Genomic DNA, 144,179 nt, shown 5'->3' on the forward strand with positions numbered 1-144,179 from the left:
CATTTCCCTTTTTTTCTTGTAAAGCCCCAGCATATGAGGATTTGGCAGCCAGAACAAGGTTGAGTGTGACCGACACAGGAAATGGCCTGTTCTGGACTGATGCCTGCCTGCAGCTGAATGGGGGACACATGGCTCTGCTTTAGAAAGGAAGCAGCTGTCACTCAAAGTGCTCAGTTCAATGTCACCAACTTGTCTCCTTATTCTTAGTGTCATAACTGCCTTAGGAAGGTAACGCTAATGATGGGACAGAGTATCACCAAGACTTAACCTTGTAGTTTGGGCACCGCTTTACGAAGGGATAGAAGTGGGAAGTGAATGAAAATTTATTTAATGTGCCCCACAAGGTACTGGATACCTTTTTTTTTTTTACATATAGATTGCAAAAGAGAGTAATTAAGATCACTGCCTGGATTCGAGCTACACCAGCTGGGTGGCCTTGGGCAAGTCACTTATCTTCACCAGGTCTCATGCTCTTTCTGAAACAATACTACTATCTCCCAACTAGAGTTATTATGAGGATTGAATTAATTATCGCGTGGAAAGCATTTAGAACAGTGCTGGGAACATAGCGAGTGCTATACATATGTTTGCTGTTATTATCTTTACTAATTAACTTTAACACGGCCCTGTTTATCCTTTTACAGTTGAGGAAACTTGAGGCTCACGGAGATCAAGTCAATTATAGGAGATGGCAGAGCCGGAAAGCAAACTCAGATTTATCTGACTGCTATGTTTTCTTCCCTTAACTGGACCTGGCCTGCTCAATGCTATTGAATTTCCTCTCCTGCTTGCCAGTTTTGGGTTTAGTTTATCAGCCCTTCTTTGTACTGACGAGAGTGACATCCTATATGACTGAGGCTCTGTCTTTAATCCTCCCTTCCGCTCATCCCTGGAGAAGGGCCAATGGTGAACTTGTGGGGGTTGGTGAAAGGAGAAACTTCCCTCCTGCATCCCCCACCAACCCATAGGCTTACCTGGTCTTTCTGATGTCTATGCTTCCCCTGAGTATCTGAATTAAGTGTTACATCCATTATGCATTTTACACGTACAGCCGTAGAACCATACAGGGGGCAACTACAACTGCTCCCAGCTAGACCTTTGGATACCTGTCCATCAAGGGCCTTCTTTATTCAGTTAGTGGCTGAATATGTTTAAAACCGTCCCTGCTTCCCTTTTCTTCCTCCACCAGCAGATATTCTGATGGCAAAAACATCCAAAACCAAAACAAATCAAACAAAAAATGACGGAAGGAGTAAAGAAGTGGCCTTTTCTCTGAATTTCCCTTGATTATTGGAGGTTTCTTGAGCGGTCACAGAGCGTTTGGGACCATCTGAATGCTCTGTAAGTCTCACCCTGTGCGGTCGGATGTGATGAAGGGGGCATTTCAGGTTCTAGAAGGACTCGGGGCTCCTCTTGGACCCTGACAAGGTCCCTTCCTGTGTCTTGTGCCCATGGGGACGGTGTGGCCTCCACTGACGACAGCACCCCGGAGGGGAGAGCAGCCGGATCGTCCAAGCAGACACTTGGCAGGGCTCAGATTTCCTGGACCGGATGGCCGGCCGGAGCCCGGAGCCCGGAGTCCAGCGTGGCGCTGGCGGGGCACAGGATGCGCGGCCCGGAGTGCGCATCCCCGGCCTCCGCCCGCGCCCAGCTCCGCGCCGCAGCTGCTGCAGATTCGCCGGGGCCGCCGCCTCCTGCCGGGTCTGGAAAACTGCAGGAATCTCCCTACCCGGGTCGGGCATCCGCCTCCCTGCAGGGGCTGCGGGGCGGAGTCGCCCACCTGTCATCCGAGACGCCCACGTGGGTCGGCGGGGTGGGGGCGAAGGGAGGCAGAAAAGGCTGAGGCCTCGAGGGAGGCAGGAGAGAGAGAGAGAGGTGCGGAGAGGAGCGGAGGAGCGAAACGGAGAAGAGAGAGCAGCTCTCTGGAGCCGCGCAGAGAGGGAACTAAGAGCAGAAGAAATACGGAGCACCTGAGACACCAAGAGAGAGACAGGTAAGGGGTGGCAGGTGAACAGGTAGGAGGAAAGAATCAGGCTAGGGAGAGTGGGGAAAGGAGGAGGCAGGATTGAGGAAAGGAGAGTGGATGAGGGACAAGGTAAAATGAAAATAATGCCAGACGGCGAACGTTTGTACAGTGAAGGGGGGTGACGGAAGATCCTTCAAAGACCCGCGTGGGAGGAACTAGGCCCGCTGCGCCTTTAAGGTTGCCAAGGCGACGGCTCTGGCCAGAGCGAGGCGCATTGACGTCAGCAGCCGAGTGCTGATTGGCTGCGGCCAGGTCGTTTCCGGTGGAGCCGTCGCCGAGCCGCTATCGCAGAGTGGTGCCGGGCTGGAAGCGAAGCGCTGAGGAAGCTCGGCACGACGCAGCCTCGCACCTGTACCCCCGCGTCCGCCGCCTCCCGTCCCCAGGTGAGTGGGGTCCTCCGGTGATCCCGCGCAGTGAGCTGCTTCGCCTCGCCGCCCGTTTGGGGACGTTGGACCTATCCAAGATGGCGTCACGGGGCGCGACCTGCAGGGGGACGGCCGCACCCCCTGCCCCTCCCCGGCCGGCCTGGAGACTCTTGTAGGCCTCGCGCCCCTGGCCGCGCCCCCGACTCGTAGTTTGCACCCCTGAAGCCCGGTGGTCTTGGGCGTCAGTTCCCGCACGGGGCTCCGGCCGCCCCTCGCCCCCCGCCTGCGTGCGTTCCCCCCATTCCGCGGCGCTCGGGGCCCCGGCCCTTGGCGGCCAGTCCCGGCCGTCTTCGCCCCCGCGCTCCACGGCCTCCTCGCTTACCCTCCCCCATTTCCTGAAGGACAACTGTTCGGTTTTGCTGGAATCCGCCATCGCATCCCCTGCCGATTCTGGCTCATCTTGAGATCTAACAGTTTTTTTTTTGTTTCTTTGTCATTACCAGCAGCCTCTTAACGGAAAAATCCTCCTTCCGCATTGATCTTAATCTAGGTCCTAAATTTCCTTTTGTGGCCTTTCACCTTTTCTTTCCCGGGTTTAACCCCGGCCTAACACCTAGAGTAGGATGAGGGTTCGGCCTCCCTTTTTCATTTTGTGGTCATGACCGCGGCCTCCGTGAAGTGAAGGGCACTTTTCTGCCCTGCTCTCGAAAATACGCGATACTTAATAACCCTTCCAGCCCGATGCCTGTGTGGTGTCGGCTGACCTACTACTTGCAAGATTCCGAGAGAAAGGAAAGTGAACGCTTTAAGATGACCCCGAGGAAATGTTACTTGGCAGGTCGAAGGGGGTGCGGTCTGAATCAGGAACTTTCTCTCAAAGTGTTTTAAATAGTTCCTAAGATACAATTCTTTTGAAACAAAATTTTATCACAAAGATTCCAAAAGAAATAATTTTAAGTGTTTTGTTGTGAGTAGAGACAATGCAGTGGAAGTTTAAAAGTTGTTAAATGTTTAGTTTTTTTTTTTTTTTTTTTTTTTGAGGGGAGGAAGCTAAATTGCTGGGCTCTTAATAAGGACAAATGCAGAATTAATTCAGGTTTATTTGATTAAAAATATCAAGACTATGAAATTTGGTTCTTGAGGGGGTTCACATGATGCCTGCATTAATGTTGGAATATTTCTGTTTGTATGCTCTCTTATTACCAGTGCCATGTTTTTGGTCTTCGTAATATATTAGTTTCAAACAATAAGAGAAAACTGAGTTTCACACCTTAAGTCCAAATTCTCTTATCTATACCAGCCAAACATGATTCTTTGATTGGTTGAATACCTGAGTGGATATTCCTGAAATATGACTGAAGGCTTTGAAGCATAAAAGGTCTGACTTAAGCATTGTTCTTCAGTATTACTTGAAACGCAAAAAATTCTACTGAAGTGGATTTTTCAGTTCATATGATTTGGGTGGCCTGGAAAAGTGGCTGCTATAAGTAATCTATTCTAGAATAAATTAACTTTTTTTCTATTTAACGTTTATTTCTGAGGCAGCAGCATGATTCTTTTTCCTTAGCTTCTAATTTGTGTTCTTGTGATGGAGCCACAAACTTTCTCATGGTCTGTTAATTAGTCTGCTTGTTATTGACCTTTATCATGAAAGTTGTCAAAACAGAATGAGTAACAGTGTAGCGCTTCAGAAAAAATCTTTACTCTGGTAGTTCTCTCTTCTTTCACATTTACAGTTTCATGTCTGGGGTTTCAAGTGCATGGTAATTAGAAAAGTCTGATTAGTATTGAACTAAGTTGCTCAGTAGAGGGGAAACAATCTTCTAATCATAATTGCTTAGTAATTAGGAGTTGGAGGGAAAATTGGTATATGACCCTGTTAAACTACTAAACTTTTATTAGCTGCTCATTATTCTCTTTGTTTTATTTCATATCAAGGTACTGTAGTTTGAGCCCTATAAAACCCATTAAATGCAATTTGCTGAATGTTCATGTAAATTTGAAACTTAAGTGTGTTTTAACGCTTTCCTGTCCAGATGAAGGAAATGTTTTGACAGTCTTCTGTCCAAATCTTTTTACAGTTTCCCCTGGTTCCCCAGGATTTTCCCTCTTACCACTGAGTGTATTATCATTTAGGGCTGGCATCTGATAAAAGATTGCGGCCTAAAAGGTTGCTTTTAAAATTCATCTGAGTTTTCCTTTATGTTCTCTAAAAATTTTGATGATGTTATAATCAGATCCTTTCTCCATTGGTTTGCTGGTCAGAATTAGTATAGCAGTTTTAAGAAATGAGAAATTCTACAGTATTTGAGAGCAGTTAATGCTTTTGTTGTCTTTGACAAAGAAAGTAAGTTTATTAAACCTTATCCCATCTTCAAAACTAGTGTAATGAAACATTTTAATCTAGCTTGTGACTGGTATATCAGAAATTCTGAATGAGGGAAGTCCATTTTACTGTTGAGTATATCACAAATGAATTAACTGTGTGTGACATTAGGACACTCCATGGGATAGAAGTTCCGTACAGGGAATGTCAGACTTTGTTCTTTGTACTTACTTGCTTTCACTTAGAGCTGACTTGTATGTGCTTATAATTCTCTGTCCTGTTTACCATTTACACACTTCTCACGTCATTGTGATTTCTTTTGCAAGGGAGAACTGAATGGAATTCCCTTAAGGGCCTGACTTCTCAGCAGCCAGCCTCTGCAGGGGATAGTGGCTCATACTTCCTCTCAGGAGCTGAGGTTATTAACTTTCACTGTTTCCTACAGAGCCCAGATCCTGCAGCAGGAACCAAATGAAACGCTAATTTAGAAGAATACTAGTTTTGTATATTTTTTATTCTTTACTCCCCACCTCCCTTTTTAAAAACTAAGTCTACTTAGAAAAAAATCCCTATGAACAAGTTGCCCAATGAATTTAGCAAGTCAAAGGCCATATTGGCATCTGTGCTTTATAAATAGTTTATATATGCATGTCTGTGTTTTTTCTCGCAGAGAACCATGGCATCTGGCAGCACTGCGGCCAGCGAGGAGGAGCGCAGCCTCCGGGAATGTGAGCTCTACGTCCAGAAGCACAACATCCAGGCACTCCTCAAGGACTCTATTGTGCAGCTGTGCACCGTCCGACCTGAGAGACCCATGGCATTCCTCAGGGAATACTTTGAGAGGTTGGAGAAGGTAAAAATAAATGGGGAGATGATGAGACAACCTTGACAATTGTTGAAGTCAAAGCTGTAGAATGTTACTAATTTGTATCTTTCAGAAGAAAAGGAGTTCTGACAAATAAGATGTCAGCTAAGGCATTTGTAGTAATTTTTTAAATTCTTCATCAGTAGAATTTATCAGAAAATGAATATATTAAGTTTACTTGCCTAACAATTTCTAAACATACTTCTAACTTTTTTAATTAGTGCATAAAACTGACTATAACAGATAAAACTGGTCAGAATTAGTATAGCAGTTTTAAGAAATGAGAAATTCTACAGTATTTGAGAGCAGTTAATGCTTTTGTTGTCTTTGACAAAGAAAGTAAGCTTATTAAACCTTATCCCATCTTCAAAACTAGTGTAATGAAACATTTTAATCTAGCTTGTGACTGGTATATCAGAAATTCCGAATTAGGGAAGTCCATTTTACTGTTGAGTATATCACAGATGAATTAACTGTGGAGTGGAGGAAATGCTAAGATTGATGATTGTGAAAATTTTACTGTATAGTTTTGGTCTGGACTTGTTTCCTTTGCAAAAAATTTATCAAGTTTTCTTTTTTTGTTGCTCATCCTTATATATATGTCATATAAATGCTTATTTAGGAAAAATAATTTTGCATCAAAGACAATACTTCTGTTCATTTCTCTCAAGAAATGATGAATAAAAAAGAAATGATGAATGAGAAGTCTAGATCACCATATATTTTGATAGTTGGTGTGATTTGCCTCTGTAAATCAGAGGGATAAATTTATAGATTTTTTTTGTGCATATTAACTTTTTGAGGTGGTTTATAGTTTTTATGAACCAGTTGGACGTTTCTTTGACATATGATTATTGTGTAATAAAATGCTTGCATCTATCATTGGATAATTTCTTAATTGGCATAATTTATTAGTAAAGGAATCTGTACACTATGGTTTAAAAAATATTTAGGTAGCTCAAGGATCAGGTATTTTCTACTGTTTTCTTGCAAAACTGTTAAAAAATTTTAATTTAATTAGAATAATTAAAAAAAATGACTAACCAGTCCCTGTGAATGTAACTTTGCTGTGTTGTAATTATAGTAGAAATCTGGCTTTGTCTTATTTATACAATTTCCAGATAATGGCAGGACTGTAGAGCCAGGCCATGGGTATTTTTGTTTTGAAATCAAGTGTGTTCCTGGAGATCTGGTTCTGAAGTGGGTCACTGTAAGGCGATCTCTCATCTTTGGACATCAATAGAAGCCATCAGATGAGAGGATTAAGTTGGTGAAACATTGAGTGTGTATCTTTTTATAGGGAGTGTTGAGTGTGTGGTGCTAGTTTCAGAGCCTGTCGTTACCATGCTACTGTTTAAGGATTAATTAAGGTGGGAAGCAAGAAATAATTAAAATAGTTTATTTGCAGATGGGATATCTAGATTTTATGGGTGTAGGCTTCTTTACTTCTTAAAAGTCTCAGCTGAATATACTTTTTTATTATAATTCAAGGATCTTTGTTTATTTGCATGCATTGCTTTAGCCAGGGTTGAGTATAGGTACCTGGACCTTCAAATAACTAGATTTTCAACTTTTTAACAGGACATTTTTCTGTGTATTAAGTATTAATTTGTATGTTGAAAATATGCAGTCAACGTTTTTGTCACGTTTTTCTCCATGTTTCTGAGGTTGTGTTTCTGGTGCTTTCAACTACTCCGTAAGAAATGTACCAAACAGCTTTCACAATTGATCCATTGATAGCTTCTGCATTTTAATCCAGATAGTCATCTGGAATTCAAGTCCTTTTTTTACTCATCTATTTATTATAACCTTGCCTATCTGATAGATTAGAGGCATTATAATAGCTGTGACCTTTGAGTTGTCGCCTATGTGCCAGATATTGTGTGAAGCACTTTATATACATAGATGCCTGACTCTTCATTTCAGATGTGTGAGGTAGGTGATTATTACCATTTTATAGAGGTAGCAGGTAAAACTAAAAGAAATTTAAGTACCTTGGGGATGCAGTGTAGTTTCAGCTTTTGCTGTGCCTCTCCCAAATCTCAGTAGCTTACCACAACAGACCATATTTCCGGTCATTCTTAGCTCTTCTGGACTTGGCCTATTTTGCCTTGACTCTAGGTCTTTTGTTCTGAGGCTAAGCAGAAGGAGCAGCCACTTTATAGAGCATGCTGTTCTCAAAGCAGAAAGAGGACAAGTTCAGGATAGGCAGAGCCAAATCACACATGCAGGCATGGTATAGCATGTCCACTTACATTCCATGGCCAAAGCCAGGCTATAGCCAAGCCTTAAGTCAGTGGGGTGGGAAGTACACTTCATCTACAGGGAAGGATAGCAAGGCTAGGGAGGGAACAGACAATTGTGAAAACTTACTAAGTTGGGGGGACAGAATCAGAAACTAAGAGCTGAGAACATAATGTAGTATTTAATGCAGAATATAATGTAGAATTTGAATCTAAAAGTAGAGACCATAATAAACCAATGAATAGACTGAGAAGTTTTATAAACATTTTATTTTCTTGATACATAATATTTGCATTTTAATGGCATACATTTGATTATTTGTTATATGCGTGGAATGTGTAATGATCAAGTTAGGGAATTCGTTGCCTCAGCTGAAGAGCCGAAGAAGGAGACTGACAACAGGATGACAGGAGCAGGAGAAAGGGTATAAAAGAACACATGTTAGAAACTAGAGGTTTCGGTGATGGCTCTGAGGCATCAGCATTAGGTGATTTTCAAATTGCTATCTTGAAAAGACTCGCTAGAATCCATGAGAGTGGTAAAATCAAAATACTTTTGTTATTTCAAAAGTATCTTAAAAATTCAGTGAAGTAGAATACAGTCTCAAATGAGAGATTATTTGTAAAATTTGTAATGAAATTTTTGTGAAATGCCAATCAGTGACAAATTTTGGGAGGAGAATATGTGTTTTCATTTATACTTTTAAACTTCAAACTTGGGGGAGACTTGAGTTTTACAGTTCTGTGTTAATATGAAGTGGTTGATGTGAAATGGGAAAACCTTAACTGATTATTAGGACTACTAAAATGAAAATGAAGTCAGTTTTCTAAACAATATATTTTTCAGAAATAAGTTACTTATTCACGTTTCAAAATTCTGCAGGTACAAAAGGGTATAACAGTAAAAGATGTCCTTCCTACCACCCCATTGCCTTCCTTGTATGCCGTGAGTGTGCTGGAGATAATATGTGGGCATTTAAAGACAAATCCATATATAAAAGAGTGTCCTATTTTTTTTTCCTCTAGGACATGCATGGCTTTCTATTGTGTGGATGTGCTGTCATTTATTTATTCATCCCTACTGATGACCATTTTGGTTGTTTTCAATGTTTCATTCATAAAAACAAGGATACAATGAATACTTACTGTAAGATATGCACATTCCTAGACTAAGTAGCATTATTAGGTTACTGGGTGAAAAAGTAAATAAATGTGCTTATAATTAATAATACACAAAAATATTTTTGTTGTATGTTTTTTCTCGTTCTTTTACTTGAGAATTAGAAAACCCAGAGAAATGAGAAAAATAAAGATAACCCCTCTCTCTAAAAAAAAAGAAAATAAAAATCAGACATGTTCTTACTAATAGAAATCAGCACTATCAACACCTCGATGGTTATTGTTCTAGACTTTTCTTGCTGCATATAAATGGTTCTTAAATGTATCTTGATGCCAAAAGCAGGGAGGACCATGCAGGAAAAAAAGCAGATTATCTCTCTAGTAATTTTTCTTTTACTTACTTTTGCCTAACAATCATTAAATGCTAAGTTCATTTATAATTCGAAAGATGGTTCAGAAAAATAATGGCGGATGGGTCAATTGAATGAGAAGGAAGAAGATAGAATACATTTTATTTTTTCCCTTTTTACTACAGGCTCAATAGCTCATTCTTTACTGTGGGCTTGAGGGGAATTTCTTTTTAAGGCTCAAATGTTTATAGTTTATCTCAGGTTTTATCTGAATTGGTTCAGTAAGAGGTAGTTTTCAGAGGTGGATAAACTCTTATTCTAACTTCAAATATAGACCCTGATAATAACAAATGCTTCTAGCTCTTCTGGGAGAAGTAAGTATTAGATCTGATTCGGGGTTACCTTTATGGTTATTTGTGGATTATCTGGGATCCAGGCTAGAATGTGAATTCCACAGGCTCAGAATTCTCGCCTGTTTGTTTTTTTATTCTCGTTGCCTGTGGTAGGCCTTGGTATGGCAGATGCAGAAAGTGCTTATTGAGTTAATGAAGTAACTCAGTAACGTAGACATTTTTGAATCATTTTGCTGTGCCTGAATTATTATTCCTGGAGAACAATCTTTTGGGGAAGGTCTCTTATTCTCTGCAATAGTATTAAAAAACCTAATATCCGGGATTTTGTTTTATAGTTGTGTGCATCACAAATCATTGTTAATACAGTATTATTATGGATATTTTTTACTCACATGTTATGTGTCTGTGTACCAATCATTTTTCATTAATAATGTGTAGCATCTGTTATCATTGGAGAAACAATCTTTTCAGAGTATTTCTTTTCAAACTTTACTCTCCATTTTTTGACCATTTGTCATTGGCCTTTTCCACTTAATTTACATTGTAGTAGAAGAAGAGATTTCAGGTAACTGAGACCATCCTTGGGTATGAAATACCAACTTTACATACAGAAAGCTCTGCTTTTACAAACCCGTACTTTCTTTCAGGAGGAAGCAAAGCAGATTCAAAATCTACAGAAAGCAGGCACTCGTACAGACTCAAGGGAAGATGAAATCTCTCCTCCTCCACCCAACCCAGTGGTTAAGGGTCGGAGGCGACGAGGTGCTATCAGTGCTGAAGTCTACACAGAGGAAGATGCTGCTTCATATGTTAGAAAGGTAGTTTTGATAGCTAAACATGGGGGGAAATGTTTTTGGGTTTCACTTGGTAGTTGTCTAGCTTCCTTTGATAAAAGCATGCACTACTTTGGATAGGAAAGTACAAAAAAAGGATAGGTCTTAATCCATCCCATACAGTTCTTGGGTACTAGAGAATAGGTTTCTGTAATAGCATACCACCATAGGAAATAACTAAGTAATTATTAGTGAATAACTGCAATTGGGGTTTTTTTCATTTCTGTGCTGTTGTTTTACAGTAGAAGAAGCAGGCAGCACTTTTTTTTTTTTCTTAAAATATCCCGTAGTTCATGTTGCAGCTTTTAACCTTTTATCATACAATCATTTGTCCTAATCTGTTCCTCAGAGCCAGCTTCACATGTTGACTTAAGCTATTAGCCTTAAGAAGAAACAGAATTGTGCTGGCACTGGAGGCTTGTGAAACTTACAGTACATAATTATAGCTTAAAAAATGATGTTTATAAAATAAGTAGTTTTGCCTCAGAATAATGACCTTGGTCAAGGTGTTTTTGGTGTGTTTCTATAGTAGGTAATTGGGAACCAAGTAAAACAGGCCTGGCTATACACAGAGGGATTCTTTAGTCAATATTTGTTGAGTACTCTGTGGATCAAAGGTAGTACAAGCATAATGAAAGTATTTAACTCAAAGCAATCTTATTTAAGTACCTTTGTTGGCTTGACATGTAACTGAAATACACGTTGCAAGCATTTCATGTTTTTGGCTCATGGAATTGTCATTTGACCTTCAATTCTTTTTCTAGGTTATACCAAAAGATTATAAGACAATGGCCGCGTTAGCCAAAGCCATTGAAAAGAATGTGCTGTTTTCACATCTTGATGATAATGAGAGAAGGTAGGGATAGATTCTTTCTTCACTACTTTTCCAGGAAGGCTGTGATCCCAAGTTATTATCATCATTCTTGAAAGTTTTGAAACTATAATGCCCATGACAAACTGGGCTGAAAATCTGGGAGTTTTAATGTTAAGGTTATTGTTTCTAATCCTCGGAAGAGAGGAGAAATATAACAGGAGGCCTTCTTTCTCTTACAGTGATATTTTTGATGCCATGTTTCCAGTCTCCTTCATTGCAGGAGAAACTGTTATTCAGCAAGGTGAGGGCGGCTATTCCTGTAGCTTCTAGTACTGTCGTGGGAGAGAAGGGAGACTAGAGGATTATTTTGGTTTTGTTTTATTGAAGTTTATTTTTCTCTTTGATCCTCTCATTTTTCTTCTGTCTTACTATTGGATTTTCCTGTTTCTTTTTTAATTAAAATTTTCTGAGTTAAAAAGTACACTTTCCCTAAGGGACTAGCATTTCTGATACAAAATTTGTTTATAATTACTGTTAAAATGCTTGCATTTTTGTTTTGAATGCTATATGGAATTTCAGAATCATATACAGTAGAACCTCCATAGTTGACCACCTCCTTACATTGACCGTCTGCTGAAGTTGAACTAATTTTCATAGACTAGACATGCACCACATGTCCGTATCACCCAGTAGGCCTCGTTCCTTATGTTGACCACCTTTGTATGTTGCCCAGTGTGTTACAGTCCCGGGGGTAGTCAACTTACAGATGTTCTACTGTATATCTCCTATGTCCTTTATATCATTAACCACTATAAATAAAGAAAAACACCTACATTCTTTGTTATCTAGGCCATCAATAAGGTTCTGTGCGGTCTGTAGAGTTCTACTGTTTTGCCTACATAGAATGACATGGATCTAATCTTTTAGGTGTCTTCCTCTTTTTTTTCTTATTTATTCTTGATATTGGCATGGGTATTTATAAACCATATATTCCCCCATTTTGTGGCAACCTGGTGTTTTGGTGTTAACTCTTGAGTTGTTTACAGACGCCATAGCACCTAATAACTTGGACACATTGGCTTTTTTTTGTTGTCGTCATTTATTTCAGAGGTATTCTTTACCATGAGATGACTAAAAAAACCAATCAATTCTATGACTTTCATAATTACTTTGCTGGGTTTTTTTTTTTTTCCTGAAAGTTTGTGTTAATTTGTAACTCACCCTTCTCTCATAGCACTGTTATACATGTAAAATGAGTTTATTATTTTATACTCATTTGATAGTTTCTGTGTGTTTCTTTCATTTGGAATATGCTTCTAACTTTTTCACTTTCATCTCTTTTAGGTGATGAAGGGGATAACTTCTATGTGATTGATCAAGGGGAGATGGATGTAAGATTTAATAGCAAAAATATGTTGATAATTTTAAAAGTCAGTGTGGTGATTTTTATTGCTTCTAAGTAACAAGAATAGTGTTTCTGAAGGGCTGTTAGAGCCCTTGAATGTCAAATTCCACCAGTAGTAACCTTTTGCCAAGTATTTTTATGACACAGAGATGCCTCTTAAAGGTGATTGTCTACCGAGGCATGCTGTTCAGAACTTCTCCTGGAGTGGAGGTTAAGAAGTGCATGCATGCACAAATGTAAAGGAGTGTCTAGCCATTAGCTATGACACTTAATATAGCTTTCTTAATCCTGGTCAGTCTCATTTCCAAATACAATGTGGATAAGTAATAGCATCAATCTTTTAGCATTATTAGAAAATTCAGTAACTCAGGATAGTATTCCAAATGTATATCACTGGTAATAATGTTTAGTTAATCTTTTTCCCTGATTATCCCTACAGAGTACCTTTTTCTTATAATTAAACCAGGTAAATCATAGACGCCTTTAACTCTCTTAAATCATTGTCAGAAGTCAACTATTTTGTTCTGCTATGTATTGAAAATGTAATATATTCTTTTTTTTTAAAAAACAAAGTTCAGGATTCTGACTCTTTAAAAATGGTTTGAGGATTTTTTTTTTATTAAATCATAGCTGTGTACATTTATGCAATCATGTGGTTTGAGGATTTTTAACGCTATGTGTACGTACACATGAAAAAATACTTCTTTGATGTCATTTGCTCTTCAGGTGTATGTCAACAATGAGTGGGCGACCAGTGTTGGGGAAGGAGGGAGCTTTGGAGAACTTGCTTTGATTTATGGAACCCCTAGAGCAGCCACTGTCAAAGCAAAGACCAATGTGAAATTGTGGGGTATTGACCGAGACAGCTATCGAAGAATCCTCATGGTAAGAGACCACGGTTTTTTGAAGTGTGATTTAGAACTCTAGTCCATGTAACTAATGTTTGAATAATATCACCAAATTAAAAAGAGAATACTCCTTACTTTTAATTTAGCATTAGTCATTATGCCATTTGAGACAGTGATATTTTAAAACAAAAGTTTGGACAGGACTTATATGGGAAACAAAATTTGTATATGTAACAGCTCATGTTTGGAAATCTATCCATCTGTCAATAGGTACATCTTAACTTATTACCCATCACAGCCTAATCGGGGCTTCTTTTAAGTGCCCCTATTTCAGAAGTAATAAACTTCCCTAAACTGAAAGTGGATTATTAGTAATGCAGATGTCATGTCCCCTCTCATTAAGAAATAAAATAATAAAATTATTGGAACACTCTCATGATATAGTCAGACTTTTGAGAACTTTGTGACAAGTTTATAGAGTGGAGGTTTAAGTCTTGGCTAATGGTATCAGCCATTTTCAAAGGTTTTCTTAAATTTGTGCAGTGCCCATCTGGCCCTTTGGAAAATATATAATCTGGGGTGGCACCTGTGGCTCAGAGGAGTAGGGCGCTGGCCCCATATGCCGGAGGTGGTGGGTTCAAGCCCAGCCTTGGCCAGAAACTGCAAAAAAAAAAAATTTTTATATATATATATATATATATATAAAATCTGATATACTTTGAAACTTTTCTGTATTGGGATATATATACACACATAATATATACAGTCATGACTGATATTTCTGTCAGTGACAGACTTCATAAACAATGGATGATCTCATAAGGTTATAATACAGGCAGTCCTGAGTTACAAACATCTGACTTATATACAACCTGCACTTGCATATGGAGGCTATTATAGGTAATAGGTAAATGTACGTGTTCCGACTTACTTACAAATTCAACTTAAGAAAAATGTACAGAACCTATCTTGTTCATAATGTTGTACCGTATTTTATTATACCTTTTCTATTTTAAAGATGTTTAGATACTCAGATACAGTGCAGTATGTGTTGTACACTTCTGTAGCCTACGGGCAGTAGGCTCCACTGCATAGCTTATGTGTGTACTATCTAGGTTTGGTAAATACACTCTGTGATGTTTGCACAATGATGAGATCACCCAAAGAGGTGTTTCTCAGATGGTAATCCCCTTGTTATGCAGTGCATGACTGTATATATATGAAGATGTGTGTGTTCTGGGGGAGGGAGTGGCTAAGGCAATTACCATGGAAGGAAGTTCTGTTATAGAAGACTGTCTCTCCTCTTTTTTTCCCCAGCTGTGTTTAACAAACTTCGCTGATAAGACATCTTGGTTAAGTTTGAGACAGCGGGGTAATTTTTTCGTAGGGTGGGGGAAATGCCTATAAGTGGCAGCAGTTTATTTCCTTAACTTCTGTGGGAGATTGGTGTTGTGGGGAAGAATCTTGAGCTGGGAATAATAGCTACAGTCACATCTGACTTGGTTGTTTAAGGAACTGATCATTTGCTTATTTGACATTTCACTAATTGGTGGTGCTGTGAACCTTTGACCATATAACAGGTGCTTCTCTTAGGAACAAGTTACTGAGAGCTTTTTATAGAACTGAACAGGGGCTCATTATCTTCAATATAAAGAAAAATGATCACAAGTCAAATTAACTTGTTTTTAAAATTTATTTGAAACTTAATATTATTCTGCATTTTGTGATACACATTTTGGGGCTATGACATCTGTTATTTTTATAATTTATAGGGAAGCACACTGAGGAAGCGGAAGATGTATGAGGAGTTCCTTAGTAAAGTGTCTATTTTAGGTGAGTTTTAAATAACTGTGTTGAATTTGCTAGTTGTATGACAAATTCATTTATTAGAAATGGCTAGACTTGGAAAAAGCTTTCTGAAAGTATATGTGCTACTGCTCATTCATTCCTCCTGAAGAGGGCTGAAAGCCGCCTCCTTTCTCCTGTGGACATTCACAGTTATTTCCTTTGTGAATTCTGTCTTTGTTCCATTGAGTTTATTGGTTCAGGAAACCAAGTATTTCCAAGGGTGTATTTCCTCTGTGGAAAGATTGTGTTATTTGCTGGCATCCTCTAAAAAAATGCCAGATGTTTGTTGAAATGCAGAGTAAAGTGGGTTAATCGAAGACACTTAAGTGCATTTTGTTACGTGGACTTTGACGTGGGGTAGTGATTTTTAAAAGTAAGTATCTTCACCATTGTTTTGTTACAGTGAATTGACTCTTGCCTCTTACTTGATTACATTTGTTTATGTTTGGGATAGTAGTTTGTCCTTTAGAAATAAAAGTTACTTTCTAGCTTCTCTTAGGTTCATAAATAAATTCAACTGAGAGTTTAAATAGCTTAAATTATATCTATGAACCTTTGAAAAAATCTAGATAATAAAACAGTTTTGGGTACTATAATTTAGGTTTGATTTATCGATGGCAGTCTTGAGGAATACTTAATAATTTCACTTTCTTATTCCATTGCCACTGGCTATAGTTGGTATAAATTAACCTGGCTACTCTGGTAAGGAGGGCCATCTGCAGGTAACAGGAGAATCTTGCTGAGACTAGTGGTAATTGAAGACAGGACCGTGTTTAATCTGCGACACTGCTAGATTGTTGAGTGGGCAGAGCTATTTGGTTAGATCTCTTTGTGATTTTCAAAAAATTTTTAGTATTACCAAATTACGTAGAGAAATTCTTTTGATTTTTGTTTTTTAGAATCCTTGGATAAGTGGGAACGTCTTACAGTAGCTGATGCATTGGAACCAGTCCAGTTTGAAGATGGGCAGAAGATTGTGGTGCAGGGAGAACCAGGGGATGAGTTCTTCATTATTTTAGAGGTAAAGAACTCAGCATTTTATACTTATATAAAGTTGTCCACTGTACGAGGGGAAAAATGGGCTGATTCTGATTCCTAGCTTTACTTTGTAAGAATATCTGACAATTTTAATTACTTTGAAATGTTCTTGTTTACTTTTCTGCCAAGCCACTACATTTTAAATGAGTTTGGGTCAGAATTTTAGAAGGGCTATAGGCGTGAATAGCCTAATCCTAAACAAAACCTAACATCTGGCATAACAAACTATCATGATTCTGTGCCATCTTTGTTAAAATGCAAGTATTTGGATTATTTGGCAAACTAGGATCAATGGTAATTATTTAAATTTTAGAAGTTATCGTGTTTTATGTTTTCAGTCTGTGGAAATGTACAGCAGATACTCTAGCCTGCCAAACAGATCCAAATATCAGATTTCTGTGACTGCCTTCATAGTTGCTAATTGGTTTTACTTAAACCAAGAATTGGTGGATTCTTTTCTGTAAAAGACCAGGTGGTAAATAAGTTAAGGTCTGTAGACATAGGGTTTCTGTTGGCATCGTGCAGAAGCAGTCGTTGATAATACATGAACGAATGAATGGGTGTGATAGTCCAGTAACATTTATAGAGCAGGCTGCAAGCGTGGATTTGGCCCATGGTCTACAGCAGGCATCCTCAAAACTTTTTGAACAGGGAGTCAATTCACTGTCCCTCAGACTGTTGGAGAGCCGGACTATAGTTTAAAAAAAAACAAAACTATGAACAAATTCCTATGCACACTGCACATATCTTATTTTGAAGTAAAAAATACAAAACGGGAACAAATACAATTACACTGCCTCATGTGGCTTGCGGGCCGCAGTTTGAGGACCCCTGGTCTATAGTTTGCTAATTCAAGTCTGCACCCTTTCAGTACCTTAGCTTGGTAAGAGGAACATTGCTAGCAGGGGATGCTAGTTAATCAGCAGGCTTATTTAGTGACTAACTTTTTAGTCATCTTTTATCTTATGAACTCAGATGAGCTGAAATAACCACCTAATTCTCCACCTATCTTCTCCCTCTTTTTTTGCAGAGTTGCTAAAATTGCATAGGATATTTTATATGCCACCTTGGGTTTGAAATTATTTGTTTAGCTTTTTGGTGATTTTATTGCAGGGGTCAGCTGCTGTGCTACAACGTCGTTCAGAAAATGAAGAGTTTGTTGAAGTGGGAAGATTGGGGCCTTCTGATTATTTTGGTATGTGTAAATACATGGCTTCTTTAAGTCACCTCTCAGTGACATAGTCTTTTATAATTTTGTCTTTTGTTCTCTTGAGTTTAAGTTTAAATTGCAGTCTTTTGGGGCTTTCAGAGAAATAGTATAAAATTTTGATCTTTTCTCAGCTAATAGTGCAGTTCTTATTTCATAACTATTAGTTGAGTTTTTCTTTTTCAGTGCCGATGTGGTTTGGTCTGCACTAAGTTATTAGAGATAATAACTATTTTCTTTCTCAGAAGTGCTCCTCTTTGAGGAAATGTTTTTTTGTAGAAAGTTAGCCTGTTTTTACTCTTTGCCTTTTCCCTTCACCAGGTGAAATCGCACTACTGATGAATCGTCCTCGAGCTGCCACAGTGGTTGCGCGTGGCCCCTTGAAGTGTGTTAAGCTGGACCGACCTAGATTTGAACGTGTTCTTGGCCCATGCTCAGATATCCTCAAACGAAACATCCAGCAGTACAACAGTTTCGTGTCACTGTCTGTTTGAAATCTGCCTTCCGTGCCTCCCTTTTCTCCTCTCCCTGATCCATGCTTCACTCATGCAGACTGCTTTATTTTCCCTATTTGCAGCGCCAAGTGGCCACTGGCATCGCAGCTTCTTGTCTGTTTATATTAAAAGTTGCTTTTATTGCACCATTTTTAATTTGGAGCATTAACTGAATGCTCATACACAGTTAAATAAATAGAAAGAGTTCTATGGAGACTTTGCTGTTACTGCTTCTGTTTGTGCAGTGTTAGTATTCCACCTGGGCAGTGAGTGCCGTGCTTTTTGGTGAGGGCAGATCCAGCACCAAGTGAATTACCATAAGTAATGATGTAACCGTGCAAGATTTTTTTTTTTTTAAGTGACATAATTTTCCAGTTACGAGCTTTTTTAGACTGTGGCCATATATACTGTATTTCTTTATAAAATAAATGATTTCTCATGAAGCTCTAAGGATTAGGAGAAATGGACATAGAAAAAAATCCTAGTTTAGTAGAAAAGTATGCGATTTAACCAGTTTTAGGGTTGAAAAACGCCCATTTTGCTGATTATCAGATGGATAGATCAGTTTTTTCTTTTTACCAGAATTTTTGTTTGCCAAACTAATTTGGCTGGTTTTGTTAATATCTTAGTAATGTTTCCTCTCCAATTCTGGAATATTTTAGGTGTGGCTATCTATACCTGCCTTTTGAATTTGAAACCAAATCATAGGACATAAATATTGGGTTATGGTTTAATTACATCTGCCCCAGCTCATAAATTCTGATTAGACCTTTATCCAGCTAGTGCCAAATACTGATCATAAGATGCTGAATTGAGAATAAGAATTTGAGGTCTATACCTTTGGTTGTTAACTTAGAACTTTTGGTTAATGTGCAACCTTCAGTTGACTCCAGTGTAATTTCCTATGCTTATTAAACTCTGATTCTAGGAAACTGGATTTGCTGAGACTAGGTACAATGGGGGAAATGTCATAACAGAGAAATGAAGGTGATTTTGCTAAAGGGAGAAATGCTAGGTAGACAAAGTTCAGTGTTAGGAATTTTCCTGACTAACTTCACTGGAACACGAGATTTGGGAAGACATTTTTTACTTTGGTTTAGCCTTTTTTTCCCCTCCTTATGTCAACAAGAATTTCTGGTGGGTTAGGGATAGGGTAGGATGTATATGTGTTGTTTCAGATTGGTCTGAGAGGCCATCCTGCTGAAAGTCCTGCTTTCCTAGCTAGCATTTATTTCTCTGGAAAACTTTTTTAAAAGTAAACTTGTGTTTTGAGTCTTAACTGTTATTTCACTATTTTCCAGCCTTATGTGTTACATTATTCCAATGAAACCCAATGGTTTATTTTTATTATTGTTATTTTTTTAAACAAAATTTCACAGTTCTGTAATGTAGGCACTTTTATTTTTATTGTGATTTATATATAAGGTAGGGCTATATTTGGGAGTGACTTGCAAGCATTTTCCATCTGTGTGCAACTGGCTCTGATTATTGATCTCCTCTCTTACCCTTTCCCAAGTAATTTAAATTGGTCATGGTAGATTTTTTTCCATAGATTTGAAAAGCTTTTAGGGTGTTATTAAGTTTGGAGTATAAATCTGGGGGAAAGAGGTTTTATTTAGTATGGGATAGAAAGCCACTTTGTTACAATATTTTAATTTCCAAAACATTCTATATTAAATGAGGGTTTTCTGATCTATACTTTGTGTTTAGCTACCTTTTTATATTTAAAAAATTAAAATAAAAATTATGTTCTGATAAGCTTAAAGCTTGATTTGATCTTTGTTTAAATGCCAAAAATGTACTTAAATCAATTATTTAGAATGCCATAAAATTGCAGTTTCATATATGTATATAATCATGTTCTTGTACATTCAGATACATAATCATGCTTTCTAAATGAGTTTACTCAAATGATTTGGCTTGCTATTTACTCCCTTTTGTAGTTTTTAATCTAAGACATTTTAAGATAAGTCTAAATTTAAAATACCACCTTTAAAGCTTTATCTTTGTGCTATCTAAGTATATGTGAGAAATTACAGTCGGCATAATTTGTCTTAGTTGATATTCAGGGCTTTAGAGTTCATTGTTTCTGGGCTTGGTAAGTGAATTCATGAGATGTGCTCTAGAAAGTATAGATGGCCAAAGGACCATTTTGTATTCTCTCCAGGTTCCCAGTCTGATTATATTGTGTGTGCTAATATACTCTATTCTTTTTGTTATAGTTTGTCTTAACGGTAGGTCAAGTAATAAAAAGAGATGAAATAATTTAAATTTTTAAATGAATCAGTTTTTCTTTCCTTTGTCCTTTTTTCCCCCTCTGTTCTTCTTCAAGTCTCCTGTTCTGGTGGGCAAGAATGAAAAGGGAAAGTAAATTACAGGATCACTGTTGTGAAAGAGTAATATGCTTATTTTTATGCTTTCCATTTCATTTTGTCAAAGAATGGATCTCAAACCTTGCTTAAAGAGTAATTGAGATGTAGCAGGTTTATTTACTGAGATATGGAAGGAAAAGATTCCGTCAAAAGCTAAATATTTCCTTTTCATTGAAGACAGATTGGCTTCTGGGACTTTCTTAGACTTAATGGGGAGACATTATTTTTGCAGTAGCATATTCTTTGTTTTAAATTTAATATGTATTTAACTTCTTATTATATATATAAAGCTTTATTTCTGATGTTTTTTTCTCAGGTTTCTGAGGAGTGAGATGAATAAGTTGTATTCATTGGCACACTGGTATTTCTTCACATCCGGTGACATTGGAGATACATTATATGCTACAAGAACATTCTTTAACGTGTAGCTTGTCCAGGTTCAGTAGTCCCTGAAACCTTTAGAGTCACAACAGAATATAACTAAAGAAGATGTTTGTGAGTTGACTGTCCTGGCTTATAGTTTAATTCTTTCTCTAAATACTAGCCTATCTTTATAGACTCATTGTTTGTTTTTTAATGACTTAAATGTTGACATTTAAAAACTGAAGTAGCATGTCAGTTTTCTTAATACTGCTGTATCTCCAACACACGTTAATAGCTGAACTCCTTATGTTAGGTCATGGCAATAAAATAAATACTTGCATAAAAAACTTGTATTTTTAGATGGGTTAAAACAGTGTGGAGGAGCAATGGCTAGATTGCTCCACTTAATTTGCCTCAAAAGGTTTCTCTTATAGCCACCAGTAAAGGCTGGAACCATGTGAGTTTAAAAGGGGGAAGGTTATACCTCTCCCTTCTTGTGCTATGAGAATTTTACATAGAAACCAGCAATATTGTGTACATCTACAGCTAAATTTGTTTCTTGACATAAATTCAGAGCTGTGACTTCATCTTGATCCCACCTAAAATTAAAATCACTGAGTATGATTTCTTCATTTTCTGAAAGAAAGTTCTGCCAGTTCTGTTGTGTGATTTTTAAAGGCTTCCACTAGATGGAGAGCCATTTTATCTTAGATGATCTCAAATGAGTTAACAGTTGGTCCTTATTATTTATGGATTCTGTATTTGCAAATTTTCCCGCTTGCCAACATTTATTTATAGCCCCCAAATTAATAGTTACACCACTTTTGTAGACACGAACAGACCAGGGAAAAATTGGAGCCTCCCCAGGTGCATGTTTCCAGTGATGTCAAACAAGGGAATGCTTAGCCATCTTGTTTCAGCTTCTGAATAAGTGTCCTTTTCTTAGTCTTTAGTGCCACACTTTTTTGACTTTTGTGCTTTTTGTTGGTGATTTCACATATGTAATGCTGAAGTGCTGACTAGTGTTCCTAAGTGTGAGAAGGCTGTGATGTGCTTTATGAAGAAAGTACGTACATTAGGTAAGCTTTATTCAGGCATGGGTTACAGTGTTGTTGGCCATAAGTGCAATGTTAATGAATGAATCTAAAATAAGGTATCTTTAACACAAATAACACGCATAAAAGTAAGACTGTGTATTTATCAGTTGATAAAAATGTGACCAGAGACTCCCGGGAACCTAGCCATACATTTCCCCTAGGAGCAGTGGCTTAGCATTTGCCAATTCTGTGCTTGTGGTATCTAAAGAACATAAAACTACCACTTACAAGAGAATTGACTATATTTTTCAGTCTTCAACTCAAGTTGTCCTGATCTTGGGGAAGGCTAAAATAAATTCCTTCAAGCCCATCTCTCCACCAATTTACATACTGTACAGTTCCCTTTCCTTTTTTCGTTTTCTGTCAGTAGTAACAAAAGTTATTACACAGAACTTGTATTTCATGGGATACTGAACCGTGGTTCAGAATGAACAAGTTGGTAGAACTTGATAGTTTTAAGAATGAAATGTTTTGTTTTCTGATACATTTGAAAAGTCTTAATTTTGTTTTTAGGTAAAACATACTGAATTGTTAAAAGACAAGAATAAAGTACAGAGGTAGTCTTCATACCATGGTCAAATTCAAATCCTTACTACCAGTTTGTAAAGTATAGCAGATTTATAGGCCTTTCAAAAACCAATTGGTTGTTACAGAGGTGGCTGGTTTGGGATGGAACTGAGCTTACCTCCCTGAGGCTCTGCAATTTGGAGTCCCAAACCATTTTGTGCTATTTTTTGAACAATTTTGCCTGGATATTTTCTCCCACTCCTTTGTGTGTGATATCCCAGTTCCTTGTAGGAGAGAGTTGACGAAATAGGAAGCCCTGTGCTGCAGTAGGGACGCCTTAGTTAAAGACGCCTCTGTAAAGTTCTGTGTTAAGTTGTTTTTTTCTTTTTTTTTTTTTTTAAGCAAACAGATAGAACTTCTTAAATTGAGATGCTTTGGGGTTTTTGTGTTAGAGTCGAAAGAACACCTTGGAATAGGTCCAAACCATTAAATTGTGTGATTTTTAGTTAATACCTCTCAGTCTTAGTTTTCTTATGAGCATATTGGAGGGATTTGAGGGTGGGGTTATGTTTGTACTTGGTAGCACTAGAAACCTGTGTGTCGATTCTGAGATGCAGGTAAAGTGCCTCCTATAGGTAAGACCTCAGTCGGTGGTAGTGATGGTATCGTGGAGACATACTGGAGGGCAGGATGCCGTGATGTGAGGGTACCAGGGGCATCAGAAGTGTCTGCTGTTACTGGTCTGTTGGGGCTGTCTTAGGACACATTGTAGAAGTCTTGGATGACATTTGTAATTCTTGACTTTGTACTTTCTTTAGTGACAATTCCTTTGTATTCCTCTGACGCTTATAGTATTTGAACCTTTGGCCTTTATCAGAAAGGTTGATCTAAGGAAATCTGGCATTTTTACTTGTTAACTGACTACTCCATAGGATGAATACGTTCCTATCATTTGTATTTTCAGTTACTAACTATGGAGGAAGATCCTATTAAAGGAGTTTGATGTGTCAACATGTCAGTAGGGAGAGGGTAGAGACAAGGAATCCCCGCCATGCTTTCTGTCAAGCCAGCAGCCATCTGAAGGGCCTTACCTCTCCAGAAAGCCCCCAGCTCATCCTGGGGGAGGTGGGAACAACCATAGGATTCTACGGAAGAGGATGTGGTTGGTGGGCTGTGGTAGGCTCCGGCGCTTTTCCCTCCTTGCTCCAGGCTTATGTAACCTGCCAGACCTGTCCCTGTGCTGTCCCTTCTTTTCCCTTCATCAAAACATCTGCTGTTGTTACTGGCTGCTAGGTTGACACGTGGTGATGTAATTTCAGTAGATGTGTGATCTCTTCAGATTGAAGCACCCTTTTTCTGATATTTTGAGCAAATCCCTATTTTATTTTTACCTCTTATAATTGATATTTCTGAGAAGTTATTCTAGGGTGGGGCAGGAAGGATTATTATATTCAGATTGGACCAGTGACTGCAATCTAAGTAGAAGGTGGGAGGTCTAATTTGAACGAGTTTGAGTGTTACATTTGTAGATTTTTAGTCTGATGATAATATGCCAGATGTTTTATCTGGAATAGGAATTCTCCTTTACCTGTAGATAAAATAATAAGGATCTGGAGGACAGTTGGGCATCCACTTGATGTCCTTTTATTCGACTTGTTACAGTTAATACTGTCCTGTGAACAAGGTTTCTAAACCTTCCAAGCCTGACCCATATCCAGATTTCCCGGTGTGTTCAGCAGACAGTCTGTAGCCTTGGTGAAGCCAGTGCTGTCTGGGAAAAACAGTCCAGGCAATCACTATAGAAGCAGAGCACCCAAGAGTGAAGATCACATTCAGTGGATCCCACGTGCTGTTTCAAATTTCCTGACTCGACCTCCAGCTTTAATTGGTGGAAGCAAGGAAGCAGTGGTCTGCGCTCTGGAGCCTACTGCCTTTGGCTCCAGGTGAATTTTCTGGAAATTGACTCTTGTAGCCCTTAGTTTGTCAAGTTAGCCTGGCCAGAGTCAGGGGCAGATTGTTCTGCGGGGCCATTGGCTATGACGCTCTGCTCTCCGTGGGCTTCTATGCACCTAGCCACTGTCCTTAGGATGATTTGGAGTCTTCGATCCAGTGCAAGGAGGTGGGGTTCTGTGAGGACAGGGGTGAGCTGGTCTTCTAGTAGTGACTCCCGCATCACGTCACTGAGTTTATAGTCGGCTTGGGCCAGCAGCTGCAGGTGCAGAAGTGTTTTCCTTTTTATCCTGAGAAGACAAAATCATCGGAACCAAATAAGCACACGTAAAGAAAAGAACTTGCTTGAACTGACTTCTTTCCCCTCAGACAGCTGCTGTGGCTGATACTCTTAGAACATTCTCGCCCAGTGTCTTCTCAAGCACATTTTAATGAAAACGAGGTAAAAAGGGAATGAATAAAAGGTAATGTCCAGTACTTGGCAGTCCTTCGCCCTGTTGCCTTTTGATCAGGAACCTGCAGAGCCACTTGTACTCTAATAATTGTAGTGCTACATGTGGCCCTGCTGGGACATATGCACTTGCTCTGATGTTGCTAAGAGAATCAAAACCAAAGTGACACTTAGCATTCTTCAAGGAGATGTAAAGCTAATGGGAGAACCTTCCAGTAGGTGAAATGATGTAGCACTCTGCCGTCTCAGTACTGCCAGCCTCCAAGTTGTTTCTTGCTAATTGTTAGGTTTCCCTGGGTCAGATTCTAAAATCGGGGGATGAAAGTGGGATGGGACCAGTCTTGACTTTCAGATTTCGATTTCTTTTCATGCAGGCACCTGACATGTACTCAGATGTGTAAGCAGCTTCATTGTCTGAGTTTTGCTTATCTCCTGCTGCTTAGGTGGTGTGGATGGGAGGCAAGGGCAGCATTTTAAAATTAACTTAAGAACATGAAGAATACTCATGCTCTGCTCTGGGTTTTCCAGCTTGAAACAAATAAGATGATTTTACTAGATGTGAATCACATATTTGTAATTAGCTCTGGAGACTGCCCTTGAGCAGGTGAGCAATTTTAGAAGCCTCAGCGGTATGGAAGTAGGCTGTCCATTCTCTGGAGGAATAGTGGCCGGGAAAGCCCTGAGCGCCTTCCAGTCTGACACAGGCTATGGAACTTTAATCAGGATTTTTGTGAAGATGGTGATCAAATAGTAACATTTGTGAATTTATGTGAGTGCTGGGCAAGGTAGAGATCTGATTAGTCATACCAAAGACTGTCAGGCACCTCAAAGTAAGTGATTATCTGAGTGGGCTAATCAAGTAGGTAATTGAAAGATGTGGAAGATTGGATCCTAATTCATCCTATGCTGAAGGATAGAGAAGACGGCAGTGTTGTGGGGGAAAATGTGATACTCATAGTACAGTCATGCATTACTAAATGCCAGGGGTATGTTCAGGGAAATGTGTTATGAGGGGTTTTCATCATTGTTTGAGCATTACCGTGTATTCGCACAAACCTAGATGGCATAGTCTATACACACCTGGGCTGCAAACCCAGACGGCAGGTGACTGTACTGAACACAGAAGGCAGTTGCAGCACAGTGGTGAGCATTTGTATACGTAAACATCGCTAAACACAGGAAAGGCTCAGTAGAAAGATGGTATTGTAATCTTACAGACCATTGTTGTTTATGTAGTCTGTTGACCAAAATGCCATGAGGCAGTGCATGGCTGTTTAGAACGGAGGTCATTCATGGCATTCTACCCTCCAGTGCCCTAGACCAGTGATTTTCAACTGGTGTGCTGGGAGAAAATGTTAGGTGTGCCATGAAAAATTTTAAAGATCATTATTTTGAAAAGATGTTCAAAGGAAGTATATTCTTTTTTTTTAATCTTCTTTTTGATAAACATAATTTAAGTGTGCCCCAGAAGTTTAACTACAGATTCCAGTGTGCGGTGAGATAAAAAAGGTTGAAAAACACTGCTCTAGACCAATGAACATTAAGACCCTCAGAACTTGGTTGCAAGCAAGGCGAAGGGTCACTTGCCCTTGTCACCTGCTGCATGAAAACTTACATGCAACACTGGGAGAGAGGCGAGAGGATGGAGATTTCATCGTGGGAGTGCCGTCCGAACCTAGGAGAAGAAACAGGCTTTCATGGGTAGCAAGCAGCATCTTTTTAATTCCCTCAATGCCTTCTTCTGTGCCTCAGCCTTTTGTAAATGCGTGGTTGGGGTAAAACGCCAGGGATTGTGGTAGCTGCCTCTCCAGCCCCTAAACCAGGTTACAAAAACCCCTGTCCTAGAATCCTGGACTTATTCCTTTACCACAGAGGGCCAGCTGCTGAGGATAAGGCCTATCTGTGCCTCCAGGAGCATCTAGTAAGGGAACTACGGAGCGCTCAGGCTGGAGGGGAGCCCTGTGGTACTTAGCAAAGATGAGGAGCAAGATAAATGGAAAGCATAGGGCAGGCAGGAGATATCACGTGACAGTGGAGACAATGGAGGCCCTCGTCCTCAAGGCCCCTGTACCCTTGAGCAGCTGCACAGAAGAATGTGCCCAGGAGCAGGGGTGTTGGGGCACCGGCAGGAACACTCACCCTCTGGCGTTGTCCAGGTGAATAAGGAACCCATCATCCCCAAACTTGGTGAACATCTCATAATGGTGACGGTCCATGTTTCCTGTGAAGGACAGGAGAGGTCAGGGCCAGGGGGACAGAGGCTGCTGACCCCTGACTTCTCTCCAGGGAATGGAGGCCTATGAGTAGTTCAGGGCGGAACCCGGGCCACAGGCTGTCATTCCCACCGTGGCTCAGGGAGGGAGAAGGAAGCTGAACAAGCAAAGTCTAGGGGACTGTTCAGATCCAAGGCTTTCACCCTGCCCCTGTCCTCGCCCGCAGGCCAGGCCTTCGCACGTCTTATTCACATTGGCCTTGGCTTTCCTCAGCTCAGAGCCCCTCAGCTGAGGCCCAGTCTGTAGTGAAAAGACACAGGGTAACCTCCCAAAGGGCATGGTGACGAGCTGCTGTCTGCTTTGCTTGGGACCTGAGCACTGTGAGATGGCCGCCTTCACAGCCATCTGTTCCTCTCCCAGCCTTTCCTGGGTCGGGTGGGCCTGAGGGGTAGCATAGCTAGTGTCATGGGCCGGTGATCCTCCCTGCCACACCTTGTCCTGCATTTCCTCTCCTCCATCCCCGGCTGCCCCTTCCTTGGTGAAAGGGACATGTGGCTTCCACTCTGATGCCCACGTGGGAGGCAGGTGTTTTGCCTGCCCCACAGGTGATGATCCCTCTATTCCCAGGTCTTCGAAGGGGTCCACATCTGTTAATGTGTGTCCATTAATGTGTGTCCTCTCTGACCTCCACCCCTCTGAGACTGAGAGATGCAGGGCTGTAATTTCTGCCCAAAGTCATGGGGAATCCCAGCCACACAGCAGAGGCCCTGAGCACAGGCACCTACCTATCAAGAAGTCGAAGATGGCCATGTCGATGACATTGAGGAGACGGTTGCTGCTGTTGTATGGGTAGATCTGTCTCACTGTGTCACAGTAGAGGGGGTTGACCTCCCACCTGAGGGGGAGAAGAAGTCCTGGGGCTGGAAAAGCCAAGATGGCAAGGTTTTGGGGGCCCTTTCCACTGCCCTCCCCCAGGTCCCTGCCTCGGGCTGGTAGCGGCTTCTCTGCACTCATGAGGGCCCTGAGCAAGGACATGTGAAGCTGAGCATTCCATGTTCTGGGTCTTTTCACCCCACTGGGTCTATAAAGTGATGGCTGGGACGCTGTGTACCAGAGGGGAGGTGATGGGACAGGTAGGGGAAAGGCTAGTGCAGCAACCTCACTGCTTCCTCCACACCCCCTCTCACCAAGCCCCTCAGACCCTGCCCCCCTGCACCCCTTCCTAGTCTGTCCTCTGTCACTTCTCTTTTACATGCACCTCTGCCTACAATGCCCTGGTGCTCCTTTCCGTCTCATCTGGTGGGGCCTTCCCCAGCTTTCACAAAGTCCCTTACCATCTTGTGCCCTCCAGAAATTCTGGCCAGTTACTTTTGCCACCATGATCACAGTGGCTTGACTGATGGACCTCTTCACTCAGTCGACCTGCCACATGCCAGGGTGTGTGCCAGGTGTGTGGGGACACAGCCATGGGGTCCTTGGCCTCATGGATCTTGGTCAGGGGGCCAGAAGTCCCTCCCATGGGCTCCTGTGTGCTCCTTGCTGTAGCAATAGTGCACTGTGTGTTCACGGTCTGGCTGCCAGTCTGCCCATCCACCAGAGCTAGGGGCTTTGAGAGGGGAGAGCCCGTGTCTTATTTCCGCATCCCTAGCACCTAGTGATGGGTACCCAGAAGGCTCTCGATAGCTGAAAAAATGAACTAGAGGACAGGACAAATCCAGGCCTGTTGGGATCAATATGAAATGGGGCAAAGGAGGATTGAGGCAGCTTTGGGGGTTCTAAAGCCAATCTGGCTGCAAGTCCCTGCATCAGTGGCTGTGGCTGCTTTCAAGGACTGGACTGAGGACTGGCGCATGGTGGTGTGGCGGGGGGGTCAACTCACTCCTCTTTTCCTGCCAGTGAGTAGGAGCGGATCCAGGGGTTGGGCACCAACAGCCTGGGGGCCAGGTTGAGAGATGGCAGGAAGGCGGAGAGGGAGCCCTCCAGCAGGTGCGGGCTGCCACAGACGGCATACTCGGTCTTGCACATGTAGGGACACTTGGCGAAGAAGCACACGTTGCTGGCTGGAGGACAGGGGAGGAGAGAGGGGGTGGGGTGGGTGGTAAGAGGAGGACCTGGAGGCGCGCCATTTCCCTCCCCAGGAAATCCACTAGGAGGGAAGGGAAACCTGAGCTCGTAACTTGGGAAAAGGCAGAAGGAAAGGGGAGCACTGCCTTTTCAGAAGTACAAGCTGCTGAACGCTACTAAGCTGAACATCCTGAGCACCCATTTCCAAATGTCTCCGAGCAGAGAGTGTGGGATCCAGCCTCACTGTATCTTATCCATACGATAGACTAGTCTCTGTTACCCTGGGTGGATAATTTCGGGATCCAGAGAGGCTGATGTTGCAGGTTCAGTGCCACACAGACAAGTTAGCCTCTCACACGCAGCCTTTTCCTGTCCAAGTTGATCTTGTGTTGTGCTCAGGAAGGCCAGGGTGGGGGTGTCTGACAACATGAAGTGCCCACCCCCAGTAGTGGATAGCAGGAGAGCCAGCCCCCTGCTGAACACACGTGGGAAGGCTGGCTCGTCATGGACTCAGACCCTGAGGAGTATCCCTCTGGCCAGTGTCCTACCCGGAGAGACAAAGAAGACGCTCTGCAGGATCTCATTCTTGGTGACCTCTAGGATTTCTTTGGTGACATTCACTAGCCTCCCCGCTGTTGGTGGCACCCGTCTGAAGTCCAGAATCCTGAAAGAGAGGAAGCTCTGAATCTGTGGGACTGCCAGGGTGTGTGTGTGTGTGTGTGGGGGGGCAGGGTCTCGTCCCAGGCCAGGGCACATTAGATGTTGGCTGGGGTTCCAGGAGGGTGGCCCCTGAGGGGACTTCAGCAGTGTTGAGCTGATAAGCACAGGAAAACTACGGTGGTGGAGGAGGGGTGGAAAAGGAACCCTCATTCCATCAAGCCTCCTGAGCAAGTCCTGCCACCATCCCGGCTGTATTTATGGTCATTGCTTCTCAGACCTGGGGATCCTGTTCAAATGTTCCAATTCGGAGGGTCTATGGTGAAGCCAAGATTCCGTGTTTCTCAAAAGCTTCCGGGTGGTGCCCATGACATTCATCCACAGACCACGCTGAGTAGCAATGACTCAACAATTAGGAGGAACCTGGACATTTAGGAATGTGCTTTCACCACCTAATATCATAACCTTGAGACTCTTTGGATGAAAGAGGGCACATTCTTCTCATTTTCAGATGAGGAGCTAGAGCAATCGCCCTGAGAGGCATGGTGGGGTTCGTGTTCTTAGTTAAGTTGTAATTTTCATTGCGTTAAAACCTCGTGTTTTCCCATCCATGGGGTTGCACAGGACGGGTTGGGTTCAAAGGCACCACACTGAGGTATGACTAAGATAAAAAGCCAGAAGGAAGAAATGCCAGGGAATTTCCACCCAAGGGTCTGCCCAGCACTCCCTCCCAGGCGTTGGCCCCTGGAGTCAATGCCTCTCCATGGGGCCAGACTCTACCTGTCCAGATGGAAAGCCGCAATCTCGGCGTTGTGTCTCTGAAAGTCAATGAAGTAGAAGAAGTCCTCGGGCGTCTCTTCATCTCTCTGCTGTCTGGAAAAAAGGAAGGAATCACGCCCTGGACTCAGACTCAGCTGGGAGCCCGAGAAGAGAGCTGGGAGGCACGACCAGCGAGAAAGGAAAGAGAAAGAAAAGCGTGAATGGAATGACCAATCAGGACTGGCCTGTGGCTCCCCTGGTTTAGGGAGAGACATGCAAAATGGGAGCAGCTGGGCTTTGTGCAAGACACCGTCTGTGACACCATTGGTACCAAGTTGCCTGCTTAAGACGCTTTGGTGGCAGTGTCTGATTCTTTTTTTTTATTTTTATTTATTAAATCATAGCTGTGTACATTGATATGATCATGGGGCATCATACACTAGCTTCATAGACCATTTGACACATTTTCATCACACTGGTTAACATAGCCTTCCTGGCATTTTCTTAGTTATTGTGCTAAGAAATTTACATTTCACATTTACTAAGTTTCACATATACCCTTGTAAGATGCACCGCAGGTGTGCAGTGTCTGATTCTTTTTAAAACCTAGCAGTTGGAAGAAATACAGATACTCTTCTGCAGGTGTAAACAGAAGAGAGAGGGAGGGCTGGTCAGTGGAGGCAGAGGTAGCACAGGCCCAGATGCCCAAGGACAAAGAGGGGTGGGGTGTGAGCCAGGACTTGCTAAAAGAAAAGCAATTTAGGGTGACCGAGGTTTGAAGAACAGGCAAGTTCTGAGTGTTGTATTGATTTGGGAGAAGTACTGGGGCCCATCCCCTCAGAGAAAAACAGTTGAGTCAGGAGAGGGGGCACAGAGCTGAGGGAGGCTGGTGTTGAGGATATTGATCTGTACACATTGAAACACTAATGGATTCCTGAAAAGCGCCCACCTGCCGGAGCGTGATGGGCCCTGCTGGGTGTGTGTTCAGGAAAGCACCTCTGCGTCATTAAGGGCAATGGTGGTGAGGCTTCTGGCCTCTAGGCTGACTTGGCCTTGACACTAATGAGCATGGAAGAATGATGGTCTTCAAATACTTTCATAATTTACCGTGTGGGACTTTTAAGATGGCTGCAAAAGGATTTAAATGTAAACAAAATGATGTTGTGGAAAGCTGTATAAATAAACAGCTCCAGCAATTGAAATGGTGATGTGCGCTTTGCCAGAAAACACAAGCGGGTTCTGGAAGCCACAGTGAGGTAGGTGCTGCCAAAAGTAAAAGAGTCTATTTTAAAAGGCACAGCCATATTTACAGGGCAGCCCTCTGCTCTGGGACCTGACTGACTTCCCCTCGTTGCCACCAAACGTCCAGGACAGTCTGAGTCCCTGACCTCACTTTAACTTTTGAATTCCACCCCTAGGAATATAGAGTCTCTCAGACACCATTTCAGATTTTCTAAAATATCATTTTTTCTTTTTTACACGACGTACAATAGAAGTGATTTAAAATTTGAAAATGATTTTATTTTACATCCTTGTTCCTCATACTTCGAGAAGCATAGTGCATATTACATTTAAAAATATAATCTCAATGTTCACAATGTATATTTTCCAAAGGTAAAAAAAAAATAGGAAAAAATACTGTTTGCTTTAAGTTACTTATTAAAAAAAAACCATGATTTTTCAAGAAATATGTTTGAAAATGATATGTTTGATTTTGGGCTGAATGTTATAAAAATGTAAATTAAACTTCGTATTAATGGCTTAAGAATGGGTAAAACTGCCCTTATCACCAAACGTTAGAAGCTTTTGTGTTATATTTGGAGAATAGAAGCTAGTTAATGGGCAGCACCTGTGGCTCAAAGGAGTAGGGCACCAGCCCCATATGCCAGAGGTGGCGGGTTCAAGCCCAGCCCTGGCCAAAAACTGCAAAAAAAAAGTGGCTGGCTAATTTGAACAGTTTTTGTACAGGCTTAACTTGGGGAGATAGTGTGGGTTTGGTTCCAGACCCTGCAATAAAGTGAGTCATGCAAATTTTTTGGTTTTCCAGTGCATATAAAAGCGATGCTTATACTATACTGCAGTCTATTAAGTGTGCAATAGCATTATGTGTAAAAAGTATATTTTAATTAAAAATACTTTCTTCTTGAAAAGTATTAACGATCTTCTGAGTCAATCTCTTTGCTAGAGGAGGATCTTGCCTCAGTGTTGGTGGTTGATTAAGTAGGGTGGTGGGTGCTGGAGGTTAGGCTGTAACAATTTCTTATTGTGACAATAATAAAATTTGCCACATTGATTGAGTCTTGCTTTCATCAAAAATTTCTCTATAACATGTGATGCTGTCTTTTACATTTTACAAAGAGTAGAACTCCTTTTGAAGTTGGAGTCAATCCTCTCAAACCCCGCTGCTGCTTTATCAACTAAGTTTAGGTAACACTTTAAATCCCTTGTTCTCATGTCAGCAGGGTCCACAGCATCTTCCCCAGGAGTAGATTCCATCTCCACAAACCACTCTTTTTGCTCCTCCATAGGAAGCAACACTTCATCCATTCAAGTCTGATCAGGAAATTGAAGCAATTCAGTTCCATCTTCAGGCTCCACTTCGAGTTCTGTTCTTTTGCTCTTCCCACCACATCTGCAGTTAATTTGTTCACTTGAATCCCTCGAAGTCATCCTTGAGGGTTAAACTCCTTTTAAACTCCTGTTAATGTTGTTTTTTACTCCTATGAATCATGAATGTTCTTAATGGCTTTAGAATGGTGAATCCTTTCCAGAAGGTTTGCAATTGACTTTGCCCAGATCCATCTGAGGAATCACTACTCATGGCAGCTATAGCTTTATGAAATGTATTTATTTTTCTCTTAACAATGTTTTTTATTAAATCATAACTGTGTACATTGATGTATTTATGGGGTACAATGTGCTAATTTTATATACAATTTGGAATGCTTACCTCAAACTGGTTAATAATAGCCTTCACCTCGCTTAATTATTGTGTTAAGACATTTATAATCTACTCTTAATAGATTTGACATGTACCCTTGCAATACGCACCTTAGGTGAGGTGCCACCGGTTACCCTCACTCCACCCGGCTTCCCCTCTCCTTTCCTTTCATCCTCCCATTCCCTCCGTCATCCTGGGCTATAGTTGTGTTTTATCTTTCATATGAAAGAGTGGGTGATTATATATTGGTTTCATAATAGTACTGAGTACATTGGATACTTTTTTCTTCCATTCTTGAGATACTTAAGAACAATATATTCCACCTCCATCCATGTAAACATAAAAGTGGTGAAGTCTCCATCTTTTTTTAAGGCTGCATAATATTCCATGGTATACATATACCACAGTTTATTAATCGATTCATGGGTCAATAGGCACTTGGGCTCCTTCCATGACTTGGCAATTATGAATTGGGCTACAATAAACATTCTGGTGCAAACATTCTTGTAAAATGATTTTTGGTCTTCTGGATATATACCTAGGAGAGGAATTGCAGGATCGAATAGCAGTCCGCTTTCAGTTCCCTAAGTGTTTTCTAAACTTAGGAAGGAATGTATTGGCTTGCATTCCCACCAGCAGTGCAGAAATGTTCCCTTTTCCCACATCCACGCCTGTAGTTTTGGGATGTTGTTATGAAATGTATTTCTTAAATATAAGATTTGAAAGTCAAAATGACTCCTTGCTCTACGGGCTGCAAAATGGATGCCGTGTTAACAGTTATGAAAACGACGTTCATCTCCTGTACTGGTTCACCACTAGAGCTCTTGGTGACCAGCTGCATCGTCCAGGAGCAGTAATACATGGAAAGGAATCTTTTTATCTGAGCAGCAGCTCTCAACAGTGGGTTTAAAATATTTAGTAAACTATCCTTAAACAGATATACTGTCATCTACACTCAGGCTTTCTAGAGCACAGGCAGAATAGATTTAACATAATTCTTAAGAATAGATTTAACATAATTCATAATGCCTAAGATTTTTAGAATGGCATTGAGCACTGACTCCACCCGGTCACCAGCTGCATTTAGCCCCTAACAAGAGGATCAGTCTGTCCTTGGAATTTTTTTTTTTTAATTTGAGACAAAGTCTCACTCTGTTGCCTAGGCTAGAGTATCAGGGTGGCAGCCTCGCTCAAAGCAACCTCAAATCCTGGGCTCAAGTGATCCTCCTGCCTCAGCCTCCTGAGTAGCTGGAACTACAGGCGCCTGCTACATTGCACAGCTAATTTTTTTTATTTTTAGTTGAGATGGGCTCTGGCTTTGCTCAGACTGGTCTTGAATGCCTAAGCTCAAGTGATCCTGGAGTCTTGACCTCCCAGAGTGCTAGGGTTACAGGAGTAAGCCACCATGCTCTGCCAGTCCTTTGAAGTTTTGAAACCAAACATTGATTTTTTTTCACGTTAGCTATGAAAGTCCTAGACGCCATCTTCTTCCAATAGAAACCTGTTGTGTCTATGCAGAAGATCCTTTGTTTAGCATAGCCACCTTCATCAATAAGCTTAGCTAGATCTTCTGGATAACCTCGGTAGTTTCTATATCCGCATTTGCTGCTTCACCTTGCACTTCTATGTTACGGAGATGGCTCCTTTCCGTGAATGTCATAAACTAGGCTTGGCTAGTTTTCTTCCACAGCTTCCTCCTCTCCCTCAGCTTTCACAGAACTGAAAAGAGTTGGAACCTCTGGATTAGGCTTTGGCTTAAGGGAATGTCGTGGCTGGTTTGATCTTCTATCCAGACCACTCAAACTTCCTCCATATCAGCAGAAAGGTTGTTTTGCTTTCTTATCACTCGCATGTTCAGTGGAACAGTGCTTTTGACATCTTTCAAGAGTGTTTCCTTTGCATTAACAACGTGGCTAACTAGTCTAAGAGCCTTGGCTTTCAGCCCGTCTTGCCTTTCCACATGTCTTCCTCACTAAACTTAATCATTTCCACCTTTTGATTTAAAGCGAGAAATGTGAGATTCTTCTTTTCCTTTGAGTAGTTAAAGGCCATTGTAGGGTTATTAATTGGCCTAATGTCACTATTTTGTCTCAGAGAATAGGGGGACTCAAGGAGGGGGAGAGAGATGGTGGAGCAGTTGGGACACGCAAGGTTTATCACATTTGTTGTCTTTTATGGGAGTGGTTCATGGTGCTGCAAGACAATTACTATAGCAACACAAAAGACTGCTGATCACAGATCACCATAACAGAGGTGATCAAAAAGTTTAAAATAGTGTCAGAATTACCAAAATGTGGGCACATGCTATTGGAAAAATGGCACTGGTAGGTTTGCCACTGGAGGTGGGTGCCAGGCTATGGGGTTGCCACAAACCTTCAATTGTGGAAAAAACAAAACCAAACCCACGTTATCTACAAAGTGCAATAAAGTGAGATACGCCTGTATCTGTTTCCAGCTGACCAGATAGAGGCTTTTAGAGGCTGTGACTATGGTACTTAATTTTCACCAGAGGAAATACTGCAGGTTCTAGTGACTTCTCTCAGATACATGAAGAGTGAAAGCAGAACTCATCCACTCCGTATTAGCTTTCGGTCTTTCAAATTACAGACATCGAATTGTACCATGTAAGCATTTTGCTCAGCAAACAAATTTGGTGATTTGGGATGAATTTGCAGATTATCATTACTTTTATGTTTCTCATTAACGTCTCATGACGTTCTACATCAGTGTGCCTTAGGTTGCCCCCCTCTCACGGATGCTCTCTTATGACGCTGCATTAAGCATGTGGGACTAGCTGTAGCAATCATTTGGAACTCTACAGCAGCCATAACCTCACCGATGGCTCTGTGTTCAGCTGAGCGTTGCCCCAAAGAGTCACATGTCTACTCGTGGAACCTCCACTAACCATTGTCTCATGTGTTCACTGCTGTAACTCTCATTTAAAAGGAACACAATTTACTCATTTATTTATTATTATGCCTGAAGATAAGAAGAGAGCCCTCCTGAAATTGTCCCTTGGAAAAGAAGTCTCTGTATATTCAAGTTCAAGTATAGTTTCTCAAATGGCAGGCCTTCACCCTCAATTTGGTTTATTTTGTTTGGAACAGGTTCATTAACCTGAAATGACTTCACTTCATGCTGGTCTTATTATCTGATAGAACTTGTTAAAACAGGTTGTTGATGGTGGTGGGGAAGTGGAGTTAATATTGATTTAACATTGACCCCAAACTTTGGGGATGATGACGACCAATGCCAAAAATTTTTCACAAGTAAAATGTATTTGGGGACAGAAGTGTTTCTAAATGTATATATATTGTTTTATAGGATGGAACTTTTTATCAATAAGTTAAATATAAGCAAACATTCAATTGCTTTATGTACATTTCTTAGAAATTTTATATTTAAATTAACCATACAACTAGGGTTTTGGATTTTCATGTAACAAAACATGGGGGATTTCTTTGCATATCAGCAGTTTTCGAGGTTGCCTGGGCCTAGGGAAGATGGGAGGATCCCCCAGAGCAAGTCAGCTGGACTCCCTAAGGGTGAGTCTGAGGCCTCAGGAGTGTTAAAGTCCCCAAGAGGATCCAACACGCGGCTGTTCTACACAAAGCTCCTCTTTAGGAGAGTGATTTTGCCAAAGCAGTTCAGGGATGAAGACTGTTCAGTATTCAATCCACTGGGCCCCACCAGTAGAACCAGCTCCTGGGCCTTCAATGGGCTGCTCCTCGACTGGCTGAAGGTTTGAAATCTAAATCGGTCTCCCCAGATTCCATTGGAAGCAGCGTGTGCTGGAGAAGAGCACAGGAAAGTGGGAGCCCCGTCTTGGGGCTGTTTTCTCTTACGTGTATCAGAGGAACATTCCACAGGGTTAAGGCTTTGGGGCTCTACTCCAGCAGACCCCAATCTGTGGAATGCAGACCCTTTGAGGGCCAGAAACGCATGCATATACCAGGTTATAGACTAAAGTACATATTATTTCACCCATATACAAGGGGGTACCCATAAAGTATCTGGTCATCGTAAATACAATTTTTCATGGCTGGATACTTTCTGGAAAGTCCTCATATATATGTATTACAAATTCTAAAGGCATGTCGTTGCTCTTATTATGAATAAAATGGAAATTAAAGTAAACATGTAATTGGCTTCATAGTAGCCCTTTCTTTATTGTCCTGTTTTTCAATCAAAACAAGTATTGTCATGTAGAGGTCTATATTATTATTATTATTTTTTTTTGAGGCAGAGTCTCATTCCAGCCACCCCAGCTAGAGTGTAGTGGTATCATCATAGCTCATGGCAACCTAACTTCTGGGCTGAAGTGATCCTCCTGTCTCAGTCGCCCGAGTAGCTGGGATTAGGGGCATGAGCCACCACAGCTGGCTAATTTTACTATTTTTTTGTTAGTGATGGGCGTCTCACTCTTGTTTGGGCTGGTCTTAAACTCCTGACCTCAAGCAATCTGCCTGCATCAGACTCCCAGAGGGCTAGGATTATAGGCTTGAGCCACTGTGCCAGGCCTTGTAAACTTTTTGATGTCAAAAGAGAAGAGTGGTAGCCCTGGGGAAAAGTGGGGGTCAACTGTAGTGGGAGAACGAACTTAGCAATCCAGCTGCCTGGGTTTGAGTCCTGGGTCTGCTTTTTGCAGAGATGGGGGAGATTGGGGTGAGCTCAGTATCTTTCTTCACCTGATGAGGGAACATTATAATAAATACCTGGCTTATAATGTTGTCCATGATTCAAACACACAATTTATGTAAAGTGCTTAGCATAGTTGCTAGAAAGGGCCTCATAAAGATCTGCTCTTACTATTTTTTAAGTATTATTATCACCAGAACCAGTTATATGCTTGGGGAGACAGTCCAAAAGAGAGTCTCCAGATGACTGGCATAAAGATGTTAGGCGACTTTCATTACTTTTTGGTCAAAATCCTCCCAGGGTTGCTACCCTGGACATGAGTTGAGGAAGGCAGTCACTTACCTCATGGGTTTGAACATGGCCTTCCCGAAATCTGAGAACCTCAGCACCAGCTTGAGGTGGACCCCGCTGGGTTTCACGACTATGAAAGGACAGAAGGGAGGGTTAAGGATGCTTCTGGGTCTCAGCTCAGGTGCGTGACTGTGTCCATGCAATAAGCCCTGCTGCTTTCTTCGCTTGTCTTTTATTCAGTAAGATCCTAAGACTAGGATTTGCTTTTCAAGGCCTGTAGGGTAAACTCGATGGTGTTAGGCTACGGAGGGTGTGTCTGGAGGTAGTTGGGGGGGGGCACAGGGGTCAAACAGTACGATTTCCCCCAGATAGATGCTCACCGAAAACCCCAAAGAACATTCTCCTTAGAAAAACTAACCTCTTTTCTTGTTCTGTTTCAACCACACCCTTATAGATTCTGGACTCAGCCATCTGTTGCAGTATGTTAGATTAACTTGTTAAGCTATGTCTTTTCTATGTAAGGCTGTCCATCTAGGCTGGGACTAGGTGCAGTGAGAGTTGATCCCTCAAATTTTGTGTCCCTGCACTGCCGTAAGCCCCCAGGAGGGTCAGGACAACGTCCCTCTCACCTTGTGTTCTATGATATGGCAAATGGCAGGTGCTGAACTAAAGAGAGGCCCCGGGTCCCATAAACCTTGGTCTTTCAGACTTTGCCACGTCACCTCACAGGCAGAAGTTTCTGACATGTGCTCAGCACAATGAGGGGAAGACACGAGGCTCCTCATAGCCAAGGGAGACTGACACCCAGTCCCCCACACTCCCTGAGGGGACCTCTGCTGCCCTCACTCCCAGCCTTTGATTCTGTGAAGCCTTCACCCCAGCAGGTCCCAGGCTTGGCTGCAGTGGAATCATCTGGAGCAGTTTAAACATATGAGTGCCTGGGTGTCCCCTCTGCATGTTGTGAATCACAGACCCTGGAGGTGGAGGCCCAGGGGAGAGCACTTTTTAAAGCTTCCAGGAGATTCTAATAAGTTGCCAGCTTTGTGAATCATTGTCCTGGACAATTGCTTCTTAAATTTAAAAACCTGCTCCAATCACTTGAGGATTTTGTTAAGATCCAGATTCTGATTCAGAAAACTCAGAGCAGAGACAGACATGCTGGTTTTCTACCAGGCTCTCCAGGCACACTGATGATGCTGGGCCGTGGCCCACGTGCTGACCAGTGGGACCCTATATGAGGGCTCCTCTTAAATGCTTTTCTTTCTGAAGGTGGCTGAGGAGAAATGGTGAGTTCTTAGGGCAGAGAGAGCCATGCTCCTTCAGCTCCTGGCCAGGGATGCCTGGGTCCCCACTGGATGCCAGGATCCCCACTGGATGTCAGGGTGCCCACTAAATGCCAGGGTCCCCACTGGATGCCGGGGTTCACTTGGCTATGCTGGGGAGGAGGCTAGGTGGAGGTGGGGCTGGGCCACTTACTCTGGCTGCAGTCGCATGCCCCAAGCAAGGCTTTCTCATCCTGGCTGTAATCTGTGAAGGAGGAAAAGGGCAGTGAGAACTTCTGGCCACGCTCCTGGGAGAGTCCAGCACGCAGGGGCCCTTGATTTTCGTTCTGACCACCAGAGGGGAGACTGAGGCAGCCTGGGGGCCTTGACCACTCTGTGGGTGATCTCTGGGAGCCCTGAGATCTGCAGCCCCACGCCTTGCTCCATCCCAGGCCCCACACTCTCTAGCCCTTCAGGGGCTGCTCAAGTAACACCCAACTGGGAGACTGAGTCTAGTTTTGTCTGTGTTGATAATGTGCTGTGTCGCTTTTAGACTCATAGTGCTTGAGAACACAGACTTGGAGTCAGCAGACCTGTGTTTGAATTCCAGCTCCACCCCTGGGTCCTTGCCCGAGTTATTTAACCTCCCTGAGTCTCAGTATTCCCATCTGTAAAATGGTAGTGATATTGTTGATGCCATAAGGTCATTTGTGTAAGAGAGAATGCATTGCGTGGTTCAAAAGAAATGGGAGGATCACCTTTCTTTAGTGTACAGAACACCTCCTATGCCTCTCTTATGGGATTATGGTTCCAAGATCTTTTTCAAAGGGTAAAGATCAATGTGTACGTTCTTCTGTCTCTCAGGTATCAGGGCCAAGACTTTCATGTTCCACCCTGGAGCCTGGCCCGACATGGTTACTCAGCCTCAGTCAATCCATCCTGTCTGATCCCATGAACCTCACCTGCACTGATGGTGGGAAAGTGCCTCATGTCATGGAGAAGTTTGCTGACGATGGGACTGGACCGCGAGTAGAGCCCGTGGCGGTTAATATCCAGGTGGAACTGGACCCAGCTGGCCTCAGGACGGAGCTGCAGCGGGGGGTCCCAGGAGGTGAGGTTCATCTGCTCTTTGTACATCTTTTGTCGTCTGGAAGAGCCAGAAGAGTTTGTTGTTGGTGACGGTGATTTTAACTGGAGACACAAAATGTAAAGACCTGCCTAAGTCTCCTGTCCGGACTCCTTATTCAATCTGCCGTGTATTCAACACGTGTATTAAGCACTTAATCAGGGCTGGGGCTTTATGTGAAGCTGAGGTACTATGGGGAGCAAACACAGCCACAGGGTCCTTCCTTGCCTCAGAAAGTTTACAACCTAGTGAGCCAAACAGGCAAAGAGTTATACAGTAACATACACAAATACACAAAGACTTAATTACAACCCACAACAAGTTCTGTGGAAGAAAAAGGCAGGTTGCTAGAAGCAAAGGGAGAGGCGCGGGCCGCTTTGTGCACTTTCCCCTTAAGAGTCTGCATCTGACAGTTCCAGCATTTTATTCCTAAGGGGTCAGGGGGCGGGGCGGAGAAGGTATTTGGTGGAGACGAGAAGAGTGCTGGGTGAGGATCCTTACATGGGGCTGGAAGCTGATTTAGAGTAATCGATATCTCACAAAGGAAAAAAAGAATTTAATGAGCCATTTGCTGTTTTTCCTTGGTGGTCTTCTCTGCCAGGATAAAAAGAAAAAAGTAAAAACAAACAAAGAAACAAAAACGATGGCACTACCATTTAGAGGCTTAGTCTGGGAGCCAAGATGGATGTATGTGAAATAACCAGGATGAAATAACAAGACGAGGCTGCTAGACTTGAGGTCAGGATTGAAATGCCTTAACATTCTGAAGAAGGGAAAAGATAATTCTGCCATGGCTCCGCGCCTGTAGCACAGTGGTTATGGTGCCAGCCATACACGCCATGGGTGGCGGGTTGGAACCCAGCCTAGGCCAGCTAATCAACTGCAACAACAACAGAATAGCCGGGTGTTGTGGTGGGTGCCTGTAGTCCCAGCTATTTGGGAGGCTGAGGCAAGAGAATTGCTTAAGCCCAAGAGTTTGAGGTTGCTGTGAGCTGTGACGCTACAGTACTCTACCGAGAGTGACATAGTGAGACTGTCTCAAAAAAAAAAAAAAAGATAATTCTGTGATGAAGTAGTCCAAAGATGACTGCAGTGGAAGAAGATGGGCCTCAGCTGGATCCAAAGAATGGGAGGTGTTTGGGTCTAAGGGGATAGAGAGGGCACTTCTGGGATGGGTGGAAAACAAGCATTATGGCAGGCAGGCAAGTCACGGGTGTATCTGGAGATCAGAGAGGAAGGTTGACGGAATGGATGGTCAAGCAAAGAGAGGGTGGCCTCCTGCGTGGAAGGCCAGGTAAGTTGGTAGGTAAAGCTGGTTGCAGGGGTAAGTGGGATGATGCAGTGGCCTTGAGTTTTCCTTATATCCCTACATCTCAAGCTGTGGTACCAACTTCTGGGGTCTAGGATCCGGGGAATAACAAAAACCTGGCTGACCTTAGAGTGTCAAATTTTCTCACTGGTAAAAAGTTTTAAAATTTTCCTTCCTTCCTTCCTCCCTCCCTCCCTTCCTTCCTTCCTTTCTCCCTTCTTCCCTCCCTTCCCCTCTCCCTCCCTCCTTTTTTTTCTTTTTTTTGAGACAGACTCTGTGGCCCAGGCTAGAGGGCTATGGCATCATCATAGCACACATCAACCTCAAACTCCTGGGTTCAAGCAATCCTCCTACCTCAGTTTTTCTATTTTTAGTACAGACAGGATCTCTTGCTCAGAGCTGGCCTCTAACTTGTGAGCTCAAGCAATCCACTTACTTCAGTCTTCCGAGCAGCTGGGATTACAAGGCGCCCGCCTTGATTTACTTCTGACTAGTTTTTCTATTTTTAGTAGATATGGGTCTCGCTGTTGCTCAGGCTGGTCTCCTGAGCTCAAGTGATCCACCTGCCTCAGCCTCCCAGGGTGCCAAGATTGTAAGCGTGAGCCACTGCTTCAAGCCAGTACTTTTCTATTAAAATAAATATGATAGGCTTGTAGCTCGTAGCTCAGTGGTTAGGGCGCTGGCCACATGCACCAGGGCTGGTGAGTTTGAACCCAGCCTGGGCCTGCTAAAAAAAAAATGACAATAACAAAACAAACAAACAAAAAGACAATAGCTGGGTGTGGTGGCAGACACCTGTAGTTCCAGCTACTTGGGAGGCTGAGGCAAGAGAATTGCTTAAGCCCAAGAATTTGAGGTTGCTGTGAGTTGTGACACCATGGCACTCTACCGAGGGTGACATAGTGAGATTCTGTCTCAAAACAAATAAATATGATATGTAATTGGGAATAAAACAAAATACATCATCATTTTAAATATAAATCCCCAGTTTTCAAAGAAAATTTCACGTAGGAAACTTAAGACCCTACTTTCATCTCAGGTGGGATTTTACTCTGCACCGCCTCTAGTGGAGGAGTTCGGGAAGTGCTGAATACAGGCTTGGCTCACTGAGATCACCCGAGGCAGGAAGCAGGCAACTGCCATCCCTTTCCTAACCCTCTCCTAACTCAGTGTGAATAAAATAAAACAACACAGCTGTCCTGTTGGCTTGAGGAAGAGGCTCAGGTCATGATCTGATGTAAAGGAATGGATGCCTGGGAGCTTCTAGAAGTTCCTAGTTATCCCTGACCCTGCTCCAGGGCCCCTGTGGCATCTGGGCACTCCCACTTTTGGAAACCTTTAACTTATACCATATTAAATATATTAGAACTCACCCCAAATTAAATGCTTTTGTTTTGTTATATTTTTTGAAAATTTTCTCTTGCCATGTTGAAGCCTGTTAAGAATAAAATACCTAGTAATAGGACTCCATGCCTTATCACTGACTCACTGTTTTGCAAACATTTAATTACATATTAATTTCTTTTCATTTTGGAGTTTTCTTTCCATTTTTGTGCTAATACTTTTTTATTTTTATTTTTTAGTCCAGGTCTTGGAACATTTTAACAACTTTGGTGTGTCTTAGGCAATGTGTCCAGGGTGCTAACCGGTAAAGGACCCCAACCTGTTGTTTTTGTCCGTTAGGGGGGGCCATAGCAAAGTACCACGTACTTGAGGGCTTAAACAACAGACATGTGTTTCTCATAGTTCTGGAAGCTAGAAGTTCAAGATCAAGGCGTTGGCAGGTTTTCTCTGAGGCCTCTCTTGTTGGCTCTTGTTGGCTGTCTTCCTGCGGGGTCCTCACACGGCCTGTTCTCCGTGGGTGTACAGACCTGGGGTATCTTCCTTGTTGCATAAGGAGACCAGGTGTGTAGCATTAGGGCACTGCCCTTAGGATCTCAGTTAACCTCAATTACCTTTACAGGGCCCAAAACAGTTACATCCCCGGTGTTATGAATTTAGGAGGGGTAGAATTCAGTCCACAATACCCTTCAGTCTCCATCTTTGCCTCTAAGCACTGGTGAGGTCCATGCCAGAAGACATTCCTCTACACAGGCTAGTGAGCCAGGGCAGGGGTTATGAGATGACTACACTTAGCCAGACTTCCTCCCTGGGCACATTTCCACACACCCACGGAATTTAATTAGAGTCCTCACTGCTCATTCTTTCTTTGCTCAGCTTTTCTGGGGGCTAAGATAGGTGTTTGCCAGCAGTATGCATGTACATCCATGCATGTGTATGTATTAGCTTGGGCTACTATAGAAAAATATCATAGACTGGGTGGCTTGGAAAACAGACATGTATGTCTCACCATTCTGGAGGCTGGAAGTCCAAGATGAAGGTGATGACATATTTAGTTTCTAGGGAGGGCCCTCTTGGTGGCTTTCAGATGGTTGCCTTCCTTGCTTGGCAGAGAGAGAGAGAGATCTCTTTTCCTCTCTTTAGAAGGACACTAATGTCTTTGCAGGAGCCCCACCTTCATGATCTCATCTAAACCTAATCACCCCCCAAAGTGCCCATCTCTAAATACTAGGGTCAGGGCTTCAACTTACAAATTTTGTTAAGTTGTAATTGTTTAAGAAGTGGAGAGGAGGCAGTGACAAATTCTGGTTCCATCAGGGCTTGGAGCTGTCAGGAACAGGTCACAATGACACTAACCTGGTTACCTGCCACCTCTTGCCCCAACCCTTCATGGCTGGTGTGTCACACACCATTTAAAGATCATCCTAAGTTACAAATTTTACACACAATTCATGATAATATTCATTTCATTTCTCCATCTCTAGCTCATCTATAGAGAACAATTACTTAACATGCAAAAGATGCTTGAACAGCCACTGAATTTCGTTTTCTCAGAAACAGATGAAGATATTTCTCCCTAAAGAGGCAGCTTGGTTTTCAGACAGTAAGCTACTCTTGACCAGGTAAGAGTTTCCAGTTACTTTTCTTGAACAATGTCCACAGAGCTCCATGAACCAGACACACAGACCTTCTTTAGCCAAGGAGAATAAAATACAAGGCAGAAAGATGTTGGCAAAGAAGCCAAGAATTGTGTCTGAGACACTTATCTATCTGTTCTCCATCTGTACAGATAACTCCCAAATTGGAAAGAGAAGGCCTAGAAAGAAACAAATCTGTCACTATCTTTTACATTTATGACAATAATTTGCTTAATTGTTTTAGACAGCAGTTCTCAACCTGTGGGTCACAATCCCTTTGTAACAATGAAAATACATCACGGCATTAGGAAGGCTGAGAACCACTGGTTTAAGAAGCTGAGAGGAGGGCGGCGCCTGTGGCTCAAGGAGTAGGGCCCAGCCACCCTATGCTGAGGGTGCTGGGTTCAAACCCAGCCCTAGCCAAAAAACTCCAAAAAAACAAACAAAAACAAAAAAAGAAGCTGAGAGGAGGCAGTGACAAATTCTGGTCTATTAGGATTTGGAGCTGTCAGGAACAGTCACGCTGATGTTCAGCTGGTCACCTGCCACCTCCTGCCCCAACTCTTCATGGCTGGTCCATCCTAATTTCACTTTCACTCTCAGAAATGCTACACAAAGGGATGTGGCCTCAGCTTTTCAGCATCACCTCAAGACTTCTGATCGGGCATACTCCAAGCCATGAATCAGCCTTTCAGTAGCTGGGCTTGGGGTCTTTGGGAGCCTGTGTACAGGGGATATATTTCCAACTTGTCTGATGCAGGGCTCTGAAGTCTTTGACAATCGGGTTCTTGTACCCGATGTTTGTGTTAATGTTCACACTGGGGCCCTTCAGATCTTCACCACCACCTGCCTTCTCGATATTTGAACTCAATTGTCTATTTGGTCCTTTTTCAGTTGTCTTCCTACATGCGCTTGAAGCTTTGACATCTTATCAAGACCAGATCCTTGGTTTCCCCAGCATTTCTAACCGTGTACCTATTTCATCTCGTCTTGTTCCTTGTGTTCTGTTTGCATTGGTGTCTAAAACCCTGAGCTGTCCTTGGATCGAATTTGATGGGACCTATATCCTGTGCTTTCTCCCTCTATCTATTCTTGGTCTTAGTCCCCCCCTTCCCACATCCTTACCCCCATGATCACTCCTAGAGCAATAGCTCCACTGGCTCTGGACCTAAGCATTTGTTTAATCTGATGAGTCTTCCTTGGACCACCATATCTTCCTCTCTTTAATCCTCTTATTTCATATGTGCTGTGACTCAAACCTTCATTCTAACAATAAAGAACCTGGTGAAGCACAATTCCCAATGCTGACACTTAAACTCATGGTTGAGGGCAGAGACAAGCACACCAGTAGAGGAGACACAAACAGAAGTTTTGGACAGAAGGAGCAATTGAAAAGGAAGCCAAGCCTGCGGGGGCTGGAAGGAACCTGAAAGACCCTCTAGCCCAGTGGTTCTCAACCTGTGGGTCGCGACCCCTTTGGGGGTCTCCTACATATCACATATTTACATTACGATTCATAACAGTAGCAAAATTACAGTTATGAAGTAGCAATGAAAATCATTTTATGGTTGGGGGTCACCACAACATGAGGAACTGATTTAAAGGGTCACGGCATTAGGAAGGTTGAGAACCACTGCTCTAGCCCAGTGTCCTTTCTCCTCATAACATTCTTACCCTGGAGTGGTCCATTTTATACTTGGCCATCTCCAGTGAAGGTGGTGTACCTAAGCCATAGTAGCTCAATCGATCTGTCTGACTGCATAGAAAGCACTTTCTAATACCAAGCCAAAGTCTTTGTGTAGCTTCCATCAATGAATTGATTTGAACCTCTGGAGTCAGAGGGAACAAATTCTTTTATTAAGTATTTGAAGATGGTTGTCAAGTGATCTTGGCATCTTCCCATTTTCAGGCTAAGTTTCTGCATTTCCTATTTACCACCCTTCCTAAGCCAGAGGTTTGAATTTGAATCCATTTGTGATGTTAGTTATTGCAACAGACTGAATGTTTATGTCCTCTTCAAACTCATACGATGACATTTTAACCCTCAAGGTAATGGTATCAGGAGATGAAACTTTGAGAGGTAATTAAGCCCTGAGGGTGGTGTCTTCACAAATGGAATTAGTACCCTTATCAAAGGGACCCCAGAAAGATCCCTTGTCCCTTCAGCAGCATGAGGGTATAGTAAGAAGATGACATCTATGAACCAGCAAGAGGGACCTCGCCTGATACAGCAATCACTTGTGTCCTGATCTGAGACTTTCCAGCCTCTAGGACTATGAGAAATAAATTAATGTTGTATACAAGTGACCTATTTTATAGTATTCTGTTGTGTCAGCCCAAACAGACCAATACAGTTATTGTTACCCATTTCTCTCCTATTCTGGACACTCAGAATGAAGTGTAATACCCTAAACTTGACTTCCCCATACAAGGGAGACTGGGATAATTACCATCTCAATTCTAGATATTTTCCTTCCATTGATGTAACCAAATCCTGAATAATTTTTGGGAAATCACATCATATCTCTGAGAAAATATGGGATATTTTATGATGGGCAGAATTCTAAAGTGGGCCTCCAAGATTCTATGTCCTCATCCCCAGAACCTACAAAGATGATGAGCTCTCAATCCTGTGATTACACCCTGTTGCATGGCACAGCTGAACTTAGAGACGTTATCCGGCTGGGCCTGATCTAATCACATGAGCCCATGGAGCAGGGAGTTTTCTTTGGCTAGTGGCAGAAGAAGTCAGAAAGATCCAAGGCATCAGAAGGATTTGACAACTCATTTTTGGCTCCGAAGATGGACAGAGCCAAGTTCAAGAACCAGAGAGTCACCACAAGTAGCTGAGAATGCTTCTCAGCTGACAGCCAGCTAGGAATTGGGACCATCAGTCCTAAAACTGCAAGGAACTGAATTCTACCAACAGCAAAATGATCTTGAAAGAGGATCCCTGATCTCCAGATGAGAATGCAGCTGATGAACACCTTGATTTTAGTCTTGTGAGACCCTAGCAGAAAATGAGTCATGCTATTCTGGACTTCTGACCTACAAAACCAGTGGGGTGCTGCTTTAAGTCTGTAAGTTTGTGGTGATTTGCACATGCTAGTAAAAACCCAATACATATTTTATTCACTGAGAGGCTCAAAAGCTAAATGCTCTTATTTTAGGTATATACTTTTATAAATTTCAAAGAATACACCCTAGTAATATTTTTTCTTAAATATAGAAAACTATTCCTATAAGTTTTAGAGTTTTACTTTGTCATTGAAGTAGTCAGTTAGCTTTCAGATGGAACTTCTATTTCTGAGTTCTCCAGGGTCACTTAAAAAAGATATAGGCTGTGGAACTATAAGCAAGAAGATTTTAAACCTCAATACCTAAAGAAAGCAAGCAGGCAGCATAAATGAGTAACGACTATAGGTTGAAGGCAATAAGGAGGGGTGGGGAGTGTGTCAAACTAGACAGCACACTCTTTCCAAAGGAGAGCAGCTGCGACTAGATTTCATCTGACAGTGGTCTTGCCTGGCATTGTTTATTCACTCAATCCCTCATTCATGAAATATTATTGACTGCTAGATACTGATGTATATATTTTGGAGGTGTGTACAAAAAGAGGAAGTCTCAGTTCTCAAGGAACTTGTATTTTCCTGGAAAATTACTTATTCTGAGTTTTTAAGAGAAGCCAAAAATCCAGATTTTGATCAGAATTTGAAGTCTTCTTCTAAAAAAAGTGTTGATTCCAATAAAAAATATGACATGTGGGCCAAACAACATCAAGAACCACAGCCACAATTCAGCTGGTTTGTGATCTCTGCTCTCTGCTGTCAGAGGACGTACAGAAGTGAGCTGTGTCCATGGCAGGTAAGAGTAAGTCCCACTCCCCCATGCACAGACAATTGTGGGGGAAGACTATGAGCAGAGCAGACAAAGCAAGGCAAAGGAACATTCTATTACTTTAAGACTGTGGTCTCCAAAAGCAGCAGAGAGATGGCTGGGACTTCTCTCTCAAGAGAGCAAGGCGTTGGCCAGCCTTCTGGCTTGTGGCTGTCTGTGGGAGAAAGAGACTGGAGTTTACTCCTCTGTAAAGGTCAACAGCAGGCTCAAGAGTACACCAGCCCCCTCCCCACCCAAGCAAAGGAGCAAATTTTGCTTTTGGTACAATTATCTAAAGTGACAAATGTTATTGCTTCATACCCAGGGTTTTCTGAAAATCAAGGGAAAAGGCAAATTGTTGACAGGGTCTGTAGATCTCCAGCCAGATTTTCCATACTTTATTAACATTTATTTTTATTTAAAAACAAAACAAAACAAAACAAAACAATTGTCTTGCCAGGCTCTAGTTCCCAAGACTACTTGAAGCTAAAGCTATGTGACTGCTTAACTCTCCTGGGAGTCTGCTGGCAAGAGTGCAAAGTCCTCAACTGAGTTATTCACTGGGAATCAGAGCAGCACAGAATAGGAGTGAGGAGGAAGAAGTAATTACGCTGGCTGAGCTGGGCTGGGGGAGAGGGATGGGGAGGGAGAAGGTGGGGTTTCCTTAAGAGGAGCTGACAGCTAATGAGTTCCAGCTAAAGAAGTCAGGAATCCAGCATCCATATCAAAAAACAAATGTGGTGAGTTGAGTGTAACTTCTGGACTGGGACAAATGGCTCCTTAAAATGTTCACTTTTACTGTTACTGTTTATATATCCAAGATGATGTTTACTATTACCACCTTGAGCTACTATTTTACAATGCTACTGTTTTTTTTTTCTTAAGCATAGGAAAAAGGTGCTTAGGTGGGGCTGCATGGTTTCTGGTTTGCTCCTCCATGTATGTCAGAGCTGGTGTGAGGGTGTGGAGCAAGGAGAAAGGGCATCACTGTGTTCTGCTCACTGTTTTCTTTTTCTTGACATGGTTAAGGTCGAGCTATCAAGAATAATTTATTTCTTGCCAGGAACTTGGCTTGAATGTCTTTTGTTTCTGGGTGGGCAACCAGTATGGGAGCTGGAGCTGGCTTGGACCGAGAGCTTAAAATCAGCTGTGGTGGGAGTATTTACACCATGGAAATTGGCAAATGCTATAAATCAGGATTTCTTTGCCTCTCAGAGAAGCTGATTTTCCAGCACACCACTGGCCTGTGATCTGATTGTGTGCTTGAAGGTATAAAAGTGGTGAATAAAGAGTTTACCTGCTTTCCCCTCTGTTCGTTATGCTTAAGAAAAAAAAAACAGTAGCATTGTAAAATAGTAGCTCAAGGTGGTAATAGTAAACATCATCTTGGATATATAAAAATTCAGGTTATGGTATTTTGTTATAACAGTCTAATGGACTTAGATATAATCTAATCTCTATTGGTAAACTTCAAGGCTGTTTGTAATCGTCTGTTATGAGAACCTGTACATATGAGGTCAGACAATTAAGTCTGTGAACTCATTCTAGAGAAAGTGCTTTGAAAAGTGGACTAGGCACTGGCATAGGTGCATAGTTTCCCACTTTGAATTTTTATTTCAGATTAATATAAGGGTACAGACTTCTTACATGTTTTGATCTTTGTCAACCTAGCAGGTGAAACAATGTACCTTGGTTTATTTTGAATTTGCATCTCTATCTTGTCATGAGGGATACAGGGCATCTTTTCATATGTTCAAGAGTCATTTGTGATTTGTTTTTTGAAACAGAGTCTCACTCTGTGCCCTCTGTAGAGTGCTGTGGCGTCATAGTTCACACCAACCTCAAACTCTTGGGCTGAAACGATCCTCTTGCCTCAGCCTCCTGACTAGCGGGGACTATAGGCACCCACCACAACACCCGGCTGTTTTTTAGAGATGGACCCTCACTCTTGCGCAGGCTGGTCTTGAACTCCTGAGCTCAAGCAGTCCACCCACCTTGGCCTCCCAAAGTGCCAGGATTACAGGAGGGAGCCAGCCAGGTCTTATTTGTGTTTCTTTTGCTCATGTTTGTTCTGGGCTATTAGTCTTTTTCCTACTGATTTTACATACTCATAAAATTACTCTTTTTTTTCTCTGATAGGATTTGCAAATAATTTTTCCCTGGTTTGTTGTTAATCTTTTGACTTTACATATGGTGATTTTTTTTTTCTTGTTTTTTTTTTTGTCGAGACAGAGTTCTACCCTATGCCCTGAGCAGAGGGCAATGGCATCGTAGCTCACTGCAACCTCAGACTCCGGCTGTGGACATCCTGCTGCCTCAGCCTCCGAAGCCGCTGGGATTACAGGCACTCGCCGCGGCGCCCGGCTGGGTTTTTCCATTTTTTTCCATGAGTCGGGGTCTCACTCTTGCTCAGACAAGCCTCGAACTCCTGAGCTCAAGCAATCCTCCCTCCTCAGCCTCCCACAGTGCTGGGATTACAGGCGTGAGCCACCGTGCCTGGCTACATATGGTGATTTTTTTTTTGTGCAAAAATGCTGATTTGGACAGGGAGCTTAAAATCACCTATGTTGAAATACAGTTAAGTGTTATAAGTTGAGGGCGGCGCCTGTGGCTCAAGGAGTAGGGCGCCGGTCCCATATGCCGGAGGTGGCGGGTTCAAACCCAGCCCCGGCCAAAAAACCAAAAAAAAAAAAGTATTATAAGTTGAAATGACCCATCTTTTTATTCACATCTATGCGACTCTTAGAAAGTCCAGTCTCACTTTGAAATTACAAGAACACAAACCAAAGCAAATCGTGGTTTCCTCCAGCGTTTTGTGGTTTCATTTTGCCCATTTATTAGAAATACCCGACAGGTCTAGAATTTATTTTGGTAAAGGATGTTAGGTATGGGTTTGCCTTTCTAGGTGGCTAGTCAGTTCTCTAAAAACCATTTATTACACAAATTCATTTTTTAATCTTACCAATTTGGAATGTCCTCTTTATTGTTCAATACGTTTATAATACATTTCCATTTGTATTTGGATCTATTTTTAGAATCTCTATTCTGTTTCATGCTGTATCTAGCCATATTCTGGTGGGATACTGTTTGAACTTTTAATCTTTTTTCAACACTTTAACAGCTGGGAGGGCTTAGTCTTTCTGACTCCTCATTTTCTTTTTTAAAAAGAGTTTTCCTGTATAGCCCAGTGTGTGTACTTTTCCACATGAATTTTATAGTTGTAAAGATCCTTTTAAAAGGGAAGCCTTAAAACGTTTTGAACAGGCTTATTAAGTACAACTATGAAAATGCTTTCTTGAATCATTGATGGGAGTGTAGCTGGCACACCTTTCCAGATAGTAATTTCCCCCAGTACATTTCCAAACGTGTCACGGGGTTACCCTTTGGCTTCACAATTTCATTTCTGCAACTTATCTGATAGAATTATTCGCATGACTGAGCAAGAAAATATGTTCAAAGATGTTCACTCAAGTATTTTTAATAACTAAAAGAATCAGGGATAATACAAATATCTAGGATAAGGGTATTTAAGGGATGGCTCTTTGCGTTGTGCTATAGAAGGGTGTCTAAGGTCAGAACAGTTTGTAGTGAAGGCATCAATTTTTTGCTAAAGTATCATATACACATACTTATGTAAACACAAACCCACAAGCACCTATATTTGGTGTGCATGAAAAGAACACATGCCACAGTCAGTGACGGTGGGTGCCTTGGGGGTGAGGATGAACAGCTTTTCTTTTTTACTTTACATATTTCTCTAGTTTTGCAATTAAATAGCACTGAAAGTTGCTTCTGCGTAACTCTTCCTCTCTCCTCCGGTGTCTCTCCATCTAGCATCCTTCCCCATCCCCCCCACCATTTTTTTTCCAGCATCGCATCTTTTCATTAGAATTACCCTTCCTGGTTCAGCACCTGTAGCTCCAGTGGTTAAGGAGCCAGCCACATACACCAGAACTGGTGGGTTCGAATCCAGCCCAGGCCTGCCAAACAACAATGACAACTACAACTAAAAAATAGCTGGGCATTGTGGTGGGCACCTGTAGTCCCAGGTACCTGGGAGGCTGAGGCAGAAGAATCGCTTGAGCCCAGGAGTTGGAGGTTACTGTGAGCTGTGATGCCACAGGACTCTACCCAGGGTGACAGCTTGAGGCTCTGTCACCAAAAAAAAAAAAGATTACCCTTTCCTGATCTTGTAAATTTGTACCTGGGTGGCCTGTGACCTGCCACTTCTGATCTGAGACACTTAATTTCCCATCACAGTGGCCCTTCTTCTTGACCCCAGTGGTCACATCAGGCACTTGACAATGACCCAAGCTGTGCCAATCTGAAGCTTCTTAAAGAATTTTCAGGGGCTGCCAGAGAAGGCATTCTCTCTTTTCTGGGATTCTCAGCTGTAAGGAGACTGTACATGAATTGCTGCTGGTGGCCAGAAAGCCCCCTGGTATAGCCAGCAACAAGGAAGACAGAACTGTAAGGTGAGAAACAGAGAAAGAGGTTGCCGAATGTGTGAGTGCCTGCTGCACCGTCAGGCTTGGACTTCTGGGTTATCTGAAGAGCGCCTAATCCATTCCTCTGGCAGGTCAGGACTGGGTTTCTGCCAGAGGCTCTTTGGAAGATGTGAGCCCTCCCTGGCGTGTCACACACTTGCACTGGTTTTAGGAGATGGTTTCAGTTCCCCCTGTGCACAGTCCACATCATAGAGGGACACAGCCCGGCCATCTCATTTGCCCCAGGGTGTCCAAGCAAGACTCTGAAATTTGTTCCCCATGTCCACAATTATTAGAGACATTTTTCTCCAACAACAGCAAGAAAAACCACTTTCCTATAATCATCTTCCCTGTGAGTCAACACGACAGACACCTTTCTCCATAATCTTCATTATCACTCAGTGACCTTGTTTCCTCTCCAGGCTAAATTAGAGTCACTGTTGCTTTCTCTCTCTCCCTCTTTCTAAATCTCCCTAAATCTTTTTCTTGGAATGCTTCCCAGACTTCAGTCCATTTCAATGTCAGCCTTCACTGACAAAACTCCTTCAAGGACCGTCTCGAATGCCCTGTCAGTAGCATTAGCCTTTATTTAACTCTCTCAAATAAAGAATAAATAGTGCAAAAGCCAAATACACAGCCTATATCCGGTGACAGTGATGACAAGGACATGGTTTGACCCCTGCTGGAATGAGGTGAACATGTTACAGAACTCACATCGAGTTGAACAAGATCCACTCAAGAGTAGAAAGGGCCAGTCTGTGTCACAGAGACCTGGTTCTGCCTCTTGCCAGAGGAGTGACTTTGAGGGCTGGGTTAGTGCTGTTACTACACATATCCTAGTGGTCCTTTAGTCAAGGTCTAACAATGAAGTTCATGAACTCGTCCGAGAAAAAGTACTACACACCTCATTGCTAGCGGTCACCAATATATAACTAGTGGTCACCAGATACCAGGGGATTACTTTGAATTTGACCATAGTGTTACTCAGCAGTGAGGTTGGCAGCACTTCTTCTAGGGTGAGTGCATGAACTTCATTGTCTGCATATTCTTATCCACAATTTGCAAACGAGAAGACTGAAGACAAGGCCTAGCCTTAGAAAGTAGTGTTTTTGTTTGTTTAATCTCTCTGAGCCTCACTTTACCTATTATGAAAAATGGGAATACCGATACCTACCTTGCTGTGCCTTGAAAATTAAGTGCAGTAATATCCAATTGCCGAGTAAACATTCAAGAGCCATTGCTGTTTTTACTTATTCTTCTCACCATTAATAAAAGCTAGAGACCAGGTGAATGACAAATTTTCAAAAACAGAATTAGAAACAGCCAGCTAGGCAAGCCACAGCAAAATGTCTTGCATCTCATAAGCAAGGGAATGACATCTCTGTTGCATTAGACGCTGCCATTTACACGCCTTGGCATGTCTTTGAGTTTGCAGACCTTGGAATCCTGCTGTGGCTTTACTGTGGCCTCTCAGTGTGCAGAAGTTAAGTCCTCAGAGCATTAGAGGGCAAGCCAAGGCAGGGCTGGGCTCAGGCCATAGCAGGATTTTGGTGTGGGGAGGGATGGGAAGCCTGGAGATGGGACTTAGGTGGCCTTAGTGGGAGCCTGGAGTCTCATTTGCTTCCTGGGATATGGGCAGCTGAGGGTGTGTGAAGGGTGCTAGCCCTGCCCTCCTTCCTCCTGTGACCCTGAGTCACTGGGTGCTGTATTAACTAGCCAGGTGCTGTGAGTGCTCCAGGCAGGGAGGGGAGATGGCATGACTCAGAGGGTTCAGGGAAGGTTTGGAAGGTTCTCAAGATCTTGGGATCTCCACACCCCTAGAGGCTGACCAAGTGAGGGCTCCCCACACCTCTAGAGGCTGACCAAGTGAGGCTGAAAATCATCCTTGGTGCCTAAATTTCCTCATCTTAAGGATAATAGAAAAAATAAGATTGCACCCTCAACCCCAGTGCTCCCAGCTTGGGTTTAGGGCATAGGTTCATGCCCATTATACTCAGGAGTTCTTTGTGTGTTGGGGTTGGGCCATTTTGGAATAATTATGGTACCAGATCAGGCAAATATAAGACACAACAGTCCTCTCTGATGGGTGTCACAGTGGAGAAGCTGGGACAGCTTCAGAAATGGAAGTCAAGACCTCTGTTTATTCCCCCCCAAACTACAGAACGTGTACTTCATTCATTCCTAGGATCCCTGAGCTACAAAGCAGACATCTTTGATTCCTTTTCCTCTCAAATCATTTCTAAATCCTAGAGTATCACCTCCAACACCTATTAAATCTTCCTTTTCTCCTTGTTACCTGTGCCTTAACTCAACCCTCTTACCTGGTTATTGGAATAGCCTTTTAACTGAACTTCATGACCTCAGTCTTGGCCCCTCTTCACTCCAGGCCACCATCACCACAAAATTAACTATCCAGAGCACAACACCAGGTGCATAGTGTGTCTCCCTCCTATGAAACCTTCCATAGGCCCCTGTGGTCCATGAACTGCTGTCTAAATCCCCTTCTCTAGCATCATTACACAGTATTTTTCCCTCCCTTCCCCTCCCTACCCCTTCCCTTCCCTTCCCTTTTTGAGACAGAGTCTCACCCTGTCCCCCTGGGTAGAGTGCTGGGGCATTATAGCTCACAGCAACCTCAAACTCTTGGGCTCAAGCCATCCTCTTGCCTTAGCCTCTTGCCTCAGTCCCAGCCTCTTATAGCTGGGACTACAGGTGCATGCCACAGTGCCCAGCTAGTTTTTTCTATTTTTAGTAGAGACAGGGTCTCCCTCTTTCTCAGGCTGGTCTCAAACTCCTGAGCTCAAGCAATTCATTCACCTTGGCCTCCCAGAGTGCTAGGATTATAGGTGGGAGCCACCTTACCTGGCTTCTTTTACTACTTTTCATCTTCCTCCCCCTACCTAAGTCCCATTCCCCTCCCACCTAAGTCCTACACTTACCATTCCTGTACTTCCCCAGTGCTCATGCTGTTCCTTCATCTTGGAATGCCTTCTTCCACATCTTCATTTCCAGAAATCCCTTGCAGTCCTTGGAGGCCAAACTACCATGAGAGTTCCTCTTTTCTAATCCTGTACCCAGATACAATCTTCCTCTCTTTCTCGCCCCCTCATGTTTTCATGCAACTCCTGTTTCTTCTATGGCTCTTGTCATATTCTGAGTAATAGCGAGTGAGGTGCACTTCTCATTTCTCCTAACAGATGGTGGGCAGAGGCAATGTCTTGTTCATCCCTGCACCCCTTACAAAACTTAGCACAATACCCTGCACGCAGAAGGTACTTACATGTATTACGGAGAGGAGATGGAAGCTCTCAACTAGTACCAACAGATGCAGCTACTATGGTTTCAGTATATTTTTGGTATTAGTGGGCTACAGAATATTTCAGGGATTTGATGGTTTATAATTCAAGAGGAATCTGGTCTTTCTCAGATTATTTCACTCCCAGTCGTCTACAAAGAAAATTTTCTAAATACAGGAAATTCATGGGAGTTGGGCAATGATACAGAAGTGTCAGAGAGGGTAAACAGGAAAAGGGTTAGTGAGAACTAGACTTCTCTCTATGAATTTGAACATCACTCGATCATTCAGAATCAAGGCTTGGCATACCTTGTACATATAAGGTACACATCTCCCTATGTTTTAATTGCACTGGGACAAACTACCTTCCAAATAATTTAAGGCAAAATCATCTTGAATGCTGGAAAAAACATATTTCTTTTGATAAGTGGTTTTAAATGCTGATTCTTCAAAGGAAATAAAAACTTTCAAGGTCTTCAGACCTACAAATGAATAGGTAGCATGAAAGATATTTTTCTGATCTTTCAAATTTTAAAGAACGCTCCTACACTTCTGGACACTTAGTCTCTGTTCGCTTTCAGCTTTCCTCAATGCACATGAAATGCTAAATTCCTGAAAGTTCTGTCTGGCTCTCTCCCTTTCCCCTTGCCTCTGATGCGATTGCATCCACACCCACAGCTTCAATGACCCCTGTGTGCAGAGCGCTCACATATTTATCCTTCCATCCCTCTGAGCTGCTTATTTCTGTGAAGGGAAATACAGCAAATATTTCAGCCTTTGCAGGCCATGTGATCTCCGTCTCAACCATTCAACTCTCACAACATAGCACGAAAGGGGCCTTAGGCAATCTGTAAATGAATGAGTGAAGCTGTGTTGCAATGCGACTTTCTTCAAAAACCCACATGGTCAAGGGCCAGATTTGGTCTTCAGGTCATATTTGCTAACCTCTGCTGTGAGTGAACCTACCTGCAACATGTTTAAAACCAAACCTGGGCCTTGGCTGTAGCTTCTGCTCAGTGAAGGCTGCCTGTCTTAGGTCAGACTCTCCCTGCAGCTGACCCTGGGCTTTGACTTTAGGTGATTTATTGTGTGGGTGTTCTCTGGAGAAACTGGTAAGAAAGTCAGGTGAAGTCCTAGTCTCAACCTAATCTTTTGGGGGTGCTCTTGAGCTTATTATATTTAAAAATGTGTGCTACATCAAAGCAAAGGAGCTGGGCTTTTGTACACTAGCTTTAGTCGGTCACTGGCTGTGATTGTTCCCAGAGAAAGAGATAGAGAGGATTGTATTGGTCTCCTAGGGTAGCCATAACAAATCACTGCAAACTGGTGGGTGGTTTAAAACAATAGAAATAGGGCTGGGTGCGGTGGCTCACTCCTGTAATCCTAGCACTCTGGGTGGCTGAGGTGGGTGGATAGCTTGAGCCCATGAGTATGAGACAAGCCTGAGCAAAAGTGAGACCCTGTCTCTACTAAAAATAGAAAAACTGAGACAGGAGGATTGCTTGAACCCAAGAGTTGGAGATTGCTGTGGGCTATGATGCCACAGCACTCTACCTGGGGTGATAGTTGAGACTCTGTTTCAAAAAAATAAACAATAAGCAAACAAACAAAAAAACCAACAGAAGCAGAAATCGAGGATTGCACGGCCTCAGAAGACTCTAGGGGAGAATGCATTCCTTGGCTTGTGGCCACATCACTCCTCTGATCTCTGCTTCTGTGGTTGTCTGGCTTCTTCCTCTTCTCTTTGTTCTCTCCTCTTTTATAAGGATAATTGTGACAGCATTTAGGGTCTTCCCAGACAGTCAAGGATTATATCTTTATCCTGAGATGCTTACACACATGCATGAAGACCCTTTTTACATAGAAGGCAATATTGGAAGGTTCCAGAAATCTGATGTGGATATCTTTTTGGGTGGGTGGGGGGGACATTTCTCTGCCTAACATAAGTAAAACTCATGGAAATTTATTTCTGGATCTTCCTAGGTTGAAGTCATTGTCTCAGTCACTCACAGCAAAGCATATAGAAGAAGCAGGATAGGAAGGGAACCAACAGTGCAGTGTCTACCCCCATCTGCCCGGGTGGGTGAGCCAGAACCTCAGGAATTATCCTTGAGATTTCTCTGTCCCTTCATCACCAAATCATATAGTTGTTTCCTCCTTGATAGCTCTTGATTCTGCCCATTCCTCTCATTTCTACTGCCATCACCCTTGTCTAAGTCACATGGACTTTGCCAACAGCCTCCCAGCTGGACACTTCCTTGGACTCTCTTTGATCCATTCTCCTGGCTATAAGCAGAATGATTGCTGCTTCAAAGTGAACATCTAAACTTGCCAGCATCCTGCTTGGCTGGTGTCTTGAAGACATATATCCCTTTCTTCTGAGACCTCATGCTTAATGCAGAAATATTTCTTGATTGCTTAACCCTGGATCCTTGGGATTTGGCACCTAGCAGATGCTCAATAAGCATTTGTTGGATCAATGAATGTGCTCCTTATCTCACTCATAGTGGAGGCACAGCTTTATGAGAACTACTCTCTGCATTTTTCTGGAAAGATGGCTAATAGGAATCACAGGCTTACTTGAGGCCAGGGTGAGAGGAGTGGAGTTGCATGCCTTTGGGATACGATATGTTTGCTATCACATTAAAATGTCCAGAACTCCTACCTCCCACCCTTTTTTCTTTCCAGCTGTGTTATCTATTCAATGTACTCTTGAAGTACATTGTACTCAAGGTTCTCTTGAGTCAGAATGGACTGAACTGATAATGGGAAATAACTTCTGTCCTTTCTGATGAAACAACTAGTCTCCCTTTGGCGTCTGGCCACAGACTCTCTTCTAAAAACAATGATGCCAAGCCTGCTTAAGCACAACTATTTAAATTACATGGCTCAGAATTTATATTTTGCTAAATTCACTGGTTACCAAGCTGTTATGAGAAATGACACTCTTTCTGCTTTGAGAGCTCATACCAAGGTTCCATGGCGGGGGCTGGGAGGGGGAATTTGGTAATAATCCATTGATTATTTTGTAATTGTTTGAACCCCTGCTCATTTCCCGGAGCTATTCATTCCTGGGCAATTCTAGGAGGTGCTGCGTCAGGTGGAGAGGTCACCTGGGTTAGGGTAGATGACTTGCAGAGGTTTATGGAGCTTCTTTATTGGAAACTCTGTTGACTGGTAATTGAGCTAAATCATCAGAACAACATCATGAAAGATTCAGAGCACATGTCTTCTTCCCAACTAAGCTCTAAGTTTCTTGAGGGGATGGACCTGCCGTGGATTTCTTCAACACGGTCCTCAGTATTTGGGCAGTGCTGTGCACACATAAGTGCTCTATAAATAACTGATTCTTAGACTCTTGGAAAGTTTCCTGCTGCCAAAATCCCACCACATGCCAAACACTAGGATCAAAACTTAGGGCAAAAAAGAAATCTCTTGAACAGAGGAATTACACCTAGAATTTTATCTGTGGAGCTCATAAGGTTGGTCTTATACACTTTATGAATTTCCAAAAGCACTCTGCTACACAGACTATTATAAAAGCATTAGAGTGAACTTTCTATGGCACTTGGCTTTCAAATTAAATCTTGCATCTGTTTGAGCCATATGTCTGTTTCAATGTTCTTATCCTTGACATTGGTCTTAGAAAGAACATTTTCTCAGAGTTTTTTTTTTTTTTCATGGCTGTGATGAATTTGAAAGCATCCTCCTTCGCACTGTCTTATTTCTCCTGTGAACGAGAAGGATTAGGTTTTGTGGGACCTAAAGCTAATAGGCTTTGAAGGGGTCATTTTTAATAAAAGGAGTACAAAATTATGAATACGAAATTAGGTATGAGAGTGACCATTTATTTAGAATGAGAAAAGAAATCAGCAAATTGCTGGTGCCTTAAAGACGTAGGTCTCTTTCTTCTGAGACTTCACTTAACACAGAAATATTTCTTGATTGCAAGCTGGCTCTCTTCCTGATGCCACAGCTCTCAGCACACAGAGGGATGTGAGGGACCCTGGGCTAAAGCTTCATCAGCTTCATGGTAAATCTGCTTCTAACAGGAAATTGTGCCATTCACAGTCCAGAGATATTTTCTGAGCTCTTTTGGGTGCATTATTTTAGGGATGTCAGGGATCTTACCTAAAGGCTTCTTGGTTCTTCTAGCCAGTTGGTAAATATAAGAGCATCAGAGGAGTGACTCTTGTAGAAGAGATTGGGCTGAGAGGGGTACAGGACTTTTGAAAATGACATTTTGGTGTTCACCATTTGAATGAACTTTATTTCTGAGCCCCCAGCATTGAGTTCAGCTGGCTGCATATGTTCACTACAGAATTCCATAGAATGGCCAATTCTTCCCAAAATGTATCTTCACAGAACTAGCTCATTCACCATCAGAATCCTGTTAGTCATCATAGGCTGAAGAATGCTGGCTGGTGTCTCCCCATGGCTCCATCCTATGGACTCAAAGAACATATTTCCCATTTCTTCCCTTTTGGTTTATCTGCATCAATTTATCTCTGTGCCCTTGAGACTGATGGAAGTTTAACCAAATTTCTGAAGTCATACTAGTGAGGCGGAGTTGCAGGTCCACACCCCCAAATGAGATCTCAATGGCTCTGCATTTTATTTCACTTCCCAGACATTAGTATATCCACCCTTTGGAGGCTTGATTCTTAGCTCTATGGCCAGGATTGAAATCTGGGGAACTTGGCCAGGTTGGAAGGCATCTGCAAGTTCCCTGATTTGTCTTTGGAGACCCCTTAGATGAGGGATCATTCTTTCCTTCTTCTGCAGGGTGTCCAATCTACCTACATCTTTAAGCCCAGCTCCTGAAATGCCCACCACACCCCACCCCCACCTGTCGTAGGCACCAAGCTCAGTCTCAGGCCATTTAGACTGAGATCTGTTAGGCTTACAGTCCCCAACCCCTGAGCTGCAGACCAGTACTGGTCCTCTGCCTGTTAGGAACGGGGCTGCACAGAAGGAGGGATGCAGCAGGTGGCAAGCAAAGCTTCATCAATATTTACATAGATGAAGAGACCTCATCATTAGCAGAGAGGTTTGACTGAACAGAGACTGTAATAAATCAATTGCCTGAAGACTCCTATCAAAACTAACCGTTCTACCTGGTCCATGGAAAAATCATCTCCCATGAAACTAGTTGGGACTACTTTGTTAGACCATCCAGAATCAGCAAGTTTTGAGCAAAATGGGCAAGTTTAGACACTTTGATAAGACATTTACAAAAAATCACATTTGGGGGTCATGGGGACCTAGGATCATCAGCTCCACACAAATAAATTTGAGAAGGGCTGCAAGTCGGAGACCCTCTGGGAGAGTGACAGTGTACATACATGACCAAGGCTCAGAGAAGTCCTGCCGTGAGGTCACCTGATCAGGGAGAATTTCTGGAACTATTTCCTTACATAGCACATGTCAATGCCCCTCTATTCTACGCGGCACACAGCACAAGTTGGAAAACATGCGATGTGAACCTTGGACCTGGGTGCCCCTCTATCTAATTGTGATGTTATGAATCACAGCACAGGCCCGCAGCTGCAGAATTTCTTTCTGTAGGACTGTGGCCTCCCTGGTGTAGACCAAAGTGGTTCTCAAGTAGAGGTGATTTCATCCCTCAGGGAACATATTCAGATGTTCAGAGATATTCGTGGTTGTCGCAGTTGGTGGGGGCAGTGCTAAAGGATGTTATGAACATCCTACAATGCAAACGACAGCCCCACACAACAGCCCCAAATGTCAGTAATGCTGAGGTTAGAAACTCTGGGCTAGAGCCATGGAATAACAAGCAAATAAAGCACTTAATCATCTGATGATGACCTGAAAATTGCTATGATGGATTTTGGACTCTGAGCAATTTAATATTTTCCATGGACAGCATGAAAGCCTTCCTCGGGGCCTCCTACACTCCTTCTATGTCTTCTGCATAGCAAAATTTTAAAATGTTACTTAATTGTTTAAAAAAAATATTTGAGTCAGCAGGCATTTAGTCCTCAGACTTCTACCAACCTAACAAGCATACCGATAAACACTAAAGCATGTGTTACTTGCAAAAGATGCAAGATTGGTCCATTTAAACAGCATGATTTTGGTTCTTTTTCTCTTCCAACTGGGCAATCCTAAAATAAATATATGTGTCACACACACATACACACACATACGTGATTAGGAAATGACATTAGATAGATATGTGTCCTCTCTCGTCTACTGTTGTCTGAGTACAGACAGCAGAAATGTAGCCTAAAGGCAATACTCAGAGTGGACGAGGAAAAAACGGGAGCCTTAAAAATCCATGCCCATGGTCCTCTAATAATCAAGGTTTACCAGAAAGTATTTAAGAGTGTCTGAACCCTGCTTCACCAATTATTATATAGGTGGGGGCATCTGAAGGAGACAAGGAGTCTAAGGCAGGGGAATGAATCAGAACAGAAGGGGTTAGGCTGGGGCCACATATTCTCATGGTTCATAGGCAAATCTCCTTGTGGCACACTCAGATTAAATTCTTTCAAGTCCTTGGCCTGTGAGCTAGTGCTAATTTGCATGGTATTATTTTTCCGCTTGATTTACAAACTGAGAGAATAATTGTGACTTTAGGCCTATTTTCCTCCTCAGCCTGGGCAGTCACCCATGTGATATGATAACTTACTGAGAGATTAATTTGGTTTTTGTTCTTCTGGAATTTAATGCACCCTTATTTTAGAAGACAGCTGAGCCTTTATGTTTCCTTGTCTTAGAGAGTATCTCTGACCCAGGCCAACCCAGGAGTGTAGACAGGAAGATGACCTTCATCTATTGCTTTCCTGGATTTTTTTTTTAAGTCTGCACAGTGAAGGAATATTCTAGGCAGGCAGATTTGATAGAAAATAGGAAGTACATAAAGAAGCACAAATTTGGGGGAAGTGTGAAGATTCTCCAAGATTAAGAAAGGAAAGCTGGCTGGGTGCTGTGTCTGGAGGTGACCCAAGGTAGTGGGGAATGGCTGGGTGGTGTGTTTAGGAAGACTTATTTTAGGTACCAGAAACTCAGCCTCAGCAAGCAAGTCTGTGCTTAAACTTGACACAACAATCCGCCTGCCTGAGACCAAGTGATGGAACATGGAACGTGGGTCTTCCTCAAATGTTGTTCTACCCGAGACCCCAAGAACATTCACCCAACACTAGAGGGTTTTGAGTAAGGAGCTTCAGTGATGATGGAGTTGAACTTCTAGCCAAATAAACAGAAAAGTCCCATGCGATTTGAAATATAAATCAATTCTTCAGTTTGTGGAGTGAAATCCATCTGCTACTCACATATGCTAGGTTAGGCTCCGTTCTGCTAGAGTAAAAATTTGTTCTTGAAATCTGAGTGGCTTAATACAATAAACGAATATTTTCCATTCATGCTGCTAGTCTAATGAAGGTCAGTGGGGATTCTGCTCCACAGAATAACTCAGCTTGATAGAAACACACCAAGATCCCAACATGTGGTTTCACAGTCATCAGGGCAAGAAAAGAGAGGAAGTGCAGGATTAAGTACGGGCTCTTTAATGCTTTGGCAGGAAGTGATGTGGAAACTTGGACTGACATCTCATTGGCTACAGCAAGTCACATGGCCCCACCTAACTTCCACCAGGGTTGAGACACAAGGGAGAACACATGGAATTTTATGGGCACTAAATGCCTCTTCCATGGCCTCTTGGTACTTACCAAACATAGAAATGTTTTTATTAAATACTGTTAATAATTAAATTTGTGTAGAGCTCATTACTAATGTATTTCCTTGGGTTCTGCCCATATATTACTTATTCTAGTCTCAAGTCATGTGTGCTAAGGCTTATAAGGTCCACATAGTGGAAGTAAGAACATAGGAAGGGGAAAAAGAGTTTCCGAGTCTTTTTCTTTTCTGCTCTTCCATGGGGGCTGCAGAGAAACTCATGCTTTGCCAAGGATTTAATCTGAATTTTGATGGACTCATGGTGGTGGCAGTGGCAGGGAGATATTGGACTTGCTTATTTGTTTGCTGTTTGGAAAGCAATGACTATACCAAGATTTTAGAGAGATTTTTCCAAATGAGTTGCTTTCTCAACATAAACTCATTTCCTTCTGGTTAAAATACATCTGCTTCCTCATCTCAGAGCTGATTTCATGCTGTGTTGCAATGAACCACTTGTTTTAACCCAGGGCTAACTAGGGCCCCATTCCATCCCTGACCTCACCAAACTGCAGCCCTGGCTCAGCAGTTGAGCAAGACTTATTCGGAGTGACATGACATGGTATTTCTGAACTGCAGTGGACCTGAATGAGAAGCGACAACTTGGGAATCATCTCAGGGGTAAAAACCATGTGGGCTTCTGTCCCAGCAAGCAACAATCAGAATCAAGAGGAACAGTGACCCCAAATGGCTCTATAGGTCTGATTAAGGAAATTAGCTACTTACCCCTTACATGGCATTTATGCTATACCAAGTCACTATTTAAAGCACTTTGCAATTTTAATCCATTTACTCCTCACAGAAACTTTTTATTAGGTCAGCATTATTATTACTTCCATTTTAAAGATAAGAGAACCAGATGTAGGCAATGCAAAGGACTTGCCCACGGTGGCACCCTAGCAAGTGGCACTATTGCAATTAAACCCAAGTGAACTCTGAATGAAATGTCCGCAGGGGTGTGAGGGTCTACCAACAATGATTTTCTTCCTTGATGATAAAACCCAAGGATTTTTAGTATAAAAATAAAAAATATGACTACGATGTACAAGGATTGATGAGTCGCACTATTTGTAAGGCATTTGATGTGAATTGCCACCTTGCCAGACAGGTCAAAGCAGCCTACAGTTCCACAGCAGGGCGCTGGAAGTAATTCTGCCCCGCTAATCTCTGGGCCTCCAGGGGAAGGGGTGGTCCTCGGAGAGCATCGTCCACTCAGCCTGCTGAGCACAAACCTCACCTCAGATTTGTTTCTGGTGCTCGGTCTACAACGTGAGGTGAAGTTAAACTCAGGGCTGACTTTCTGTTCTGGTGGTGAAAAGACTTGTTATTGAAATTCAATTTCTTGTGCAACTGAGCCACATTGCTCATCGGAAAATACCCACTACAGGAGAGTAGTGAAGATTAAGGGACGGAGCGTGGGAGGTGGGCGGCACTGTACTCAACACAGTGGGTGCCGCACAAGTGTCAGCTGGCGTCAACGTCACCAACTCACCAGAGGCGACGGGGAAGGGCTCTGGGGGCAGAGAGGATCCTAACTGGCTTAAACATCCATTGTTCAAAGAAAAGGAGTTGTTCCTAGAATCAGCAGGATTCCTGTCATTTCAAGTAAAGTTATTGAAGACAATCAGCTCAACAGTTTATGCTCTGGAGAGAGAGACAGAGAGAGACTGTGTGTGTACGTGTGTGTGTGTGTGTGTGTGTTGGGGAGGAGGGGCACAGTTTCTGAAACAGGTGGACTAATCACCCTCTGTGTTTTCCCTCCATTTGCATCACTAGGTATCTGATGTCAAAGTGACAGAGAGATCATTCGTGTGTTTTCTCCCTCTGGAAGCCCCAGACGCCGCCTAGGTGAGGGCAGTGATTGGGCTGGAAGTGCTGTGGGGGCTTTTCCCTGGCCACGGAGACCACAAAAGCTGTTTCTTCATCATCACCAGCCCAGGCATAAAACACAGCTTGGTAAGACTAGATATCAATGCTACCCAATCACCTACAAGGACCATGCAGAATAACCGACTGGGAGTGTTGCTTCCCCTGGGCGGCCAGCACCGTAGGAAGCCGCTCCCCTGCTCAGTCTGTCAGGTGCATGGTCTGATTCCATCCTCCCAGCCACCCCCTGGGGTGTTACATCCCCTTTAACAGACCAGGAAACTGAGGCTTTAGAAAACAAGCCTCAGGTGTCACAGTACTTAGGCGGTGGAGCCAGGATTTAAACCCGGAGTCGCCCAACCACGAAACCTCTTAGACGTTCTCTTTCATTCATTCATTTACTAACATCTCTTAAGCACTTACCAGGTGCCAGCAGCATTTTAGATGCTGTGGTTATAATGATGAAGCCTTCCTCCTTCATGTTCCATCAGTTTCCTGTGCCTGTCGTAATTAATGACCACAAACTTGGTGGCTTAAAATAAAATTCATTTTCTCACAGTTCTGGGCTCCAAGAGTTTGAAATCAAAATGACAGCAGAGCTGCGCTCTTTCTGGGGGAGCAAGGGAGACAATCTCTGCTTTGCGTCCTCCAGCTTCTTGTGGCTATCAGAGTCCGCCAGCTTGTGGCCACCTCACCCCCTTCTGTTGCTGGGGGGTGACGTTACCTCCTCCTCTTCCACATTTAATCTCCTGCCTTTCTCTTATAAGGACACTTGTTATAGGATTTAGGGCTCACTGGGTAATACGGGAAAATCTCCTCATCTCAAGAATCCTAATTTAATTATATCTGCAAAGACCTTCGTTCCTGTCTAAGGGGATAGCCACGGGTTCTGCCTGTTAGGACATGGATATCTCTGGGGGAACTGTCATTGAGCCTGTTCCAGGGACCATATGCAAAATAGTATGACCATTCAACCCAATACTACCCTTAAAGAGTTTACAACCTAATGAGGTTGGTTATACACTAGCTAATCAGGAAGAAAGAAGTGCTGTGAAGAGCCCTGTTGAAAATACAACAGGGCTTGGTGAAGGACAGTGTCTGGGAGCCCTGAAGGTCAGTGGGGACAGAAAAGTTCTGGAGTGGGCAGCTCTGAAGGGAGATCTGAAGGTTAAGAAGAAGCCAGCAGATCATCTTGGGGAGGGGGCCCAAACTTTCTGGCTCATCTGCTTGTTAATTTATCCCTTAAAGAGTAAATGATACTTCTGAATGTGCTGGGTACCACATCCCTAACCAGAAGAAGCAGCATTTTCTTACATGCAGATGAAATGGCTTTAATATCACAAATTGCAAGTGGCCTTAACGCACCACTGGCTCTGCAACTGCCGAAACGAAGAGCTGCATATCAACTGCCATAAGTCCAAGTTCATCCTTTGTTGGCTGACTTCGCCCACCTTTTAATAGGTTCACAGCTTAGAACAGAATAGAACATTACCTCATTCAGTTACCTGGGGCAAACATTTTGCAATGAGTTTAACCCGGCAAGTTCCACTGGTCAACATGATGGTTGCTTTATTGATGTTTTTTTAATACCTAAGGTGGGCATTTGGCTTCCATCTATTTATTTCTCCAGCCCAAACTTTAGAAGTTTGCAGCCACATTCCATGCCCTATAGCTTTGAGGTATTGATTACCCACTGGCTCACCTGTCCCAGCACATCCAAAAGCATCATTTGGAGGAGAAGCCAGAATGGCCCCGTGATCTGTGGATCTCCCACAGACAGAGGTTGGTGGCTTTGCTCGATTGACTCCAGGACTTCATAAAGAGCTTTTTATTCCTACCTCCAAGTTCAGCTAATTTCCAAGTTTATTTCTTGAGGTGCCCCTGGGAGTTTTATCCTACATGTACTGCCTCTCAGTTTCCATTAGAAGAGGCCCTGCTACAAAAGCCTGGTCTGTTTTGAGCACTCCCACAGGAAGTACCTGTTCTCTTTCCTGTGGAACCTGGATGATTTAAATTCTCTCCTTAGATAAGCCAGCAGCTCTGACTACTAGGACTGGCAGCGTGGGAAGGATTTTGGAATTTGCTCTGGGCCATAGTGCCATTTGCTAATGTCACAAGATGTGCTGAGGGCCACCCCTGGGTAAATGCCCAAAGGATGTGGTGGGAGCTGCTGGGGGCATGAGGAGGACAGTCTTCTGTTGAATCACTGCCAAGGAATTTCTGTGCTCTCCTGGTTTTTGCCTTGTGGATGGGCTGGTGGTTTCTCCCAGTAGGGCTGATCCTGGGGTGGGTAGGTTTTCATGGTGTTCAAAGAAGTTTCTCACTCTTATGTATCCTGACTTTCCCTTTGACCCACTTTCCTGAATTATTTTATATTTATTTCATACTGTGACATGTCATAATCATTTTATAATATAGCTAAAGATATAGGTATAGGTTATCTAGCAGATAGTCTTTTATCTATTTTTTTTTGTTGTTGTTGTTTTGTTTGAGACAGAGTCTCACTTTGTCAACCCTGGTAGAGTGCTGTGGTGTCACAGCTCACAGCAACCTCAAACTCCTGGGCTGAAGTGATTCTCTTGCCTCAGCCTCCCAAGTAGCTGGAATTACAGGCACCCACCACAATGCCTGGATTTTTTTTTTTTGTTAGAGATGGGGTCTTACTCTAGCTCAGGGTGGTCTCCACCTCGTGAGCTCAGGTGATCTGCCCACCTCGGTCTCCCAAAGTGCTGGGATTACAGGCATGAGCCACTGCGCCTGGCCTCTTTTATCTATCTTTTGCCTTTTAGGAAATATTTTTTTTAAGTAAAAATAAAACACTAACTTCATGGCCTTTGTCTTTGTCATGGAATGTAACTAAAGTGGGCTGAATGGTCTCCCGAAAGATAGGTTTGGGACCTAATTTCTGGAACCTGTGTATTTGACCTTATTTGGAAGAATAGTCTTCATAGTCTTCAGAGAGGTACGTTCAGGATCTTCAGATAAGATTGCCTTGGACTATTCAGGGGTCCCTAAATCCAATGACAAATGCCCTTACAGGAGAAATTCACAGAAAGAAGAGAAGACAGACACAGAGATGAAAGAGGACGAGGTGACGTGATCGTGGAGCAGAGACCCAGGTGATGCAGCCACAAGTCAAGGAAGGCGCAGCCACTAGAAGTTGAAAGAGGCAAGTAATGGATTCTCCCCGAGAGTCTCTGGAGGGAGTGCTGCCCTGCCAGCACCTCCATTTCAGATATCTAGTCTCCAGAACATAGAACATATCTGTTGTTTTAAGCTACCCATGGGGGCAATTTGTTAACAGTAGCCCCAGGAAACAAATAAATAAAGTGAGTGAATTCCCTTGTCAGATCTTGTTCAGGATGTTGTTCAGGACATGCTAAGAGAGCCGATGGCTTAGAGACTTCACTTCCCACCTTCCAGGAGGGTGGCACCGCTAGCTATGGCTGTGCAGTTCACAAAGGGTTCTCTGCCAAGGGGTCCCGGCCAGGGAGGCAGAAAAGTTTGTGCTGGAAAACCCATCCCTGATGATACATTTCATTTTCTGATAGCAAATGATACTAGAAGACCCATTCTCTGTGTCTCCCCATTATATTAAAATGACATAATGACTAAAATTATGATAAACAGACACTACCATTTTTTCCCTGTGTTGCTGTGAAGTCAGTGAGTTTGTATGTATTTCAGTGGAGAACTCTCTGAGATGTTCAGCCTCTGGAGGGTCTCAGTGCAAGGGCAGCACAACACCTGTGTTTCCTGCTGAACGTTTTCACCAGGGTCCCTACATACAGCCACTGTGGACAGCTGAAGCCCAGTCAGCCTGGGGCGATGGGAAAGCTGCTTTATAATAAAATAGAGATGGGCTGAATGCTTTTCCATGGGGATTTTCAGGTCAACCTCTTCTTATTAGTTGTACAGACTGATTCTTTTTCTTTTTTTTTCAGCAGCAAGATAATTACAAATTGTTTAAAAGAGCTTTAGGAAGTAGAGAGAACTCTACCGGTTCATGCCGTTAATAATATTAACAATTATTATCACAAATGCCTTTTAGATAAATAGATAATGATCTTTGGAAATAACATGCATAAAATATAGGTTCTTAATACAACTGATAAAGAAAAACAAATCTTTGTTATTGTTTCTAAGTGTTATATGAAAGGAAGTGCTTGAGAGTTTCTAAAGAAGCTTTAAAATCTTTGTAGGATAATGTTGTGCACTTGACCCATCCAACCTTGGGAAGGATTAGAACTATTATGGGAGGAAGTCCCAGAGAGACAAAAAGCTACTTTTTTAGTTTTTGACCACAAAAAAGGGAGGGGGGGCTCCAGAGGAAGATGAGCTTAAAGTCTATTAAACAAATATATTAAAAAGAGAATAAATGAAGGGCTAAACACTTTGCTCTAAGGAGGAAACTGAAGCTATCTCATCTGTCTCACCAAGCAGAAAGTTTGAGAAAGCTTCCTTAACGAAGGGAAGGGCCAAGAGGACTCTTGCAGCTGCAAGAACCACAGGGGATAAGACAGACAATTTTGGAGATGGCTTTGCCCTTGCCCCTGAGTTAGAGCCAGGCCTAAGCCAGTGGGTTGTCCATGGCCATGGCAGGTGAGTTAGTCTCTCTATTAGTTTGCAAAGACTGCCACAAAATACCCTAGATTGGGTGGCCTAAACAATAGAAACTTATTTTTCTCACATCTCTGAAAGCTTGAAGTCCAAGATCATCGTGTTAGCAGGGTTAATTTCATTTGGAGGCCTTTCTTCTGGACATGCACATAGCTGGCCCCCTCTCTGTGTCCTCACGTGATTTCTCCTCTGTGCACCTGCGTTCTTGCTGTCTGTTCTTATAAAGACCCCAGTCAAACTGGATTAAGGCCCACCAATAGAGCTCATTGCTCTTTAACTGCCACCTAAAAGGCTCTATCTCAAAATCAAGTCACATTCTAAAGTATACTAGGATTCAGGACTTCATATGAAATTTGAGGGACAAAATTCAGTCTGTGACAGCCTCCTGAGGTTTTTGAAGGGTTCTATTATATTTCTTACACATTGACATATGGAAATGGATCTTACCACTGTGTCTAAATCTCCCCAGATGGCCTTTGATCTACTTCAGCAGCAGAAGTGACATTTAGCAGGTTCTGGCCTGGACTTCAAGAGGCTGTGCAGGCTTCATTCTCTTTTGGAATCCTGCTGTCACCTTGAGAACAAGCCCGCATTAGCCAACTGGGGAATAAGAGGCCACATGGAGCCAAGATCACCATGCCAGCCCAGGCCCCAGACAGCTGAGATAAGAGGAGCTCATGCAGCAGCTGACCACAGAGTAAGCCCAGTAGAGACCAGAAGAACCACTCAGCTGAGGGCAGTCCTGACTGCTGACCTGCAGAGTCGCAAGCTGAATAAGTGGTTCTTATTTTAAGGTAACTTTTGGAATGGCTTGTTATACAGCAGAAGCTAACAGTACACAGAGGCCTAAAAGATGCTCTCTTATGCTTAAGTGGCCAGAAGCAATGGCAAAGCCATGGGAAAGGATTATCAGAGAGCAAATACCATGTTCCTATGAGTGACAAGAGCTTGGAGTAGAGGACAAGGAGAGCAGGAGGCTTGGGGGTTAGGCACATTAATTTTAGAGACAGGGAGAAAAGAAGTTTACTCTATTTTCAAATATTCTAACTCAGTGGTTTTTAAAATTTTTCTACATGTGGGATCTTCTTTTTAAAAGAAGTCTTATATAGGGCGGCGCCTGTGGCTCAGTGAGTAGGGCGCCGACCCCATATGCCGAGGGTGGCGGGTTCGGACCCAGCCTCAGCCAAACTGCAACAGAAAAATAGCCGGGCGTTGTGGCGCACGCCAGTAGTCCCAGCAGCTCGGAAGGCTGAGGCAAGAGAATCGCGTAAGCCCAAGAGTTAGAGGTTGCTGTGAGCCGTGTGACGCCACGGCACTCTACCCGAGGGCGGTACAGTGAGACTCTGTCTCTACAAAAAAAAAAAAAAAGTCTTATATAATATCCTTAATGTATAACATAGATACAATTTGTAATTTATTGCTTTAAAACTAATTTACGTGGCTAAATAGATAAAATTATAATTAATTAGTCACCCTCAGTAGAGTGCTGTGGAGTCATAGCTTACAGCAACCTCAAACTCTTGGGCTCAAGTGATTCTGTTGCCTCAGCCTCCCAAGTAGCTGGGAGTACAGGTGCCTGCCACAACAATTGGCTATTTTTAGTTATGGGGTTCTTGCTCTGGCTCAGGCTGGTCTTGAACTCCTGAGCTCAAGCAATCCACCTGCCCGGGCCTCCCAGAATGCTATGATTACAGGTGTGAACCACCACACCAAGCCCTATAAAATTGTTTTTAAAAGTCAATGAGAACAAGAGGGATAATAGGATTATTAACAAAAGCATTCGACATTGGGGGCAATGGAAGATGGGAATAGTCTTAATTCAGCACCCTTAATTTCTATATATTATTTTGTGAGCAGAGTACTGAAAATCCTGACAAGAAGCTGTGATGAGAAACAGTTTTTAACAGCTCACCTTTCAATCTCTGGTTACTCCTCAAATAAACAAAGATGGGACGAGAAGCCATCTGTCAGCACAGGTGCCCGTGGCAGGCTCAATGTTTAACACTGGTACATAACATGACTGGGTGCGAGCTTTCTTAAATTACATCAAAATTACCTTAAAGTGTACTTTTCAAAGTGAAAATGTAATCCATCATTTGTAGACCCCGTGATGCACCTCCCAGAGCCCTAGGATGCTCACAAAGCACATTTGGAAAATGATTGTCCAATATTTTCATTGCGATAAACTTTGAAGATGGCTAATCTCAGCAAACAGAGCTCCAAGGAGGCCTCAGGGCCGCCGACTCTCCCTCTTTATTTCAGAAGAAAGAACTCAGGCCCGAGGAAGAAAATGCTTTCCTCAGGATTTACACCCAGGTATCTTGGCTCCCAGCTGAGTCCTCTTTCAGGAGACAGAGACATGAGCCCCTGAATGAGCTGGGTCCGGGCCAACAAGCCGGGTTCACATCCATTTCTGTTTTATGCTCTGAGAGTAAGAGAATGCAGAAATAAATACAGCTTTCTATTTTCCTGGGAGGATTTTAATGGTTGGTATAAAAAGTCTGCACATGTGAATTTATGATTGAATTTGCTTTACAAAAAAGAAAGTCTCCTTATAATAAAACTCCAGAGTAGCAGCCACAGGAATCAGACACTGAGGCAGACATAAGCTGGAAAACTTTCTAGCTTCACTCTAGAAACAATAGTTCCTTCACCACCATCGGAGTCTGAGCTTGCTGAATTTAGGGGACATGGTCTGCCCCACACTGGGGAAGAGCCACGTGGTTCCGCCTCCCTGGCACACTGATTGGTTGAGGGATAGACATGATCTTAAGCTGGCCCAATCACAGTCCTCTCCAGCCTAGCTATATCCCCAGACTGGGCCAATGGGTGTCTTTGTTCAGAATCTTTCCTTTTGGAAATTGGAGCTTTCTTCCCTCTCTGGTCCCAGGGCTGTGGGGACTTGAGCCACAGAAATGGATGAAGACAAGCGATGTAGTACAGAAAGGGAGAATGGAGACAAAGGTAAAGTCCTTGTCAGAGGCCAATTCCTCCTGTCTTACTGAGGTCTGGTTACTTGAATCTCTACATTTCCTTTCCCTTCTTTAATTACTTTGAATTGGGTTTCCCTCAAGTGACACTAGAGAATCCTGATGAATATAGGAATATTTTGCAAAAATAATAAACTATTTCCTAGGAAAATTAGCTTATTCACAGAATGTGAATTTTGCATGAAACTTAAGGAAAATATGGATCTCACCACCTGAACTTGGTGGGATCCAATGATTCCAGTTTAAAAAAAAAAAAAACCCTATAATGAAATTTTCATTGGGTAAGGGAGTGGATTTGATTGTGGAATGGAGTTGGTCAATCTGAATTTCTCTAGTGTCTCTGAGTGCTCAGGGGAGCATGGAATGAAATCATAAGCAACCACTGGGTGTGTATAATTTTCAACTATGAATTAACTAGGAACAGGGCAAAAAAAGATCCAAAACCATGACTGTTCTGCCATTGAAGGAAATGAATCAGAAATATACAAAGGCCATTTCACTTGATAAAACTGAAAGTCTGTGGGGCATTTGAATTGGTCAGGAGCTAAGATTTGTTCCTCTTTGTAGATTCCACTTTGGTTAGCATTATCAAAAAATATTTATGTCTAACCTATGAAGATCGACCCAGGTGCTGACAATTGAAGGTAAATTTGCTGAGAAATGTGCTTGGCTTCCAGGGCTGAACCGCACTGTTTTTCTTCAGCACACATCTTTTCTGGCCCATTAACCTCTCCCAAGTTTTTAAAATTCCATCTCTTCCCAAGCCACTTGGTTTTTTATTTTCTTTCTTTCTTTCCTTTTTTTATTTAATGGTCCAGCTTCCTATTCCATGTGCCCCTGTGCCAACACACTCCTTAAGTTTCTCTTTTACTCTCCATATTTGACTGAATTTTATTGCAGTTTCTTGGCTTCTTAGGAACTGTAGTCCTCTACTATGCTCTGTTCCCTGGGGCATCCCAAATTTATTATCTGGTTTATTCTTAGTGAAGCCAGTAAATGAGGCCTTTTTCTGGGATTTTACTTTGCTTCTTGCTCAAGCCAAGTTCTACTGGCTGCCTCTAATGCTTAGCCTCCAAAACTGGGCCCTGGGGATCAAAAGTCCTGGATATTGGCGGCTCCGAAGCACTCACACTCAGTTCTGTCCTGATTTCGCATTACAAGCAAGGACATCCTGCCAAGTGGCAGGGCACAAAAAGAGCTAAGCTTCTTTTCCATCCTGTGGTTTTCATTAGGCGCATGTGTGTGTGTCTGCCTATAATAACAGGTAGGAACTTATGCCTAGTAACTTCTGCTCTGCTAAAAGCCACAGCTGTTTCAAATGGTATCCCCACTTGGCTTTTAGCCATACGCAAGCCTACTTCAGCAGAAGCCACAGGCTTTCCTCAGCCTCCAGCTTAATGAATAATCACAAAAAATACAGGTCAGCACCTGCCAAGGGGTGGAGTGGGAGGGATTGCTTTGGCTAAGTCAAGGTCTCTGGGTTTCTCATTTTTCTTTAATGCAAGACTTGTTGGCTGTTTTCCTCAGAAAACACAGGAAGCTGAAGAAATTCCCTCTTTTTGGCAAATGATACTTTCTCAATTTTCCTTCGTGGCTTTTTCTTTTTTTATTTTTTAATTGATTTTATTTAGGCACTGCAATCAGAAAAGCACTCCACATCCAAATTTCAGACTGTCTCAGAAGGGGGGTTTTGTTCTAGACTTCCATAGGGAGGAGGAGCCAAGTTCCAGGTGGGGTGATTTTACAGTTGGGATTGTTTTTGTTTAAGGCTATTTTCAAAGGTGATTATAGGCCATTGACTAACAGCCCCCAAATCCTAGTGTCGTCTGTTCCCAATTATTTGTTCCACATATATGTATTTATTCTGGCTCTGAAACAGAAAGGGGGTAATAGATTTTCATGCCACGAGTGAGTGGCCATTGATTCTCCCATGAAGCTCTAGGCAGTTGCCTGGCAGTTCCATTGGACATAGTGAACAGCCCTAAAAAATACTATGGCATATATAGAGGGGGTAGACATGGGTCAAGGAAGGATTAGAGTGTTTAGAGGTCATCAGAAAAGCCTTTCCAGGGGAGGAAAAGTTAGGGCCTGCAGGCATCAAAGGACACAGGGTGGTGGAGCTGGTGGTTAAGACCATGGATTCTGGAGCCAGAACCTTTGGGTCCAGTGGCTGCCTGTGGTTTGCTAGCTGCCTGACTTTGGGCAAGTTATACAACCTTACCATCCTGTCTCCCCTATAAAATGAATTAGCAGTGGTACTGTATTTGTTTTCATTGCTATGTAACAGATTACTATAAACCTAGCGGCTGAGAACAATACTTATGTGTTAGCTCACAGTTCTATAGGCCAGAAGTCTAGCTTGGCATGGTTGGTTGTACCCTCTGCATGAGGTCTTAGAAAGCTGGAGTTAAGGTGTTTTGTCTAGGCTGAATTCTCATCCGGAGGCTCTAGGGAAAGATCTGCTTCCAAGCTTGTTCTAGTTGGTGGCGGAATTTATCTCCTTGTACTTGAAGGACTGAGGTCCCTGTTTCCTTCCTGGCTGTCGGCTGGGACCAATCTCAGCTCCTCAACCCCATCCTAACCCCTGCCATGTGGGCCCCTCCATCTCTGGTCAGTAAAGGCTCATCAAATCTTCATCCTACTTTGAATCTCTGACTTCCTCTTCTCTGATCAGTCCCCCAAAGCTCTCTGCTTTAAGAGCCTCCTGTGATTAGGTGAGGCTCACAGAATATTTTTTTCCTTTCCCAAAGATTACTGATCTGGGTCTTTAATAACATTTGTAAAATCCCTTCATGGTGGTACCCGTTTTGGCAGCTGGTTGAATAACGGGGAGGTGTGTGTGCTCCAGGGCTGGAAACACTCAGAGGCCATTTGGGAATTCTGCTTGTCGTCAGCATTTACTGCTACAGAAGTCGTAAGGCCTGCACTAGCAAGTGTATGTAAAATGCCTTGCACATAACAAGCATGCAAGAATTGGCATGCAAAACGATTAGCCATTTGGGATCCCAGGATTGATGAGAACTTAGCTGGGATGAAAGAAATGTGTTAAGGTTTGGGAACTATGAAATAGCCTTAAGTTCTTGGCTGGAGGCGGGGAGCTCATTTTGATCTATTTGGAAACAGGCACTGATATTTTCCCTGGATTTAGGTCTTTGCTGTGGCAATGGCAGCAAAGACCATCTTTGGAATGAAGGAGGAAAAAAAACCCTGAAAATGGCCTTCTGGATTAGCCCTTTCAGAAACCATCTGCTTGGAGCCTTTGATTCTGAGAAGAGTGGAGAGGTTTCTTCTAGCTACATGTTCTGGGATTCAGAAACCACTAAAATAATATCTTTTCCAAAGCCAGTCAAGCAAGGCTCTAATTGGGAGAAAATGGGAAATGGAAGTTGAGATCCGCACTCCCTCTGCTAACCACACATGGGTCATGGTTGAGGTCTGTTTTCAAATCGAAGGAGCCCAGCTCCTTTCTCAGCCTGGGATTATTGGCTGAAAAACCAGATGAGAGGCCAAAGCCCTGTTGACTCTGGGAGGAAGGCAACTGGCCACCATCCATGAGTAAGAACCTGGACTTTCATCTGCCCTGTGGTTGAAGTGCATGCTCACAAGAAATCTAGGTTCCAAATGGCCTGGGCAGGCATGCAATAAGCAGGAAAGAGATAAAAAGATGGGGCGAGACTGTATTGCTCATCCCACAGATGCCATTGGGGAAAGGCGCTACCTTCCCAAACTCATAGAATAGATAATCCTTATTTCCAGTTGAATTCCTTTCCCTCTCTGCTGGCTTTCTCTCCCTCTTCTCCTCCGTCTGCCTCAGCTTCTGCATCTTCTCAAAGCTTCTCCTGGAAAAACTTCCGCCAATTTACTCCCCTTGACCAACTGTCATTTTTGAAAAGATTCCCAGTCTCTTTGCTGTGATTTTCAAAAACTTGAGCCTAGCTTTTCTTTCAGTGACAGCGAGAGGGAGGAGGGGAGGGGAAGACCAGAGCTTCCCAGGATGGTAAACATGTGCACGCACACACGCTCACTTATACACCTCTAAGAAATGCTGAATCTGTAATTGTAGGACAATATAGCCTTTCTGATTTCATTGTCCTGAGAACAGTGTCAAGAAAGAAAAGCAGAGACTCATATTTGTGCTGTAGCTGCTAGAGTTTGCATAGGGAGACATGACCCTGTTTGACCTTGCCTGTCAAGACCAGAGGGTTACAGAGAAACAGAACAAAGATATGTGGGCAAAAGGCCAGACCAAGCTGACCAGTTTTGACATGTCAAAGGACAGATGTTGTCTGGCTTAGGCAGCTTGTGGGCCAGGGAAGAAGTACCAAGCTCAGCATCTAAGAATGCAAGGCCAGCGACAACGGGAACCCTCACCTGTGTTCCAGGTAAGCCTTCTTACTTCCTCCCTAATTAAAGGACTAACAGCAGCTCCTTTATGACTTGTTGGTTTATGGCCTGAAATAGTGGCCTCCATTTCCCTTGTTCCCTGTGTTCTTTCTTCTTCACTATTCAAAACAGGTGCCAAATGTGTCACCAGGCCTGATGGAACCTGGAGTTGTCTCACTGACTGTGACCAGCAGTCGACTGCCTGATAGAAACACTTTCCCTGATTACACTTTTAACTCAGATTGTGCCATACTTACATTTTGTGGGGAAAAAGAGAAGAAAAGAGCAAAGAATAGTGGATTAAGGAGGTTTGCAGAAAACTTTGGGGTCAGACAGCACATGGGCAGCCCACCCCCCACACAGCATGCCTTCCCATTTTTAAATTAAATATTGACATCCAATGAACACATATTGATTGAGAGCCCAATACTTACATAGCAATGCACAACCTCCATTTTCCACCATAAGAAATCAAAATTCCATCAAAATGGAATGTACAGAGCAGGGCAGGAAGACCAGCCAATATCTACCTCCCATTGGTAATGAGCTCAATTGTAGAAAGATTCTGACTTCCTACTGTTCCTTATAAGTATGGCGGTGAAAAGATTAAAAAAAAATCACTCAGACTAATAGTCTGTACTGGGAAAGTGGTGAAGAATGTTGATTTGGCTTATTTTATTATCTGCACCTCCATTGGGGGACAGATGGTTTGCTGATGCAATTATTTTGGATAGCACTTGATATTAGGTGTTGGTGTGGCGGCAGCATCCACATATAAACATAAATCACTAGATTTTAAATATTGGCAGGGTTGTGGCTATAAATAAGGAGGTCTTATTTGTGCAAGAGAAAAACAATTAGCAAGGCTGTGCATGGTAACTTCCTTTGCTGCGTCTTTTAGATATTTGTTTGCACTGGGATCTGGAGGCGTCCTCAGCGCTCACAGTGTAGCAGGCCTGGTGCAGTCCGTGTCAATGTTTACAAGTGTGCTGACCTTCCTGGTATGGCCCACAAACCTGCTCGGGAAATGTGCCACTTTCTCCCAACAACACAAAACCACTCTATGACCTCTGAATATAGCAAGGTTATCAGCCCCCATCGATCTTAAATAGCCAAGACCGTTTCTCATCGGTAAATGTGTGCGCATGTGTATTTTGTTTTTGTTTTGACACATAGTGTGGAATCAAGCTTAAAATTATTTTAAAAACAGCTTGGTGAGAAAGAATCTTGCTTTTCTGCCAAAATATTCCCTCAGCAGTTCCTTCAGGACCAAAGTGACACAGGGAAGCTGAAGGCTACAGAAATGTGACTAAATGAACACTGATCCCATTTACAAAAGCAAGCGACTTTGACTACAATCCCTTGTTTTCAAATCAGCAAGAGAGACATAGATAACTTTTCTAAGGGCAAAATTTCCTACTTCACTGATCCAGACTCCTATGTTATTGCTGAAATAAAGGTAATATTGAAAATGACAGTGCCCGGAGAAGCACTCTCAAATTGCCTTTTATTATTGCACGCAATTAGCAAAGCAATTGAGAACCACTTTCTTTCTAATATAAAATCATCAGCCATAGAGTAGCAATTGAAATTCATTACAGTCATCCAGCCAATAACTCAACTTCTTCCTTTTTTAAAATTTTCTAAATTTTTCCCCTTCCCCCAGTGTCAGCACTACAGAATGAATAATGAGCAGTTAAATTGGGCTAGCTCTGAGTTTCCACAGAGATTTATGGTCTACCCATCCTCCAGAGGGGCTGTGAAACCACACATGACATCTCATTTTGAAATTTCTTGTATTAAGAAGACATAGGTGTGGTTTGCAAGTGAACTCTGCATGTGAGTGACATTCAGACAAGTTCTGTGCTTTCTAAAGGCTTCCGGCTGTTAGCTGGGGATCTCTGCAATGACCATTCTGCCTCTCCCAATGCCCCAATTTTTTTTTTTTTTATTAAATCATAGCTGTGTACATTGATATGATCATGGGGCATCATTCACTAGCTTCACAGACCGTTTGACACACTTTCATCACACTGGTTAACATAGCCTTCCTGGCATTCTCTCAGTTACTGTGCCAAGACACTTACATTCCACGTTTACCAAGTTTAAGCATCCTTCTTAAGTCTTACAAATGCCCAGGCAGATGTCTCTCTCTTTTGCAGAAGCATCAAGCTTCCTCCAAGTCAGTTCGTATCGTCACACTAATACAAGATCATAACACTGCCTTCAAATTCTAACACTCACCAGAGAGGGACAAGCTATGTTTTGAATAAGGACAGTGTGGTGGCTGTGTGGTGGTGGTGGAGCACGTATCTCCCGCCCCACCTTTGTGTTCGCTGACAGCTGGCAGAGGGCTTGAGGAAGAGGCACAGTTCTGGTGCTTGGGTCTGCCCCAAGAGCAGGGGTTAAAAGCTGAATTCGAACCAGCTCTGTTGTTGCTCTGTTTGGGGACAAAATCGGAGTCCAGCATTGGCCTTCTACATTGGGACCAAGAGAGAGGGGATGGGGCACGGACCCGGGAACTGGAGTGGGGCTAAGCAATGAACACACCGGGAGCCCAAGGGGAGGGGCTCCGAGCGTTTCTTCTCTGCGCGGCTGCATAGAAACTTTTTCTGGAACTGATATGTCACTGCAGGTCTGAACTGAGGTCCGCCACGGCTGGTGGGGTCAGAGTAGGGAACACTCTAAGCCCGGCGCCAGGGGCGGCGAGGGAGGCTAGAAAGGGGGCGCGGGGAGGCTGGAGCTGGCGCGCGCTCTCGGGTCCCCCAGGCGGGGGCCTCACCTGTTCCAGCGGGCCACCTTCCTCCGGTAATACCGCAGCGCTTCCTGGCTGGCCAGTAGCGAGTCCTCGGGTCCGAGGATTGGCGGCTCCTCCGGGACACTGTACAGCGGGTGGGCGAAGAGGGCCTGCAGCTTGGAGCCCCAGCCGCTGCGACCGCCGCGGGCCGGCTCAGCCAGGGGCCCGGCTCGGGAAAAGTTGTGCGCGACCGTGCCGGGGGCCGAGGAGGCTGCGGCTGGGGCCGGGGAGGAGGCGCGGCCAGAGCAAGGGCAGCTCCGCGGGCGCTCCCGAGGCTGCAGCTGACGCTGCACTTGGGGCCAGAGGTGGAAGTAGAGGTCGGCGGAGAGCAGCGCGCCCAGCAGCAGCAGGGTCAGCAGGCGGTCCCGGCGCAGCCCGGGCATAGCCCACTCCGGACGTGGGTCGGCGGGGCGCGCCGGCCAAGGGGAGCGCTGGGGGCGGCTGGGCGGTCTCCAGCGACCCGAGAGGGCGTCCGGGGCGCAGGCAGAAGACGCGCCTGGAATCCTCCAGCGGGCCGGCCGTGCTCGGTGGAGCAGGAATGCTCACCGTGCGGACTGGACCTCCTTTGAGGGGTGTAGCCCCTTAACTTGGTTACAGGATGCACAGAACGCCCGGGCTCGAGGCGGCGGATGTCCCTTCTCTGGGCCAAGTGGAGCCGAGGGGTGCGGAAGGTGGTCTCCCGGGGGTCCGCTTCTCGTACCTTTTCTCCCCCGCACCCGCTCTCCCGGGCGCCCGCGGCAGGCGACAGGGCCCCGGGGCACAGGTGCTGGCTGCCACCGCGGGCGCGGGGCAGGGGTCGACGCCAGGAGGAGCGCGGAGAGCAGCGGAGGCGGGTGGCTGCCGAGCCCCGGGCGTCTCTCCCGAGGATGCTGTAGCTCCGCTGCTGCTGCAACTGTTCCCGCGACTCCTTTTGCGGGCGGTGGGGACACCAGTGCCCCCAGCTGGCACCGGCGGCGGGAGTCAGGAGTTGGCGAAGCAGGGGCGGCTCCAGGGAGCTTGTCTGCGCGCCCGGACTCCCAGAGGCAGAGGTAATGTGGGGCCTCCCCACGCCTGGCCTGACGCCGGCACCTCCGCCCACTCTCAGCTGGCACCTGAGTCTGAGGCAGCTCAACAGCCACCTCCCCAGCCCTCTGCCGGCTCTGCTGTCCACCTTGTCACACTGCCTGCACCCATCCCCCTCGCTCCAGGTGACCCACTGCCCCTGCTCGGGTCGGGGTCTAGACACTTTGGGGAAATTCAAGCAAGGGGGTTGGAGTTTTTTATTATTATTTCTATTTTTAGAAAAACGATAACAGCCCCCCTGAAAGCCTTGTCTGTCATCTCTGCCGGACATATTTGTGTTGGGGGGGGGTGTCTTATCTTTTCTCTGTGTATCCTCCCACCGAGAGCAGGGCACAGGCTAGATTGCTCACCACTACAGGGTGCGCGCCTGGCACATAGTAGGCTCTCAAAAACACCTACTTGGTAAGTGACAGATCTCGGCCTTTAAAAATAAGGCATCAGTTTTACTTGGAATCTTGGAGATTTCCTGTTTGGATGGAGTTTGAGTCCTACTCTGCCTGCACTTTAAAAAGAGGAAATGTTTCTTGCGTCGAAAAAGGGAGGGGCCCCGCTGACCCCACTCCGAACTTTGGAGTGTGAAAGTAGTCCACCCAAGTGAATCACGGGACGGCACAGTCAAGCTCTCGCCTGAGATGCTGTGAGGTCATTTGTACTCCCCCACCCAACTTTCCTTTTGAGGAAGAGGGAGGGCCCGGAGCTCCTGGCTCCTGATTAATGACCTGGTAGTATAGAAAAGCACAAGCCCCTCTCAGGAGGCAGCCCCACCCCCCTGCCCAAAGTTCAGGAAAAGGAGCTCTTGCCCTAAACTGCCTGCCTTGGCAGCAAAACTTCCCGTGTATGTTAATCCTGCTCTTTAACCACCTCCCTTCCCTTGGTGCAATCAACTTGCAGACATGCTTTGGACTTGTGGGTTCCCACGAGAAGTCTTTTCCCTGTGGTTCAGTGGAAGATTTCTTGGGGCTATGGCCATCCTTTATCTAGGGGGTGTAATAGAAACTCCATCCTAGGGTGTAACAGAGGCTTAATTGAATTAAAGTGATGCATCACATCTGAGAAATGCATCCTTAAGCAAGTTTGTCATTGTGTGAACATCATGGATTGTACTTAAACGGTACAGCCTACTACGTGCACACCTAGGCTATATGGTCTACCAGATTACTCCTAGACTACAGACCTGTTGAGCATGTTCTAATCTTATGGGACCACCATTGTATTGACGGAACTATTATTATGTGTATTTAAATTGCTTAGCCTAGCCTCTAGCTCATGCTAAATAAGTGTGAAATAGGTTTGCGATAATTAGATTACTCTTGGCTGCATTAGTGTTCTACTACTAGGACAGCTGGGAGACCGTTCATGGGTAGGACAAAAACAGAAAAGATGGAAAAGGAAGTTAGCAAAAAAGGCACCGTCTACCTGAGTACAATATTATGGTCTGAATGCCCAGCCCAAGTGAAAACCCCCCAGGGGATACTATTCCCAGCCCCCTCACTCACCTGGAAATGGTGGGCATTTTGGGGTGAGTTCTTGAATCTTTTCATTTTTCAAACCTGGAATTAAGTTTTTTTTTTTTTTTTTTTTTTTGAGACAGAGTCTCATTATGTTGCCTTCGGTAGAGTAATGTGGCGTCACGGCTCACAGCAACCTGAAACTCTTGGGCTTAAATGATTCTCTTGCCTCAGCCTCCCAGGTAGCTGGGACTATAGGCGCCTGCCACAATGCTTGGCTATTTTTTGTTGCAGTTGTCATTGTTGTTTAGCTGGCCTGGGGGTGTTCTAACTCGCCAGCCTGGGAGTATGTGGCTGGCGACGTCACCACTGTGCTATGGGTGCCCAGCCTGGAATTAAGTTTTAACTGGTATCCTGTGTCTGAAAAACTTTGCAGCTTCTGATGTGTCTAATTAGGTGTCCTGGCCAGCGGATGAAGGAGTCACCCACAGAACAGTGGTGCTGTGTCTATAGTACTATGGCAGACTGGTGTCTTGTTTTTCTGGACTGGCGTGGGACATGGACTTAAAGCTGTTACATGTCTTACCACTTCCGTTCTCCCCAACCCATGGGTCATGCTGCCTTAATGGACTCTTTTGTCTGGCCCCAGTTTAGGGAACAATACTTCTAACTTGTTTGGAGATTACGTTAATGTATTTTTTTTCCTGCCCTTTAAAGGTCAAGGGCAGAACTGCACACAGAAGTCAGATATTAGTGTGAATGAAATTGAAGTAGGAGAGTGGAAATTCTACCAGCAGGATTGGCTGGTCAGATGGCGCCATCCTTAAGGTTTGCCTCAAATCTCTTTCCTTCTCCCACCAAAGAGCCTTCTCTTTCTTCCCCTCCTCTCATCCTTCATGTCTTGGTTCCTGATTTCTTCCCCAGCCTCATCTACACCCTTTCCATTCACACTGAAGTTATCCTAAGTTGCTGTTTGCTTGGGCTCATCATTCTTTGTTAAGCTCCCCGTTGGAAGTCCAATCTCCCTTTTCCATTTCTACTCCTCTTTTTGTCTCCAGAGCTTCCTAATTTCTTCATTAGACTTTTACATAGGCTCCTGATCTCTCTGCTTTCCCTGCGACCCATTCTCTTGCCAGAGTGAGCGTTCTAGAAAGCACATACTCTGGAAACCCTCCACACCTCTCCTTGTCTCCTGATTAGCTCACTCATTGTGGCCCAGCTCTGCCCGACCAGGTTTCTATCTCCCCTCTTCTTTATAGGCTCCACTCTTGTCTTCATCACATCATACTTTCTGCACTTCCCAAGTGCTTCAAGCTCTCACAGATGTGCCTGAACTTTAATAAAAAGGTCTTTTTCCTTTTCCTACCTGGAAAGCACTTGTTATCCACCCAAGCTTTGGCCATTTGTCATGTTTTCTCTGATGCTTGCCCTCAAGCCTCTTAAACTCAGCGCCAGGTACTGTCATGTGCTCCCTGAGCCCTCAGATATTCCTCTGTGACAGTGTCAACCCTGCTGTGTTTAGCTGTGAGTGTGTTAGGGGTTGAATAGGTCCCCTCTCAAATTAATATGTTGAAATCCCAACTGCCAATGCCTCAGAGGGTAACTCTATTTGAAAATAGAGTTGTTGCGGAAATGATTAGTTAAGATGCAGTTGGAGTGGAGAGGGCCCTTAATCCACTATGACGTGTGACCTTATCAAAAGGGGAAATTAGAGCACAGAGTCACTCACCACGGGAGAACACCATGTGAAGATGAAGATGGAGATCCAGGTAATGCTTCTATAAGCCGAGGAATGCCAAAGATTTCCAGCAAACACCAGAAGCTAGGAAAGAGGCTTGGAACAGATTCTCCCTCACAGCCCTCAGAAGAGACCAACTTGTTGGCACCATGACCTTGGATCTATAACCTCTAGAACTGTGAGACACTAAATTTCTGCTATTTGTGGTGCTTTGCAAGAGCGGCCCTTGCAAATTAACACAGGACACATCTTTCCTCCTCACTGGAGCATTACCTCTTGAGTGTAGAGGGAGAATGTTACTACTTATCCATGTATACAGATATTTAAAGACGGGGGCTTATTATTTGGGAAAATGCTCAAGAAATGTTTGCTGAGTGAGGGCTGGGGTATTGGCCATCTATGCAACTGAGGAATCTCTTTCAGGGCCTACTGCAGGGGTAACAGACCCTTAACTGTTGATTACGATAAAATGACATAGTTTGGGCTCTGTAGGAGATGTAAATATATGACGCAGTTATTTCTTGCCTTTTGTGATCATTATGGAGGCAAGCTCTATCTGTATCTATAAGGCAATTAAGAAAAAGTACAAGGCAGTATGCTGAGCAGATTAGGAATCTGTGCATGCGTTAAGAGGAGCAAATGAAAGTGCACTTGTGTTTCCTTTTGGTCTAGCTAAATATCAAGCTCTCTGCTTCCAAGAATTAAATAGTGAAAACAGCAGCGTCAACATTTAAACACCAGAGTTCCTCAGTCTGTGGAGGTTAGGCTCCATTTTTGTCTTGCACGTCGTCCCATGTTGCTTAGAATATGACTAGTTGTTCTGCATTTGGTTGATTCTCTACACTAGACTAGAGCTCTATAAGTTCAAGGTTAACAGGCTTTCTCCTTCCTTTTCCTCCATTTATAGGATTTCATGTGTAGCAAGGCATGCAGATGATAATTAATAAATTCTTGTTGGCCCATGTGTACTTACCTATGGAGGTGGGGGAGAGTGGTTTGGGAAATATTATTTAGGATGAAAATGTGGCTTTAAAAAATCTTGCCCCAGATAGGTGTTAACTATTTTATTTAGTTAGAATATCTAATGGAATCTCAATGGGCCTATTGAGGAGGCAGTAAGAGACATATAAAGAAATAACTATGCTAAATGTAGATGTCTATGTCCCCTCAGAGTTTTCATTACAGTACAGATGTGTGTGATGGCAAGGCTGCCTTTACCTGCTAGCTGTCTCAGCAAACAGAGAGAGGGGAAAGAAGCAATTAAAGTTACTATGAATAACAGATCCAGAATGGAATGCGGTTGATTCAATTCATTGATTCAATTCATTGATTCATATTGATTCAATGTGGCATCTAAACACCTTATTCTGAACTAGAAATTGCAGAATTTTCTATTATGACCAAAACATAATGCCTCAATATAAACCGGAGATTCCTTGAAGTGCCGACTGTGGATCAGAATTGCCTGTTCATGTTTATAAAAGTGCAAATTGTAGGACCACATTGGATTTAGTAAATCAGAATCTTTAGAAGTGGGGTCAGGAATATGCATTTTCAATAAGCTGATTCTTATTGGTTTGTATGTTTCTGACACATGCTGAAGTTTGGGTGTCATGATTAAGAGGATGGTGCTAATAAGAAAAAAATCAGATTTGATTCCAAATAGTCCAGCTAGGAGCCATTATCTAGCACTGGCCATTTAACCTGTGTCATGAGGTCAGAGGAGGCTAAAGAGAGAGAGCCCATATGTATGTTTGGCTCAGCATAATCCCTCGCTACTCCTGGGGAACACAAACAATTTAAGTACCTGTTCCTTACAAATGATGAATATGAGTGTGATCTTGCTATAAAAAGTAATGGCTGTACTTATTAATAAATTTCTCTTAGGAATGTGGATTACTTTAGGCTTTTTTTTGGAACATGCAACACTGAAGTGAATGATTTCTAAAATCCTCATCAGTCCTAAAAAAACGAACATTTAAAATTTTTTCTATTAAACATATAATAACCAAGCTCTTTTGCATAACTTTATTCCCAGTGCAAACTCAATAACTGAGATGGAAAACCAGGACATTGTGGAGGGAAGGTAAGAGCACTGAACTACGAGTTAGAGGGCTTAGACTGTGGGCCTGGCTCAGTCATAACTAGCTTGGTGGCATGGGATAAATTAAACAATGTCTCCAGGTTTCATTTTCCTCACATGTAAATGAGTATTTTGAGTTGGACAATTTGAAAGTTGCTTTCCAGAATTAATTTCCTTCAGAAATTATGATGAAGTTCTGACAGTTTTAGATGAAAGAAAACTATGAGAACTCATTACCCATAGGCCTGCTGTAACAGAAATGCTAACGGAAATTTTCCCAATGGAAGACAAATGCTACCAGAGGGAAACCTGGAACATCAGGAAGGAAGAAAGAGCAAGTTGGCCTAGCAATTATCTAGGTAAATATAGATAAGATTATTTCTTTCATCTTAAGTTTTAAAAAATATGTATGATCATTGAAAAATATTGCAACATTATCTGATGGAATTTCAGTATATATAGACGTGATACATATGATTGCTACAACATGAAGGAAAGAAAGTGAAGGACTATATACTGGTAAGAATTTTGCATTCTACTTCAAAGTGGTAAAATACTAATTCTAAATAGACTGAAGAACATTAAGTCCGTATGTTATAATCCCTAGATTATAGTCCTATACTATAGTAAGAGATGCAAAACTAAAACAAAACTATACTAAGAAATACAATAAACATTTAATAAATATACTAAGATGAAACACAGAAAAGAAAGCAGAAAAGGAAAAAGAGAAAGAGAAACAAAAAATATAGAGAATACACAGAAAGCAAATTATAAAATGATAGACCTAAATATAAACATACTATAATTGTATTAAATGTAAATGGTCTAAAGACACTAATTAAAAGACAGAGATTGTCAGAATGGATTAAATTTTAAAAAGTCCAATACTATGTTGCCTATAAGAAATCTGATGTATACATAACTAGGCAGGTTAAACGTAAAAGGATGTAAAATGATAATACTATACAAACACTAATCAAAAGAAAATTGAATTATCATATTAACATATAATTAGACAAAGTAGGCTTTAGAGCAAGAAAAATATCAGGCATAAAAAGGGGCATTACATAATGCTAAAAGAGACAGTTCATCAAGAAGACACAATAATCCTAAATGTTTTTATCTCTAACAATAGAACTTCACAGTATATGAAGTATAATAATAAAACTGAGAGGATAAATGGACAAATTCAACAATTATAGCTAAAGACTTTAATGCTCCTCTCTTTGTCAGTAGCAGAGCAAATAGAAAATCATTAAGGATAGAGAAGAACTGAAGAACACTATTGCCCAACTAGATCTAATTATAAGTGTCTGTAACATTTATCAACATAGACTGTATCCTGGTTATGAAACAAGCATTAAAAAAATTGAAAGAATAAAAATCATACAAACTATGTTCTCTATTATGTTCATAATAGAATTAGACTAGAAGTCAATGACAGAAACCTGGTACATTTTTAAACATTTGGAAAGATAAACATTTACTTAATATGTGACCCAGCAATTAGCCATTAGATATTTACCCAAATGAATTGAAAATTTATATGTGCTCAAAAACCTGTCTACGAAGGTAGCTTTATTAATAATTGCCAGAATTAAATATCCAGATGGCCTTCAATGGGCAAATAGATAGACTATTGTGTGTCACACAATGGAAAATTACTTATTAATAAGCGAACAAAATTTTGATATATACAACAGCATCTCAAAGACATATGTTCTGTTCAGACCCAGTCTTAAAAGGTTGAAGATTGTATGATTACACTTATATGATAGCTTAGAAATGCAAAAACTGTGGCAAAAGAGAATATATCTTTGGTTGCCAGGCATTAGGGGACCACAACGGAACAGCATAGGGACTTATTCTAGGTGATGGCATTGTTCTGGACCCTCATTGTGATGATGGTCATATGAATCCATACATGTGTTAGAATTGACAGAACTGATACATAAAAAAAAAAGGGTCAACTTTATTGGTCATATTATTCAATTAACTCCATGTTAAAAAAAAAAAAAACTAAATGAATAAAACAAACAATGCATGCTTCCACTCAAAAGGATTTTTTTTCCTGTAGGATGGCTTATTAATAGCAAAGAATGGTGAAAAGAGCAAATGTCTATCCACAGGAGAACAAATTAATGAATTGTAGTTTGATCGTACAATGGGAAATAGCATTTAAAATAAAAGGAGTATAACTATTTTCTCAGCATAGAGACTTCTTCAAGTTGTAAAAGAATATGAATACTTACATATGTCTGTGTAGTAGTACAATACTGTTTAGATAAGCTTCAAAACTGGCAAAATAATTTTTGATTATTTATGAATACTTATATGTGTAGTAAAATTACAAAAATCTGCATGAGAATGATGGACACTGTCTTAGTCAGTTTGGGCTGCTGTAACTTTTGTCACAGTTCTAGAGGCTGGAAAGCAAGCAGATCTGGCATCTGATGGGGAGATTCTTTTTGGTTTGCCAAGAGAATACTATGGTCTTTTTATCCTCTAATAAGGGCACTAACCTCTTTCATGAAGGCTCCACCCTCATGCCCTAAATACCTCCCAAAGGCTCCACCTCTGAATATCATTACACTGGAGATTTAGGCTTCATATGAATTTGGGGACATGCAAATATTCTGTCCTTAGCAAACACCAAATTCAGCACAGTGGTTACATGTAAGATTGAAGTGAGAGAAAGGATTATTGGGTGTTATACATGGGGCTTCTCTAGCATGTGAAGTGATTTATTTCTTAGAAAAAATATGAAGGCTCTATTACAAAATGTTAAAAGTTTGACAAAGTTGGGTAGTGATATGTGTATATTGACCATTTTATTCTCTATACTTACAATTTTAGGTCATTAAAACCTTGATTCATTTTGTGGCTTCATATCCTGGGAAATTTTGTTTTTTCGAAGAGACAGTTGAGATAGTGTCAGGCTTTGATGTCAAGGTGAAGCAAATTAAGGTCAGCACTCAATAAATTTGACTAACTTTTTTAAAGGAGATACCTGACAGAGGGCAAAAAGTCAAATAATTTTGACTTAAATTAACTCAATTTTCTATTTCAGAATGGGAAGAAATCCACAAACTTTGTGTGTAGCTGCTCTGAGGTCATGCTTCTGAGCAGCACCCCTTGCATATATTTTGTGAGCTTTGGAGGCCAGACTGAACAACAGCAGATGTGTTTTCCTGGATTCAGTTTTGACTACCTTGATGGCATAGCTATTTTCAAAATGTGGGAAGCTGGGACTTTTTAAGGTCTTCAGAAAATCATATCTTGAAGTATTTCAACTGTTGTCTGGCAACTCCTGACATCCATTAAATGAATTCGCAGCTAGTGGGTGAGACCAACATTAAACAAATGTAACACCACTAAATAATCTTGTTCAGGCTCAAAGTTCAGTCTCAGAACATCAATACAGCTAAAATAAATAGAAATGGCTCTAAAAAAACTTTGAAAATTAACATTGGTCCTTTCTTAATTTTAATTCTTATTTTTTATAAGTCTTTGCTCAATAACATTCAGGGGCTGGAGGAGTGGGAATTACATTATGGAGGCATATAATAATTATCATTCTTTTCTAAACATCCTTAATTTGTATCGTGCTCTTCACAAAGTCTATGCTTGTGGTTTCTCCATTTCACCCTCTCATTCTACTCCCCAAACCACCTCACCATGAGGGTTCTCTTCTCTGTCATCGCCCCTCAATATTCAGGGTGACCTGCCTTCCCTCATTGGCTATTGTTTCCCTCTCCCATCCTTGTGCAGTTCAGGCTGACAGAAGCCTATTAGCTGCCAGAAGAATTAAAGGATCCTTTTTTTCCTGCAAGAAAAATTTCCAATATTTATAATATATTAGTTATAATCATAGGTTAGCTCTGTCAAAGAATCCTAAAATTACCAATTATAACTGGGACAAGCCTAATGACATAATGACATCATCTTGCTTCACCTTGACATTAAAGCCTAACCACTTATCTCAACTGTCTTTTTGTAAAACTAGATTTGGCTCAGCGCCCATAGTTAAGTGGTTAGGGTGCTGGCCACATACACTGAGGCTGATGGGTTTAAACCTGGCCTGCTAAAAACAACAATGATGACTGCAACAAAAAAATAGCCGGGTGTTGTGGCAGGTGCCTGTAGTGCCAGCTACTTGGGAGGATGAGGCAAGAAAATCACTTAAGCCCAAGAGTTTGAGGTTGCTGTGAGCTGTTATCTCATGGCACTCTATCGAGGGTGACATAGTGAGACTCCGTCTCAAAAAAAAAAACAAAACAAAGTAGAATTGCCCAGGATACCAGGTTCTTTTTATTGTGTGTGTTTATTTGTTTTGTTTTGTTTTCTAAGTTTGGAAGATGAAAGGTGTAAAAGATGAAAGATGATTAATCATTATTTGGAAGATTGATGACTGTAGCCCATGTCTGTGCTGAACTAGTCATGCCCTGTTCCTCTCTCTGGGTTAGATTGAGTCCCACATATCACAAGCTTCAACTTAACATGAATTTGTGTGTTAACAGTTAGTAACTTGGAAAAGGCAAATGTACCCCATGGCCTCTACATTCTTCTGTTCTTCCCCAGAGATATGATGATCGTATTTTATCAACTAAAAATCTGGACTTAAGTTCCAATGCATGGTTTCATACATGCTTTTACAATGAAACAATGCATTAAACAGCATGGGCTTCCTGTCCCAGAAAATACAGGAACTACAAGTTTGTAACTAGGCACATATATGGATCCCTTACTTCCCTTTGGTGTCTCAGATGCAGCCTGAGAGGGACAAAGGTGTGGTCATGACTGGAGCCTGCCATTTTCAAAGCCAATGGCTGAGCTCTGCTGAGGAAGGTGACAACTCTGACCAGCAGTAGCAGGCTGTACTCTGAGAGATGGCTCAACAGACCCTTATTTTCCTGATGCATTTACTTTTAATTGTACAAATAATGCAGGAAGATTTTCTCTTTGTACAACATTTGCACAATGTACAAGATTTTAAAGTAATACATGAAAGTCCCCTTCCTCCTCTTCCTTCTCTATACTATTTCCTTTTTCCAGAGGTAACTACTATTTGTTTGATATGACTCCTTCCAATGCAATATATCCTTAGTTTGCCTCTACCTTACAAGTAATGAGAGAAATGCAAATTAAAACAACTGACAGAGCATCATTTTTTTAAATCATATTTTTATTACAGAGAATGAGTAAGATATTCAGAATTGGCCAGGGCTTAGGGAAGGAATTGTGATTTGAAGCAACTGTTCAGGAAGTTAATTTGGTAATGTAAACACATATAGACTTTGTATCGGTCAGGGTCCAGTTAGGAGATGGAAAGCATACCAATTATTTGAAAAGGAAACATTTAATAAAAAGAATTTTTAACTAGCAAAAGTGATAATGCATCTCTAAGGGGACCTGGAAGTAGCAGCTGCCAAAAGAGAAGGTACCACTTCAAAGCTGAGGAAAAGTGGGCAATGGAGGAACCAAGGTCTAGGATATTTTCCTTGCCCCCCTTCCAAGGCCAAAATTTAGACCTCTTTGTAAAGGGTGTGTCTACCACTAGAAAACCCAGTCATTAGTGGCAAAGAAACCTTCCAGTTATCAGGCCATGTTGATCTGTAGAAGTGTCCTTGGGAGGAGGAGACAGCTGTCTGAGGTCATGGCCAGTAATACCCTAGGGAAACAGCCACAGGGTGGTGGGGGAAGTTTGATCTGATAGTGTGGTCAGAGCTAGTTTTTGAGGGTTGCAAGAGTCCTGTGGAAATACTACCCCAAATGGAGGACTGCAACCCAGAAGGGATGCTCCTCCTCGCCACTACTGCCTTGCAGTGCTCCTCCAGAACCCCTGTTGAAAAAAATCTATCATCATGCCAACTGCTAGAGGAGAAATGTTTACAGGGTCCAGTTCCAATTTGGTAAAGCAGGAGAAAGAAAGGTGGGTTTGGAACTAAGAGATAATAAATTGATAACTGGCGCATCTTTTGACTTCCAAATTTTATTTGTAAAAATTTGTAGCAATTATTAAAAGTGTACATAAATATTTAGGTAAAAAATGGTTTTTGCAACATGGAAAAAATTTGAAATAAGCTCAATGTTCAAAAATGGAAACTGCTTGAGCAAAATAGTGGTTCATGTATAAGGTGAAGCCGTATTTTTGCATATTATGAAAAGGCGCTTATATCATTAGATGGAAAAAGTGTGTTCATAAAAATATTACACATGACCCATTAAAAGCGTGCTTATACATAGAAAAAAACCTTGAAAATTTGGTGTCTCATCACCAGTTTCTTGATATAATGTCTGGCTCACAGTTGTTCAATAATATTTATTGAACAAATGTACTAGTTTGTTAGGGCTTCTGCAACAAATTGTTATTAACTTACCACAAACAACACAAGTCTTTTCTTTTACAACTCAGGATACTAGTGGTGGGAAATCAAGGGGCATTCTTCCTCTACAGGCTCTAGGAAAAATACTTCTTTGCCTGTTCCAGATGAGGAGGCTCCAGACATTCTTTGGCTCACTCTAATCTCTGCTTTCATCTTCACGTGACCTTATCCTTTGTGCATTTTTCTTTTCATATAAGAATACTTGTTATTGGATTGAGGGCCTACTGGATAATCTAGACTTCTCATTCTGGAACCTTAATATAATTATGTTTGTCTTTATAAAGACCCTTTCTCCAAATAAGGTTATATTTATAGGTTCTGGATAGACATATTTTGGAGGGAGGTCGGGTGAGAGGTGAACACCATTCAGTCATTCAGCCCACTGCATGTGTAAATAAATATAGTACATGGCAATATTTTACAGTGATTTCTTTGGGAAATAAATTTGAGAAATTTATTTCTCATGTTTTTTTTTTTTTTTTTTTTTTATGTAAAGACAGAGTCTCACTTTACTGCCCTCAGTAGAGTGCTATGACATCACAGGACTCACAGCAACCTCCAGCTCTTGGGCTTACGCGATTCTCCTGCCTCAGCCTCCCGAGCAGCTGGGACTACAGGCGCCTGCCACAATGCTGGCTATTTTTTTGTTGCAGTTGGGCAGGGGCTGGGTTTGAACCCGCCACCCTCAGTATATGGGATCCGCAGCCTACTCACTGAGCCACAGGCGCCACCCTCTCGTGTTTTTTTTGTTTGTTTGTTTTTGCTTACCACTATGTTTATGATTTTTATACAAATATCATTATACACTTTGAATTAAAAGGGAAGTAAAATGCGTTTGGCATGAAACAATTGAGAGATTACCACTAAGAAATGCTGATTTCATCATCTTGAAGATATGGCTGAACCCACGGTTCACAAAACCCTAAGTAGTGGTAAGCACTTAGAAGAGGAAACAGTAGGAGAACATAAAGTAGCTCAAGAGGAGGGAAAAATCATCACACAGAGGCCTAAATTCATTTATGCTGTATGGCAAACTATAGAACTCCCCCTGAAAGCTGACACAGGCAACCGGGTATCCAGAAATCCATCTTTAGTCTTAGTGATGTCTTTGAATTGAGCAAACTTGCGGTCTGTGCAACAATCACCATCAAGGGCGGCAGACCAAGCTTGGAATCTCTCTGCATTACAGACCTCTCCTCCCCTTTCCTCCTCATGGTATGATTCATTGATGAGTTCTTAGAAGATGTTGCTCCATTAAAACAGGAAGGTCTTTGACGTCAAAAGATCTGAGGATGAAAGGCATTATAAAAGGCTGTCATCTTCTTTCTTTTATTTAGAGAGTCAATCTTTTCAAAAGAAAAGAAAGGAAGGCATGGGAATTAGGGCATATTTTTTTTTTTATATCTCTTAAAGCTGTAGATATTTTATTTCTAGTTTCTTTTGGGGACAAATCTTTTTTTGTTCTAAAGCTTGAAGCTTAAATCTCTATCTTGAAACATGGCTGAATATCAAGTGTTGAATTCAAGATTCTAATGTTGTCTGGAAAAAAAATAAATGTGACCTGGATAGAAGCTAATTCTTAAAAACATTAAATTAATTAAAAAATAATAACCACCTATTAATAAAAGAAAAAGAAGAGTATACATTACAATTGTTAAAAAACGTCTGATTTCAGATTGATGCTTCTTAACAGAGATGTTAACATGTCAAAATGTCAGTGAAATGAATGAATACATTCCTGAAATATGAGAGCTTAGATAATTTCTGTTGCAGTGACTCAATTCTGCCATTGTACATAAGTGGCATGTAGACTAAGGGGCATGAATGTGTTCCAATAAAACTTTATTTATAAAAACAGGTTGGCAGGCCATATTTAGTCTAGGGATGGTAGTTTGCTAACCCCCTGAAAGAGAACATCAGAGTTGCAATAGTACACTGATAATAGTGGCTCTCTGATACAGCAGATTTTTATTTGATTTGTTGTTTTTCTCATAAGAAATACCAACATATTTGCAGGTATCTGTGCTTTTTCTTGGAGATTAATTTACGCCAAACGATTGACAGAAAAGAAAGAAGGATAAAATGATCTCTGTCTTTGTGAAATAAATTGTTGGATTCTCAGAAACAAGAATCTTTTCAATGAATTCTATTGACAATACTCTGGCCATTATGTTCTGGGACTATGTTTAACATCTGCCTTTTAAATTCATCTTACTATATGGAGTTTTTACCAAGTGGAATTATGTGTCAAATGATTGTGGTGTACACCACAGAGCAGTGAAGTGTGGAGAGTAGTTAGCAGTGACACCTACAAAGGGGCTTGAATGAATTCCTTTACCTTTATCAATTTATATTAATAATTATAATATAAATATATTTACTAATATTTGATTGCAAGGTAAAAATAAAGTAAAACAATGGAAATGGATTTTTTGGAGGAACTGTTAATGGAATATGATTTTGTCCTAGGTTAGCAGAGATTAAAAGATAAAAATTCCAAGGAAGACTGAGAATATTAATGGGAAAGTGAACTGCATTGGGCAAGAATGCCCGTATTTAGTAGTTTTGGTTAGTTGAGAAAATCACTAACCTCCTACTTTTTCCCTTTGAAATTAAATTATTTAATATTTATTTAATCAAATCAGTTAATACATGTTAACTTATATAGCCTGTTAATACCCTCTGGGTCAACAGAGTTAGAAGTGCAAAAGATTAATTGGGCAGAGGGAGCTATCCAACTGTGATTCAGACGTGATAAACTCCGTTAGCACAGTGGGGAGTTCTGAAGCAAAGAGTTCTTTTAGTTAGTGGAGTACTGTGTGGGTGGAAATTTTGTACCAAGCCTTGTTTAATCATTGGCAAGGATGCCCTAAGAATAAGTGATCTTGGATACCACTATACTTACTCAGTTATTGTCCAGGGACTTGCCCAAGAAGGATGTGACTTCAAATACTGAAATTGACCAAGATGAAGCTAATAGCTGGAGGCCGTCAACTAATTACACTCCTCCCAACTCGGGAACAGGTCCTTCTTTGAATCACATTCCCTGAAGCTAGGAATCCCAGTGGCCCATCTATAGTTTTGACACATCTTTTTAACTTTCTGTCTCTTCCCTCTAAATCTCAAGGGCTGACTTGTCTTCTGCAGGCCCTTGCATTGAGGTTTTCTTTGCGGTATCTGTTTATTTCTCTCTCCTCTTTCTGGAAGACTTCTTCCACTTCCATGGCTCTAATGCCAAGGGATTACCCATACATTGATAATGATTTGATGTATCAGTTAGAATTATATTTGGGAGGCATAAAATATAAGCCCTAAATAATGGTTTGAATGTAAGACACATATGGAGGTGCTCAGTCTGGGGCTTGTGTGGGGGCTCCATGGTAATTAGGAACCCGGCATCCTTCTGTCTTTCTGCTGTACCATTCCATTGCATGGCTTTCATTGTCAAGGTCACATCATGGCCACGATTGCTGTTGGAGTTCTGGCTATCATATCCTTGACCTTAGTAGAAGAAAAGTGGAAAGAGAAGGAAGAGCAAACGAAGTCTACTCTGATCTGAGTCATACAAGTTTACAAAGTCTTCCTAGAAGTCCCACACAATAGTCCTACTTATGTTATTGTCCAGGATGCAGTCCCGTGGCTACGTCTAGTTACTGGGAAGCTAGAAGATTTTGTTTTCCTTTTTAACATCCTAGATTCTGCAGGTAAGGAAAGCAAGAAGAGGGTTGGAATGAATGTTAAGCACCCACAGGGCATTTCACACTCCCAAACCTGTTTCCAGATCTTTCTTTGGAGTTTTGGAAACAGGTATTCCCCTGGCTACTACACAGTTCCATGTCGATGTGTCTCATAGTAGCTCAGTTCGAACATGTGCTAATGTGAATGTCATTAGATTGACCCACAATAATTATAATCCTTCCTCTTATACAATTATGCCATTAACTACACAGTCAACCCAAACTCTCATTTGGAGTTTCCAAAAGACATGCAATCTGTCTTCCCCTCATGGTTGATTCTTCCTAACCACGAGCATGGTATGTTCTTCCATTTGTTAACATCTTCTGCTATTTCTTTTCTCGGGATTTCATAGTTCTCTTTATAGAGATCTTTCATGTCCTCTTTTAGATATATTCCCAGGTATTTCATCTGTTGGCATTACTGTAAAAGGAAAGGAGTCCTCCTGTCCCCCCTTCCCTCATTTTCTACATACAATTTGTCTCATAGTCTTGTGAATCATCTCCGAATTATTTTTCAAATCTGTCCTTCCACCCAACTCCCATGACCACTTCCAGTGTCTTGTTTAGGACTTCATTATTTTATGATTAGGTGATTTTCATTTTGCTTTGCTAATCTCAGTATTGTACCTTCAGATTCATTTTCCCTTCTGTTCCTGAAGCTACTTTTGCGAAATGTAAATCTAATCACATTGTTACCTAGCTGAGAACCTCAGAAAAGGCCAAACCCCTCAGGAAGGCATCTTTCATGTTCTGGTGTCTGTTCTCACATTGGCTTTACCTTTGGCTGCGTCTTTCTGTGCACCTGCATCTCATCCAGGCTGTTTTATAGCCTATATGCTATTGTGGAATGCTGGGCACACCCAGGCAGAGGTAAGCTGCAGTAAGAACATAAATCTTAAACACTGTCCTGTTTTCTCTGCGTTCCATATGGATCTCTTGGAACGCACATTCTTCTAACAAAGCTGAACAGGGATTCTTCATCCTTATGAAAATGACCAAAGGCTTATTTATGGAGGGGAAAACTGATGAGTTTAAATTTGAACATGTTTCAAGCTGATGGTGGGAAATCCTGGCGGAGATATTTAGTGCCATGGAGAGTCTGGAGGTGGGGAAATTTGGAAATAAGAATTTTGATGAGGTCAGCATGGGCATCACGGTATATTCTGTGAAAACAGATAAAGTAGATAGTTTCAGAAAAAATGCTTTAAGGTATTTGCTGCAAATCATGGAGACATAGCCAGTAGTTGCTTACGCACCTTTATACCGTCATTCAAGCATGTGTGTGGTTGCAGCACTGGTGTGGCCGCTCCCTGAGGTCAGAACACTGCATTGGCTTTTGCGCTTCTCTCGGCCATCTCTTGTGGTGGCAGGGTGATGCCACAGCTCAATGCTTCATGTTCTTACGTGACAATATTATAAGAAGGATGGGAGGGGCAGGAAGAAATGTTTTTCTCACGTGTGTGTCTGGGAGTAAAATGTTTCCCAGAACCTTTGGGAAGTCTTTCCCTTGCCATGGATCAGAGCACGTACCTCAGAAAGATTTTTCACACTTAGGCAATCACTGTTGAAGTGGACGGAGTTTGCCACAATTAAGGCCGAGTCTTTGGTCTGTGAATAGGCTAGAGGGGGAGAATGGCCACTCTAAGAGCCTGCCACAGAGTTCATCAAGACCCAGGACTGAAGCACGGTTTGGAGAGAAAGGAGAACATAAAGCTAAGGTCAGAAAGTGATCAGTGTTTCACGTGGCAAAGAAGTGGGGAAGAGTGAGGACCCAAGAGTGTGACAGTGAAGAAATTACAGATGAACATGAAGAGGGATTCTTTCAGCTGAGTGGCTGGGTTGGAAGCACACGGTCGTGACCTGCAGAGCGATCCAGTGATGCGGAGATACAGGCAGAGCGTGCGGAGTGGTGTTTTAAGAGTTTTGCTAGTGAAGAGAAGGCGGTGAAGGGGGAAGAGCCAGAGGCGAGCCACCTACGAAGTGAGAAGTGAGAGGTTTCTTGCAGCAGGGAGATCTGGCTGTGCTCGAAGGCAGGTGGGAAGGAATCAGTGGAGAAAAAGAGATAGAAAGCAAGGAGAGGAATGGAGAAAACTGGGTGTCGGGGTGCTTTGGAGGGGATGAGGGAAAGGTTTGCTCTTTACACTTTTTAGAGGGAGAGAGGCGTATGATCCAAGGCCAGAGGGAAGGGTAAGAAAGGTAAATTGGCAGATGTTTTGAAATGGTAACAAAAGAAATACAAGCCTGAAATGGCTCTTATAGAAGCAGGAGGTCTGGTCATCTTTGGAATTTACCCAGAAATTAAAGTCAAAGGTAGAGGTAGAGGGAAGAGCAGGTTAGAAGTCAGGAATTAAGGTGAGAGGAGAGGAAGAACTTCATAAGTTCAGATCAGAAACAAAGAACAACAACACGACATAAACCCCCTCCGAACAAAAACACAGCTCCTGAGAAATGAAATCTAGTGACCAAAGAGAAAGGAGGCCAGAAACCTACTAACTTCCTTGACAAGTGAAGGGTTTACAGACCGAGAGGAATTTGACATGGAAAATCCATTTTTGGCTTTTCCCAACCTCCTGCTGTTTGTGAAATAAATGATGTTTCTCAAACCTCGAATGTTTCAATTTCCTGAGTTGAAAGATGCTGTGTTACTGTTCTACTATTTATAAAGTAAGGCTTTGTTTGCTCCATCTTACCCAGGGTGAGCAAATGGAAAATAAGTCTCTGGGATAGAATTTAAGTCAGTTAAATTGAGACTCATACAGAGAAGGCATAATGTATATATGAGATGTTAGGTTTTGAGATGACCTGAAAGACAACATCCCCCCACCCTACCTCCATTGGAAAGAGTCGAATAAACAGACACAAGAATCAAACCGATGGAGATAATTTCACCTTTGTCACTCATAAAGGTGTCTATTACAGAGCATGGCTTACTTAGATCTGGCAAATAGACTTGTTCCGGCTTGGATGGATCTAACTTATGTCCCTCCCCCAAACTGGAGGCCTCCTTTGCAGGAATATTCCTGTCCCCCAAAGCTTTTTGATGGCTAAGACAAAAATGAGAATACTCTGGTTTCCTATGGGTGAATGGTTCTTAAAAGAGAGAATGGGAGCTGCTGAGTTGAGCAAACTCAGATCCTTCTGCCAAACTCATGAATCATGATGCGTCCCATCCTCCTCCCCTGGGGCGGAGTCATTGAGAAAGGCAGAGAGAGTCCAGCTGATGTTCTTCCCATGGAGTGGAGCTGCAGGCCCCTCCCAGAATAAGGCGCTATGTCAGGCACAGGGGCAGAAAGATAATAGAGTTGCCCAAGAATCCAAGGCTCCTGTAAGCTAGCAAGAAAGAGAAGAAATGGTTGGACATATGAACAGGAATAGGGTAGGTGGTGTTCAGTGTAAGGTGAAGATAATGAAGGAATCCAAGGGACCAGAAGGCGGAGGCCTTCCAGAGCTTTACAGAGGGATTCTTATCCTTATTAGACAGGTAATATGGAAAGTTTCCAAGCAGGGGAGTGAACAACTTGGTTTCAGTAAGTAACTCCTAGGATGGATTAGAATGGAGAAGTTCAAGGTAAGAGGACACAAAGACCTGAAAAAAGCAACATTCAAGAGAAATGTGGGTGACGTGAACCATGAAGCCTGGACTCTGGGGTAGCAAAGGACACAGGGGGGTTAAAGGACATTCCAAGACAAAGGAGAAGTCAGTGAGTTTGTTTTGGGGACTGCAGACTTCGATAGTTGGAAGTATGTGTGCTTTTCCAGCAGGGAGTTAGAAATAAACAAAGAAAACCACACAGACAAAAACAGATGAGCATTTACTGTGGCGAGTCCCGCCGTCCCAGGGACTGGAGACGGTGGTAAAGCTGGCAAAGCTGGTCCTTGTCCTTGTACAGCTGACAGTGATCCAGACTGTTACCCTGTGTGTGTGGCAGGGCCACAACCTTCACCCAAACTATCTCCCAGATGTTCAGGGGTGTCTCTAAGTGAACGGGCCCCAAACCAGTCAATCCCCTGCCATCACCACCTTGCACCAGCTCTGCTCAGGCTCTGACTCCAGCTTGCCCTTGCCTGTCTGTTCTTTTCTCCTGTGCTTATGAGACCTCCAATGTCACATGTGAGGGAGGGACTCTGGATAGCGCTTTGTCTGTATTTGTGCTTTTGCGACATTTCCCTTTTTATGCCCAGAGTTTTGCAGCAGCGCCCATGGTTTCTCTTTAAAGCCTTCACTCAGTTTGGAGCTCTAAGGGGCCTGCTGGGCTGGGCGGGGCACAGACCTTGTTTCCTTTCCTTTCAAGCAGAGGGTCCTCAAATTGCAGCCTGTGGGCCACATGAGGCGGTGTGAATGCATTTGTTCCCATTTTGTTTTTTTTTACTTCAAAATAAGATATGTGCAGTGTGCATAGGAGTTTGTTCATAGTTTTTTGTTTTTTTTTTTAAACTATAGTCTGGCCCTCCAATGGTCTGAGGGACAGAGAACTGGCCCCCTGTTTAAAAAGTTTGAGGATGCCTGCTTTTAAGGATCCCTCATCACTTCTTTGGGTCCATTTCCAAAATCTCCCCTTCAAAGACCAGTTTTAAATGGAGGAAGCGCCCATCACATAGAGGGTTTGCGCATGTGCGTGTGTGCGCGCGCGCGCGCGCATTGTCTATACCAGCAGCTCCAGATACTTTTTTACTTAAGTAATTGCAACAAAATACAATGATTGTTACATAAGGAAAGGTAAAGAACAGGACGAGGGCAGATCATACGGAGATAAGAGTCTGGGGCAGAGATTCCCAATTGTGGTGGGTTCACAGAGGCCTCAGTGTTGTAGTAATTCTTTCACAGCAAAAGAAATACCCAAGAGTTCTGCTTATTAGTCATGTCCAAAAAAACTTAATAAGCACCCATGGCCTGACAACTTACTAGCTGTTTAAAAAAAAAAACATATACGGTAATACTATTTTTTATGTCTGCATCAAATATTATAAATATTATTCTTCAAAACCATGGTTACTTGCAAAGGACATGTGTGAGCCTGTTGCACGGCTTCTCGAACTTGGAATCAGAGTGGATACTGCCACCTCGTTTGCCTTTCCACGTTGATTTTCACGTGGTACTTGCTTTTCTTTTATTAATTCACATCAACCACCTCAAGCCTAACTTGGCCAAAATGTGACATCATCTGAGTGAATGTAGTGACCTAATGTTGAAACTGTGAAATACCTCTGACCAGGAGTTCTCACCATGTCCAACAGAGGTCAACTTTCATTGAGTTTCTCTTGAAATGTTAAAGTAGCTCAGAGTGTTTATGATTCACAACAGTGCCCTGAGGCACCTCAATATTTTGGGGTCGGGAAGTTAGGGGGTCAAGGAAGGCCTGTGGCTTGAAAGGAGGTTTGAAGTGAGCCAGTAACAATGCAAAAGAATAGTCCAGAGAAAAGGGTGTCTGCAGGAGCTTTCCAAACAGGGCGTTTGTGAGAAGCTCTTGAAGGAATGGGGTGAGCTTGAGTGATGGACCCTGTTTCTGGAGGTCTTATCATGATCTGATTTTTATATCTCTATGTATCTATATCCATATCTATCTATATCATATGTACTACATAGACACACCTATGTGTGTTACAAACGATACACAAGGTCAAACAATTGCACAGTTCGTTAAAGGGTGGACCAGGTACTGGCATCCGTGTGGAGCTTCCCAAGGGGAGTCCTTTGAAGGTGACTGGAAGTGGTCTTCAGCAATGAGGTAGGGAACACTTTTTCTAGGATGAGTCCTTGAACTTGTCTGACCTTGTATACTATTAGACACATAGTATACAAGAGGTACTACCTATATTATAAACAATGAACAGTAAACTCTTGTCCAAGACACTGCATGGAAACTACATGGAGGCAGTTAGCATCAGAACTAGGTTCACTGTACTGACACGTACACGGGGTGCATGTCCCGTCTATGAGAATGAGGTCAACAGCATAAAAAGGAGGTCAATAGAGGGAAGTGGTTCAATGTGGAGGTTCTACTGTATACTAATAGAAAGGAAGGTATGCAGTAGATATACTATATATCTATTTATTTTACAGAATCTATCTAGTTATCTACTTATGAACACACACATGCAATTATTTTCTTACTGCTGCAGGGAGAATAAGAAAGGTAATTCACTGGGCCTGAGCCACAGGAATGCCCAGCTGTGGCTGCAAAGCTGCAGAACCAGCTGGCACGGTTTTCGGGGTTTTAGACTCTCCTCCAGCAATGTTTGGCAGCCTGGAAGCAGGAATAGAAAAAATGGTTGGTCGGCTTTATTCAGGGTCAGGAATTGGCAAAATAGATGTGGCAGGAAATGAAGAGATCGGAAGGTGTGGAGATGTGGGAGTGTTGAGTGTCTTCTCCACCCAGTGCTGGACTTTCAGGGTGGCTCAGGGGAAGCTGTTGTTGGCAGGGAGGCATTGGCGGCTCTAACTGTGACGCTTTAAAGTCACTTGCAGTCACATGCCTGTTCTCCCCATGACTGCCCAAGGTCACACACAGATCTGAGGACGAAACTGCTCCTTCTGACTTTAAGACAGTGTGGGAAGTGTGGCCTTGCTCTGGGCAGAGGCTTCCTGGCATTTGGGACTTTTCTCTCGTCAACCCCTCCCCTCAAGGTGACATGGGGTAGATGTCAAACAAATCAGGTGGTAGATTTGCCTGAAAGTAAGGAAGATGAATGATAGGCTTTTTTTTTTCTTGCTAGTTTTGGTTTAAAGCACCAGCAACATGATAAAGTTTACTATCAAATGATTCCTTTACTTTTCTTTGTTAATATGCATAGCATATTACGGTAGGCAGCTTCTAAAAGGGCTTCCAGAGACCGTTCCCTCCTGGAACTGCCCTCATGTAATAAAGTGTGAAATGAACCCAATCCCTTATATCTAAGGAATGGAAAAATGACAAAAGTGATGTGGTGTCACATTTGAGATTAGGTTATTAAAAAAATTGTGACTTTTGGACCAGGACCAGTGAGTGTCTCATGCCTGTAATCCTAGCACTCTGGGAGGCTGAAGCAGATGGATGGTTTGAGTTCAGGAGTTTGAGATCAGCCTGAACAAGAGTGAGACCCCATCACTACTAAAAGTAGAAAAACTAGTTCAGTGTTATGATGGGCACCTGTAGTCCCAGCTACTGAGGAGGCTGAGGCAAGGGGATCACTTGAGCCCAAGAATTTGAGATTGCTGTGAGCTATGATGCCACAGCACTATACCCAGGGTGATGGAGTGAGACTGTCTCAACAAAACAAAACAAAACAAAACAAAACAATGACTTTTGTCTTAGTCTCGCTGCCTTGCTTCTTTATTTCCATAAAGCCAGCTGCCATGCTATGAGCTGCCTGGGCAGAGGCCCACGTGGTGAAGAAATGCCAATGGCCAGTGAGGAGCTGAGGCTCTTAGCCCAATCAAGCACAAAGAACTGAGTCCTCCACCAGCCAGTGAGCTTGGAAATGGATCTTTCCCTCATCAAGACCTGAGATGACAGCAGCCCAAAGTTGCAACCCGACTGGTTTGTGCAAGTAACTCTGAGGCAGAGACTAAGCTGGGCTGAATTCCCGACCCACAAACACTGGGAAAAAACTATGCCACTCACTTGTGGGGTAATTTATTACCCAGCAAGAGATAACACAAACATGTATGTCATACACGTAAAAAGGCCATTCATTGTAAGATACCCTATTTACCCTAAGTAAAGAAACGAATATGATCTATCATAACATGGATAACACACCCTCTTGATCATAGGGCATAGCCTAATTTTCAGAGATGTTCATGTATGAAAAAATAGGTGCATCTTAGAATCAGTGATGCTATGCTGGCTGTGATCATCATATTCATAAGTTTTGTAGAGTATCTTTTATCTTAATGTTTTTTTATGGGCATAGTCCAAGGTTTTACGTGATCATTTCCAATCCATTCCGTTTACGAACTCAGGATACAAAGATTTCAAATAGTACGAGTGCCTGTGTTGCTGTTACCAGCTTCTGTATACTACTCCAGGAGAAGTCCTGTGTTTGTGTAACATCTCTCCTCTGTTTCCTCTTCTCTTCCCTTTGTCTTTTCTCTTTTAACACAGTTTATGGCACACTATGTAGGTTTTCTGCACCTGGCAACAATGTATCATGGGAACAGTTTCTTAAGACTCTGCAATCTTTGCCATGGCTGCCTGAGGACGTGAGCTCTGCTCCATTATTTTCTAGCACTGAGTGCTGAGGCTGAGAATTCTGAGGTCAGCATGACTGACCCTACCTTTTTTTTTTTTTTCTTTTACTCTAAAATCTTTTTAGGATCTGCTCTGTATTCATGATTCATAAAATTCTGTGATGATGAGCTTGGATATAGTTCTATTTTTGTTTCTGATGCTGGCCTCTTAGAAAATTCTTTCAAGCTATAGAACTCCTTCCCTCTGTCTTGTATGTACACGTGTATATAAATACATACGTGTGTGTGTGCGCGTTTCTACCTGTTATTTTCTGTTTGTCTGGAACTAGAACTCTTGCTCTTATTCTTTGGCTTAGATTTTCTGGTTTGATCTGTCCTCTCATGCTTCCCCTCACTGCCCATATATTTTATATCCTTATCTCTATTTGTTTTCTTTCCAAGAAGAGTGAACTTTATCTTCCTGTCAATCTGCAGAAAATTTTATTTCAGGTGCTTTATCTTTACTTTTTAAGAAGAACCCTTCTTTGCATACTTATGAATAAGTTCGTGTTTCATGGATACATTATTGTCTTCTTTCTCTCAAGGATGACATTTAAAAAAATTCTGCCTTTTCTGTTTTCCCTTTCCCCCTGACTTTTTCCTTTTTTATCCCTCTTCTTTTCTCTTTCCTGTCTCCCTCTTTCTTTTCTTTTTTAAAAAAGTAAATCAAACTCTGGGCATGTTAACAAATAAGGGGGTGGGGGGAATAAGGCAGATGGGAGCTCAAACTACTAGTTTTATTAAACTTGGCTAGAGGATGTGGCTTGGTGTAAGAGCCATGCAAAATGAACTTGAGAACAGGTGGACTGAAATAGTCGACCTCATGGGCAATGCTGGACTGGTTCGGGCCTCCTCAGATGCAAACTCTGCTTACATCCTGCAATCCCATTGGATATCTACCAGAAGAAAAAGTCATTTTATCACAAAGGCATTTGCACTAGAACATTTATTGCAGCTCAGTTCACAATTGCCAAGACATAGGAACAACCCACGTGTCCATCAATCGTGAATGGATTACAGACTGTGGTATATGTATACCATGGAATACGATTCAGCCAGGAATAAGATGGGGGAATTTACATCTTTTATGTTTACCTGGATGAGTTGAAACACATTCTTCTTAGTAAAATATCACAACAATGGACAAGCAAGTATCCAAGGTACTCAATACTAACATGAAACTAATAGATAAACAACTGCCCCCATGAGAGAAAAACACAGGTATATTCAAGTAGCAGAAAGGGCAGAGGGAAAAAAAGGGGGGAGGGGAAGAGGGAGTTGGTGAGTTCTCACCTAATGTGCACGATGTAAGGGTATACAGCACACCCCCTGGGTGAAGGGCTCAACTGCAACTTGAACTTCACCTCAGAAATGCAAACGATATAACCTAATCATTTGCACCCCCCTATTAATCTGAAATAATAAAAAGGATTTGTGTCGTGGAAGGGCAGAAGAAAACAGGTGCTCTCTTGGACTCACTCCCAGGAGGAAAGGGTGGAGACAAAGTAAGTCTAATCATTTCTTTCTCCCAGATTCACCATTGGTACATATGGGGGAAGCACATGAGAGGCAAGTGTGTCCTGCCTCCGTGTAGAAGGAGACACCAGAAGCTGTTTCTCCGCTAACATTTCCCTGAGGTGGGGCGTTGTACTGGGGTCGGGCATTCTGTGAAGGTGGCGACCCTTGCAAAGATCAACTTCCCTCTTATCCTCTGGAATTGTTCCTTAGGTCACCTTCCCACACTCTGTGATGACAGGTATCACCAGTTTATGAGTCTCTCTGATGTCAGTCACCGGGAGGGGCACAGGTAGATGCATCTCTTACTGAGCCTCTCCAATATGGTATGTATTGTACTTTGCACTGTGGTAGTTCCAATTGTCAGGTACTGGGAGGTTTCTATTGTTAGCGACCTGGATTTGACTTCAACCCTGTTATTCAGTGGAATAACTTAGAACCAGTCACTTAATCTTACTGAGCCTCATTACCAACATTTACAGAGTCAGTAATAATAAACCCTGTTTGGTAGTTGGGAGGCACAGCACGCAAAGCCCTTAGCACGAGCTTAGCACACAGTACCTGCTCAGAAAATATTAGCAGTGATGATGCTGATGATGGAGATAATTTTGGTTACAGATGACCTTGATAATTATGATAATGAGAACGAGTGTCGTGACAATAGTGATCATTATGACGGTGACGATGTTGACAGTGATGCCGATGATGCCGACAGTGACCGTGCTTTGGTTATCAAGTCAAAGGAACCTGGAGTTGAATATCTGTTGTGTGTCTCTGGTTGTGTGGACTTGGGGAAATGATTTTATTTAATTAAGATTCAGCATTCTCTTCTGTAAAAATAGTAACTGTTTCGTGGGCCTGTTGGGAAATTTACATAGGATACTATATATCATTAATTCTAAGATGTGTATTTCTTATATTTTAATGTCTCTGAAATTAGGGATGTCCCTTGCAGTTACTACCAGCCAGGTAGAGAATAAAGTTTGTATTTGTGAAGCTCATATCCAGCTTGGAGAAGTGCTAATGTTTTTCTTATTAATACATAACATTTTTCATATTTATGGGATACATATGATACTTTGTTGCATGCATAGAATGTGCAAGGATCAAGTCAGGGTATTTGAGGTATACATCAACTTGTAAAAATTTTGTTTTTTTCAAGACTACTGTTTTTGGGGACCTAAGAAAGATATTCATGAGGAAATGAATCTGTGTTGTTTATTTTGTCCCTGAGAAACAGCCAAACAGTGCAAAGGAAGTCAGGAGACATTGTGAAATTCCAGAAAACAGATGAAAGAAATTTCACAGCAAGGAGAGGCCATCGTGATTGATTGTGGCACGATCACAAAAGCACTAAAGCAGAACTTGCAGAATGGGTGTCAGTGCGTCGAAAGAGAAGTCCACAAGAGAATCTCCTTAGCATGAAGGACGATTTTGCGTGGAAACAGGTGCACTTTGACAGCTCTGATTAGAAAAGTGATTTAGAACATTCAGACTCCAAATATTTTTTTTTTTTAGTATTTTCTTTGTCATCAAGACACACAGGAGTGATATATTACAATCACTGAATATAAGCGTATAAGTAAAAAAATAAAAACTCAAAAGCGATAAAAATCAACGCGTTACAATGTCATTGGCAGGGTTTTATTTACGTCTTAGAGGTACGGAAAGTAATGGTATGACCTTCGGAAGACGGAATTTTAGATTTGATGAGACACGGTAATACACGTAGAGCACTTTGCACAGTGCCATAGTTACCGCTTTCATCTGCTTTTGTCCCATTTTGCACCCATTAAGATTTACACAAACTAAGAAAAGTATATACCTGTGTGAGCCAGTCTTCAGAGGGTCCGCAGGATCTCTGCCTCCTGGTACTCATACCTTGGCCTTACCCCACTCTGCTTTGAAGGGGAGTGGCGTACACGGCCCATGAATGGCATATTGCAGAGACAGCGGCGCATGACTTCTGAGGCAGTGTCCTCAAACCCTTGCTGCATCCACTTTATTCTCTAAATCATTTACTCTGGGGAAAACCAGCTGCTTTGTCATGAGGACGCTCAAGCAATTCTAATCAGAAGGCACACCAGGCGAGGGACTGAGCCCTCTTGCCAAGAGCCAATGAGGACCGGAGGCCCTCTGCCCCAGCCATGGGAGTGAGCCCTCTCAGACGCGGACATTCCAGCCCCGCTCAGGCAGCTGCCTCCTACCAACATCTTGGCTGCAACTTTATGAGAATCTGAGTCATTCAGCTGAGTCACTTGTGAGTTTCTGATCTGTAGGAACTGCGAAGCAATGAATGTTTATTGTTTGAAGCTGCTAAACCTTGAAATATACAGTAATAACATAACAAATATGATGCTGCACAACATAATTTGTTTTTAAGGGTGAAGTGATTCCGTCAAAAGCCAAGCAAGGTTAAGAAAAATTAGACAAAGGCCGGGGTTTGGTAAATACCCAAAGTCATGCTGTTGGGTCCTTGTGCATGAATAAGGATAGGCCCCCAATCGTTCTGTTGTTTTGTTTACAGCCTCGGCAATCATGGAGTGTTGCCCCTGATGCAAACGTATCCATCGCCATCTCTCAGTAATATAGACTTGGTTTGGAGTTAAAAGTCATGTCAACCATGGGTATCACATAAGCTTCTCATGGAAATGAACACGGACATTCTAAAAAAAGAACACCACAATAGAAAATATGGCTGAAACTATTGTAGGTAATTTATAAAAGGAGAAAGAAAATTGCTGATATTCCAAAAATATTGAGGTACAAGGGTTTAAGATTATTAGTATCTAGAAGAAATGAATTTAACTTTTTTTTACCCACAGATTAACAAAATGAGAAAGAAACTTAATGTGTCCTACATTGGTCAAGTGTGAAGAGAGAGTGTAGATGGGAATATAAATAAATGGTTTGATTTTTCTCTTATAAAGAATTTTTCATTAAAGTTATGCGTGTATATAGCTTTTTAAGAGGTCCAAGGTACCATTAGGGATAATATGAAAGGAGTAAGCCCCTGATCTACCCCTCCTCACTCTGCATCCTATTCTCTGGAGTCAATTGTTTTTAACTCTCTCAGTGATATCTTTTGCTATTCACTTCCATACCCTAAAATAACAGTTTAAAAAGCTCTTTCTTGAATTTTTGGTGTCATATATAATCTACTGACTTCTTACTACAAAAGAAGAGGTTCTACCTCTGGCTTGGCTTTTGTGACACCCAACGATAGTGTTGCCAGATAAAATACAGGATGATCCGTTACATTTGAATTTCAATTAAAGGACAGAATCATTTTTTTAAATACAAGTATGTGCCAAGTATTGCGCGGGACATGGTTCTTTATGTTCTTTTGTTCTTTATTGAGCATTCCAAGTTGTCTGGGTGTTTTATGTTGCTAGTTGCTAAATCTGGTGACCTTTACCCAAAGCAGACATTGAGATGGAGATGGTTTGCAGTTTTATCGTGAGGTGTTCCCAGGAAGTATGAGTGGCAGAGAAGAGAGAAGGAAAGGAAGCGGCATGAGCAGCCAACAAAGGACGCTTTTACGGAGTGGGTTGTCACTGTGGACGATCTGAGCTCAGTTTTGCCGGGAGCCCTTTTGTGGGACAAACCTGACAAAAGGGCTCTCCAGGGGGCAGGTGGGGATATTGATCCATTGACTCTAGTTTCCCAGTTTTCCAGCCCCAACTTTGGGGGCTTTAGCATCCTCTCTTGCTGGGTTCCTGCAGTACTCACAAACTTTTATTTCCCCATCTCCCATTGCTGGACATAACCCTACTACGGGTAACAATGTACAATTAACACTGCATGTTTACGATACTAGGATTATACAACTATGATTTGCCACTGAGCCACAACTGCTTTTTTTACACAACTTTTTGAATTCTTGGAATTAATAATTGCTTCCTCCAACCTGTGTATTTGCTAAGGTTTCTGTTGCACCAACTGCTACTTCCTGCCTTCATTTCCCAAGTGAATGGATCAGCTCCCAGTTCAGGTATTCCCTCAATCTCATTCCCTTTTCTTGGCGCCATCTCTCTTTGAGCCCTCATCCTCCTATTCTGATCTGGACTGGTTGCCTTGCAGGCCTGCATGTTTTAAGATATCTTTTGGGCCGGGCATAGTGGCTCGTGTCTTTGATCCCAGCACTCTGGGAAGCTGAAGTTGGTGGATCTCTTCAGCTCAGGAGTTCAAGGCCAGCCTGAGCAAGAGCAAGACCCTGTCTCCACTAAAAATAGAAAAAATTAGCCGAGTGTCTTGGCTGGCACCTGTAGCCCCAGCTACTGAGGAGGCTGAAGCAAGCAGATCACTTGAGCCCAGGAGTTTGAGTTTGCTGTGAGCAATGACGCCGTGGCACTCTATCCAGAGTGACAGAATGAGACTCTGTCTCAAAAAACAAACAAACAAACAAAATAAATAAAAGTCTCTGTTGTTATTCTTGAGAAATTCCATAACCCTCTTATTCTCTGGGAGCTTCCCGACTAAGAGTTCCTGAGAAGCGATTTTTTTGTGTGTCCTCACATGTCTGAGAATGAATGATTTTATTATCAAATAAAATAAAGTGTATGTTGGCTGAATATTGAATTTTACTGTGGGCATTATTTTCCCCAGAATTTTGTAGGTTCTTCTCATTGTTCAAATCCAATACCATTCCGAAGGCTTTTTCATTCTATTTGATCTGTTTTTTTCTCTTTATTCTAGACATTTTTTTCTTTTTTTTGTATTTCACACTTACATGACTTATGGATCTATTTTTTTTTTCTTTCCTATTTATTGTGCTGGATACTTGACAGTAACTTTCACTCTAGAAAAATTATAACCTTCACTCCTTGGATTATTTCTGTGCTAATTTCTTCCCTTCTGTCTTCCATGAAGCACCTTTTTGTGTGTGTGATAGAAGATTTCTCTACTTTTTCTATCTTTTTTCTCTTATTTTCCATGTTTTTATCTTTGTATTTTACTTGTTGGAGAATTTTTTTTAACTTCATCTCCTTTCAAACATTTTGTCAGATTTAAACTTTCTTCTAGTACATTTTTAATTTCCAAGAGCTCTTTCTCATTCTAACATTATCCCTTTTTATCAGCCATCATTCTATAATAATATGACTATTTATCTGAGGATATTTATTATAGTTTTTTTTTTTTTTTTTAATTCTGCCTTCTTGTTTTTCCATGGAATTTTTTTCCCTCTTGGTTGGGTGGGGTTTTCATTCCTCTCTCTCTTTCCCTTTCATTTTAACATTAAAAGCTTGAAAGAGGGCTGGGACTTAACTATGTGGCATACCAATGCAAAATCTGGCAAACCATGTAACCCAAATGCCAGATACCTCGATGTTCCGGGCTATCTATTTAAACTTACTAGCAAGGCACTCAAATGCAAATTCTGTTCTGGTGGGCAAGGGAGAGTCTTGTCCCTTTGAGATGTCACTGTAGAGCAATCAGGTAGGGACCTGGCATTTTCCTGGGAGACTTTCAAATATCAATCTCTGTAGGACTTTTTTCTAGAGAGGAATCTTCCAATACCCCACAAGTGGGGGCAGGTGGTGGGCTACATCTGCTTGCTAGTGTTCTAGAAACTGATATGGGACCAGGATGCCAAAGAATGAGTTTAAGCCTCCAGTAAAAATATTTTTTGCCTCCTGTTCCTCCTAGCAAGAGCACATGTGCCAACATGGCCTTGTGCTGATGGGCAGCACAGTTGGACCCAGGCCTCATCTAGACCAGCAGTTCTCAACCTGTGGGTCTCAGCCCATAGGAACTGTATTAAAGGGCCGTGGCATTAGGAAGGTTGAGAACCACTGGTCTAGACTATGGCTCTGGTGATTCTGCTATTCAGCTTTTGTATCTAGGCTTCCACTTCATCTCTCCGTCATCAGTCCAGGGCTTCCCCTGGCCTCAGCTGGGCCTTGTACATACTTCATCCTTTTTAGGAAAGATGGTTCTGGCTCTCAGTCCAAGTGTGATGGACTCCCACCTGCATGGGTGCTGTGAAGTGGTGGAGAGGGAACATGGGGGTCTAACTAGTTCATATAAGCCTTTCTACTACCCTTCCACCCTCCGCACCATCTTTGGAAGCATCAGTTGCCTACAATCCCTGAGTCTTTCTGGGATTCTGAGTCCAAAACCAGCTTGCTTCCTGGGGCATCTTCTGCAGGCTTTGATTTCATTATCTTCTTACCTGCGAAGTTAACTGCCTTAGGCATCCAGTGTCCAGCTCCCGAACACTGTTGGCATCTTTCTTTGGGCTGCTGTTTCCCTTCCTTTTCTGTTTAAATTTGTGTGTCTTCTTTTTTTATTCCTCTGCGCTTGAGTGTGGTTTCAGGGGAGAGAGGAGGTAAACTCATATTTAATCTCTTTAACCAGAAGGCTTAATTCTTCTGTTGTTATTATAGTTATCTCATCTAATCCTTACAAAAAAGGCTTTGGGATTATTATCACCATTTTACAGATTAGGAAAGAGAGGGGCCTGGGGAAGGTAAAAGCCACATAGCCCAGGAGTGGTGGAGGCAGGATTCCGACCTCCCTCTCTGATGCTCGCTGCTGTGAGTCTTTTGTTTATTGTGTTGGATGAGATGATCCCCATTCTCTCATTTTCTTTCCCATTTCTGTTATGCCTCATCATACTTGCATTTTATTGTTTTGTATTTTTATTTTAAATGGCTTTATTTTTGTTTTTGTAAATACGAAATAGACTCACCAAAATTCAAGCTGTACAGAACAGTGCGAAGAAAGAAAACAAACACATTGGGAGGGGCCACCAGCCAGTGATGACACCTGTTAACATCATAAGCACCTTTCCAGAAACTTGTCTGCACACACACACAGATGCTTTCAAGTTAATGTCAATAAGGTCATTTTCTTTCTTTTTTTTTTTTTTTTTTGAGACAGTCTCACTATGTCACCCGTGGTGTGACAGCTCACGGCAAGCTCAAACTCTTTGGCTTAAGAAATTCTCTTGCCTCAACCTCCCAAGTAGCTGGGATTACAGGCGCCGACTACAATGCCCAGCTATTTTTTTGTTGTAGTTGTCATCGTTGTTTAGCAAGCCCAGGCTGGGTTCAAACCACTGAGCTATGGGCACCGAGTCAATAAGGTCATTCGCTATGTGCTCTTCTCTTATTTGAGCAAAGAATTCCCTAATCGTAGTATTCCATTCCAATGGAATAAATATAGCCCACAACTGGGAATGAAGGCAAGTGTTCCTTTGACATATGTGGCATATTTTGCATAAACAGTCCGCTGTTAAGGGACTTTTTAAGTGTTTTCTAATATTTCTCAATTGTACAGCATGTAGTGATAAACATTCTTGTGTAACCAATTCCTGGAATTGTGGCTGCTTGCTGGAAGGTGTGCTGTTTACATTTTGATACACTTAGCCAACTGTCCTCTAGAAGCGTCTCCTGCCAGAGCTTCATTTTCAGATAATAACCTCAAGCTCTCTTTACTTTTTTATTTTTAATTACTTCAAACTTCAGGAAATTATTTTTTTTCAAAGACCTGGCCTACCTTTATGTCATTTTCCTATAATTTAATTACATCGATACAACTTTAATCCAACTGGGGCAAACCTTTCCTTGTCTCAGGTGGTTGAAGTAAGGTTACTTTTTACAAATATTAATTTATTTGTTATTCTTATTTATGTGAATAATTCACAACTCATTCTTGTGCACAATGCAGAAGTAAAGCACATTGAAATAAGTTTAAAAAATAAAAGCTCATCTGCCTCTTTGACAGATGTCAAATTCATTCTTATCCCCAAGGGTCATCTGTGTTTGTCACTTTGGTGTGTGACCTCCCACTGATTTACCTTTGCATTTACATGAGTAGCAGGTACGTTGTGTGTTTGTGTTAACATATAGGTGACCATGCATATATCATCTGCAGATTGTAGTTTTCTAACCCGTAATATGGACTTGGAGGCCTGTTGCTCCAAGTTGGTTTCTCTCCAGAATTACCTCCTTCCTTTTAACAGATACAGATTGCTCCACAACACAGGTGTGCAGAGTTTAGGGAAACCCTTCCAGCTGATGAACATTTAGTTTGTGCCACTACCAAAAATGATGATGCAGTCAGCAACTTTGCTGTTCCTTTTCCTCTTTGGGGGACTCTGCCCCTGGGACAAATAACAGAAGTGGAATTGCTTGGTCGACAGAGAAGCATATTTGAATGACAGTTTCATTTAGATTGTTTCTAAGCTTGTTTAGAAACATTTAGATTAGGGCGGCGCCTGTGGCTCAGTGAGTAGGGCGCCAGCCCCATATGCCGAGGGTGGCGGGTTCAAACCCAGCCCCGGCCAAACTGCAACAAAAAAATAGCCGGGCGTTGTGGCGGGCACTTGTAGTCCCAGATGCTCGGGAGGCTGAGGCAAGAGAATCGCGTCAGCCCAAGAGTTAGAGGTTGCTGTGAGCTGCGTGATGCCACGGCACTCTATCCGAGGGCGGTACAGTGAGACTCTGTCTCTACAAAAAAAAAAAAAAAAAGAAAAGAAACATTTAGATTGTTTCTCAAGCTTTTCGTTTTTCTGTTATCCTCCCCACAAGAATAAACTTAAACTTAAATTATTAAATTAAATGTATTACTTAAATTAATTAAAATTAAATTAACTTTCCCTCTGATGTGGGAAATTAAATACTAAGGTATAAGGTTTTGGCTGGGCATGGTGGCTCATGCTTGTTATTCCAATACTTTTGGGAAGCTTATTGGGGGAGGATTGCTTGAGGCCAGGAGTTTAAGACCAGCCTGGGCAGCATAGCAAAACCCCACCTCTACAAATAATATTTAAAAGACAATTATCAAAAGAATAAAAAAAATACAATTATCTGAGGGCAATGGTGAGCACCTATGGTACCAGCTACTCAGAAGGCTGAGGCAGGAGGATTGCTTGAGCCTGGGACGTTGAGGTTGCTGTGAGCTATGCTATGCCACTGCACTCCAGCCTGAGTGAAAAAGTGAGACATTATCCCCCCCCCCCAAAAAAAAGGAATACGGTTTCATTGAATAAGATTGTAATGTTTTAGATACTTCAAGAGCTAATACTCCCCTCATTGAGAATGCATGATTTAGATAAACTCAAGGTGAAAACTTTTTCATTGGATAAATCCATGGAATAGACACATACTTTATGAGGGGTGTAGGATACCACATCTAACTCTTTTCTTTTTTTATTTCAGATTACTATGAGGGTACAAAGGATTAGGTTATCGTGTTTACATTTGTTAGGTAAAGTCTCTGTTGTAGTTGTGTCCCACACCCGGGAGGTGTGCCATATACCCTTACATTGTGTCCATTAGGTGGGAGCACACCCATCCCCTCCCTCCTTCCCTCTTTTCCCAACTAGAATGGAATTGAGTTTCTCTCTTATGTGGGTGTGTATTAGATCATCTACTGGCTTCCTATTAGTATTGAGTACATTGGATACTTGCTTCTCCATTCTTGTGATTTTTTACTAAGAAGAATGTGTTTCAACTCTGTCCAGGTGAATACAAAGATGTAAAGTCTCCATCTTTTTTAATGGCTGAATAGTATTCCATGGTATACATATACCACAGCTTGTGAATCCATTCCTGGGTTGATGGGCACTTAGGTTGTTTCCACATTTTGGTGATTGTAAATTGAGCTGCAATCAACAGTCTAGTACAAATGTCCTTATGAGAAAATAATTTTTTTTCTTCTGGGTAGATGACTAGTAATGGGACTGCAGGATCAAATGGAAGGTCTATTTTGAATTCTTTGAGGATCACCATACTTCTTTCCAAAGAGGCCTGTATTAGTTTGCAATCCCACCAGCAGTGTAAAAATCCCTTCTTTCCCTATCTGCAGCTTCAGCTTTGGGACTTTGTGATGTGGGCTATTCTCAATGGGGTGAGGTGGCATCTCAGGGTGGTTTTGGTCTGTAGCATCTAACTCTCTCTCTCCCTTTTTTATTTTTGAGGCAGAGATTCACTATGTCACCCTCAGTAGAGTGTCGTGGCGTCACAGCTCACAGCAACCTCAAACTCTTGGGCTCAAGCAATTCTTTTGCCTTAGCCTCCTGAGTAGCTGAGACTACAGGCGCCTGCCACAATAGCCACAACGTCCGGCTATTTTTTTGTGTGTTTGTTTGTTTAGCAGGCTTGGGCTGGGTTCCAACCAGCCCCAGTGAGTGTGGCCGGCACCCTAACCGCTGACCTGCGGTGCTGAGTCATGCAGCATCTCACTCTTATAACCTGCATAGCATCTAGTGCTTGTGGCTTGTGTGGAGTCCTCAAAAAATATTTACTAAATTGAACTGAATGTGGATAACACAACCTCCTAGAACATTACCATGCCCGTCATAGTAATGCAGGGCAGAGAGAGGGTGCTGCTTTGTTCTCCTTCCTCATACACTCATAAACATTGTCAAGAATCACTGGAATAGGGCGGCGCCTGTGGCTCAAAGGAGTAGGTGCCGGCCCCATATGCTGGAGGTGGGGGGTTCAAACCCAGCCCCAGCCAAAAAACTGCAAAAAAAACAACAGAATCACTGGAATATCACTAGAGAATTCACAGAGACTGTGGAGAAGCCGTCATCGGACTGGAAGCTGTCACTCAGGGGAGCTAGTGTGCGCATTCCTTTTGTAGTGGCTTTGCATGTTTAAGGGGAATGGAATCTAGTCCACGAAGCTCATCCTTTGAAATATCCTTTGTGACAAGCAGGATGGCAGAAAACTCAAGGTGCTGCATTTGTTATGTGAGAAAACACTTGATAACAAGGAAGGAAATTGATCCCCCCTTGAGGTGGGAAAACTGAAAAATGAAAGCTGTGACATTTAGCAATGATTCTAGCTCTGTGGTGTGAATGCAGGAATCCTATTGGATGGGGAAGGAAGAGGCTGTGCATAATCACAGGATGGACATGAAAGTGGCCAAGCAGGAAGGGTAGGAAGAGGGACACAGGTGTCACCTCGGCTGTCAGGGAGCAGAAGGACGTTTACCCTGTCTGTGGTCTCATCTTTCTGCCTGGCACTGTCGGTGTGATCTTGGGCAAGTTGCTCGGTGTGTCTGATCCTCAACTGAGCAGAATAAGCCGGAAGCAAAAGGTGGAGAGTTCTGATGTCAAAACATTTGAACTTAGCTGGATGTTGTGGCAGGTGCCTGTAGTCTCAGCTACCTGGGAGGCGGAGGCAGGAGGATCACTGGAGCCCAAGAGTATGAGGCTGCTGTGAGCTGTGATGCTGCGGCACTCCACCAAGGGTGACAGCATGATACTCCGTCTCCAAAAAAAACCCCAACCCAAAACAAAAACAAACAAAACATTTGGAACTGCAGCTGAGAACTAATAAAATGCTAATGTAGGAACGGAGAGACTTCCTAGAGTTCTAAGTAACTTTTTACGCGGGAACATTTTTATTTTCATAGTTAAGGCTTCAATTTAACGTGGATTAGAAAAAAATACAAGTAGCACATTAAACTACTGATTTCATAGATATTCTTTACTGGTTAGGATATGGCTTTTTAAAAAGCACATTCATTATAAATTGGTTTAAATAAAAATAACATGTACGGGTCTGGTTAAAAACAAAGAGAATGAAGGGGTTCTGGAACGAGTAAAGTTCAGCGAACAGTGATTGATGTATACCATTCCTGCCTAGAATTGCTTCCATAGCCCACCTCTAGCATAGACTGGTCAGAAGCAGCTAAAATCATTGATCCTGTCTTCTGAATGTGAGGAGAAAGAAGGTGGAAGCAACTTTGTTACAAATTCAAAACACAAACCATTTCCTCTTAAGAATACTAATAGCCAACATTTACTGAGGGCCCAGGGTTCTAGGAGCTATTCTAAGTACTTTTTTTTTTTTTTTTTTTTTGTAGAGACAGAGTCTTACTTTATCGCCCTCGGTAGAGTGCTGTAGCGTCTCAGCTCACAGCAACCTCCAACTCCAGGGCTTAGGCAATTCTCTTGCCTCAGCCTCCCAAGTAGCTGGGACTACAGGCGCCCGCCACAATGCCCGGCTATTTTTTTGTTGTTGTTGTTGCGGTTTTTTGGCTGAGGCTGGGTTTGAACCTGCCACTCTCTGTGTATGAGGCCTGGCACCCTACCCACTGAGCCACAGGCGCCGCCCCTAAGTACTTTGCGTATTTTGTTTCATCTAATCCTCACAACCACCCTGGGAACTAAATTCCACCATTATTGTTATTATCCCCATTTTGAAGATTAGGAAATTGAGTGAGGCCCAAAGAGCACATTGTTTAAGGCTTCAGAGCTGATACGTAAAGAAGCCAGGATTTGAATGCAGGTAGACTAAGTCTAGGGTCTGTATCCCTCTCCATGTCCGTCCTGCAACTGCAGGGGCTCCCAGGCTGAAAAATCCTTCCTGCTGGAGCAGTTGGGGGTCTCAGTTTTTCCCAGAAGCCTGAAGCTGGCTCCCTGGGCCAGTGCTTCTCACACTTCAATGAGCTTTCTGAATAACCTGGTGATCTCAGTTGGGATCCCGAACCCAGCATTTCAGTGATCTCCCAGGAAATGCTGTTCCTGTTGATTCTTGGACTGTGCTTTGAATAGAAAGGTCAAGAACTTATTATTATTGTGGGAAGCACCTCTCTTGCCCTTTTCTTCCTCTACCCTATCTTCAAGGCATCAGCTGAGTGCAGGATCTGAGTGAAGTTGGATACAGATGCACGGCAAAGAACAAGACATTTGGGAATCAGATTCCATTCAGGCATAGCAGTGAATTTCTCCCCTTCTTAGTTTGTTGGCTAAAAAGGAGGCATGACTAGCTGGTCACAAAGAGAAAAGCTAACAGTGGCACTCAGTCCACAAGGCACAAAGGCGTAGCTTTCACTTTTCAGGGAAATAAGATTTCGAACACATTTGGGGAGGGTTCAGTAGTAGTCTTGGGCTCTGGGCTGCAAACCTGCTTTTAACTTTATGTAACATCTTGGCCCTTTTTCCAAGAAGAAGCATTTCAGAATTGTTTAACGTCCGTGCTCTGGGACATCTATAAAGAGACAAATTGTCCTTTTGTATAAGCTGACTTGGCAGTGAAGCACGGCCTGTCCCTTCCCTTTTGCTGTCCAGAAATGTCCCAGATTTGTGGTCTGTAACCTTTTCCCTTCCTTTCTTTTTGGACAAAAGTTTATCCTGAACGCTCTCCTGATTTGCATTCAGGTGCGTGCACTGTCATTGGTCTGACTCTTCCTTTGATATCTGAGTGTACGGGAAAAACAACTTATCGTGTATTTTTGAAATGGGATCTAATTTATATTTCAAGCCTCTATTTCACCAGGGTGGAAAATTTTAATCTCAGTTAATTTGAAGTTTCTTCCTGCCCTAGGTTGATATTTAAATTGCGAGGTACTGGAGGTCTCGTGGGTTTATCTGCTCTTTAATATCCTCTGGTTACAAGGACATTGGATAGGACATCTGCCACCCAGTCTAACCCTCCTTCGCTGGCCATGCATGTCACCACAGAGACTTCCCTGTTCTTGTTCGTTGCTACACGATCTTCGATCTTCCTCTTATTCAAGGTGTTTTCCAAGAAATATTTTTGTCTAAAGTGAGAGTTCTTTTCAAGTCCCTAATATCGTAGGTTTTAAAACACCGGAGGCAGGAAAAATATGTTTCTTTTCTCTGCTTCCTTTTCTATGCACACCTCCCACCCCACCCTTAAACCAAGAAGCTTAAAATAACATTAAAAATGGAAGAAAGGCCAAAAAAGGACAACATAGGTAAGTATTTGAAATATATCACCTGGCAACAAAATCTGATGCTCTGGATCAGTGCTTTTCCAACTTTTTTTATTTTTTATTAAATCATAACTGTATACATTGATATCCAACTTTTTTTTTTAATCTCACAGCACACTCAAACCTAAAACTTCCACGAACCACTTAAATGATGTTGATCAAAAAGAGTTTAAAAAAAAAAAAAGGAACATACTGTGCTCTGAACTTTTTTTGAAAATAATTTCATTGACGATCTTTAAAAATTTTTCTGGCACACCCATGAGCCTCCCACGTCAGTGCTCTGGATAAATTGCCGTAAAATGTGTGTAGATCTGTGTGTTTTCATGTAGATTGTGCGCATCTAGTCTCTTTTTCTGCTCTGCGCATGTTTTAATGGCACTGTCGTTCTCCTAGATGCTATTCCTCGGGTATGTCTGTATATACGGCAAAGAAGGATAGAACTAAGAGAGGTGGGAGATCCAGGGCTGGAGGAGAAGGAAGGCGAGAAACGGGGCTCACCCAAGAATGATTCTGTGTCGCAGCTTTGAAAATTTCACTTCCACTGATCACACATCATACGTGGGTTTGCAGTGACAGGAGACCCACTCATGGCATGTATCTTGACTATGGTGACGATACTGGCGGTATGCTCATTTGACTGTGAAGCTGAGGGTAGTAATATCACGCTTCAGGGTGAGAAAGTCACATTTGATTCCTGGCTCCCGCACTTCCTACGAACTTGACCTAGTAACCCTTGCCAATCTTTCAAACGGGATAACAGTAGCGTCTATCCAGTAGGATTGCTGTAACGTGATTATGTAATGTGTACTAAGAGCTTAGTCTGATGAGTTCCTGGCCCTTGGCAAGCATAAATGAATGTTGGTTTATAATAACGATCACATACATAGGGTTGATTTTCTGATAGTTTCCATATTTTAGTTATCTTCGAGGCGGTCCTCTGTTTGGTTCTTGTTTATGAAAATATTAAAAAAACCAAGCAAGGCAAAGACCTTTATCTAACGCATCTTAAGGGCAAGCAGATAAAATCTCTGGTGTAAACTCATCATTATTCCCTTCACCAAATGAAGGGAATTGGGCATATTGAGCTGGCAAACTGAGATTCTGGTTTTAATACATAAGACTTGAAGCATGGCCATTTATAAAATGTCCCCAAATGCTTGTCACGGGAAGTCTAGCGAGGCTGCTCCTATCAACATCACAACTGGAATCATCCCCCAAAGTAAGGCCTGTGATGTGAAATCCAAAATCATACCTATTGTAATTCAGGCTCCTTTCCATCACATTCATATTCTCTCTCTCTCTGTCCCCTCATCCCCCCCCCCGCCCTGTCAATCTCTTTATAGTCATGCACATAATGGGGTATACAAATTCACAAAACATTAGTACTTGTCAGGAAGAATTTTTCCTCACTGCCATGAAAAGTTAAAACAGTAACAGGATCTCTCGTTCACAGTCCGCATTCTTTAGCAGCTGTTGAATTTTATAAGCCAAAAAAACATGCTTGTGGCTGGACAGAGCAGCGTGCAGAAGAGACAAACAATCCTTTCCAGGCCAACAGCTCACTTGGATGCAAGAAAGAACACGAGGTGGCTTTTTCTGAGCATTTGAAGTACAGGCTTCTTGCAGCAGCCAACACGGGCGGCAGAAGCTGTGTCCTCTGTGCCACTTCATTCACAGCTTTTGAAGGTGCCCTGTGTGTCACCCGTATGAGAACACCCCAAACAAGTATTTTAAAATAACGCTCACAGCTGCGTGTATACGGGTATCCTCTTGACAGCTCCCTCTGAGCAGCTGAGAAGCCAGTCTGGGTGGCGGGAAGGGGGGCTTCTCCCAAGAAGGAGGAGGAAACTGGGAAGAGAAGCAAAGAAAGAAGGAAAAGTCATTCTTCCTGGTCTCCCGAAGTCTTTCCTCTTCTTGGTTCCCGTTTCCTGCTGCCCTTAAGTTACCTCACACACTCCAGCAGCTTGGTAATCAATCATCCTTTGTTTTGCTAAAGTTGGCCTCAAGTTCTGATACTTGTAACAAAAGAAGTTTGAATAATATTGGGAGATGTTACTCTCCTCTTTTTTCAAGGAGGAAACTGGGAGTCAAAGCTGTTAAGTAACTTGCCCAAGGTCAAAAGGCTTTATTCTCCTGGTTTGTTTAACTCCCACGCCTGATCTTCCCAGTGAGCGGAGGAGCACAGGAAGTGTCTAAGCTGAGGGCAGCCTGAATATTAGGACGTGCTGCTTTTCTCTCTGTCAGAAAAGTCATCTAATAAGAATTTCATTCATCATTTATTCCTTTTGACTATGCTGTCTTTTGATTCATTGGTTTTCCCGTTTTTCTGGTCAGGACTAGAACCCTGCCCCCAGCCAGAGCCCTGAAATCTCTGGGTCCTGGGAGGCTGGTGAGAGAGGGGTTAAGAAACAAGCGATTTGGGTACATTCTCTTTCAGATCCCAGGCCAGACAGGGTACCTCCTGTTTAGTCCCTGAGATATTTGATTGTGTCCTTAAATCAGGACTGATTTAAGTCCTGCCAGTCTGCTAAAGATCAACACTCTGCCTTCATTCGCTCCCACTTTGTCTCCCGCCCAGGAATGTCTGAAACGGAGGACGTGGCCCTGCCGCTGAGCAGAATTCATGTGTTTGAATTTTCTTTACTTTTGTGAAAAACATAAGAAAGAAAGTACATACATGAATCACTTATATGCTCTTAGCACTATCAGTGTTAGGATTTGGTAGATTTTCCCCATCCTTTTTTTCCCCTTTCCGTCTCTTTCATACAACATTGTTATCAGACATCTATCTGGTTTCCTGACATGCTTTTAATTCTTTTGCATTTATTTCATACAAAGTTGTTACCAGACGTCTAGCTAGTTTCCTAACATGCTTTTAAAAAATACTTTAGCATGATATCAGGAGCATTTTCCACATTGCTGCTTGTTTTTTTACAACCATATATTTAAGGACAGGCAAATTTCAAGATTGTAGTGTAATTGTGTGGACATTTGCAGGGGGTTCTTCCTGCTCTGGGTCTGGCCTTCCTCTCTGCAAGAGCCAATTCTTAATTAGAAGGTGAGCCAAATATTCCCTCCCTCCACTGCACCCTTCTTGGAAGCTGGGACATGGGAACAGGATATTAAATCACCCATGTGAGAGACAGAAGCAGGACGGTGGATGAGAAACTGTTCCCTTGTGCAGACGTGGCACCGAGGGGGCCACTAAACGGTGGTGATGCTGGAGCAGTGTCCTAATTGGCCCTTCCTGGGACATGATCCTTCCTCTCTTCCCTGCTGAGTCTCCCTGGTTCCTACTATTTTCAACCCAGGCTTTCCCTTCTCTCCATAGAGTCATGACTCTCTGATTCTATTCCAGTAATTTCCTTTCTGCCAACATTGGGTGGAGGTGATTTCTCTCTCTCAAAGCCAGAGACCGTCCTCCTGCAACCAGCACCTCCCAGTTTGGACAATTGAGTGCGTTCACGTTATTCAGTCAACGACCACTTATTAAACCTCTGCCATGCTGCTCTAGGAACTAGAAATACAGTAATAAGAATCAGTTTTTTCATTAAAAAAAAATCACCACTCACACGGTGCTTACCTTCTAGTGGAGTTCTAGTGTGTGTTTTCATGGTAGATAAGATTGTGCATGAATTTTTTTGCTTATTGTGAAGTTTGCATGAAATTTAGAGTGATGGAAAATGGTTGGGGAGAGGTGCTCGTGAGATTACAAATGGTGGTTCTGGTTCGGAAGGGAAAGAAAGCTGCATCAGCTCCACTTATTCTAAGTTACACAGACGTGCATTGTTTAACGAAGGGGGCACATTCCACGAAACGTGCTGTTAGGCAATTTCGTCATTGTGAGAACTTTGTGGAGTGCACACCTACATGGGATAGCCTGCTGCTCCCAGGCTATAAACCTGTACAGCCCGTGACTGAACTGAATACTGTAGGCTGTTGTAACACCATGCTGTTCTTTGTGTACTGAAATATATTTAAACATAGAAAAGGTATAATAAAAATAAGGCATGACGATCTTATGAGACCACAGTTATACATGGGGTCTGTCATTGCTGAAGCGTCATTATGCAGAGTGGGACTGTATCTGTGTGTTTGTGCCCTGTCCCCTCTCTGCCTTCTTGCCACCTCTGTATATTATCAGTATTTGCCAACTCTTTGCTATAATAATTTTTGTCTCTTTTGAGTTTAAAAGAGGTTGAACATAGTTTCATATTTGTTCATGATTTGCATTTCTCCTCCCCTAACCCATTTGGTCCCTTACCTGGTTTTGTTTCTTTGCTGTTGAGATATTTGCCCATTTCTTCTTGATTTGCAGTAACTCTGTAGGCTAGATGTTATTTCTTTATTTATTACATTTGCTGCGAATATTTTCTCCCAGGCTACTATTGGTTTGTTTGATACCTTTTGTAATGTAGGGTTTTGTTTTTTTTTTTAATTTTTGTGTAGTCAAATCCGTCATATCTTTTTTTGTTGTTGTTACTGTTGTAGAGACAGAATCTCACCTTATCACCCTTGGTAGAGTGCCACGGCGTCACACAGCTCACAGCAACCTCCAACTCCTGGGCTTAGGCCATTCTCTTGCCTCAGCCTCCTGAGTAGCTGGAACTACAGGTGCGCCCCACAACACCTGGATATTTTTTGGTTGCAGTTTGACCCTCGGTATATGGGGCCAGCACCCTACCCACTGAGCCATAGGCGCTGCCCAAATCTGTCATATCTTTTCATTCACATCTTCTCAATTTTGCATTTTGCTCAGGAAGGCTTAGCCTTAGGATTATAAAAATGTTTTCTAATGCTTTCTTAGTTTTGTGCTTTATGTATTTAATACACATGGAATTCATTTTTGTATATGGTATGAGGGAGGGATCTAACTCTTTTTAAGTTTTGTATATGGTGTGAGGAGGGATCTAATTCCTTTTAATTTTTGTATATGGTGTGAGGGAGGGATCTAACTCCTTTTAATTTTTGTATATGGTGTGAGGGAGGGATCTAACGCCTTTTAATTTTTGTATATGGTGTGAGGGAGGGATCTAACTCCTTTTAATTTTTGTATATGGTGTGAGGGAGGGATCTAACGCCTTTTAATTTTTGTATATGGTGTGAGGGAGGGATCTAACGCCTTTTAATTTTTGTATATGGTGTGAGGGAGGGATCTAACGCCTTTTAATTTTTGTATATGGTGTGAGGGAGGGATCTAACGCCTTTTAATTTTTGTATATGGTGTGAGGGAGGGATCTAACGCCTTTTAATTTTTGTATATGGTGTGAGGGAGGGATCTAACGCCTTTTAATTTTTGTATATGGTGTGAGGGAGGGATCTAACTCCTTTTAATTTTTGTATATGGTGTGAGGGAGGGATCTAACTCCTTTTAATTTTTGTATATGGTGTGAGGGAGGGATCTAACGCCTTTTAATTTTTGTATATGGTGTGAGGGAAGATTTAACTCCTTTTTTGAAATGGAAAGCCCCAACACCATTTATTAAGTACGAATACTATAGGCCCTCATATTTGTGCTTCTGTTTTTGGACCGAAAATAATTAATGCTAACATACAGCAAGCATCAAGTCAATATTTTGTGTGCAGGTGTGTGGTTTCCCAAGATCAAAACCAAACTAATTTTCTTGCAAGAAGCAGCCTCCACCCAACTCTGACCATTCTTTTACTTTCTCACCTTCAGTATCAAGGGCTGATTTTCTCTCACATTGCCTTGTGTTACCCCTGAAACATTCTGCCATAGAAATAGACTTGATTCCCCCCACAAATGGGGTGGGACTGGTAAATTTTTCTGTTTTGCATATTCTCCATCCCTCTTGTGTTTTTTGCCAAGCTCTGAGCAGCCAATTTCAACAGATTTTGCCTTTGAATTATTCTTTAAGCCGTTCTTGTTTGCTTCCAATGGAAATAATAATATCATGGGCACTTAGGAGTGAAAGACATAGCTTACTGGAATCACAAACAAGTCCTAGGTCCCACTGCCTAAGTTTCTGATTAATTGGTGTGAGATTTAGACCTATAATTTGCATTTTCTTTTCATTGTTGGGGAATCATTGAGGGTACAAAGACCCAGGTTACACTGTTTGCATTTGTTAGGTAAAGTCCCACTTAAATTGTGTTCCACCCGCGAGAGATGTGTCATACACCGTGCATGACCCTCCCAACCCTCTCCCTCCTTCCCTCTCTCCATTCCCCCATTCCCCTACCCCCCACCATGTACTAGCATCAGTTGTCCTCATATCAGAATTGAGTACATTGTATTCTTGCTTCTTCATTCTCGTGATGCTTTACTAAGAAGAATGTGTTTCATTCAGATTAATACAAAAGATGTAAAGGCACCATCTTTTTTAGTGGTATACATACACCATAGCTTGTTAAACCATTCCTGGATTGGTGGGCATTTAGGTTGTTTCCACAATTTTGCAACTATAAATTGAGCTATAATAAATGGTCTAGTGCAAATGTCCTTATGAAAAATTGATTTTTCTTCTTCTGGATAGCTGCCCGGTAATGGGATTTCAGGATAAAATGGGAGGTCTAATTTGAGTTTTTTGAGGAGTCTCCATACTTCCTTCCAAAAAGGTTGTATTAGTTTGCCATCCCACCAGCAGTGTAAAAGTGTTCCCTTCTCTCCACATCCATGCTGGCATGTGCAGCTTTGAGACTTTGTGATATGGCCATTCTCACTGGGGTTAGGTGATATCTCAGGGCAGTTTTGATATGCATTTGTCTGATATATAATTTGCATTTTTTAAAAAACTAGGCTTCTGAGCTTCCTGAAGTTTGTTATTTATAAATAAGATGACACTTGGACAACCAGAGCTGTAAGAACAAGATTTCTGAGGCAGCAATGATTCTCTAGGACTACTCTTTCTAGTTTCATAACAAGTGATGCTACAAATAACCTTTGAGTCCAAGGCCACTTTGACATTTGTTTCAATGAAACAAGGTGGAGGTGTATCTTCCTATCTAATCAGCAAAGCCAAAAAAGGAAGAAAAGGAAAACCCCAAAGCACCGGATTGTAAACATCAGTGTCCAGCATCTCTCACACATTCAGAATGAATGGGGATTATGCTGTTTTACCCCCGCCCTTCTAAAGCCACTGTCAGTGGAAAGATTCTGATGCTAATTAACATCAGAAGTCTCTGCAGAAGCTGACCCAGAATGAACCGCTTGCTTCTTTTTCTACCATCTCTTCTGGAAATTATTAAGAGATAGATGCCAGAGCCAAACTTTGAGAAAAATGCAAGTAGTTTATTTATTCTGATCTGGTTCCTTAGAGAAGCAAATACACAAAAGGCATGGTGAGCATCATGAAAGGCATCATGATATTTTAACCTTCCATCTCCACATTAGCATTTTACTGCATCTTGTTGAACAAAGGTAAATGGGTGCTCTGCTTGCCAAGAGAAGAAAGACTCTTACAACTTTTACTCTTGATAGTTCAAGTCCACATCCAGCAGATTAGTCAATTTCTCAGTGCCAAGGATGTGCCGAGAGATAAGCACCCTCCTCTCGGTACAAATACACATACAAATACGTGCATGTAAGTTATGTGGCTTGTGGCTTTTGCCTTCATGGTTCCCAGACGGCTGCTGTACCTAAAATTGAATTCCTATTTTAGGAAGCAACAAAGTAAAAGACGAAAAGGGTAAAAAGTCAAGCCAGTCGAATCTGTCCTTAGAAAGAGCTCTTCCAGAAGCCTGTCTATCCATTTCCCTTTTGCAACTTCATGGCTGCCCCCAGCAGCAAGGGTAATGGAGGATAATGAGTAATGTGGGAGGGAGTAGTCTACATTGAACAAAACTGGGATGGTGCTGGCAAATAAAAAGAGAAGGAATACCAAGTGGCGGTGTCTGCCTTGGTTTACCCCAGATTATTTCCCAAACTTATTGTCTCCATCACCAGCACTTCCATGAAACCACAATCCCTTCTCACCCGAACTTTCTTCTCACTTATTTCCCTGCTCAGGAAATTATGTTTGTCTTTTTAAACTTAACTCCATGTATGTTGCTCTGCTGGTTAAAAACTTTTAATAGCTCCCTATTTAGGATAAAATCCACACATTTTTCTACAACCTTAACTTGGTATCCCCCATTTAATTTTGCCCTTCTTCCATCCTAGCATATAATAGCTTGGGTCATTGGCCTCCCTGTAGTTCTTTAAGCCAATTGTGCTTTCTCCAGTATTAGGGACTATGCCCTTGTTTTCCCTTGTGCTTGCCTTCTCCGTTTCTTCAAGTCTTTGTGCAAATGTCAGCTTTTGTGGGTCATCTTATTAAAATTACAAGGAGCTATCACCTCACTCCAGCCAGAGTGGCTCCTAATCAAAGAAATCAGCAAGTGTTGGCAAAGATGTGGAGACAAAGGAAGCTTTACATGCTGTTGGTTGGAATGTAAATCAGTACGGACGTTATGGAAAACAGTATGGTGGTTCCTTGAAAAGTTAAAAACAGAAATACCACGTGATCCAGCAATCCCAGTACTAGGCATATATGTATCTGAAAGAAAACTCATTCAGTACCTCCTCTGACAAATGCTGGGCTGGGTGCGCAAAGGCTGCAGTGCTAAGGCACAGTCTCTATCCCTAAGGAACATTTAATCTAAGGAGGAACAAGAAAAGATAAGGAAAGCAGACCGTAATGTAACATGAACCCAAATGTTACTGGATTTAAGCAACAAGCAAATTGAATTATGTTGGAAAGATCAAGATTTTTTTTTTTTTTTAAGGCGAGCTACACTTTTAACATTGGTAACTTTCTGAAAAGTTCAAATTGCTGGGAGGAAATTAGTACGAGGCAATTTCCAAGTTGTTTTCCTTTTGTGTGAACCTGAATTACAGAAATTTGAAAATGTGATATGTTGATACATTAATGAAGTCTCATTTACCACATAAAATTTGTAATTTTTTTAGGGGAAAATTAAAAACATGATTCATTGTATAATTTCTAAGCTTGAAGGCTGGATGAATAATGAACTATGCTCAACTTGTCCCTAATGTTGATGCTTCTTTTTCTGATAAAGCAAATTACTCGCCATCCCGTGTTGTTACTATGTAGTCCAAAAATCAGACTGCGGTTTATGGGTAGTGGAAATTCTATGATGGTGGCAATTATTATGCTCCCATTTTAACCCAATGATTATAATTTAAAATGCTTTCTATGTTTTGTGATGATATTATCTAAACTTTTATTATGTGCTAGTGCTAAGCCTGATAGAAAAAGACATGCCTAAAAGCAAAATTGGTAACTTTGGAGCTAAGTTAGATGTGGTAAAATGCTGAAGGAGATTGAGCAGTGATTATCCCACACAGCAATGGTAATTTATTTCTTCTATTTTTTTTTTTAATTTCAGATTAATGTGAGGGCACAAACGATTAGGTTACAATATTTGCATTTGTTAGGCGAAGTCCCTCTTATACTTCTGTCCTGCACCCATGAGGTTTTAAGGGGCATTTGTGAGGGCACCCCAATCCCCTCCCTCCTCCCCCCTCCCCCAGACTTGAATTGACTTTTTCTCTTGTGTGGACATGTATTAGATCGTCTACTGGCTTCATATTAGTATTGAGTATGTTGGATACTTGGTTTTCCATTCTCTTGAAACCTTACTCAGAAGAATGTTTCAACTCCATCCTGGTTAATACAAAAGATGTAAAGTCTCCATCGTTTTTTATGGCTGATGAGTATGCCATGGTACACATATACCACAGTTTATTACTCTATTCCTTGGTTGATGGGCATTTAGGTTGTTTTTACATCTTGTTGATTGTAAATTGAGCTGCAGCAAACAATCTAGTGCAAATGTCCCTATAATAAAATGTAATACAAGGATTTTTTCTTCTGGGTAATGGTTATTTAGAAGGACACATTCTGCAAGACATTAGGGTCAATGTTGAGAAAAAATAAAATAGAGTGCAGTGGGTAGACCTGAGGTTCACAAAAATTCCGTGACTGGACAAAACAGCAGTGAAAATGGGGTGACGGACGGCTAAGTATGTGTAGGAACAATTTTGCTTGTAGCTTTATGAATTCTGAGAACAGATACTCCAAACATTATATGTATGTTCCTGGAGGATTATCCCTACGATGTGCAAATTGAAGGAAGGAATTCCTTGCGTAAAAATGTGACTACCTTTACCTGGGAAGGAGTGGAGGTGGAAAGGGCACAGAGGAGCAGAAGCAAAGAATAAAAAATGATGCTGGGAGTGCTTGTGGTGGGTCACAGTTCCCAGGTGAGGCACCCACACTTAGCTTGGTTTAGTGGGCAAGGGCGGAAGCCCTGTACGTTTTTGAGCAGGGCAGTAATACTATGCCTGAGATAGCACGCTGGTCACCTTGAAAGTTTTGAGACAGACTGCGTTAGGGTTCATTATTTCACTTCCACGAAACCCAGTCCCCAGCATCCTTTCTGATTCCCTGGTGCAAGTTGTAACTTGCTCAGCTTATCGGTGTCACTAGGAGGGTTTCCTTTGTTTCTGTCCTTGTGGATTTGACGTTTCTTGATTTTTGTGTATCTCAAAACTTTCGTAATGACCCACGTGATGTTTGACAAAGTTGCATGTTAAGTGAATGACAGATCGGAAGCCCCCTGCAGAGTGTTACCAGTCCCTTTACAGGGCGGGCAATGTGTGCAATGTACCTGGGTCCTGAGAGCCAGCATGGGTGTGCTCATGAAATTCCTCTTCTGCCAAAATAGAGTGTCCCCCAGGCTGCCACTACTTTTACAGAAACAGCGTGACCAGCATTCGTTCATAATTCCTGAAATCTCAGAATTCTGGGACCAATAAATTTGGTCCCTATAAATGACAACTTTTTCCTTTTCTTAATAAGGGTTTGTGGCTGGCAGAATCACACAGCTGTTTCCTAAATCAAAGATCAATTGGTTGGATTATTCTTACTAGTGGCAGGAGGGTAATTGTTTCTGGAAAATATCTGTTCTATAATTAGAAAACAAAGACTTTCTTTGCCCCAACTGGGTATAATTACTTTTGAGGACCAGAGGGAAAGTTTTAGGGGCATCGTCAAAATTCAACGAGGATGGTTTGTAACAGAATTTGTCTTTTTTTTTTAAAGTGTCTTTTTAAAATTTCTTCTAAAATCGCTTGGATACTACAATAAAATTTATGTTTATCAGCATAGTATAGGCTGTGATGAAATCAAGTAAAACTCCCCAATCCATATGGCATTGTTAATACAGGTAACTCCAGTGAATTCATTTCAGTCAATGCAAAGGAATTCCATTTGGAATATAAATGAATGGATATCAGAGTGGTAGACATCTCCTGGCAAGTCCACGAACAGGTATAAGTCTAGGGGCCCACTCAACCCTCACTGGCAAACATTGACTAGCACAGGTGCCATGGGCGTGCTCTGATTTGCTGTGTGTGAGGGCGTCCTGTGGATGTGAGCTGGTTGTGACACTCACATCCTGACAGCGTGCTGCTGTGCCCTGCCCCTGGCTTCCCAATGTGTCACCACCCCCTTACTGCCACCCTTCACCCCTCTAGTCTGGGCTGATTCAGTCTCTCAAGCACCCCAGTCTCAACCCTACCCCAATTTCATTTGTTTTCTTCTGACAACAGAGATGACTCTCAAAATAGTTATGTTGAGTGAGGGAAGTGAGATGAAAAGGAGTAGATACTATTTGATTGCATTTATGCAAAACTTTAGACAATGCAAACTAATGTATAGTGATAGAAAGGTCAGTGGTTGGCTGCTTGCAGATGGGGGTACGGTGGGAGAGGTGGGGAAGGCCAGAAGGAGGAATTACAAAAGGGCTGGGGGAACTTTGGAGTGTGATGAATGAAATTCACTGTTGTCATTGTGACGATGGTTTCACCAGTGTGTAAATATGTCAAAGCTTATCAAATTGTACTCTTTATCTTAAAGTTTGTCTTTTCTGATGTTGATGCGCCATGCCAGCTCTTTGATGGTGGAAATTGTATACTTTAAATATGTTCAATTGATTGCATGGTGATTATGTCGCAAAAAAAGCCTTTTTTTTGACTTTTTAAAAAGTTTAATTATCTGCTGAAATTCTCACATGCTGTAGGTGGCAGAACCACCAACTTAAGCCTACGACTACTGATTCTAAGACCCAGACTGCTGACCACTCCATAATTCCTGCTTCCTGTGTAATGCAAATAGCCAGTCTTAATTATAGGGTTGATACAGCTGGACTTCCCAATGCTGGATGCTTTTGGAACAGGAAACAAAATTCTTTCACATACTTCTAATGGGAGAAAAAATTAATCCAAAGGTTTCTACACGGTGATTTGGTCACATCTTGAAAACTGTATTATATATATTATAATATAATAATATAATATAATAATTGTCATTATATATTATTGTATAATAATTATTACATATTATTATATAATAATAATATATATTATATATATAATTATACGTGCAAACATTTGTACACATGCTTTGGTTTATAATTCCATATCTAGGAATTCATGTTAAGGAAGTTATGACTGATTTTTTGCAGAGACATATTTAGAGGCATAATAAGCACAATTTTTTTATAAAAATGAAAAATTGGAAAATTAATCTGTACCATGCAGCCATTTATACTATCTTGTTAGAAGCTATTTCCCTGACACGGAAAAACATTCAGGGTGTATTATTATGTGACTATATCCACGTTAATAAAACATGTTATCTGTGGGAATAAAAAGTTTGAAAGTAGGATTTATTTATTTATTTATGCAGGGTGACACTGAATGTACCGGTAGAGTTCAGGATTAGAGCAGGCTCAGCTGGGGACAAGCACTGCAGTTGGTGTCTTGTCCAGCATGGTGACTATGACGGAGAACTCACCAGGTCAGGAAGGGGAAGCTCACACTGACTCCTGACAGGGCTCCCGTGCCCATTAAGGACAGGGCCTGTGTACGTGGGACTTTGGGATGAACTGTGCGCCTATGGCCTAGACCACCGTTGAGTGACCAACTTCACCTTCATTAGCATGAAGTTGCTTCACCTCCTTGCTCTGAATGACACCTGAAGACCAGAAATCACATGGTCCCTCAATTTACCATCAATCTTAGTTTCTGCCGTGTGGCTGCAGGTGCCCTGCTGGTCCTTCCTCCTCACATTATCCATGTTTCCTCTCACTTGGCCCTTTCTCTCTTTCTGTCCCACCTCAGTCTTACCCTGTATCTTTGGGAATCTCCATGTAGGACACCCCCAATCCTCCTGCATCCTCGATCTCTTTTCAGACTGCTGCTCTTTGACATTTAAGCACGTATGCCTACCACCCACCCAAACCTCCTCCTCTGTGGAGCCAACCATCTATCGCACTCTAGCCCTTTCTATATTCCACAGGGCACTTACACACCAAGGATATGCAACAAAACTCTTCATCTTTCCTCTCAAATATGTCCTTTCCCCTATGTTATTTTACTTTTTTGACACAGAAGTATAATTTACATCAGTATTTTCTTTTATCCAGCTTATCAATACATTCACCTACTCGTCCTCATATTTCAGCACGGTAAGACCCTAATATTATGGAGATCCCATGAGCAAGATGAAAAGACTGTGCAGGGCATACCAATGTTTCCGCCTGCAATCCGACTAGCTGCTGCGTCAATTCTCCATTTTCTTCTTACTCAAATAATGTGTTGACATGTCTTTGCCTCTAGGATATTGTAAACTCATTTTGTATTGCCTTCATCCTTACCCATGCAATATAGGAAGCAGCCAGCATTGCCCACGAGATGGTAAGTAAACCAAAATCCTCAGACAAGTTGAGATGGACTTGATTAGGGCCGTGACTTAGAAGCTGCGTTGTAACAAGTTGTTACAATGTTTCTCCTTTCAATTACCCTTGAATTTTAGATTCCTGTCTGTCACACCGTTGAGGGCTGCAGGTTGGTGGAGGCAGTATGGGTATCCGATAGTCATACCAGAGGTGCCACCTGCTGCTTCAGCCACCATCAGTGTTTCTGTCATGAAGATTTTGATCACTAGTGGAGACTTTCCTAGGTAACATAGTGATATTAAAAATATTCTTACTGGTGAAAATAATAGCTTGTTAATTTGCATGATGATTAGTAGAAATTAGCTCTCATTGGAGATATGAAAGTATTCAGGTTTTGTGTGTTGGCTAAAATATTTTGGAGATGCTGATTACCTTTTGTGACTAGGGTATGAAAATCTTACAAGATGATAGGATATTCCCTTAGCATGAGCATCTGAGGCTGGGTCCCTGCATGGTCTTAGGTCCAGGCCCTGACTTTGGAGCATTTCTGATTGCCCGAGGCTAAATGATGGTTGCTGAATCCTACCTCTGGAACGTTGCTGTGTGTCTTGATTGAAACTTTCTTACGAATATGATGTCCATAGCTCCCAAAAGACAGAGAGCAGGGACTTCATATGCATCTCCAGGATAAGCACATGAACGTTTTTGTGCTTGGTTGCCAATAATTATTGATAAACGTCCAGGTGATGGGACAAATTTGGCCTGAGGCCTAATTTTCTCAGCGCCCGAGAGGAAGATTGTGAGAGAATAGATAAATTCTTCAGCAGCTGCCATTGCCTACAAATAGAGCTTACGAGTTATGCAGAACCCTTCAGCCTGGTTACAGCACAAATATATGCCAAAATAATAGATTGCTTTAGGCATCAACATATGAATTTAAAAATTAGACTGCAAATGAGAAAATACAAAGCCCTTTATCTGGGCAATTTAGAGTTGTTGTTCCAATAGAAATAAAACTTCTTTTAAGCCTCAGGAACTATCTAGTGAAATGTGAAAGAGGAGGATTTCAAAGATTAGACAATGGACACGTGTAAGGCCCGGAGGGCAGGGCCTGGACGCCCACTCTGGGAAGACTAGCATGGCAGAGGACGTGGAGATGGAGTCCTCTTGAATCCAAAGGCAATGAAGAGAAGACTTTGGCTTAGGAAAAACATGTCCCATCGTAATTATCCTTGCCCATAAGGATCTTTGAATTAAATCAATACCACACCAGACTTACCACGCAGTGGGACAGTGCAGTTAAGGACAGACCCATGTGGCCTGAAGAAACAGCGGCTAAGGTTCAGGGCCTGGCTTGTCAATGTCGCCTCACTTTGCATTTCCTTTGGTTTGTGGCAAAAACATACAAGATAGTATTTTGTTGAACATCTTGACTAACTGAATATTTGTCTGTTTATTTTCATTTGGAGATGGGATAGTGGTAAGAATGGGAGGTGGTTAAATAAAAGAAGGATCTGTCTGCTGCCCATTCTCTTCAGCTTTCATTTTCAAATGTTACTAAAATGATCCCACGTTGACGTGCGTTCACTCCAAGCCAGGCTGCCTTATGTCTTAGTCATCATAACATCCTGGTTGTTTAGATTGCTCAGGGTACAAAGTACCACGGACTGGACAGCTTAGAAACAAAAGACATTTGTCTCTCACCGTCTGGAGGCTGAAGTTCGAGGTCAGGGTGCCGGCGTGGCTGGCCCTGGGGAGGGCTCTGTCCCTGCTTATCATATCTTCACATGATGGAAAAGGGTCCGAGAGCTCTCCGGGGACCCCATCTATCCGGGCTCATTCTCATGACCTGATTACCTCCCACATCCAAACATGATTAGAATGACATTGGGATCAGGGTTGTGACACATGAACGTAGGGAGGACACAGACGTTCAGTTCATTGCAACAATCTGTCACTTCTGAATGTTTGTTCTTTGCAGTTTCAGGACAGAAGGTCAGAGAAACTGGCCAGCCCAGAAGAGAAGGAGATAGGGCTGGTATAATTTTGACACATTGAGGAAAAGCAAACTTTCCTGAAGATGGTGGCCATTTGCTTTCCGATGCTAAACAGACCATCTTCAGGAGAAGTCCGGAGAGACGGAGAGTGAATGTTCTGGGGCTGGAGCCCCAGCTGGTGGGCGACGTGGGGATATATAGTGATATGTGAGTTGACGTTTCGCATTCCAGCTTCTGGTTTTCACATGGCACAGTGAGCCTGCATCTATGGGCTCTGGAAATCCACATACATATTTTCAGCATCTGGAGGCCCCAGACTACCTGTGAAAAGAATGAGTTCCAGACCCAGAGAGGACCCCAGAGGAGATTCGTCACAAGCAGCCCTCCCATTCTGCATAAGAAACAACAGAAGCCCCAGAGAGGGGAAGGGACCTGCCACTAACAGACGGGATGCTGAAGGTGTCTGGGGCTGGAACACACATTTCTTCACCCCTCTCCCCAAACCCGGCACCACCTTCCTGGCTTTCTGGGTCTGTGCTGCTGGAGGCCTCCTGATTTCAGGGTGGGACTTGCTGAATATACTAATATACACATCCCACTCACATGCTTCAAGGATCTTTCTCGGACATGTGAGCAGGGGTGGTGGATTCTCAGCAAGAAGAGATTATTGATTATCATCTGAAGACTAGGACCAGGGTAGAGGTTCTAAAGGGAACAGGGCTGGGTTTGGAGAGGACAGCTCAAGTTCAAGTCAAGATTCCCGCTTCACTCAGAGCAATGGCAGCTTGCTTTTCTGAAACCTCTAGAAGAATTTTTAGGCTCTTTTGTAGGTGAGAAAACGTCAGAATGAAGATCCAGAATCTTCAGTTTGTATAAAATCTTAGGAGAACTACATTCCAAAGAGACTTTTTTCTCAACTGCATGACTTTATGAGGATTTTTTGTTTTTGCCCGTGTGATTATGAATAAGGATACTTCTCCCATCTTCCTGCTGGTGTTTGACAATGATGCTATTGTTACCCTAAGGACAGGCAGGTGGATCTGAGCATTAAGACATAGTCAGGTTTTTATGCTCAAGAAAATGAATAGGAACCCAGGAGAGTGTGTCCCAAGGGTGCAAAGGAAGTTCAGGGCAAGTGGGGACGTAGCCCAGCTGAGCTGGTGAACCCCTCCTGGCAGACTGGTCAAATTATATTTCTTGGACTAAGACCTTCATTAAAGGCCTGTACCTCACAGACTGAGCCTACCAATGTGCATCATTATGGAAGACTGGGCATGATAATAGTAATTTGAATGAAGTTTAAAGGGCAGTCTCAATTAGAACAGGTATTCACATTTCACCATCTCTTGAGCAGAACTTCTGTCAGGTAATGATACTTTTCTAAGCAAAATAAGCATTTGAGGGTAGACATGGCCTGCCCTGGTGTGCAAGGTTTAGAAACACACAGAACTTTCCATGGTTTTAGGGGTTCTATGGTTTGGGGCCACATCATTTCATTACAGAACAATTCTGGCCAGCAACTTGATCTACGCTGTGACTCAGCTGTGCTACGTGAGGGCCTTGCTCAGACTAGCCTGGCCATTGCTAAATAGCGATGTATTTTTCTGTCAGAGACAGCATCAGAATGCGTCCTCGAGGAATCCTGCTGAAAGACAGACCGTTGTTTCTCTCTCTAGTTGTGTTCCAATGTAGACTTTCACACACTGTGTTAGCAGCAGGTGACTGAGAGAGCTTCTTGGGAGAGAAGGGTGGGAGGGGTCACCACTCCTTGCTACACTTTACAACTCCCAACAGAGAAATGCACAGCGTACGTGTGGGTGTTTGGCTGACTTGTGGTAAAAAATAAACATGGTTTCCTGTTTTCCTTCCTTTCTTCATTCATTTCATTCTTATTTTCATTCAAGTGGCAAGGAGTGGCTGGTACTTGCTGGCAGGACAACATTTTATACAGGCAAGGGGGTCATTATTTGGGGAACCAAAAAGAAAAGAAAAGAATGGCAGAACCTGTAACCTTCCCCAAATTCTCACCTCTCACTCATCAGTATCAGTCCTTAAAATAATATTGAGCGTAATATTAGGCTGAATAATTTAGGCTGAATTATTGTGTTTCTTGGAGTGTTGAAAGATGGATACCTGGAAGCATTATAATTTTCTCCTGTGTCCGATTAGCTTGAAGCAATTCCAAGTTGAGAGAAAATTCTGTTGCCTGTCCATCCACTGACCCATCCCTCCACCCCTACTCATCCAGCCGTCCAAAGAAGGAGGTGAGCATGCTGTGTTGAGGAGACCGAAGGAGCCCAGGGTTGAGGGACGATAAGCTTGGTGTTTCTAAGGAAGAACAGGGAGGTCACAGAGCTGGAGCCCAGGAGGAGTAGGAAGAGGGGAGAGAAAGAAGGAGAGTGGGGCGTGGGGGGGGGGTAGGTCTCAGACAGCCCTGCAGACCTCAGGCAAAGACGGCTGGTAACTTTATTCCCACTGCAATGAGAATCCACTGAGGGGCTTTCATCCCAGGGGAGGCATGATGTGACCTGCAGTTCAGAAGCACCCCTCTGGTGTCTCGTGGAGAATGAACTTGAGGATGGCAAGAATGGAAGCTAGAGGTCTGAGAGAGGTGACCGTACTGATGGAGAGAAAGGGACAGATTCAGAATGTGGAGCTGATAGGAGCTGATGATGGACTAGACAGAGTGAGAGGGACAGTGTGTGACCGACACACGGCTTCCAGGTGCAGGGCTTGGACAATGACGTTGCTGGTGAGGGGAGGCAAGTGCTGAATGGGGGTCAGATGGGTGAGGTGGGAGACTGTTCTGTCATCTATGTCTTGGTCTGCAGTGTCTATGGACCCTCTGAGAGAAGGTGTCCAGGGCTGGAGCTCAGGCGTGAGTCTGGGCGGAGGCAGACACGGGGAGGTCCTCGGCCCCTGGAAGGTATCTAATGCAGTGGGACTGGAAAACATCACGGAGACAGGAGCGTGTTGGTGGAGCAGGACCCTGGAGCCCTCTAGCATTGGGAGATTGTAAAAAGAGGGTGAGACAGCAAAGACGAGGTGCAGTCACCATCTGCTCAGTTAGGGACCCACGAGCATGCCAGATGGGAGAGCCCCATTTATTCAGTGGAGGGTTTTTACTGGGACTTGCAAGAGACTGATTTCTCAGACTAGAAATCAACGGTTTACGCGTACATTTGCTGTCTAGGCTTCGGGTGAGGGGTGAATTACTCTGTATAATACACACCTTACACGGAGTAACTTGAAAGTTTTGGGAAGTGGGAAAGGGATGAGATTTCTATTGTCCTTAGAATGTTGCTTAGTGACCCAAGATTCTGGGGAAATTCTATGGTACTGAAGGCAGGGTGCTCTGCATCTGTCCTCAGTTCATCTAGTTAGGTCAGCGCAGTGGTAAGAACACCTTGGGAGCCTGGGGCACTGTCTTCTCCTCATCACCTACTGGTTGGTGACCTTGAGCAAGTTGCTTAACCTCTCTGAGCGTCATTGCTTTAACGTGCTATAGCGGGTTGTTACTAGTCCTCCCATGATATTGGTGTGTGCGCGCGCGTGTGTAAGGATGGAGGTAGCCCATGAAATGTGCTTACCACGTGATAGGGCTCTGCAAACTGTTGTTCTCAGTGGGTGGTTACTATGCCCAGCACCTTCTCGCCCAACTCGGCTCTCTGCTCCATGCTGTACCTGTTTTAACCTTTGTCAAAGTTTCTCTGCAGTTCACAAGGTCTAATCTCCCCCTTTCTTCTTTTCTATTTCCTGCCTGTCTCCTTCTCTGTCTTTTAATCAACATTTAATAAGCATTTTTAAGCTTGGCCTGTGTTTTGGGCTCTGAGACAGGTACTAGACGCCACAAACCCTTCCTTAGCTAATCCACCTTCCCAGTCTCTCCCTCCTGATTTTATATAATCTGACATTGATCTTGTATGGTGTTGTGACTTCTTTCTTTTCTTTTCTTTTTTTTTTTTTTGGAGACAGAGTTTCACTTTGTCGCCCTGGTAAGAGTGCTGTGGCATCACAGCTCACAGCAACCTCCAGCTCTTGGGCTTAGGTGATTCTCTTGCCTCAGCCTCCCGAGTAGCTGGGACTACAGGTGCCCATCACAACACCCAGCTATTTTTTGTTGCAGTTTGGCCTGGGCTGGGTTTGAACCTACCACCTCTGGCATATGGGGCTGGTGCCCTACTCCTTTGAGCCACAGGCACCACCCTCGGTGTTGTGACTTCTAATAATTCCAATTGTGTGACTAGCTTTCCCAGGGAGACTATAAGATCCTGCTTGGAAGGCAAACACCTAAGATTTAAAAAAAAATTAACTAGGGTGGCGCCTGTGGCTCACAGGGGTAGGGCTCTGGCCCCATATGCCAGAGGTGGGCAGGTTCAAACCCAGCTCTGGCCAAAAACTGAAAAAAAAAAAAAAAAAAAAAAATTACCTAGTGCATAGAGCAAAAGGCCAGATGCCTAATAGGCATGTTCAAATGAAATGAGACCTGGGAAATGCTTTGCCCAGCCCAGCTGGGAAAGTCCTCCAGACTCAGGTCTCTGGGGTCTCCCTGCCTGACTGCTGTACCGTGGCCATTCCCAGACTCTGATGGACGAGATGGGAGAACTGCCTCAGTCACACAAGTCACACAGTGGTGCCTAAAGAAGGTGCCCACCAATCAAAGGGCGGTTTGCTGATGCTCAATTTTGCTTCTTGGAACTTGCCAACGTCCATTTGCCCTCTGTCACAGGCGTGCTCGCTGCCAAGTCACCTGCGCTCTCTGCAATTCCCTGATTCCTGGGAACAGCTGCTACATTTGCACAAAACCACACCCAACTTTCCAAAGCCTGGGTGCCATGGTTCCCCCCATTCATCCACTTCTCTTTGCCAGACACTTAAGTAACCACCAGCACCAGGCATTCCTGGGCATGGGGGAATACAGCAGTGGATAAGACGTAATCACCACTCGCAGGAAATCAGAGCCCTCGGGGCAGACAGCAGTCAGCCACAACTTGTTGGGATAAACATCATAAACATGGAGCAAAATAGAGAGAAACTCATCCTGCCTGTGAGTTGGAAGGAAGCTTCACAGGGAAGGTGAAGTGTAAGATGTTGCCTGGGAGACAAGAACAGGAAGTGGGGTGGAGGCAGAGGAAACACTGTGTGTAAAGGCACAGAGGAGGGTTAGAGTCCAGGATGCTGGAGGGACGGAGGGGCGTGGACGTGAGAGGTGAGATTCAAAGGCGGTGAGGCTGGAGCAGGTGCAGGAGGGCCCCGGACACATGCGCGGGACTTGGCTCTCACTGTGTACAGGCAATGGGGGACCACTTGAAGAGTGGGAGAGGTAATTCCACTTGTCAGAAAAATCTCTCCAACACTGAGAATGGCTACCGGGGCTATTGTATAATAAACGTGGAGAAGAGACGAGGAGAACTAAAACTAAGATAGTGGAAGGCAGGTGAAGATGGGGAATCTCATTCCAGTAGAACCCCCATATTGACCACCTCCCTGCACTGACCACCTCCTAAGTTGACTTAAATTCCACACACCTGACATGGACGTATCAGTACAGTAGGCCTTGTTCCTTATGGTGACCACCTCCATATGTTGGCCAGTTTGGTACAGTCCCTGTGTGGTCAACTTAGAGAGGTTCTATTGTAATTTGAAGGATGCTTAGAAGGCGGCGACACAGTGCGTGAGAGATGTTATGTGGACTGTCCAGCAGCTGGGGCGGTGGCAGCTTTGTTCAATGAGATGGCTAAGATGGGAGGCTAACAAAGGCTTTGGGGGTGGAGGGAGGACTGTGATGTTTGGTGCTTGGGACATGCTGAACCTGGGCCAGTCAAGGGGACAGGGATGAAGCTACAAATGGCATCATTTCAGGGATTTGCCTTCCCTATTCTTTACTTTGCTTATAGATCAGCACCTTTTCAGTAGAATGGGAATGTTGATCTTCTTGAGTTTCAGCATTTGCCAGGTGTAGGTTCAAATTTTGGCACTCTCATTTTCTGGTAGCCTGACTTTACACCCACAGTTACAGGCCAGCTTTCATGACTGAAATCTATCAGTATCAGTCTGTAAGGTTCTTTCCATAATGTAAAGAGACCTGGGGGACGCTGTAACCAGTAGTCAAGCAGTGTAGAGTTCAACAAAGACCATTCTAAGCCCTCAACGAGGCTCTGTGCACAGTTAGCTATTCCCAAGCTTTTTATTAAAAAAAACAGAAACTTACACATAATTTTGGGAAATGTACTTTGCTTACCAAAGCCCTGTTTTCTCACCTTAATTATTCCTGGAGAAGTTCTACAGATTGTAAAGGACTCTGGGCCCTAAGATTCAATTCACGTCTTTCCTTTCCTAGCAGTCCAGAAAAAAATTTTGGAAAAAACCCGGAAACTTACTGTCCACACAGCAGCCCTCAGCGATTACTGCAATTGCCCAACTACGTGTTATTCACGAAGTGCAGATTATAGGGTTACTTAGCTGGGAGCTCTATGACTCCACCAGATAAAACTAAATTAAAAAAAATAACAACCCAAACATGCAAACGCTGAACATTTTCTGAGCATATGGCAGCATTTAGTTCTAGTCAGCAAGAAACAGGAGCAAAACAAAACAAAGAAAAGCTCTGAGCAAGACTTTCTTTTTTTTTTCCCCCCTGTTTTGTTTTGCTCCTTGAGAGCGTGGCTATCTGAGTCCCAGGGTTGGTTCTGCAGAACAAGCCTTATTTGAGAAAACCTGATATTAATATTTGCATTTTTAAATACAAGCCTTGTTTCAAAAGTTTGTTGTTAGATCTGTATTTTAAAACTTGGCCTTTGATTTTGCATAGGGATGGCGGATAATATAATAGATGCCCAAGTCAGCCTGGGCAAATAATCCCGGGCTGGCAAACACCACCACCTCCCACCATGTTGCTCGAGCTAGAAACCTAGAAGGTATTTGGAAAACCTCCTGCTCCCACCTGTGCTGTCCATTCTAACTTTACATTTTGTTGTGTGAAGGTGGGGTATTTGATTAGTGTAGAACCTAAAACTATCTCTGCCCTATCACCTCCTCTCTGTCTCTTCTGCCTCCACCTCGCTCCAAGCCATCGATTTTCTCCTGCCCCCTGACCACAGTGCAAAGTCTCAGCTGGGTCTGTCATTCTGATGCTCCGACCCTCTCTCTGCATGGTTGGCAGGATCAACTTTTTAATAGGCTGTCCCAGGCTTGAAACTCTTTGGTGGGTCCCCATGGCCCTTGTGAGGTCCTCCTGCACCAGGGCCAGGTGCCCTCCCCCACCCCGTGGCACTCCTGCCTGTCCCCATCTCCTATTCCAGCCTCAGGGCCCCTCTCAGTGTCTGGAAGGCACTGAGCTCACCGACCATCAGGGCTTCTGTGTGCTGCTCTTCATGCCTGGAAGATGCCTCCCCTATGGCTGACTCATCCTGTCTCCATTTCAATGTCACTTCCTTGGGGAAGCCTTCCCTGATTTCCTAGGTAAAGGC

General features: G+C 42.6%; 2 protein-coding genes across 6 annotated transcripts; one reads left to right on the top strand and one right to left on the bottom strand.

The window, feature by feature from the left end:
- The first annotated feature begins 1,849 nt into the window (after positions 1–1,849).
- Positions 1,850–20,413, top strand: PRKAR1A (protein kinase cAMP-dependent type I regulatory subunit alpha). 3 transcript variants are annotated; one of them, XM_053570107.1, is made up of 11 exons: positions 1,850–1,993; positions 5,388–5,570; positions 10,295–10,465; positions 11,245–11,336; positions 11,534–11,595; positions 12,639–12,685; positions 13,426–13,584; positions 15,320–15,380; positions 16,295–16,416; positions 17,547–17,628; positions 17,962–20,413. In XM_053570107.1, the coding sequence occupies exons 2-11, from the start codon at positions 5,394–5,396 to the stop codon at positions 18,132–18,134; spliced, it is 1,146 nt and encodes a 381-aa protein (XP_053426082.1). In that variant the 5' UTR covers positions 1,850–1,993; positions 5,388–5,393; the 3' UTR covers positions 18,135–20,413. The 3 variants fall into 3 exon arrangements, with proteins under 3 accessions (XP_053426082.1, XP_053426081.1, XP_053426083.1); XM_053570106.1 differs by lacking the exon at positions 1,850–1,993 and adding an exon at positions 2,245–2,409; XM_053570108.1 differs by lacking the exon at positions 1,850–1,993 and adding an exon at positions 5,111–5,135.
- Positions 20,414–24,089: 3,676 nt separating this feature from the next.
- Positions 24,090–81,638, bottom strand: FAM20A (FAM20A golgi associated secretory pathway pseudokinase). 3 transcript variants are annotated; one of them, XM_053570102.1, is made up of 11 exons: positions 81,110–81,638; positions 40,662–40,846; positions 39,914–39,964; positions 38,489–38,567; positions 30,589–30,681; positions 29,700–29,815; positions 28,967–29,147; positions 27,873–27,982; positions 27,014–27,095; positions 26,490–26,549; positions 24,090–24,713 (listed from the first exon to the last, which is right to left on the bottom strand). In XM_053570102.1, exons 1-11 carry the CDS (start codon positions 81,505–81,507, stop codon positions 24,449–24,451), a joined length of 1,620 nt encoding a protein of 539 aa, XP_053426077.1. In that variant the 5' UTR covers positions 81,508–81,638; the 3' UTR covers positions 24,090–24,448. The 3 variants fall into 3 exon arrangements, with proteins under 3 accessions (XP_053426077.1, XP_053426078.1, XP_053426080.1); XM_053570103.1 differs by having other exon boundaries at positions 40,662–40,890; positions 81,110–81,233; XM_053570105.1 differs by lacking the exon at positions 81,110–81,638 and adding an exon at positions 49,070–49,130.
- Positions 81,639–144,179: the final 62,541 nt, after the last annotated feature.

Source organism: Nycticebus coucang, chromosome 18 (assembly GCF_027406575.1).
Source record: "Nycticebus coucang isolate mNycCou1 chromosome 18, mNycCou1.pri, whole genome shotgun sequence".
Classification (NCBI taxonomy): Eukaryota; Metazoa; Chordata; class Mammalia; order Primates; family Lorisidae; genus Nycticebus; species Nycticebus coucang.

Coding starts and splice junctions, on each gene's coding strand:
- FAM20A (XM_053570102.1), bottom strand. CDS start 81,507: ATGCCCGGGCTGCGCCGGGACCGCCTGCTGACCCTGCTGCTGCTGGGC. Junction 39,965..40,661: donor CTTTCCCACCATCAGTGCAG/GTGAGGTTCATG, acceptor CCTCCTTCACAG/ATTACAGCCAGGATGAGAAA. Junction 29,816..30,588: donor GCGGCTTTCCATCTGGACAG/GTAGAGTCTGGC, acceptor CCTCTCTTTCAG/GATTCTGGACTTCAGACGGG.
- PRKAR1A (XM_053570107.1), top strand. CDS start 5,394: ATGGCATCTGGCAGCACTGCGGCCAGCGAGGAGGAGCGCAGCCTCCGG. Junction 10,466..11,244: donor CTGCTTCATATGTTAGAAAG/GTAGTTTTGATA, acceptor TTCTTTTTCTAG/GTTATACCAAAAGATTATAA. Junction 15,381..16,294: donor TAGTAAAGTGTCTATTTTAG/GTGAGTTTTAAA, acceptor TTTGTTTTTTAG/AATCCTTGGATAAGTGGGAA.